At 35.1% G+C, this 107,181-nt stretch overlaps 2 protein-coding genes across 3 annotated transcripts; both read left to right on the plus strand.

Moving 5' to 3' along the window:
- The first annotated feature begins 19,655 nt into the window (after window positions 1-19,655).
- Window positions 19,656-71,702, plus strand: LOC123534444 (uncharacterized). Of its 2 annotated transcripts, XM_053519583.1 has the most exons (19): window positions 19,656-19,844; window positions 30,222-30,298; window positions 30,966-31,055; window positions 32,570-32,598; window positions 33,208-33,757; window positions 33,963-34,021; window positions 34,299-34,376; window positions 42,757-42,879; window positions 43,442-43,567; window positions 43,796-43,873; window positions 44,348-44,469; window positions 44,803-44,889; window positions 51,345-51,443; window positions 67,324-67,413; window positions 68,219-68,411; window positions 69,609-69,755; window positions 70,000-70,082; window positions 70,513-70,601; window positions 70,772-71,702. In XM_053519583.1, coding segments are annotated over exons 2-19 (2,133 nt in total). In that variant the 5' UTR covers window positions 19,656-19,844; window positions 30,222-30,296; the 3' UTR covers window positions 70,860-71,702. The 2 variants fall into 2 exon arrangements, with proteins under 2 accessions (XP_053375558.1, XP_053375557.1); XM_053519582.1 differs by lacking the exon at window positions 30,222-30,298 and having other exon boundaries at window positions 19,657-19,844; window positions 30,967-31,055.
- A 2,754-nt stretch (window positions 71,703-74,456) lies between these two features.
- Window positions 74,457-100,019, plus strand: LOC123534443 (uncharacterized). Its single transcript, XM_045316692.2, has 19 exons — window positions 74,457-74,537; window positions 78,008-78,084; window positions 79,388-79,491; window positions 79,967-79,995; window positions 80,522-81,074; window positions 81,249-81,307; window positions 82,380-82,463; window positions 82,694-82,816; window positions 83,281-83,406; window positions 83,962-84,039; window positions 84,617-84,738; window positions 86,406-86,492; window positions 87,508-87,606; window positions 88,225-88,311; window positions 91,703-91,898; window positions 93,769-93,915; window positions 96,345-96,427; window positions 97,993-98,081; window positions 98,400-100,019. The coding sequence occupies exons 2-19, from the start codon at window positions 78,019-78,021 to the stop codon at window positions 98,485-98,487; spliced, it is 2,220 nt and encodes a 739-aa protein (XP_045172627.2). The 5' UTR covers window positions 74,457-74,537; window positions 78,008-78,018; the 3' UTR covers window positions 98,488-100,019.
- The last annotated feature ends 7,162 nt before the right edge of the window (window positions 100,020-107,181 follow it).

The raw sequence follows: 107,181 nt of genomic DNA on the forward strand, positions 1-107,181 counted from the left end.
CAGTCCAAAATACCCTGGCTTATTTACTGGTATGATGCTGCTCCTGTGAGTTCGAGACTCGGGCAAGGGATAACGGGTCTGGAAAAACACAAATGTGCGCGTATATAATTTATTTTTTGTCAGAGACAAAATCTGTGGCCTTCGCCATCAATATTTCATTCCAAGTGCCAATACATAGAAATAACAAAACCGATGAATGGCAAAATGTAGATAAATGATTCAGCATCAAAAACAATCTTCTAAATTACCTGGAAAAACACAAATGTGCGCGTATATAATTTATTTATTGTCAGAGACAAAATCTGTGGCCTTCGCCATCAATATCTCATTCCAAGTGCGCATGCGTTGTGCAAATTAACCGGGAAATCGAAAATTAGAAGAGAGGCCCATCCATGCGGTTAGTTATTATTGTTAGTGAATTATGAATAAATGATATGGGTAAAGTCTGGACTATTGGATATGATTTATATGAGGTGTATTGACTGAAGAATAATGCCTAAACATAACTAAATACAACAATTAGACTACGAAAGACGATAACGGACTAAATATAATACTACGAATACGGAGGACAATATGGGACATACAGAACATATACATATAGAAAACATAAACTACGGTCAGTGTATAATTGACCCTGCGACATAAGTGAATCTCAAAAAACAACAACAGAAAAATGCTTCTATATGCAACCGATTTTTTTTATATACACGTATGAGCTTATCATTTTAGACCAAGTGTATAATTTATTTCGTGAATTTCCAAGGGTATAATATTTGTGTTACGGAGATACATAAGAATATATGATGAAATTCATTAGTTGAATGACTACGTAGCCCACTCTGTATAGTCTATATCAGTTAAAAGTGCCATTTTCCCGTCCAGTTAAGGTCATTTTCTTGGCATATATAAACTTTATTGATGCTTGATTGTAGAGGAGTGTCTGCGGATGATTTCAAGGAACGTTATTTGTATACAATATTCAGTCTTCTTTAACAAACAAACAAATTGACTTCATACATCTTTAAATGCAAAATCAGAAATATTGGAATTGAGAAATATTGACGAAGTCTTTCAATTTTCAGAAAAGAAAACGTTGTTGATTTATTAAGACTTATTCACGTTATTTACAGTAAAACATTGGGTCTTTAAGAAAAATAAGATAAAGCGATCGATGGCTAGACTACAATTCTGGCATTAATTATGCAAAGTAATATAAAGTGAGTGTTCAGAATGTTTGTTTCGGTTTTTCAGTAGCTAAAAATATAGTGGATGTATACTATTTATTTATTTTGGTTTTACGGTGCACCAACACAGTATAGGTTATATGGCGCCAAACAGGACTACAAATTTTGGTTTCACATCTCATTTACATCAAAATAAAAACATGAGGTATGGAATCAAAATTTGCATAGTCGCCTCTTACGATCATGCAAGGGTAAGGCAGTGGTTCCAATTCTTTTCATACATAGATCGTCCCAGAACCATATGGATGTATACACAACCTTTAAAATTGTAGGAATTGTAATACAGAGGACACAGTTTGTTATAAATACAACTATGCTTCTACATGTGGAACAGTTACTGAAGAGATTATTTTGAAGTTTCGAAATATACAATTATAAAAGTCGTCTGTTTCATTCACAGTCATTGGCAAAACTGGTGTAAGCGTCTAACTTTATCCGAAATCCATCATTACCGAATTATTATACTATTTTAAATACTTTGCACATCCTTTAAAGTTTACAAATGTAAAAGTTCTTTTAGCACATAATGAACTAGTTTCAGAAAAACAGGATTTCTTACTTACAATGTATAGACATAGTATATGTAAACCAAATATTCATAGGAACGAATTTTCGAGACATAACTTTACAATCATATAATTAGTGTGGCTTTTATCTTGTTTACGTATGATTATACATGAAGTTACATGTCTTTAAAAATAATAAACATGAAGCTGAAAGCTCTGGAATGTGTTAGTTGTAAAATGTTACGAATGTTTAAACGACCTGTCTCAGGAAAAGTCCAATCTACATCATGATACATAGTCTTAAGTTAACTGTATAATAACTAAAATTTCCAACATACAAATTTTCTTCAAAGTTTACCTTAGTCTATTGACTCGTGATAATGTCTGAAAAAGAATTTTTAAAGAAACTTCCGATGTCAGCAGCCTTGAATTTTTAGTTGTCTCCCTTGAGAAAAGCAGCAATGTCTAGTAACACGCACACATGCTGTGTATCATCAGTTGTCGGGTCCCATTCTTACTGTTGGAAGGATTTTGCTTTCATTTCGCCTTGCACTGCTGTCCGACCGAACACCAAGTGATCCCCTTTTAACAGCATTCCTGTCTGATTGTAGCTACCTTTTATCTGCACAAGACCCGAGTTCTCTCTAGGCGATCAAAGTCGTGGTCCCTGTAACAATCACAAAGACAAAAACTGTTAAAGATTTATAAGATTCAAATAAGACTTATTATAAATGCAGATGTTTGCCTAAATCTTTTATTTACCAGTAGAATAGAATCAACCCATGGCTGTATTTCAATGAAAGAGTACCAAGCGTTAATTGTCGCATGGAAATTAATGGGAGCAATACCTTAAATTAGAAGTTAAAATTTTAGCTTGTTGCAACATCATTTATCTTTTACAGCTAGCCGCGATAGCATACATTTTTTTCTCCGTGTTTTTTTTGGCCTTCAAACTCACATTATAAATAAAATAAAATTGACTGACAGATTGTGTTTAGATGAAAGAGTAATATGCGTTAATTTACGTATGAAAACTGAATGGAAAACTGACTTAAAACCGGATTATCATTTTTAGCTTGTTGTGATATCATTTATCTCCCAGAACTTGCCGCAATAGCATACCCTTTTATCCTTGGTTTTACCTAAAAATAACGCCTTTAAGGTGAAAAATAATCTGTCAGCGGCCATTTTGAGACAAAAAGTACAAAAGTAAAACGGCAATCTGAAGATTCAGCAAGAGAAAGTGGGTTTTAATGCGGTTCTGGAATAAGCTTGGAACAATAGCAAGAGCGATTTTGAGATTTTGGTCAGTTTGTCCCGTATTCCAGCCAAACTAAAGCAGACGCGGGCAGATGTTGTGTGATCGGAGGTACGCATTTATAAACGGACTTACAACATACAAAAGACATTTTACAAAAATTCGTAACAAAATATTTACGACGAATTTTCTTCTTGAATCGACGCTTTGTGACAAAAAATGCTTGACGTCAAGTACCACGGTGATTGGCAGATTCAACACTAACATTAGATGGTTAATGAAAGAAGGTTTGTTTTGTTAAATATGTTGAATAGCCATAGTGAATGTTATTTAATATTTTGCAGTAAAAATGCAAATTTTGTGTTTAGTCTTTGTTTAAAATATCGAAACAGGAGGATATCGTATGTTGTAAAGTTTTGTGTACCAAAGACTTCAAGCAAATGGCATTTCATAAATTAGCTTTGTGTTTAAATAATAATCACTTGAAATTGACTTTGGCAGGCAGTTTCTAGAAAAAAAAATATAAAAAAGTTAATTGCCTGTCTTACTTCAATAGGATTACATCTTGTAGTTATGTTGGAAAACCATTACGATTTTTGTGCCGCAAACCCTGTGATATCTTTAAAAACAAATCATGGATCAGTGGAATGGTCGACAGTTGCTCACCATATATCTAAGAGATGAAATGGAAATTGATAATGACTTTTTTCACGTGTTTTCTATTAGGTGGCCTAGAACCGAAATATGATAAAGGCAAAACTTCGTCCCAAAACTGACATCGACATCAAAACTGCTACATACTTGTGATGTAACTTTAACACTTCACTTCAACAAATTGGGGCAAATTATAGTAAAAAGTAACCTTTAGAAGTATTTAAAAACAGTAGCATTACTTGTTGGTATGTTGTGTGGACTTCTAATATCACAAAGTTCTGCACAAAAAATGTGAAATTACCAACTTTTAACATGATAAAAATGTATATACTTCGAAGAAAAGAAAAACACACATAGTTAATCAAAATAAACTTCATCCCAACCGTTACAAAAAGAAGAAAAACCAAGCTATTTATCGACATCAAAGCGATACTTGATTAATCAGTCAAACAAACAAAAACACACACAAACAAACACACACACACACACACACACACACACACACACAAAGTACAGCCCCTGCGAAGAATTGACAACACTCCTCTCACCTATACAGGCTCGGGTTATAACATAATGAATCCCAACAGTTAATTGATATGATCTTGCACCGGGGGCGTTTTCACACAGCGTGTATTTAAGACTTTTTAAGTTACAAGCTGCCATTAAAGTCAAGTTTCTTAAAATCTGAAAACAACTACTATTTAAAGTTATTTTTCAGTATAATTACAAATCGTCTGTATAATTATGCTTCTCTGGGAAAATAAAAAAAAGGTTCTTTTGCTACATCCTACCTTCGGTAAGAAGTCTACGAAAATATGTCTTAAATCAAGAAATAATTAAAAAAAAGACAACGTTTGTCTCCTATATCACTGGCGATATCTTACTAATGTTAACCAAAGCCTTAAAAAAGTTCAAATTATTAACACACTGTCAGTCTAGAGTTAACAAAACCGGTAAAGCTGCACTAAGTAGGATTCAGTGAAATTAGAAGTTCCATTATTACTGATTCTTCAATCACATTTTGTCACAACAACTGCAGGAAATGAATTGGTTGCCATTTCTACAGAAATGCGCGCTTATATCTTGTTATACTGTTAAAGATTACTGTTTAATTTTCACGAGTGGTTAGTATTAGAGTATTGCTAATAAACAAAATTGCGACAATTAACGAAAATAAATCCAGCGCGAATATTCTCAAATCAACAGTATTCATCTACAGTTTCATTTTCAATTTCGTTAACTTTGAATACAATAGTTATTTAAAAGATCACAGTTTTAAAAGAAGCAATTTGGGTCGGCCGATGGTCTAGTGGTAACACACTTGACTATTCAATCCAGAGAGGTCCGGGGTTCGAATCCCGGTCCGGGCACTGGAAATTTCTGAGATGCTCTTGAGTGTCTCCCACCTAACTAGAGGTCTGTACTGGTTCTTCCCAGGAAAGACGGCTTCGCGTGTATCGATATATACTGGGCACGTTAAATAACCAGACTGACTATTCGCAAAGAGCTAGGCTAAGTTAGCCGGACACGTCTGTATCTTAAAGTTCTCTCTGTCTGTTCTGGGGGCTTTATCTCACTCTGTCCGTCTTGTTAGATCGCTCTGTGTCTGTACTAGTAGAGGATGAATTTCGCGCCCTGTGTGGCTGCGTTTGCTATATGTAAAGCCCCTTTGGACGCGTTTATCATGAAAAGGGCGGTATATAAATCTGGTATAATAATAATAATAATAATAATAATAAAACTTTAAGGCTCCTAGAGAATAAAAAAGATTGTAATAAGAAGCACTTAACCAAACTTAGTGTACCGTATGGGCCATTTAGAATAACAAAATAAAGACATATAAGCTGAAGCAGTAAAACAGAAAATACGATATTGGAAATATTTGAACTTTGTTGTGTGGCCCATCAGTTAACATTTTAATATATCTCGCCTCTTTATATAAATATGTATAAATATGTAGAAATGTTGCTATATACTCGGTTATATTTTCTTTTCAAACTCGTTTTAAAAAAGGTACAATAGCACTGATAAAAAAATTATGTTTTGAATTGAAACATTCATGATACTATAATCGTTTTAGAAAACATGACAAAACAGGCAAAGATAAGTGGATCTTAGACGTACTCTGACGTTGTTTTTTTCCTCTGTACCAATTGTTGACAATAATTACACGAGTGACAGGCAGAATTATCCGCTGTAAGCATCGACGTCAGCAATAGATGACCGGAAATAATCGTAAATCAATATGTTAACATGTTCATGTCAATCTGCTTCCCGAAAAGATGTTTTATCGCAAGATAGGCACAATGTACACTTAGGCTTCTTGATAAATATCTACTGGTTATTTTATGAACATCTGTAAGGGTCTGTTGTTAGGAGTAATTCAATATAGAAAGTTGATTTACCAGTTTGTGTATCATAAACATTCGACATGTATACAATGAGGCTCAAAAGAATCTTTCTTCTTATGAAATCACTATATACTCTATTTTTCACCCACACAAACTTGCTGGTTGGAAGGCAAATTTAAAAATTGACACCAACACAATAATTGTTCCCATATGATTGTGTTCCTCAAAATGTATTTGAATATAAAACAAAAATAAATACGCAACCGCTCATCAGGGATATAGATAGATCAAGACCTTGAATTAATCCAGAAATCTCGCTCAATAAATATCAAAATAGTTCAAATTAAAGAGTACATAAGATTTACACCAGATATTGATCGCTTTGAGAAGCATCAAAGAAAAATACATCCTCGACAATCAGGAATGATGGTTTTATATACGTAGAAGAAGAAAAGGGTGGTTTTTAGAAATCTCGAGATGTCCTCTACTGAACTTCTATAGTTGTTATTATAGGTTGTTAGCTTTGTATCGGGAAATATGCACGAGTTCTTCAGTAGAAATACTGCGCGACTTATTCCTCCGCTGAAGAACGAGTGCATATTTTCCGATGCAAAGATAATAACCTTTTTATTACATACGCATCTATACGTATAAATATTATATAAATATCATAAATATATCCAATAGCCTTAATAGGATTGACAATACTGAACTAAAAAGAAAATAAATAGTGCAACAACACACACTGAATTACGTCACGCATCCAATATGAAATTCAGGCGTCAGTGTATGGAAAAATATTGACGTTTCCGGTACCAATGTAACTTAACGGGGAATAGAAACGAGTATGTAATAATGATTTATATTACTCTATCGTACGATGATGTACAATAAAGACACTGTTCATATCTATTTTTACACACTGCGGGTATACAATACTTAAGCCCTCTACAGACGGTAGGTTTTTGTTGTACAACACCAATTAAATTCAAGATGTACAGCCGAATATTATCGTGTGTATGATGCTATTCCTTAATTTCGTAAATCTTAAGTCTTGACTTACAGATTAGGACATGTTCTATTTCGTAAGTTTTGCCTTACGTACCACCCACGTTGACAAGCAACAAATTGGTAAATAATTAGTTGATAAGAGGCAAGTGAATGAAATTCCAGAAACAGTTGCCCAAAAAATAAACACAAATCTGAATATAAAATGGCTTCTAATGAATAATGGAAAACGGATGACACTGAAAAAGTTAAATGATTTGAGCCGCGCCATCAGAAAACCAACATAGTGCGTTTTCGACCAGCATCCGCGCAGTCTGGTCCATGCTGTTCGCTAACGGTTTCTCTAATTGCAATAGACTTTGAAATCAAACATCATTGATCCTGACCTGACTGCGCAGATGCACAGGCTGGTCTGCATCCATGCTGGTCGCAAAGCCACAATGTTGGTTTTCTCATGACGTGGCTTATGTAATTGTGTCATGCTAATCAAATTCATGGGACATAAAAAGGTGAAAATCATTTTTTTTATTATTAATGGTTACATTCTTTTCAGTACCTGATGCACTAGGTAAATCTCTGTGATTTGTATTGGAATGGAATACTGTCTGTATGTGAAAAAAGTACAATTTCAAAATTGTACATCTTTGAGATAATTAGTGTTGTACAACAAAAGCCTACCGTCTGTAAAGGGCTTTAGCTGCAGTGTTGATGTACTGATTGTCACATATATGCTAATACTTAAATATAAACGTATCATATTTTATATTAATCAATTACAGTTCGCTCGGACTGGACGGGACAGGAAAATTGTTCGAGTTATCGGTAGTTCGAACCATCGAACAATAAACATTATCCAGGGATTTTTATCCAGGACCAAGCTAAGGACGATGTTCGAATTATGACTTTAAATTTTCCATATAAGGCAGTACATGTTTTTTATGAAACATCTACTACGTTACATGGAAGATTTATGTTCAAATTATGACTGTAGATTTATGTTGAAATTATGACTGTAAATTTTCCATTTAAAGTAGTCACGTTATATGGAAGATTCACAGTCATAATTCGAACATCGTCCTTCGCTCGGTCCCGACAAAATCCCTGTATAATGCTTTATACCTGGACTTCAGATATAAAGCCATATATCTGAAACCATTTTGCGGTCATTGTAATGTCATAGGAGACCCTTTTTAGATTTTAACCTACGTTATCACAAAGCTTTCCTAAAACAATTAATGGTTTTATGAAGTCAATCTACACCCGCCGTCGTAGCCTCTAGTTGTTATAATGCTTTAATTATGAATCGTACAAAACCTATTGCAAAGCAATCTGAAATTATGTTAGATGCATTCAATAAAACGTCTGGGTATTTTCATGATTTGAGGTAATAATTATTTCCAACAGTTGCATAAAAACCTCCAGTCAGTTAATTAATTCTTAGCCAAATTATTTAAAAGTATCAACCTTAACTAATATAAAACATAATGGTTTGTTCCAAGAGATAACATACTAGATTGCGAAGTGAGTTCTACAACTTATACATATCACTTTTGACACCTCATTCCTCATGATGGAATCAATCACCATGAGGGTATGAGAAAAGAGAAGCCATTTTTTCCTTCAATGCTGAGTGCTAAACAAGTGATATGCTAGTACCATTTCTCACGTCTATGTTATGACGTGGGTGGGAATAGAACACATGACCTCCCGCACTCGAAGTGGATGCTGTACCACTATGAAATCGGTGAGGTTTTGTTCAATGTTGTAATAGTTTGACGGCAATTTAACACTTTTCTCAGTTAACACGTTTAGCCAGTAGGAAAATTCAATAAAGGCAATCTAACACGTACTAAACAGCGGCTTAAGCAGAATTACCGATACCACAATTTAAATTACAGTCAGACCTTGTTTCTAAGTATATTGCCTTCTTGAAAATGTTATAAATCTCAACATAATTGTATAGTGATGCTATATGTAAATCTCGATCATCTTTCTATCAGACAAATCTCTTAGTTTATTTCTAAATGCTAGAGGAGGGATATTCTGCGACGTACTGTATGTTTAATATTTAACCCGTACATAGTTGAAAATATTAAGGTAGTTCTGCACGTTCGGATCAAAATGTTTTCTACAAATTAGGATTTGATTAAACCCTGACTTTTTAAAATTTTAGAATATATTTATAAAATGAAGCAAATAAAAACGATATGGTCGTATGCTCGATTTTTTTTTTTTGCTAGACTGATTTAAAACATTTTGATCTCGCCAAAAGTTTCATAATTGGTTTCTATGGGAAAATCACAATTTTGATAACATTTACGCGAAAAGAATTTTTTCCACGATCCAGATTTTAATGAGCTAATTTTTTTAATCATTTTTTGGAATTATTTAACGTGTCAGATATTTTAATATCCGATATTTTAACTTTAGAAAGAGAGTAACGTTACCGTTGTTATAAATTTACTCACTGCTTGCCATTACTTCATAATATGATTTCCATTTCCATACGCCGAATCCAGGCTTTATTATACGTTCTCCGAATAAATGATGTAAATACTCAATAATAATCATCGATCAAGAACGGGCTAATCTCATGACAAGTTACAAGAAACAATAGATATCCGATTTCATTGATGTTCCATGCACGTCGCTTTTCCGAAATGCGTTGCCGCATACAACGTTCCTGTACTTTTCTGTTCACAACGACTTTATCCTTTGTTCCGACCCATTGAGCAGTAGTTTGTCTTGATTAATAGATAGGCACATTGAAATGTAAAATGTATGTAGAAAACATCCATAATGATTATAGTTTGATTTCGACGTTTGAGAATACAATTTATAGACTCGGTTGCCGATCAGGGAAATCGGCATGGCTTACCTTGCCTTATTGAGGAAAGAACCGCTATCAACTGAATAACGCTACTTTAATAACAGACCCTCCCATTATTAAAGGTACAAAAACGTCGCTGACCTCAAAACCTAACTATAGTAACCACCGCACGTTTATAAGATTATGTCGTTGCCAGTAACTTGATATTTGATAAATCTTGTCCCTGGAGAAAGCACCATTAGGTCTATTGCTTACTAATTCAAATTAATTCGTTCAAACGTGATTTGAAATAAGCCACGGAGACAGTTTTCTTTGTTAGCAAGACACTAATTTGTCTATTGGTCATAGATGCAAATAAATTTAGAAAGGGTGTTTGAATATTGATAGTAGTATAGGCACCGGTATAGAGCCAGAAGTGCGCATGCGTGAGAATGACGTCATGCTCAACGGCCATTTTGAATTTTTTTTTTAGAATGACATCATCTTTCTATTTTAAGAATGACTTCACAATGTTATAAATAGAAACGGTCGTTATAAATCTATTGTAAGACTGTCATACTGAAAAGGACTAAATGTTCTATAAATAGGAAATGTCTCCCGGAAGTATACGGAGCTGACTCGCATACCTATCTAGGGCATGGTCGGCACATTGAGGGTCAGGTGCTCAGCCCTAGACGGGGAGATAACGTGAAAACAAAATATTACAAGAAAATCAAATAGAATATGAATTATACTTAACCATATCAATTCATCTCAGACCTAACTGAACAATTGCATGTTTTTAAATTAAAACAGATTATATTAGAAAGCAAAGAACATAACTAATCTAAAGTGAAATATGTATTACTTTTTAAATTAAAAACATAAAGCTTTATTTAAGAAAGCTACGTTAGAAGTAACGTTAACTGAAAATAAAAGGCTACTTTTTTGCTTACGATGTTTCCTCCTAGGCGTCCACTAAGTAAATGACCATGCATCTGTTTTAACAAGAAATCATTCAAATGAACTCATAGTCTAGTTTTAGAATGAACTTCAGACCTCGATGCAACTATTATTAGGTACTGTATACCCATAGCGATGGTCATTAATCAAACGAGTCATTGATGGTTGAGCTTTGGTATCCATACTTAAATTTATACCGGATGAAAAAGTCATTAAATTCACCATTTGGCTCTCACGCGTGAAAGTGCACTTCCTGCATCTCTGAGTCCATGTGGTAAACTCATTATCTTTTCTGGAATAGCGCTGAAGCGTGATAGGGCACTTTCTGCATCTCTGAATACATGTGGAAAACTCATTACGTTTTCTGACTTGGAATTCACGCGTGACAAAGTACTCGATGCCTATCGGAGCAGGTATGGGGAAAACACATTAAATTTCCTGACTGGGAACTCGAGTGTTAGTGCCTCTTTCATACCATCAATAATATGATGTTAAAGAAGATTTAAATAGTTTTCTAAAATATTTGCCAACATTTTCAATGACCGTCTAGAGTTTTAGAACCGGTTAGGTACTTTTTGAGAAAGCTGCTTAAAAATCATCAAAAATAAGACGTTTAAGAGCCTATTTTTACATTTTGGGTATCTAACATTTTTGAAAAGCCTAAAGAGTGCACTTTACCGTAACGTAGGTGCCAACTGGAAATGAAGTCATTAAATTTCAAAGTCATCGTAAAGGCTCGGGTACCGTTAGAAAGATCTTTAAATTTCAAGTAGGTTCGGAAAATATGTAGAATTATAGGTCTATCTCTATCTGTTTTCCAGATATTGAAGATTACCTAGGCATGTTGGGTATCTAGCTGAAGGGCTGGACGAGTACTATAAGTTGGTACACTCAAACCGGAAGTGAAATCAATCATGCGTAAAATTCACATTTTCTGCGCGTTCCCAGACTCGAACCTGATCAAGGTATCGTTGGAAAGGTCTCTTCAAGAAGATTCAGAAAATGTATACTTTGATCCTCGTATTTCCAAAAGGAACCAAATAATGAGCCAAAACCACCGAAGCGTTAAAACCCGGCTAACTCCTTCATAATTGAACTAAAGCTAGGCGGTTAGGGTATCTAACCAAAGGCCTCGATAAATACTATAAGACAATAAACTTAAACCGGAAGTCAAATCACTCATGCGAAAAACATTTTCCGAATCTTCTTGAAGAGACCCTTCCAACGATACCTCACTTGATCAGGTTCGAGTCTGGGAACGCGCAGAAAATGCGAATTTTATGCATTATTGATTTCACTTTCGGTTTGAGTGTACTAACTTTTAGTACTCGTCCAGCCCTTCAGTTAGATACCCAACATGCCTAGGTTTTCTTTAATAATAAAGGCGTGAAGCCGGGTGTTTCCGGATGAATGATTCCGGTTTTAACCTCAATATCATGAAAACGGATAGAGATAGACCCATAATAGTACATATTTTCCGAACCTACTTGAAAAGATCTTTCTAACGGTACCGGTCCCGAGCCTTTACCGTAACGATGACTTTGAAATTTAATGACTTCATTTCCGGTTTGCACCTAGGTTACGGTAAAGTGCACTCTTTAGGCTTTTCAAAAATGTCAGATACCCAAAATGTAAAAATGGGCCTTTAAACGTCTTATTTTTGATGATTTTTAAGCAGCTTTCTCAAAAAGTACCTAACCGGTTCTAAAACTCTAGACGGTCATTGAAAATGTTGGCAAATATTTTAGAAAACTATCAAAATCTTCTTTAACATCATATTATTGATGGTATGAAAGAGGCACTAACACTCGAGTTCCCAGTCAGGAAATTTAATGTGTTTTCCCCATACTTGCTCCGATAGGCATCGAGTACTTTGTCACGCGTGAATTCCAAGTCAGAAAACGTAATGAGTTTTCCACATGTATTCAGAGATGCAGAAATTGCCCTATCACGCTTCAGCGCTATTCCGGAAAAGATAATGAGTTTACCACATAGACTCAGAGATGCAGGAAGTGCACTTTCACGCGTGAGAGCCAAATGGAGAATTTAATGACTTTTTCATCCGGTATAAATTTACGCATGAATACCAAAGCTCAACCATCAATGACTCGTTTGGTTAATGACCATCGCTATGGTTATACAGTACCTAATAATAGTTGCATCGAGGTCGGAAGTTCATACTAAAATTAGACTTTGAGTTCATTTGAATGACCTCTTGTTAAAACAGATACATGGTCATTTACTTAGTGGACGCCTAGGAGGAAACATCGTAAGCAAAAAAAGTAGCCTTTTATTTTCAGTTAACGTTACTTCTAACGTAGCTTTCTTAAATAAAGCTTTATGTTTTTAATTTAAAAAGTGATACATATTTTACTTTAGATTAGTAATGTCTTTTGCTTTCTAATATAATCTGTTTTAATTTAAAAACATGCAATTGTTCAGTTAGGTCTGAGATGATGATTTATATGGTTAAGTATAATTCATATTCTATTTGATTTTCTTGTAATATTTTGTTTTCACGTTATCTCCCCGTCTAGGGCTGAGCACCTGACCCTCAATGTGCGCGACCATGCCCTAGATAGGTATGCGGGTCAGCTCCGTATACTTCCGGGAGACATTTTCTATTCATAGAACATTTAGTCCTTTTCAGTATGACAGTCTTACAATAGATTTATAACGATCGTTTCTACTTATAACATTGTGAAGTCATTCTTAAAATAGAAAGATGATGTCATTCTAAAAATAGAATTCAAAATGACCGCTGCACATGACGTCATTCTCACGCATGCGCACTTCTGGCCCCAATCCGGCGCCTATACTACTATTCATGCCTAGGCACATTTCGCCCCGGTAAGATTTATTGAAATTAATTTGCTGAAACGTTTGTTTGACTGTTTCTTCCAAAGATGGCATTAATTATCTTTCGCACACTAATGGAAACTAACTGGTTGAAATTGATTTCAATAATAATATAATTATGAATATGCATTATGCCAAAATAGACCACGGGCATTTTTGGGTAATAGAACATTTCTAGAAAATGTAATATGGAGAAAATCGATTGTTGTCTTAGTAGAAAGACGTAGATGACAGAACTGTCTTCCATGTAATGGTTGAAGGAAACCACTGACAATTCGGGCCAGGAACCCGTAACCACTACCCTCCCCATTTCGACTGTTAGCAGGTACCATTGGGAATTTAAAAGACACTGAGCTTAGACGAGAATCATGAAACATGTTTGGTTACAGTTTAAGCATGCTTAAAAATGTACGTTACCATAAACGATTCAAGTTTTAACTAACTGCAGGTTGCAAGACAATTAGGATGTTGATACTTCAACATCAAAGGTTGTTGTGTAGAAAGCACACCGGAAAAGGAGTTTTTCAGTCACGTGGCTAAATGCATGTTAAGAACAGTCGTAACATATGATTATCTCATTGACTTAACAGCTAGAAAAGGATCAGTTTCCTCACTAAAGATTTCATGGTAAATTCTGGAGAACAAAGTATTAACGATTACACAACAATAAAAAGTACTAAAAATAAAACAGTATTCATCCCGCAAAAGGGGAAACTGAGAAACCAGGAAGAAAACAAAAGAACTCCTTGGTTTTATCAACCTCGGCGACAGCAATCAGCTTTTAGAAAACAAGTAATTGTGTCTAATATCTAATCCAGTTTTTCTGAATACGTTCTCTATATCAAATTACGACTTCTACTATGTTAGAAGACCTTATGGTCAAAAAGATTATCACCGTTTTATTTTATTTCATGGGGTATTGTCTTAATGAGTTGCCCACGTAAACAAGAGTGTTTATCATTATTCTAATAATAAAGCTGTCAGAGGTCAGCAGTACTCGACTATACAACAGCCTTGTCAACTGAATGAAAGTAATATCCGATAGAGGGGCATAATTTAGTAAATATACAAAAAGAGATTTATGGAACATGTTTAATGCAAGTCGTTTCATTACAGTTGACAAGTGTGTGAAGTTTCAATCCATTCCCATTTATGGGTACTGAAATACCAGCTTACATATAAAAACGTTTTAAAAATTTGCAAAGTCGAAAACGTTGTAAAATGTAAAGTTGTGAAACATGTGAACTGCATGACGTTTCAATTCAATTCCATTAGGGTACTAAGCAACCAGCTTACATACAAACATTGCTAAGTCGAAAAAGGCAAAATATTATATAAAAAGCAAAGCAGAGTTATGGAACTTGTGCAAGGCAAGTCAGTTTATCGCAGTGAACAAGTGCTTGAAGTGTCAATCCATTCCTTTTAGTGGGGACTGAGATACAGGCCTACATACAAAAATACTAAAAATGTCGAACAAGGGAAATAATTGTGTATAAAAACAAACCAGAGTTATGAAACACTGCAAGTCAATTCATCACAGTAAAAACTGTGTGTAGTTCCCTTCCAGTTCACAAGTGGTTACTGGATATCCATCTTACATAAAAACTAACCAAATCGGGATGCTGGCGCCGACAAAAGGGCGAGTCCAATAACTCTAACTATTCTTGAAAGTTGAGCTAAAATAGTTATGTTTTTAAACCGTAAAGGTTATATAATTTCAGATCTTATACATTTATGAGCACGTGTAGTAAATATAATCTGCAAAGTAGATCCCTCTGAAGCAGCGAGAACAATGCAAATAGTGAAAATTGCAGACTCGTTTGATTGAGTCTGTTCCTGAGCAAAAATGGAAAATGCGTTATGTCAATATCAAAAGAAATAAGCATTTCTTATGAACTGTCCTAAAGGTTTATCCGAATTGTTAGCTACAGATACATCTATCTAAATACGGTTTGAAAGTGTTGGACTTAACTGTGTGAAAAATGTAATGTTCTGAATGAGGCACTTCACACGCTTATCGAAATCTAACACCTCCGCTGATCCGCACAGGTGTGAAATCACAAGCTCTCTCTTATTACAACTGATTAATTAAACGAGTCTGAGCTTTTCTAAGTCATTTTAATTTAATCATTCTAATTATTTAAAACCATATTGATAACAAAAAGTATACATATTTCAGTTCATGATATTTGTTAATATATTGAGTTGCAAAACATTAGCTGAACATCTATATGATTATCATCGTAGTTAGTCTGGGGCAGAGTCATCCTAGAGAGTTGGCCCACTTCATCGGTCAATATAATACACGTCATATATCTAAAATCTTTAAACCAGATGCTGCGATATCGCGTCAAAACTGAAGTCTGAAGTTGCCATACTCAATAAGGTGTTTACTTCCCAAGGATGTTAGACCACTGAACGTTCCAAAGCCGTTCAACGCTGTGTTGTTTTATTTCTTTGTTTGTCTGTGTTGCTTAAATGCTTACTTTGTATACATATTGTTTACACACTTTAAAGGGGTGCCTCCTTAAAACGTGGCTTTGCCCATTAGAAATCTGTTATTTTAAAAAAAATCTCAATATTCATGCATACCAGTTCCTATAAAAAAGTTGTAAACGCAGCTAGGAGAGGAACGGCTGATAACAGCAATGTTGTGTACCATCGAAATTGGGGAACGGCCGAGAATAGCAATGTTGTGTGCACCATCAAAATTGGGGAAAGGCCAAGAATAGCAATGTTGTGCACCATGTTGTGCACTTATCTTGTGTGTTGAAGTCGTATTGTGAGAAAGCCTTCCAGTTGACTTACAGAAGGTCGGTGGTTCAAATCAGGTGCCAAGCTGTGATGAAATAATGCCAGAAGAGGCACATCGTCACCATCAGAAACTGTAACAGTCACCCTGCGACCTATTTAAAGTGTACCAGTGTGATTTTAAACCTAACATATAAAATTATACAATTTTATTTGACACACATTACGGCTAGTGTGCATAAAATAGTTTCAAAGTTATTTACATTTACTTATCGACATTTCCAAAAAGGAAACTGACAAAAGTATCCACCAAGCTGAACCATGTGAGTCAAATGTGGCAGATCAGTTAACATTTGAACATCATTAGATCAAATCATACGCGAGACAGCAGTATGACCTATGATTTAACAGAATAGTTTGGCCAATCTGCCATCTGTCAGATACTCAAACTTACTGATATTGCATGACATTTGTATTAAAAGTTATTTTAAGCATAAACCTTACTTTAGAAAATGGCGCACCAGTAACATAAATTATTAGTTATGATGTTAGTACTCGGACGGTTTATACACACTTCTTCCTTTTAGCTATGAGATTTATTTTTATGACCTTCAGTTTACTTCTTTCACTAGCTTTATGTACAGCAAAGCCATCAACATGTCACTTCTTATGTCCGAGAAAATAATAAAGGAATATCTGATTTAATCAACATTGATATTCATATTTCATCTAGGAATGTACATTAAGGTACTATCCAAACTGTTGCAGACATAATAACCAAACCGTTAACTGTTCTTCTATTAGGTACGTCCAAACCGTTACATCATTTATACATGTGGCTGACTTCAGATTGTACCTGCGCAAAAATACTAAACAATAAGTTTAGAAACCTATGACAACAATAGGAAAATTTTCTTCTTCCTCTTAAACCTTTCTTTCTTATGATACAATTGCAAGAAATCTGATTATACCTGAAAGTTTCTTTTTGCTCGCTCTTCTTCATCGTTCTTCTTCGTTATATAATGTATCTATTACTGTCTTATAACCTAAAGAGGTAATTAAATATCAGTGCAAAAAAGTCCCGGAAGAAAAAGGCTATAGAGGATATTTATTACAGTTAAATACATCTGGTACTTTCACAATGAAATATGATTAATACAATTCTCATTGGCAAGAAACTAGGAAACAGGTGAAATTTAGTGAAACGCGAAATGAAAGAAAATTTATAAGCTGTAAAACATTAACTTTTATCATGCTGGACACGATTGAATCTGTCTTTGCGACCAGTGTAGATCTTGATTAGCCTGCACATCCGTGCAGTCTGATTGAGATCTACACTGTTTGTCATTCAGTCAGTATCTTTTTGGTGAGCACCCCTTTTAACAGTTATTGGCACTATCCAAATTAAAAGGTGGACAAGTTCATTATAGAAACTTAGCAGGGTAAGGATTCAGTAAGATCGGAATATCTAACAATGTTTATACCGTATCCTTCATTTTCGCCATCATCTTTTTTTATTTAGTGTAATATATAATTTATACCGAGAGAAAACCAGCGCAATGTTTGATCAGTGGCATGTGTATGATCTGATAAATACTAGCGAAATATATTTTCAATGGCTTTAACTTTAAAGTTTCTATTGATCTCTGTCCTTTAATTAAATCTTACCTTTCCTTCTTCACATGTTTCAATGGTTTTAACTTTTCTCAACCATTTCAAACTGTATTTGATAATTTTCACTTTGAAATTACCAGATGTATATTACTCTAATATTTCAGTACATGTATTTAATGAAAAAGGAAATGAAATTTTCTCCTACGTAGGACTAAGTATAATCTACGTAGGACATAGTATATCCTACGTATGACTTAGTTTATCCTACGTAGGACATAGTATATCCTACGTAGGACTTAATATATCCTACGTAGGACTAAGTATCTCCCACGTAGGACATAGCATATCTTAGGTAGGACTGAGTATCCCGTATGTAGGAGATATTAAGTACTTCGTAGCAGTTAGTACCTCCTACGTAGGACTTAGTATCTCTTACGTAGGACAAAGCATACGACAGGAAATGCTAAGTCCTACGTAGGAGATACTTACTCCTACGTAGAACTTAATATATCCTACGTAAGAGATACTAAGTCCTACGTAAGTCAAATTTAAATCTCCAGGACGCTGCCATAGAAAGGACGTAAAATTGTAATTTCAAATAGTATTAATTTATTTGTTTTAATTAATTATTATCAGATGTTCAATATTTTAACTCGAAAATTCAAATGTTTTGAAATGATTTGAAAGCCAGCATGTAGAACCGAAATTCAAGTACACATGTATTAAGAAAGGAAATAAATTCTACTACTAGATAAGAATCTACAAATAGTAATCTACAGTAGACAATTAGTTTTCCTATAGACATATACACAATTAATATTGTGCTATTCCACGTAACAAATAATGACTGAAATATGTAGGAAACTTAGTCTTGTAGGTTAGTACTCCAAGAGGCTATACCTTCGTGGACAGTCGAGTGTTAACTCCTGACTGAGAGATGATAAGATAAGTCATCCAGATAAGCCAAATGAGTAAGGGTACTATTTAATAGATGGTATCTATCGAGAAAGTTTCACTGTATCTGTGTTCTATTTTAAATATGTTTGAAACACGAGACATATGAGTATATCTCCAAAAGCAACCCGTCCCTGGCTCTGTACTTTGGCCCCAGGTAAGTCCATAATCCGTATTCATCAACGTTTAAGATGTAATGTGTTCCGTTGGGGTAGGTAGGGCCAGAGCTTGCTCCCCTATGTAAACGCGAATGGTCAAAATGTTTTGTATTCCTTCATCTAAGTCTAAATCACTGACTCGAGAGTTGATGAATTCGGGCTCAGATTTGTTTTATCCAAATGGTAAATTTTAGAATGGATAGCATGTTACCTAAAACTAATTAGATCTATTTGAAATGTGTAGCATAACCACGTTCTGAAACACTGATAGTTTTCCCTGGCTTCAACACATTCTTTCCAAGTCTCCAAGTGAAATCTATTGAGAGTCTCTACCCCGCATTTGCCCGAAATTGTTACTGACATCATATTATATTTGAATACAAGTCCATCTAGAAGGTTGTACATTTTGTACATTTAACAGGGCAAAAAGGTTTCACCTCACTAGAAAATCAAGTAGAATGTTGTCTCAGGCGGAAATTTTTGACAAGACAACAATTACATTGTTATTGTAAAATTAAAAGTACTGACAGTTTACTGCCGTAATAAGGATAATATCAGATTTCAATAGAGGAAAATAACTGTTTTCATATATTTTTCAGTATTAAATATTCAACGGAGGGAAATATGTTTTTTCTTTCATATTTTACGGATCTAAACTGAACGGAATTGTTCCATTCAACAGTACGACTTGGCGCAAGAAGCAGATAAAATGGTGAGTTACAACTCAAATATGCTTTCGGATTAATAAGATATATATGCTCGTTTAAAATAAGGACGTAGTGTTGTGACGGTGTCCGTCCGTCTGTTCGTTCTATCGAAAGGTTCCTCGTACTGTCAAATATAGAGAATTGAAAATGGAGAAGGATTTTTGATAATAATTTCTTATTTCTTTTATTCCTATTGTAGAGGAATAATGCTGTTTTCAAAATAATGTTTACATTACTGTACTGTACACGTATAACATAGTCATTACACACATTTTTAAGAAGAATCGAACTCAGGTATTATCACTTTTATGTCACGACTGTATCCACGAAAGTGTTCAAATTCTTGCATGCCTGGTCACAATCAAGTTTGCTGGGTTGTGGGAAGCAAGGTACACCTCTTTTGTCTGGAGGGGTCTTCCATCACCGTTAAACATGATACATTCGAATTAGCATTCTGTAACGCGATAACTGAAACGTAATTCTACAATCTGTTATTCAGTTTAACTGTTTATTATGTTATTTGAACTTTATAAGGGAAAGATTGGGCGAAGTCATCAGCGAAAGGACAGTTCTTGCAAAAAGGTGTCGTGCTCAAGCTTGACCAATCAAAAGCAACTGCAAGTTTTTGAAAAGTACTTAAAACAAGAAGGCCATGATGGCCCTATATATCGCTCACCAGAGTTGATCTGGCCTACTGACCTAGTTTTTTACCCCACATGAGCCAGTTTAAAATTTATCTTAGAGATCATCAAGACAAATATTCTGACCAAGTGTCATAAAGATTGAGTCACAACTGCCTTTAGAGTGTTCACAAACTATTCCTTTGATTTGACCATGTGAACTTGTTTTTGACCCTAAATAAACCAAATAAAAACTTGACCTAGAGATCATCAAGACAAACATTCTGACCAAGTTTCATAAAGACTGAGTCACAAATGTGGCCTCTAGAGTGTTCACAAGCTTTTTCTTTGATCTGGCCTACTTACCTACTTTTTGATCCCCATGACCCAGTTTCAAACTTGACCTAAAGATCATTAAGACAAACATTCTGACTAAGTTTCATAAAGATTGGGTCACAAATGTGGCATCTAGAGTGTTCACAATCTTTTCCTTTGATCTGTCCTACTGACCTAGTTTTTTATTCAACATGACCCAGATTCAAACTTGTTCTAGAAATAATCAAGACAAACATTCTGCCTAAGTTTCATATTGATTGGGTCACATATGTGGCCTCTGGAGTGTTCAAAAGCTTTTCCTTTCATCTGGCCTACTGAACTAGTTTTTAAACCCAACATAACCCAGTTTCAAATTTTACCTAGAAATCATCAAGAGAAACATTCTGACCAAGTTTTATAAAGATTCGGTCACAAATGTGGCCTCTAGAATGTTCACAAGCTTTTCCTTTGATTTGGCTTACTGACCTAGTTTTTTACTCAACATGATCCAGATTCAAACCCGGCCTAGAGATTATAAATACAAATAATCTGACCAAATTTCATAAAGATTGGATCACAACTGCGGCCTTTAAATTCTTCACAAGCTTTTCTTTTGATTTGACCGTGTGACCTAGTTGTTGACACCACATGACCAAGATTCGAACTTGACCTATAGATAATCAAGACAAATATTCTGACTGATTCTAATGAGTTTCAAACTTGAATTGTGGTCTCTAGAGTGTTGACAAGATTTGCCTTTGATCTGGCCTACTGACCTTGTTTTTGATCCAATATAACCCAGTTTCAAACTTGACCTAGAGATCATCAGGGCTAATATTCTGACGACCAAGTTTCATAAAGATTGGGTCACAAATGCATCCTCTAGAGTGTTCACAAGCTTTTCCTTGATCTAGTCTACTGACCTAGTTTTTAACCCCACATGATCCAGTTTAGAACTTGGCCTAGAAAACATCAAGACTAACATTCTGACCAAGTTTCATAAAGATTGGATCACAAATGTGGCCTCTAGTGTGTTCACAAGCTTTTCCTTTGATCTAACCTACTCACCTACGTTTTGATCCTACATGACCCAATTTCAAACCTGACCTATAGATCACCAAGGCAAACATTCTAACTAAATTTCATTAAGATTGAGTCACATATGTGGCCTCTGGAGTGTTCACAAGCTTTTCCTTTTATCTGGCCTACTGAACTAGTTTTTAAATCCAACATAACCCAGTTTCAAATTCTACCTAGAAATCATCAAGACAAACATTCTGACCGAGTTTCATAAAGATTGGACCAAAAATGTGGCCTCTAGAGTATTCACAAGGCAATTGTTGACGCACGACGGACGCCGGACAATGACCGGTGACAATAGCTCACCTTGAGCACTTTGTGCTCTGGTGAGCTAAAAATATAAGTGGAAGATACATGTATTCTTCGTAAGTAATTTATAATTTTAACACGAGCCGATTCATTTTCCTATTTAACAAGAAAAGACAGAACATTTTGTATTCACTGTTTGTACGTCACAACTATTACGTTATAGCGGCAAACTTCAGAGCGATGCGCTAGAAAAGAATCCCACACAAAACAGACATATGTTTTAAGGGTATATTTAAGAATTTGAATACTAATCATTGAGAACATGTAAGACTCGAAATAATTTATCTGAAACAGTGATTTTCTCTTGAATAAAATTATTGTTGTGTAGATATACGTATAATTACTGATGCGCCTTTGCAATATAATTCCATCGCATCATAACTCTAAACAATGATTTTATTCATTAACTAATCACTGTTTGGGACATAACTTCTTAATTTTCATATTTTGCTCGTATCGAAAGACAAGTCTACCCAAAAAGAGCTATTGCGACTAGTCTACCGATTGTATTACAACTGCACATTATCATAACACCCTAGTCACAAGGATAACAAACAGAACAATTGGGTTTCTTGTCTGCTGTCCTAAGTTTGTTCGTTTAAATGAGGTTGTGTATGAACAGCGGCTTCAACTAGCTTCTTTTTTAAAGTAATTAGAGTGAACTTTTAAAGTGACAGTGGCAGTTAAATGTTCGGACGTCGATTTCGTTGGTAACAGTTTTAAGTATGATTTGTTTATTAATAATAACAAGGGTTGCTCTTTCATACGTGTACATGTACCAGTAGTAACAATGAGCGATTGTTGAAATTTTCCAGTGATACGAATCTCTTGGTTAGAATAATGTTATAGGCCGTAAAACCTACCCTTTTTGTTTGTACATTTGGCCGCATCGATATAGATGACTGATGTAGGAAAGTTGTTCTTATTACATTTTATTTCATTGGATCGCCCACGGACAATGTCCATTTATATATATTTTTGTTCACGCATTGGTCGCTTCATTTACGGACATTGCCGAACACTTGTTATTGTTGTCACGACCAGTTATATTACATTTGTGCTTCTTTCACGGTAATTAATCGGGAAAAGTACTTTCATATGTCTCAGGTGAGCTGGAGCGCTGCACCAGGAGAATTTCAGTCATTTGTGTCTTTTACAATTAATTCAGTTAATTAGTTTTTCTGTTTGTAAATACTTTGTCATAATAGTCTACATTAAATTATCAATAGCTTTTTCCTTTGTGAGCCCCATCTTTAGTTAATTGTAGGGACCTCCGGCACGAGCCGGGTATCAAACACATTACATGTAGCCCGTTACATGTAAATTTGGTTTTGACAGTTTAACTGAACATGCTGTATTTACCAGGTTACCTACAATGCTCTGACATACCTCAGAATATTATCATTGGAGTAATGAAGACCATCTAATACTTGTATGAATTCATTCAATCTCTCTCTTATAAGAACAAAGTTGCAACTATTCAATATGAGTAGTACAGGAAGGTCGTTAAAGAAGACAACGTATTTTTGCCGTCTATATAGCATGTATATTTGTATAAGTTGTATATAAATATGATATGTACATCTATTCAAAAACGTTTTTAAGGGGACGCATACTGCTACATTCACAGTTCATACAGAAATGAGGAAGGGGTGCATATTCAAGAAATCGATGGTGGGAAGATGAAAAACATATTCCTAAACTGATATAATACTGATGGACACCTGTAATATTCAGTACTTTGTGGATAAGGATGTGGTAGTATGAATGTAATAGGAAAACAGAGGTCTTTGTGAAAGTACATTCAACACAAAATATTAAGCTTTTGTATAAGGAAAAACAGGGTTTTTACAATAACAGTGTTACAAATAATGTTGAAGGGATGAAATTTTCTTTCTAACACACCAGGTTTGCTTAAACATGTAAACATTTAACGCCACGTTATTTCAGCTCTGGATGGACGCCATATTTCTCATTGATAGAAATGTAAACAAAAAAATCAGAGTGGGATTAGCATTGCAAGGGCATAACATGACATTCTACACAATGAATACCTTAGAACAGATATCTAAGATGCTACACAGGTCAGGCGGGTTAAATGCATAATGTCTATCACTTGAAATTCATCTTGAAAAGGTGGTTAATTTTAGTTTATTTACATGGTTTTTAGTTTTCCCACGACTTCTCGGCGATTCACTGCAAAAAGTATTACTGCGCCGGACGAAAGGTAACTCTAATAAACAACGGGAGACAACTTAGGTGTCAGCACGTGTATGATTTTTTTAAAAAAAAACATGTCGATGATTACAATTTCTTATCAAATAATGAATCCTATTCAGATATTCGTCTTTAATATTAGAAAATTATTAATTTCTGTGGACATTTATCAAAAAATATTACTTACAGTGGACTACTTTGCGCATCAAACTGGTTTCCGCTTCCGTTGTGAGGCACTTCCGTTATACTTTTTGACAACAATAACAAAACACAAAATGAATCAATAAAGTCACTAATAAACCGACTGCTACTTACATCAGTGTAAGTATAGTTGTTGTTACAACATTATACTTGTTCATTACGTTATGAGATAAAGTTTATCTTAAACTGCATAATCCATTAATTACGTTTAGATGATATTGCATTTACAACTTATCTGACCCCGTTTTTTTACGTGAATGACAGCATTCTCGTGCAACTCATGCAAACAGAGTTATGAATAGTATGGTGGAGAATTTAAGGACAAATTATAAATGACATTAAAGTGAGGATAACTGTATATTCCTCCAGTTTTGATCATTGACATTCCTGCTGTGTATTAGTAAGTTTTGTGAACAAGATTAGAATGTTACTTTTGCACATATACACATTGATTGGACCTCTCAACCAAATTTCATACCTTATTTTAGGGATTTTTAAGACAATACATTTTCAAAAGTTTGTTGAATGTGTTTTGATATGTAAGTGCATTGTAGTTCATGAATACCAAGTTGAAAATTAATAATGGCAACATTTCTAGGCCCTTATTGTAAGCCACTCTACTTCTGTAACGATAAATGTTTAATGATGCACTACTTTGTAAACAAACTAAATAATGTGTTTTAGCTTACATATGCAAAATGAAAAGCAAGACAGTGAAGTTATTTCACTTTTTTTCTTTAAATTAGAATCTGTAGGAGATTGATAAATGTTTGGACAAAGTGAAGCACTATTATTTTCGCACAAAAAAGTATTAATTGTTGAATTTGAATGTACACGATAAGTCTTATGTAATTCAACAATAACTTTCTTGTTTCAGTTTTTCTCATTTTTATTTTAGTGAGCAATCCTTTGTGTACTTATAACAGTTGAAACAGTATCCATTCCATGTACCAAAACCTTGTACTTTTTTGCAGGTAAATTTTATCATACCCCACCCACTTTTTCCGATTTTCAAAGTATGCGTCCCCTTAACACAATATTTTTATCTTTGACAAATGTTCCCAGATTTGAATGAAAATTATATACCTTGTTTAATGATTAGTTCAGTTGAATAAAACATAACAACAACAACAATTGTACGTAGATTCATTTAGCCGTGACAGTTTCAATAAGGCAACCCAAAATAAAAAAGTCAAAACATGAATGCAATTTGGTGCGTGTCACTATGCCGTTGATAGTGGAATTTTCCTCCTCAGACGATTATGTGGTCAGCGTAACACTCTCCAAGGGAAATTATATGCTCTTATCTTGACACTATAGGTATGCATTACAAGATTGTCAATTGCACGAGCTCTGCAGTGGAGATTTTGTGCGAAATAAGTGGCAGAATATATATCCGCAACAAAAAATCATTTTCACATAAACTACTACACATTTTGCTCGTTTGGCTAAGTGAATTGGAAAATAATCGACGTAAATGTACATTTTGACGCCACGTCATCTATTAATATAGTGTCATATTAGTTGAAATGAACCAATAGTCAATAAAATGTAGGTCTGTCGAAAGAAAGCTTATAGACCCGTCACAACCTAGTGACCTTCTATTTCCTCCAGTCCAGAATAAACCGATAGCGAGAGCCCAGATAACACTTGAGGCTTCTAAAATTGTGTATAAATATATCCCTTTTCTTCTAATCAGAGAAATGATTAAAAATAATATATATGAAAAGGTAGTCAGACTATTCAGCAGTAAACAGTGTTAGTACACAATTTACGTTTCGACCGCTGATCAATTTAACTGGTAGAGCATGGTGATAGAAAACCCATTAAATTCTATTTTTAGATAATACGTAAAATACATAATTTCGTTTTACATGTGTTTACGTTTCTGAATTAAACAGTTTGTTTTGTCGGTGAAAATTGTGATTGGTTAATTTTAACAACTACTGATAAGGCAAAATGAATTTTCCAAATCGAAAGTAGATCTACAGTAACAAAATCAATCTAAATATAATTCCAGGCGCGTAGCTAGGACCCTTATTCATAGTACGCAGGCCGGTGGTGTAGTTGGTACGGGGGTACCCTCCCCCGTGATTTATTTTTTTAATGAGAACAGCAAATGGTGCTTTTTGGGGGTATATTTGAAGTGAATACAGTGAACTTAAACATATTATTTTTTTAATAAATTTCATACAAAATGTATTATTTAAGTAGACTTACATGCTTGTGAGAAAATATGCAGCAAGTCTGCATGTAGACTAAAGGGACATTTTATTATAAATATTTTTTACTTACAATAGGATCGAGCCAATATACACTCTAAAAAAGAGCAAATCTGATATCCTTTTTCTGTGCAAACTGACCGATTATTTGAACAAAGTAAATGGTCTCATCTCGTAGACTTTTGTCATAAAACAAAGATCGAGGGGCGATATCGAAATTGTCCTAAGTGTTTCTTTAGAATATTTGCGTTGATGTTCACTTTCATAATATGCCTGCAATAACCCTCGTTGTTTTCAGTAAGTCCAGAAATTTGCATTATTTATTGGTTTGATCAGATTTCTACAGACGTTCTTATAAAAACAGTGCTAAAGTGCAGAGATGCTGTAATGTCCTGTTGCATATATTAATGCTATTTCATTGCAGTCTGTTGATTTGTTGAAATTTACTATGGTTATTAGTTTGCTCCTAATTTTTTAACAACCTGAATTAATGTACGCGTGCTCGCGTGAACACAAACCAAATGGTGGATATAACAGCCCAGAGGCATGCCTTCGTATGGCTCTGAAAAATCCTTGACACCGGCATAGATACAAAGACAATGACGCATATATTTAGATGAAAATCCTGAAACATTTAGGCATTTTAACTATGAGCTGTGTACAACATCCTCCGTTAAATGATATAGGCTTATTGGCATAAAGGTTAGATCCCCACCTTTGATGATGCATATCAACTGTTAATATTTGTCTTTTCTTGATAAAATTAGTCACCTATCACATATTATGTATGATGCTGTAACAGAACCATTTATTGTTAATTGTGTTTTTTAATTCGTCATTTAGATATTAAATGACAGATTTCAATCAAAGATACGTGTTGGGTTTTGATTTGATTTACTACATCATCAAACAGAGCTCATAAAGTGAGTGTAAGATATATACCTTGGTTATATGGAGCTAATGCTACGGAGCTTGCATAAAGGCTCCTTACTGTAACCAATTAATTTATTTGTGCAATGCATGATTGCCAGATTTTCATTAGGCAGTTGCGTATCTGCGTATAGGCATCTACGCACCTGAATTCTATTTCTTAATATGTCATAAGTTCATGTGACACATCACTACGGTCGGGACATTTGATTTGTTCAAAAATACAATTAAAAAAGAAAAAACCAACACACCCGTCCGCGTGTCCTTTAAGTTAAGATGGAAATATAGCTCGTTTTCACTGGACCCATGTCCTCTCTCGCTGCGTGATTTAGTCTAATATTTCCTTATTTTAAAGATGTATGAAATGTTTTTATATAAAGTAACTGAAATGGACTACCTTCAGTCTGAAGGTAAATTTGAAATATCGGTAGACTTAGTATGTATATGGGTTAACTAGCATGCGCGGTGAGTTAGCCGCATTTAAAAAAGATGTATGACGGCTTTTATAAATAACTGAAAAGGGCTACCTTCAGTCTGAACGTAAATTTGAAATATCGGTAGTTTACCCAGTATATATATATGGGCTGTCGTTTTTCTATTGATTCACTATTATGTGGTATTCTCAGTAACTATTTAGTGTATTAATGATTTCATAATTTACGATATCATTAGATGTATTTTGTGATATCCTAGAATGATATATCTTTTACTGCGTTATCATTTGTATATTTTCAGCTTACTTCGGTGCGGAGAGCGGTCTAAAGTAGTTTTTTTTTTTCAAAATGTATATTTTATATAATAAAGTAAACTTGAGCGCATTATCAAATGTCTTGTAACTATTGATAACATTTCTAATTGAAATATCATACTTATAAGATGTTTCAAATGATAGTTTCGCATTTGTTTTACTAATGTAACACATCACTGTCAGTTTGTTTTACTAATGTAACACATCACTGGCGGTTTGTTTTACTAATGTAACAGATCACTGGCGGTTTGTTTTACTAATGTAACACACCACTGTCTAATGTAACACACCACTGTACTAATGTAACACACCACTGTCGTACTAATGTAACACACCACTGTCGTACTAATGTAACACACCACTGTCGTACTAATACAACACACCACTGTTGTACTAATGTAACACACCACTGTCGTACTAATACAACACACCACTGTCGTACTAATGTAACACACCACTGTCGTACTAATATAACACACCACTGTCGTACTAATGTAACACACCACTGTCGTACTAAGGTAACACACCACTGTCGTACTAATGTAACACACCACTGTCGTACTAATATAACACACCACTGTCGTACTAATGTAACACACCACTGTCGTACTAATGTAACACACCACTGTCGTACTAATACAACACACCACTGTCGTACTAATGTAACACACCACTGTCGTACTAATACAATACACCACTGTTGTACTAATGTAACACACCACTGTCGTACTAACGTAACACACCACTGTCGTACTAAGGTAACACAACACTGTCGTACTAAGGTAACACACCACTGTCGTACTAACGTAACACACCACTGTCGTACTAATGTAACACACCACTGTCGTACTAATATAACACACCACTGTCGTACTAATATAACACAACACTGTCGTACTAATATAACACAACACTGTCATACTAATATAACACACCACTGTTGGTTTGAGACCTCGCTTTTGGTGTAGAATTATTTTATTTCATGTATTAGGCATTATACTAGATTTATATGACAGACACGTTCAAAGGCGCTTTACTTACAAAGGCAGCCGCGCGAGGAAACTATCCAGCTGGCTTTCAGTTAGTGGTTCTGCCTAGATGCCCGCTCGTGCTTTAGATAGTACTCTAATGGGCACTTAGGGGTCTTCCTCTGCCACACATGCCCTATAATTTGTAAATGTCATTTTACTCCCAGCAAAAGCCAAACAAACATACTAGTAAGAATCAGTTACATTGTCTTCACAGAACTGCTCACTTCCACCATTCTTAACAGTTTGTTCTTATCATTATTGTCAGTTTTACCTTTTGTAAGGTATTTTGTTAGTTTCTATTCAGATACTGTATCTTCGAACTGACTGTATTTATGAAAAAGAGACAAGTACCGGTCTCTTTGTGCTACGTTTGCACTTCGAAGGATGTATGTAGAATATACTTTATTAAAGAATACAGTTTGAAGGCATCTTATACATATGTCCAGTCGAATTGTAAAATATGTGAAGAACTGGTTTTTAGAAGAACTTGAATAAGGTTAATACATCGTTGTGTTTAACAGTACTTTAGCTTCCTTACCAAAATGTTTAAACAATACGGAAGTTAAAAAATGGTGTCTCATGCGAACAATTTAGACCAACTAATGTTACACAGACCGCAGTTTGATTGTAATATAAAATATTAAACTCGTAAAAAGCATTAAATCATATTCAAAGTGGAAAATAAGTTTTTTTTTTCAATACTTTGCAGATGTAAACTGAATATGGGAATGTTCACGAGAAAAGTAGGACTTTGAACAAAGACATAGGTTTAAAAGCGGATAAAATGATGAGTTATAGCTTTTTCATTAAAGGAATGTGCATCGAAATTAAAGGAAATTACGGATGCATGTGTTATGGTGCTGACTTTCCTTTAAATTTGTCTATTTGTCCGAAACGTTCTCTGCAATTTTTGTCGCCATATTTGCACATATTTGTAGTGTAGAATTTCAGTGTGCAGGTGTCAGATGAGATGTTATCATTTTAGCTCTACTGTATGCAGTATATGAGGAGTTACTGTACTAATCATTGCGTCCGCTTGCGCGGCCTGCTTCCGCGTTAAAGTGTTGGTGCACTTTATAACCTTATTATTTGATCGATTTGTTTCAAACTTAGACAGTTGATCCTTCTCATCCTACACATCATACATTGTATGACACAAGGTCTAACTCCCATCCTACTATAAAATAATGAATTATGCCCGCTTTTGACATGAAGTTTCAGACTAGCTTTGACGCACTTTCACCCTTTCTCACAAATTACAAAATGTATTTGATTCCGACTGAGACTAGTAATAACATAACTTCACCTATATCGTATGACACAAGGTCAATAATTCTCACACCACTTTTTCATCAGTTAACTTTTTGTTCTCCCATTTTATTTATCACTTCAGAGTTTTCAGCAAGTTTCTTTTATTTCATTTATTTGTTTTATTTTAGTAATTTATCTTCTAGGATGACGAACTTTTGAAAACAGTACAGGAAATACAAAGTTCCAGCAGGTTGAATGATCTCTTCCATACCTCCGAAGGCCAGTGTTCCTGGTAAGTAATACACATATATATAAACTGTGTTCCCCAATACGGTAAATTGTACTGTTTAAAATCCCTGAGTTCAGCGGGTTCAAGAATCCGTGCACTGCTACCCATATAGTAATATTTTCATTTTTCCCAATCGATGCTGATCTACTTATAGCTACCTTGAAAATGTAATAAAACCACTATGTCGGAGAGAGGATGAAGATTCAGAAACCACGGCTGGTCACTTTTTTCCCGTTGATGACGATTTCTCTTCATAGCCTCTGTCCCATACAAAACAAACCTACTACTTCCGGCTCGTCTCGACAGATCGGGTATTACGATAAGATTTTTGTTTAAAAACAAACAAAAAGACCGAAGCCATTGAATTCCATTGAGACAGTTTACCTTGTTTTCAGTGCGAGTACTTGCAACTGAATTGGCAAGCGGAGAACCAACTGTTGCAATATATAACCCCAACGAGATCCTTTCTAACTTTAAGTTGTTTCCCTTTTGTTCAACTGCTCAGTGGTATATGTACTTCGTAAATCTCTCAGCCTCCGCTATGTTGAACATTAACATACTTAACGGACTGCTGACTAAGCTTTTACAAAAAGCGAACCTTGTGTTGAACTAGAATGTACTTCAAAGTGGGTGGCACTGTTGGAAACGGTTTTAATTTTGTGACCATTAAAATATCTAAAAATGACTGCATTAGATAAGTCCTGATACTTTATGACGATTTTATTGACAATGTGTTATGATTATATTGAAGATGCACAATGTATTGAAGTATTTAGTAGAGTACTGCTAGTAAAAGTTATTAGTGTATTTTACAAATTGAAGGTATATATCAAAAGGTATAAAAGAACTTGCACAGTTTTGTCTTTATTGCTAAACTGGTCTGCTATTTCTCGACTATGATGGAATCTGACAACCGATTATGTAGAGATATACCTTAAAAATTTTAACGATAGAAATACATTGCATAAAGTCTAAGTCCTTGAAATAACCAAAATTGATTTTACAAATGTGAAAATGATAGTTATGTTAATATCAGTAACAGAAGTATTAATATTTTATTTAAAACTGTGATCCTCAAAGAATGATAACTCTTGCCTTAGGCCAGTACCTATAAGCAGAGATATCTATTAGTTTACTTCCCTTGCAATTACACAGTTGAGTGGAAAATGAAAACTGGTTAAGACACAATACGTTGACACCTTTTTCACAACAAAAACATTAGGATTTATTCATAATTTATGAGTTTGGTTTACCCTTTAAAATCTGCTTCATATGATTTTGTCAGCTCACTTACAGTAAAAATTAACTTTTAACAAACCGATAATAAAATGAAATAACAGCAAGTACTTTATAGTGCAGATAATAACAGTTTTGCTTGTATCAAAATGTCGCAATAGAAGCACTTTTGTAATACAGAACAGGCAGGATTAGTAAAGATGCAATTATCTTGGACTAGACTGTGTTAAAAAGATGATAAAAATACAGATCTTATTTATTTTATTATTATGTCCTTACAGTTTCCGGAAACAAGAACGTTATCAGCAAGGTAAGATATGTATTTACACCCTGAAGGTATAATCTTTTTTAAAGGTTTTGCATTATAGAACTTTTAAAATCAGGATAAGAATACAGTGTGAGTTTTGGTTAATCATTTTGGGATTGTGCTCTAATATTCTCAGACGGTACGATCAAGCTTCAAGGTACGATCATGGTCCAAGATAAGTAGGCTGAGTTCGTATTCAGAGATCGTAGTATCGCTTTGGTAGTAAAGGTTGCATGGCGAGACTGGTCACCAACCTGAATGCCATACTGAAAATAGTGTTTGCTGAGAAAAGATTTATATATTTGATTAATGTCGTAGATATATTTCACACCTTTTCCAATTTCTTGGATATTAACCAAAAACTTCAAATGTGGGTATACAGATGGGGAAGAATCAACCCACTTATATGATAACTTGTGGTCTAATTCAACACTTTCCTCCTGAGAATTTTAATTGTACAATGTAATACATATACTTAAACATTTGTACTTATTTAGAACCATGTCCCTAATACCAAGTTATTACATAGTGTTATGTAAATATTTCGCATAGACATCTGTTATGAGAAATTAATAATGTGATTAACTAAGGGTAAATATTTTTCTTTTAAAGATATACAGGAATTGCAGGCAAAGATAAGTGAAATAGAAAGTGTTGTGAAAGAGAAAGATAAAGTTCAAAAAGAACTTAATGCACACTTAAAAGAAAGAATTGATTCGCTTGAAATATCTTTGATGGCGGTGCAAACAGACGACTCTAAATTACATTCTGCAAGTTTACGTAAAACACAAGCAGCTTTAAAACAGGGACACTCTGTAACAGAACTAGTCAAACAGATTTCTGCTTCAAGTTTTGAAGAAAAACCTGAAAGCAGGGAGAACACAAATCAAGTATATCATACGAAAAACATTGAGTATTCAGTACCGGTCACACAAGTAAGAGATTCTAGTGAAGCATGTGGTTCGCAAGGTTTAGTACCAGACAGCAAAGCGCCATCTAAAGATAAAAGCAAACAAGATACAGACAGTATACAAAAAGATACTGTTGGAAAATTGACTGAGAAAGATAAAAGTAACACAACTGTGACAGACAACGAAAACAGAGCTTCACTAAAGGAAAGATATGCCGTACGTCAAAACAATGAGAAAGCAGACATTGACAAGTAAGTGAAATATTTTCTTTTCTATTACAAAGAGAAGAGTTCTCCATATATTATGCCTGCCTGAAATAATATATTAAAAACTTGCTGGGATTTTGTTTTATTTCCTTAGCAGACAGATAAATTTTTAGAATATGTACAATGCTTGGGTGGCGTTTTTACTTTGGACAATTGTACAATTTGACATTGCAGTATTATTGTATTTAAGGGTAGCCCCATCATCCCAAAAAAGTGCACGACTAGACCCAAGCCCTACAAAAAAGCCTGGTAAGTTTGTTTTTATATTTATATTAAAATTTAAACTTTGAATTAGCTTGATTTTCGTTAAATAGAAATATTTCCTGACTATTGGTTATAATGACTATTTACATTTGACCACTTGGTGTGTTTTAACTGAACATCAAAATTAGATCACTTATGGGTTTTATAATATGTCAGACACAACTTGTGTCGTGAGGTTTTTGATAAGTAAATAACTTGAAATGTGTTTTTGAGATTTGAAGTTTGTATGTACCAGTAGTTTGTGTTTGTATTTCATTTGAAGTAATCAAGCAATCAATAAGAAAAACACATGGCAATGAACAGTTCTGGAGATACCTTGCCAAACAAGAAATGGAAGAAGGTTTGATATTTATATAACTTAGATAGATTTTAGACTGTTTTAGCGTCCTTCCTTATTTAACCATTTTACCCTTCATATTTGTGGGTATTGCATTTCCAAGTTTGTTTATACTAGGTCTCTTTGTTGACTGTGTGGCTATCAATGGGTAGGACATTGTTTAACAAATAGTTCCCACCTCTAATATAGTCCTCCTTCTTCCTAAACATCTATGATATTAAGAGATTTTTCAAGTAATATTTTACATCAGTTTCCAGGATAAAACATTTATCACTTCCGATACTTAAGCATCCCATGGATAACGGATATTCAAGTTGTTCTCTTGAAAATCGTTTATATTTTTATCCAGGTGTTTCACTACTCATGTAATTTGACTTTTAATAAGTTAAACATTCGATGCTGATAAGTACATATTCATGATACGTTTCCGACCATCCATCCGTCCGTCCGCCTGTCCGTCCGTCACACCTCTTGTCCAGAGGATAACGCAAAAAGTATTGTTCAAGATATAAAGTTTTAACTTTATACAATGATAGAGCTCATTGAGAGTAAGTGCAGTAACTAGTAACCATAATTCTGGGTGGTCCCTTTTCAGCTCACCTGAGCAATGCTCATGATGAATACTTGTGATCATGCGGTGTCCGTCGTGCGTGCGTGCGTGCGTCCGTCAGTCCGTCCCTTCTCAACAGTTGTGTTTAGATGACACTATAACAACTGAATGGATTTTGATGAAACTTGGCATGGATATTCCTTATATGGTATTCTACTGAATTCTGCTTGATTGCACATAGGGGCCGCCAGAGCTAAAACTAGAACACTCTTCAAACGTTATCTCCTCCTAAACCGATGGTTCGATTTTAAAATAATTTCACACAAATGGCTCTTATGTCACCCTCTATCAAGATTGTTCAAATCATACCGATTTGTCAAAAAACATGGCCGCCAGGGGGCGTGGTCACTTTTCCCTATATGTGTATTTAAAAAATATTCTTGTGTTTAACTGCTGGCCCGATTTTAAAATAACTTTACACAAATGGTTTTTGTGTAACCCTCTACCAAGATTATTCCAATCATACTGATTCGTCAACAAAAATGGCCACCGGATGGCGTGGGCACTTTTCCATATATTTATATAATGAAAACTTTTAAAAAATCTTCTTATAATGTGAAACTGCTAGCCCGATTTCATAAAAATTTTACACAAATGGTCCTTGTGTGACCCTCTACAAGATAGTTTAGTTATTTTGATTCCAGAGGGCGTGGCCACATTTCCCATATGTATATAGTGGAAATATTGTGTGAAAGTGCTAGCCCGATTTTAAATTAATTTTACACAAATAGTTCTTGAGTGGCCCTCTACAAAGATCGCTCAAATTATTCCGAATCGTCAAAACGTGGCTGGCAGGGGTGGGGGCGTGGGTTGCGGGGTTGTGGTCACTTTTCCGTTTATGTATAGAGTAGAAATCTAGGAAATGTTCTTGTATACAATTGTTAGTCTGATTTTAAAATGATTTTACACATATTGTCCTTGTGTGACCTTCTGCAAATATTTTCTTTTCTGATTCGTCAAAAAATATGGCCACCACTGGACGTGGTCACTTTTCATCAACAATTTCTTTAAACAACATCTCCTTCAAAACGACTGAATGGATTTTGATGAAACTTTACATAAATGATTTCTGGGTAGTCCTCTTTCAAAGTTGTTCCAATGATCCCGGTTGATTGAACATGCGGGTCATTTTTGTTAAAATATGTTTTCAGCTATCAGACTTTAAAAATACTAGAGTTTTGATATTTGGCGTGTGATAAAAGGGTTTGACTGTCCTCCATACTTGTCCAAATTATTGCCCTAAGGTTAAAAAATGGCCACGTTCCTGTGTCTGACATAGCTTTTTTATAAGAAACTTTGAAAATCTTCTTTTGCTAGAGCCTTGATATTTAGCGTGTGATATCAGATTTGTAATGTCTACCGTAATTGTTCAATTATTGCCCACGATTCAAAAATGTGCGTGACATGTATATAATAAAGGCTAACATAGAAGAAACCTAACTCTTGTACATAGGCGAGAGCTTAGGATCAATGACCTTCTTGTTTGAATTATCTACTTTTTTTGAAAACATTGTCCGTGGCATAACTCGAATACTATGTAAGATATTGACTTTATACTTATTACATTAATAGAAGAGGGAGTGCAGAGACAAGGAACCATAACTCTAGGTGGTTCTATTTTTGAATTATCTCACGTTTTTGAAAACCTTGTCCGGGGCATAACTTGAATATTATAATATTATGAAAGGTATTGACTTCATACATTACATATTAATTGAGGTCAGTGAGAGGGACTGCAGTGACACGGACCCATAACTGTATGTGGACCCATGTTTTAATTATTTCCCTTTTGACTCGTCTTGTCCGGAGGATTACTCAAAAAGTATTAAAGATACCATGTTATAACTTTATAAAATGATAGAGCTCATTGAGAGAAAGTGCAGTAATAAAGAACCATAACTCTGGGTGGTCCTTTTTTTGAAACATTGGCCGTGGCATAACTTGAATACTATGTAAGGTATTGACTTGATACTTTACATATTGATAGAGGTGAGTGCAGAGACAAGGGACGATAACTATAGGTGGTCCAATTTTTTAATTATCTCACACTTTTGGAAACATTGTTCGGGGAATATCTTGAATACTATGTAAAGTAATGACTTCACACATTACATATTGATAGATGTCAGTGACACAAAGTGCAGATACAAGGAACCATAACTCTAGGTGGTCCGTTTTTAATTATCTCCTTTTTTGATACTTCTTGTCCGGAGGATAACTAAAAAGTATTGAAAATACCAAGACACGATGATAAACCTCATTAAGAAGAAGTGCAGTGACAAAGAACCATAACTCTTTGAATTATCTTCATGTTTTGAAAACATTGCCCGGGGCATAACTTGAAAAGTTTGTAAAGTATTATTCATACTTTACATATTCATACACGTCAGTGAGAAGAAGTACAGTGAGAATTGAAACAGTATATTTTCGGTATTGTTTTCTTTTTATAACTGCCTCATTTTTATAACACAAGAAGATAGCAGCTATGATGAACAGTATAAAGTCTGTATTTGTACAACATTTTGCAGTTTTCACTTTGGGCGAAAACTTGTTTGAAAGTAGATTATGAAACACTTATTTATCAGTAAGTATGCATTGGGTCAGAGGTTGTTCATTCTGAGCAAGGCAATTGTGGATGTGCATAGGGTTATACTATCAGCACAGAGTTTAATGTATTGGAACACTGCAAAACTTTAATACACATAAATATATTTCATGTTCTTAAACATAAAATGATTTATGTCGGTGGACGCAGAACCTATTTTTTAATGTTTTTGTTTAAGTCCATATCCTAATTTTTTCGTCTAATCTTGTGCAGTTTTTCTTATTTTGATGTAAACCGTTTATCACCCACGTGATTAATTCGACCAATCATATCTGATCAGTTTCTTCTACTTACACACTTTTCTTTGCAGACTTCTTTGTTCCAGTTTTTCTTAAACCTACCTCCTGCCCTGATTTTCACCCCTTCATTCGTCTCGCAAACTTTGCCAATATCTCTTCCTAGTATGCCAAGCTTTATTAAAATTGTTTGCTTTGTTTTTTTCTAGTGTATCTGCTGGTAGTAATATTCTATTAGATTTTCTGTGTCCATTTTTATTACAACTATTTCGCTTTGTTTTTTCTGGTACATGTATGTTTGTAGTAGGCGTTTCTTTGACATAATGTTACCATTCAGATATGTATCCCTGGAACATAGTAGAAAACTTACATTAAACACTAACAAGTCGCGCGTGAGGCAAAATATCTTATCGCAGAGCATTTTCAATTTATTTCTACCCAATAACAGACCTGTTTAAATGCATAGAATGTTAGGCTCAATGTGACCACATTACAAAAGAACACCGCTTCGAAAATCTCTGCACGGTAAATGGGAAAATGGCAACAGCCACATTGCAGGATTATACATCTTTGGAACTGGAAAATTGTTAGCTGGAATATGGTCTGTAAAATATACTTAAATATGATAAAAAATTGTAGAAAAACACGAAATGCCTTTTAGAGACAGCAACTGAAGTGAGCACAACGTGATGAAAACATTTGTCACGTGATCATCCACCCTGATAACAGTTCGTGACCCCTTGTCTCCCAGTTGGCTGAGAAATGACCTATATTTATCAAAGATGCACTCTACTGTTTTGGCATTGGAATAATTGTTTTCTAAAAATTTAGGAACGCCCCAGAGGCAACCATTTCATACCTGTTTTTCAAAACTTTCCAGGGAGGGAGCCCCATAACCCCTCCATCACCTCAAATCACAAAAATTTAAACCTAAATATGTAACAGAGACCACAATTTCATGCCTCTAAATTCCAGAGGAAGCCAAAATGAGAGGAGTATAGCAACCAAAACAAGAGGGCCAAGATGGCCCTAGGTCGTTCACCTGAGAAACACACCATAACAGGGTAAACATGTTTGACATAGTGATTTCATGGAAACAAATATTCTGACCAATTTTCATTAAGATTGGACCAAAAATGTGGTGTCTTGAAGTGTAAACAAGTATTTTCTTCCATTTGACCTAGTGACCTAGCTTTTAAGCCAAGGTAAAATACATTCAAACTTGACCTAGATTTGATAAAGGCAATCATTCTGACTAAATTGCATGAATCTAAATTGAAAAATAGAGCCTCTATCGCATACAAAACGTTTTTCTTTGGTTTGTCCTAGCGACCTAGTTTTTAATCCCAGATGATCCATTTTCTAACTTGGCCTTAATTTCATCAAGGGAATCATTCTGACCAAATTTCATGAAGATCAACTGAAAAATACAGTCTCTATCGCGTACACAATGATTTTCTTTGATTTGACCTAGTGACCTAGTTTTTAACCACAGATGACCCATATTCTAACTTGACCCAGATTTCATTAAGGCAATCATTCTGACTAAATTTTATATATATCCAGTGTAAAATGCATCCCCTATTGCGTACACAAGGTGTTTCTTTAATTTGACCGGGTGACCTAGTTTCTGACCCTAGATGACCCATATTCACCTAGATTTCATCCAGACAAACATTCTGATCGAATCTCATGAAGATCCGGTGTAAAATGCAGCCCCTATTGCATACACAAGGCTTTTCTTTGATTTGACCCAGTGACCTAGTTTTTGACCCCAGATGACCCATATTCGTAACTGGCCTAGATTTTATCAAGGCAATCATTCTGACCATAATTCATAAAGATCAGTTGAAAAATACAGCCTCTATCGCATAAACAATGTTTTACTTTGATTTGACCTAGTGTCCTAGTTTTTGACCCTAGATGACCCTTTTTTGAATTCAGCCTAGATTTTCAATGTTATCATTGTGACAAAATTTCATGAAGATCAATTGAAAAATACAGCCTCTATCGCATACACAAGATTTTTCTTTGAATTGACCTAGCGACCTAGTTTTTGATTCCAGACAACCCATTTTCAAAGTCGGCCTAGACTTCATCAAGGTAATTATTGTAACAAAATTGCAAGAAGATCAGTTGAAAAATACAGCCTCTGTCGCATACACAAGGTTTTAGTTTGATTTGACCTAGTGACCTAGTTTTTGACCCCAGATGACCCATTTTCAAATTTGTCCTAGATTTAATCAAGGTAATCATTCTGAACTAAATTTATGAATATCAATGGAAAAATACAGCCTCTATCGCATACACAATATTTTCTTTGATTTGACCTAGTGACCTAGTTTGTGATCCTAGATGACCCATTTTCGAACTCGGCCTAGATGTCATCAAGCTAATCATTCTGACAAACTTTCATGAAGATCAGTTGAAAAATAACTCCTCTATCGCATACAAAACGTTTTTCTTTGATTTGACCTAGTGTCCTAGTTTTTAACCACAGATGACCCATTTTCGAACTAGGCCTAGAATTTATCAAGGGAATCATTCTGACCAAATTTCATGAAGATCAACTGTAAAATATTGTCTCTATCGCGTACACAATGTTTTTCTTTGATTTGACCTAGTGACCTAGTTTTTAACCACAGATGACCTTGACCCAAATTTCATTAAGGCAATCATTCTGACTAAATTTTATATATATCCAGTGTAAAATGCAGCCCCTATTGCGTACACAAGGTGTTTCTTTAATTTGACCGGGTGACCTAGTTTCTGACCCTAGATGACCCATATTAACCTAGATTTCATCCAGACAAACATTCTGATCGAATCTCATGAAGATCCGGTGTAAAATGCAGCCACTATTGCATACACAATGTTTTTCTTTGATTTGACCCGGTGACCTAGTTTTTGACCCCAGATGACCCATATTCGTATCTGTCCTAGATTGTATCAAGGCAATCATTCTGACCACAATTCATGAAGATCAGTTGAAAAATACAGCCTCTATCGCATACACAATGTTTTACTTTGATTTGACCTAATGACCTAGTTTTTGACCACAGATCATCCATTTTCAAACTCATCCTAGATTTCATCAATGTTATCATTGTGACAAAATTTCATGAAGATCAATTGAAAAATGCAGCCTCTATCGCATACACAAGAATTTTCTTTGACTTGACCTAGCGACCTAGTTTTTGACTCCAGACAACCCATTTTCAGAATCTTCCTAGATTTCATCAAGGTAATTATTGTAACAAAATTTCAAGAAGATCACTTGAAAACTACAGCCTCTGTCGCATAAACAAGGTTTTACTTTGATTTGATCTAGTGACCTAGTTTTTGAACCCAGATGATCCATTTTCGAACTCGTCCTATATTTCATCAAGGTAATCGGTCTGACAAAATTTCATGAAGATCAATTGAAAAAACAGCCTCTATCGCATACACAAGGTTTTAATTTGATTTGACCTAGTGACCTAGTTTTTGACCCCAGATGACCCATTTTGAAACTCATCCTAGACTTCATCAAGGTAATTATTGTAACCAAATTTCATGAAGATCAACTGAAAGATACAGTCTCTATCGCGTACACAAGGTTTTTCTTTGATTTGACCTAGTGACCTAGTTTTTAACCACAGATGACCCATATTCTAACTTGACCCAGATTTCATTAAGGCAATCATTCTGACTAAATTTTATGTATATCCAGTGTAAAATGCATCCCCTATTGCGTACACAAGGTTTTTCTTTAATTTGATCGGGTGACCTAGTTTCCCTAGATGACCAATATTCATCTAGATTTCATCCAATCAAACATTCTAATCAAATCTGATGAAGATCCGATGTAAAATGCAGCCCCTATTGCATACACAATGTTTTTCTTTGATTTAACCTAGTGACCTAGTTTTTGACCCCAGATGACCCATTTTCGAACTCCGCCTAGATTTTATCTAGGCAATCATTCTGACCATAATTCATGAAAATTAATTGAGAAATTCAGACTCTATCGCATACACAAGTTTTTTCTTTGATTTGCCCTAGTTTTTGACCCCAGATGACCCATTTTCGAACTCGGCCTAGATTTCATCAAGGCAATCATTCTGACCAAATTTCATGAAGATCAGTAGAGAAATACAGCCTCTATCGCATACACAAGATAAATGTTGACAGACAACAGACGAGGGACGACAGACGACAGACTCCGGACGCCGGACATCGAGTGATCAAAAAAGCTAATAATGCATCAGAGTCCACCATTTCATAACTGAATTTAAAAAACATCTCCAGGGGAAGGCCTCACCCCCACCCAGACCCCTCTAACATGGGCAAAAGCACCCTCCAATACCTCGCTATGCCCCTCAGCGGTGACGTATTCGTTCTAGACTTGTGCCCCCAGTCAAATATTTCTGGATCCGGGCCTACAGTTATATGGTTTATTTTACTATTCAGATGTGTTTTTGTTTTCAAATGGTACTTAAGGTTGTTTTTGTTTACAAATGGTACTTAAGGTAATACCCAAGGCTATGAAAACAATGAAAATATGTTTCACTGCTGTTACAAATAGATAAATACAGTAATGAAATAAATTTGAGATTTAAATTACATGTAATCAATTTTCTGAAATTTTCATAGAAATAAATATAGTTTGTATATAGTTAAAACTTATTCGCTGTGTTTGTTGTAAAATCTAAATAATTAAAACTTATTCGCAGTGTTTGTTGTAAAATCTAAATAAAACTCTATGTCTATGTGCCGTCGTTCATATAACTGAAAAACTGTTGAAAAAAGACGTTAAACCCGAACATACACATACACTATGTCCATGATATAGGGTTAATTGATTGAAATATTCATTGAAACATTGTTTTCCGTCGATTGTCCGATGAGTAAATATTTATTTGTCTGTCTTGGGTATATCATATCTTTCAGGAAAGAGATCGTTGAAAGATCTAGAAGGCGTGCACACAGTTTTATGTCTGGATATCTCAGCGAGTATGGCAGACGAAAATGCTTGGACAGAAGCCAAAACATTTGTACTTGATTATTTGAATGGTAAAAACAACCAACTCATTTAAAATGAATCTTTCTAAAATCTGCTCGATGCTATTTTGAATATATTTGATAAACAAATCTACTCATGTTTGATGGCCGGAAGATAAGTCTATACTTTACCGCCTCGGTAGCCTAGTGGTAGAGCGTCCGCTTCGAGTGCGGGAGGTCGTTGGTTCGATCCCCGGCCGCGTTATACCAAAGACGTAAAAAATGGTACTAGAAGCTTCCTCGCTTGGCGCTCATTATTAAGAGGGTAGTTCTAGGACTGGTCAGCCCGGTGTCAGTATAATGTGACTGGGTAGGGTATCATGTCACGTTTCTACGGCGTGATATTCCAGTGAGGCAGCACTATAAAGTTTGGCATTGTGCTCACTGCTACAAGTAGACACCGTCGTTTATATGACTGAAAAAATGTTGAAAAAGACGTTAAACCCGAACACACACACACACACGCGCACAATTTAATAATGAAAGCTTGACGCAAACATGTGTGAATGATTGGTGAAAAATATTTGACGAAAAAAAGTTAATGACCAATAAGACCGTTTTGCTTTTATAACAGGACTTGAAGATATTTCTTCGAGACATGGCCTGACAAATGAACACGTGGCCCTTGTAACGTTCGGACATGAGACAAAAGTACAAAAGCGATTAACAAACAAATACAGTGAAATTCGACAACTGGTTGGTAAGCCACGTGCATGTTTATGTCCCTCTTCATCTTGCTGTTTTTTATTTGTAGATTTATCAGTATGACATTCATTTTGTGTAAATGAAGCACTTAATTTCTTTATAGGAAACTTGTATTACATGTATAACCCTTCTTTCTTGCAATATGCTTAACTAATGTGAGAGATGTACTAGTGGTTTTAAAGTGAAGAAAAATGTCAAGATAAAATTTCTTTTACAATTGAAGAAATGCAGCAACTTGGAGGGCCAAGTCCTCTGTATGGAGGTCTGGTGTTTGGATTAGCCGCCGCCGGTGCATCAAACCGTAATGTATACTTTAACTTTTCAAACATGAAATGTTATCTGTACGTAAAATTTGACGATGTAGAATGTAGGCGATAGACTAGTGTACAATTTATGCTTATAAAAGTAGGGTAATGTATTATCTAATTTCATTAAAATATTGTCTCGTAGTTGGAATTTACTCTTCGGCAATAATTGCAATCCTAATGATAGAATTAGCGGAAGTTATATCGCTATTACCTAAATCTCGTATGAATAAATGATTTCCAGACAAGAGTGGTAATTACATTGGTATGTGTCTGAATGAAAATTGATTGTAAGAAATCAGGCGTTTAAGCCCTGTTATAGGTCCTAGATATGTTGTATTGGCCTTCGGGGTGCGGTTCCGGTCATATGGCACACTTAGATCTGTGATAGTGGGATTAAAAAAAGTTAGATATTTCCTAAGGCTCAGACTGAGAGTTACAATATTAAGTCAAATACTGAATTGTTTCAGACACATTCGAAGTTGTCAATCATATTCAAGTATTTACTAAAGTTATTATTGTGACTGACGGTCGTCTTACTGAAGTTGGCCAATATGAAGGACCAGATACACCTGTTGAAAATCTAGATGAGGTAAGCACGTCAAATATCTGATCTAAGATGTGCATAAGAATATGTCATTTTTACTACAAAGTATTGTACCTGTAGATGACAATAATATTGAAATATCTAGCAGTATAAGATAATTACAGTAAATTTGCTCACTAACAGCATAATTATATAACAATACATTGGTACTTTTTATTTCCACTTTTCAGTCATACACATTTTAAACATAATCTTTATAATATACATACAAACAATGACATGCAAGAAAAGCTTAACAGAGAAAGAAACACATCACCTGTATCAATTATATTTATGTATTTGTGTAAAATACCGGTACTGAAATACATTACTTCCTAGACGAAGGCAAAGATTATACAAGGCACAGAAGAATACAAAAGCTGGCATATCGATACATACTTCGTTCCTGTTGGAAGAAAACACAAAGTAAACATTTTTCATTTAATTTTGCCGCTTATTAAAAATAAATTATGTGACTTTTATGCATCAGTTTAGCTTTTTTCATTACCACTTCAAAATTAAATACTTTTTAGCTCGACTATTCATAGAATAGTTGTGCTATTGGACTCGCCCGTGCGTCGGCCTCGGCGTCCGCGTCCCGATTTGGTTAAGGTTTTGTATGTAAGCTGGTATCTCTGTAACCACTTGTGGGAATGGATTGAAACTTCACACACTTATTCACTGTGATAAACTAACTTACACTGCACATGTTCCATAACTCTGTTTTGCTTTTTTTTACAACATTATGCCTCTTTTTCGACTTAGAAATTTTTGGTTAAGGTTTTGTATGTAAGCTGGTATCTCAGTAACCACTTGTGGGAATGGATTGAAACTTCGCACATTTATGTACTGTGATAAACTGACTTACATTGCACAGGTTCCATAACTCTATTTTGCTTTAACAAAATGATGCCCCCTTTTCGACTTAGAAATTTTTGGTTAAGGTTTTGTATGTAAGCTGGTATTTCAGTACTCACTAATGGGAATGGATTGAAACTTTACACACTTGTTCACTGTCATGATCTGACATGCACAAAGCAGGTCACATAACTCTACTTTTTTCAAAATTATGCTCCTTTTTCGACTTAGAAGTTTTTGGTTAAATTCTTATATGTAAACTGTTATTTCAGTACCCACTAATGGGAATGGATTGAAACTTCACACACTTGTCCACTGTCATGAGCTGATAAGCACTATGCAGGTTCCATAACCCTGTTTTGCATTTTTACTAAATTATGTCCCCTTTTCAGCCTTTGTTATTATTCATTTGGCAAGGCTGTTGAATGGTCGAGCGTTGCTGTCCTAAGACAGCTTTTGTTGATACTCTTATACGGTCATTTACAAACGTATTCACCATTTCCAGTCGTAGCTTAATTAAGAAATAATAAATATGTGCCTATATTTTATCAGTTAATAAAATATGGGCAGGAGCTCGGATGCGTAATAATTAGATCATGAGTGCGAAGCACGAGTGATTTAATATTCGCATCCGAACGACTGCCCATATTTTATTAACTGATAAAATTATTGGAACATATTTATTATTTCGATTCTAACCACGCAACTTCATCGCATTTTACAGCACTACATTTTAGCGCGATATGTCATTCGGCTGGCCGTGTGCTTTTATAAAAACCTCCCCACGAATAGAAAGCGTTGCATCAGTCGGAATTTTCCAATATTCAGTAAATTTTAATTAAAGTATTAAGTAGGTATTGCCGTGAAAATGTTATTTTCAATAACATCTAAGGTCGGATATAGAAATCAGAGGTAAATACTTAATTCAAAGTTTATATATGCAGTTTCTAAAAATAGTACATGTCACCTACATAGTGGCACTGAAATATACACGCCAGAACATTGCGGCGGCATATAAACACGTAAACACTTTAGTCTGGAAGATTGGAACATGACATGAATTATGATTTATTTACTGTCAAAGTAGAATCTAGTTGACATTTGTGGTGCCTACAACGCAGAAATTGTAAAATACACACACGTTCAGACATAGATGCACTGGTGTTGAAATTGAAACTTACCGGGCTGAAACATTTTCTTACTGTAAAAATATAAACAAATAAATTCATCAGTTAGAAATTGTTTGTTTCAGAAAATGTGATGTACTTTTTATTAGCCCACCATCATCAGATGGTGGGCTATTCAAATCACTCTGCGTCCGTGGTCCGTCGTCCTTCCGTCCGTCCGTCCTTCCTTTAACAATTTCTCTTCTTCTTATTCTTCTTGTCGTTCGCATCTACACTGTCAGACCAGTAGCCTCGATGAAACTTGTGGTTTGCCGAAGATCCTCAATGCCTCCATACAGTTTCTGGTGGACTGAGATATCTATCGGCCAAGTCGCAACTCGCTCCTGGTAATGCCTTTTACATCTCTGAAGTATATGCTCCGCAGTCTGATCTTCTTCACCACATGGACAAGTTGGCGATGATGTCAGTCTGTATTTCTTGTACATGTGAGCATTGAGCTTGTTGTGCCCTGAGCGGAGCCTGACCATCATCACTTGTTCCGACCGATCAAGGAGATGAAAAGCATATCTTCCTCCATCCTTGGTCTCGTTAGTGCCTTGATGATGGTGACTTTCTCCTTGTAACTCACAGGTTCTGTTGGTTGTTCTGACTGAGCTCCTAGCTTAGCCAGTTTGTCTGCCTCTTCATTGCCTGCAAGTCCACAATGGGATGGAATCCACTGAAGTGCTACTTTGCAAGTTATACTCAGGCTCTGCATTCTCCTGGCTAGCTGCGGAGCTTTATTGTTGATCAGAGCTTCCATGACAGACAGTGCATCGTGAGAAAGACGACTTAGGAGCTTTCTTCTGCCGAGTCTTCAACCATTGAGACGGCCTTCATGAGTGCTTCAGTCTCTGCCTTGTAATTGCTGCAGTGTTTTCCTGTGGCTGCATGTAGTGTTTCTCTCTTGCCAGATATTGAATGACGACGCATGTGGCTGATCCGTCTGTATAGACATGAGTCCATAATTCCGGAGGATAGTCTTCATTGATCATAGCAAGTGTGAGGCTCTTCCGAATGCCTTCATCTTCTTGTTTCCCGTGGTCAAGACGAGGAACAGCAAGTCTCACAGTCACTGAGGACAGATCATTCGCTAGTGGGTTTATGATGTCTTCACTACCTAGGGGAGTCGTTGGTATGCTCAGCTCAGTTTTGAACTCTCGGTTGAGTTTCTTTGCCTCATGTACGAAGCTGCTACGTTTGAGCCGATTCTTTGTGTAGCCGTCTAGCTTGGCTTTCATGGGATGGTCTTGAAAAGACCTGAACTTCTCTGCTTGAAGCAGAACCTTTGCATGTCTTCTGTCTTGTAATGGCTGTGTGCATGTTAGCTTCTCCATGAAGGAGATTGGTGTAGACTTTGTAGCACCTGTCATGATCCGCAATGCTTGGTTCTGAACCTTGTCTAAAGCCTGTTGGTTAGTTTTGGCAGTAGTGGACCAGGCAGTTGAGCTATATTCTCTGTATTGATCAATACACACCAATCTTCAGCCCAAGCTGAAAGCTTGTTGATGGCTTCTTGCATCCTGTATGTGGCTGTAGTGGCATGTTCTTCCTTACACCATAACACCAGATCGTCAGCGTAGAGAGCAGCCTTAACTCCTTTCGGTAGTTCAGACACCAGATCATTGATGAAAGCAAGAAGAGTGTAGGGGATAAGACTCCGCCTTGTGGGACACCATGACGCAACAGGAACTTCCTACTGATGGCATGTTCTAAACTGACTCTTGCTTTCCTGTTGTGGAGGTATGACTTAATCCACCTCAGCATGTGACCTCCTACTCCTGTCCTCATCAGCTTGACGAGGAGTCCATCAGTCCAGACTTTGTCAAACGCCCTCTGCAGATCAATTCATGCTGTTAGCATGACTTTCTGCTCTTGGAAGGCGTCCTCTATCTCTTGCGATAGATAAGTGGTCTGGTCCTCAGTGGAGCGGAATTGTCTGAAGCCAGCTTGTTGCGTTGCAAATAGGTTGTTAGTCTCCATGTACCACTTCAGGCGTGCATTCACAATCCTCTCCATGGTCTTTCCAACACAGCTGGTTAGGCTGATTGGGCGGTAGCTTGCAGCCTTCTTTGGATCCTTCCCTTTCTTGTGGATGGGGATCATGACTGCCTCTTTGCATATCTGTGGAAGCAGTCCTTGTGTCCAGCTGTAGTTGTAAATTTCCAGGAGTTTGCAAATTGCTTCAGTGCCAAGATGGGTCAGCATTTCATTTGTGACTCCATCTGGTCCAGGAGACTTCTTTGTCTTCAACTGCCTAAGAGCTGTCTGTTGCTCATGCAGTTTAAGACCCTGCTTCATGCATTCTGGTGTCACTTGGCTTGTCTGCCTTTCCCTTTTTTCTCTTCGGGCTTCCCTTTGCCGTTCCCTGTTGATGGGGATGTTGGAAACATCTTTGTAGTTAGAGGCAAAAGTGTTTGCCGCTTTTTTACCTGTCAACAGTTCACCATTCTCTTCCAAAGATTCTGAGCCTCATCCTGTTTCTTCATCGTTCAGCTGTCTCGTCAATCTCCACAGCTTTTGGCCATCTCGCTCTAGGTTGAGCGAGGCTGTTTTGTTTCTCCAGCTCTTCCTCTGTGCTTCCCGTTTGTGCCTGAGGAATTTGGCCTTGTCTTGCTGTAGAGAGAGGTTATTTTCTTGTGAGGGATTGTTTTCTGCTTCTTTCTCGTTATCGCATCTCCTCAGAAACTACCAGGGGGATTTTGACCAAACTTTGTCAGAATGATGTATTGTTGTGTCCCCCTGAAAATCAGACTGGTTCAACAATTTTTTAGTGAGTTATGGCCCTTTGTTTATTTCTATAATTTACATAGATTTATATAGGGAAAAACTTTGAAAATCTTCTTGTCCAAAACCACAGAGCCTAGGGCTTTGATATTTGGTATGAAGCATCATCTAGTGGTCCTCTACCAAGATGATTCAAATTATTTCCCTGGGGTCTAATATGGCCCGGCCCTGGGGGTCACATGGTTTATATAGACTTATATAGGGTAAAACTTTGAAAAACCTCTTGTTCAAACCACAGGGCTTAGGGCTTTGATATTTTGTATGGGACATCATCTAGTGGTCTTCTACTAAGATTGTTCAGATTATACCATAGGGTCGAATATGGCCCCGCTCCGGGGGTCACATGGTTTACATAGACTTATATAGGGAAAAACTTTGAAAATCTTTTTGTCCAAACCACAAAGCCTAGGGCTTTGGCATTTGTAATGTAGCATCATCTAGTGGTTCTCTACCAAGTTTGTTCAAATTATCCCCCTAGGGTCAAATATGGCCCCGCCCTGGGGGTCACATGGTTCATATAGACTTATATAAGGAAAAGCTTTTAAAATCTTCTTGTCAATAACCTACAACATTCAAATTTGGACCACATGTATGGTTTTGAGTGGCAAGATGAACCTTGACATGAGTTGACCTTGATTTTGACCTAGTGACCTACTTTCACATCTCTGTAGCTACAGCCTTCAAATTTGGACCACATGTACAGTTTTGTGCACTGAAAAGAACTTTGACCTTGACATTGACCTAGTGACCTACTTCCACATTTTTGAAGGTACAGGCTTCAAATTTGGATCACATGCATAGTTTCGTGTTCCGAAATGAAATTTGACCTTGATGTTGACCTAGTGACCTACTTTCACATTTCTCAAGCTACAGCCTTCAAATTTGGACCACATACATAGTTTTGTGTACCGAAACAAACTTTGACCTTTACATTGACCTAGTGACCTACTTTCACATTTTTGAAGGTACAGGCTTCAAATTTGGACCACATGCATAGTTCTGTGTTCCGAAATACAATTTGACCTTGATTTTGACCTAGTGACCTACTTTCACATTTCTCGAGCTACAGCCTTCAAATCTGGACCACTTGCATAGTTTTGTTTACCGAAATGAACTTTGACTTTAAGATTGACCTAGTGACCTACTTTCACATTTCTGTAGCTACAGGCTTCAAATTTAGACCACACGCATAGGATTGTGTACCGAAACAAACTTTGACCTTGACATTGACCTAGTGACCTACTTTCATATTTTTGAAGGTACAGGCTTAAAATTTGGACCACAGGCATAGATTTGTATTCTGAAGTGTATTTGACCTTGATTTTGACCTAGTGACCTACTTTCACATTTCTCAAGCTACAGCCTTCAAATTTGGACCACTTGCATAGTTTTGTGTACCGAAGTAAACTTTGACCTTAAGATTGACCTACTGTCAAATTTCTTAAATTACAGCCTTCAAACTTGATGCACTTGCATAGTTTTGTGTACAAAGAACTTTGTCCTTGAAATTGATCTAGTGACCTACTTTCACATTTCTCAAGCTACAGCTTTCGAATTTGGACCACATGCACAGTGTTGTGTACGGAAATGAAATTTGACCTTGAGCTAGTCAATAAGCCTTGAAATTTGGAACACTCAAAAATGGCACATTGGTGGGCGCCAAGATCACTCTGTGATCTCTTGTTACTACTAGCACTGAAAAAGTCAAATATTTAGTCGGTATTATACTGTAATATAACGGATCGAAACAGAGTAGAATCTCACAGTCATGTTACAATCGTAGGGCGGAATAGAAGAGCTATATTTTATCGTAGATTCATGTATAGGCGATTTCGCTATATGTTTATATAGCAACTGCTGCGGATCGTGTTAGAATTTTTCATCTAACATGAATATCAATTGTTAAACGTCCGTACGTGAATATTACTTAACGTTAGGTTTGTAATATGTTTTGTAGACAGTGATTTTTGATACCGTTATCAGAACTGACACATTACGAAAACGTTAAGTCCTATGTGTAGTGAAGTCTTTCTAAATAAAAGATATAAAGATATTTTCTTTTACCTGAAGGAGACAAATGAATTTCTAGACCTAATGTTAGCTGTAACAGATGGAAAGAAGTTGGATTTTAAGTCGGGAAGGCAGCTTTCAAGACGACATTTTTTAACGGTAGGTATTCCTTTTCTAGTATAGGAGAACTAAATCCTATAGCCTATATAATTGTACAATTTGTTTTACAATTTGTTGTCTCACATAGACTGATAGTCATGTCGATCCTGTCCTGAATTTGAAGAATTAATTTAGAAATATCTAAAAATGAGAACAGAAGTAGAAGTCTCAAAGAGATTTTACCTTTTAATTTGTTTTCAATAGAATTAGAGGACACTATCACTACTGTGACCTGGTATTACTATTCTCACTGACATCGACCTCTATGACCTCTACTATAATGTGCCTATATATCCGACATTTTCTTAAAAACTGAGAAAATTTCAGAGAGGGCTTTCGTCTTCAAGATCAAAGTACAATGTCAAATAAGTTATAAACGTCAGATTTTCGCCATTCTTGCTACTCTTATGATAACAAATCTGCATTTTTTATGATAATTATGAATTTCAGAAGTAAGACAAATAACGTCTTGTATATGTGTTAAATATGAGACTGGCATCATTCAAAAAGACTTGCGTGATTTCTATAGAATGTGGTAGTCTCTCTGAAATCGACAAAACAGCAGTTTTATGCTAGAATGAAATAAAATGACATCTTAGCTATATACTAGAAATGGATAAGACCATTAACAGTAGACAAGATATGTTCTTTTCAGCTAGGCATATTCACTTGTATTTGCTAAATATAGATCTGTTTGCTTTGAATTTTATACCTATTCCTGCTCATCTTTGTTTTCCCGCATGTTATATTTTAGTTATATTGCATCATTCTGATTAGTTGAAACAATATCTTTGCCAATATCTATGACAATATAGGAAGTTCTATTTCAACTACTTCATGAATTAACTGAATGTGGCTAATGACGGTTACTCTTACAAAAATTCTGAATAAACCTTTTTTTTTCTTTTTTTTTTTTAAATATTTACTAATTGTAATATATCTGAAAAGCAAGTGTTTCAGTGTTTGCATTTCAACTTGTGTTTTTAAAACGAAGAGAAAGTGTATGCACAAAGTCAAAAGAGTCGAAACCAAAAAAGCGCGTAGAGCTTTCAGAACAAAATAATACGAATATTGCATTAATAGCTTCGATGATAGTGCTGAAAATGTGCTACTTTATTGCAAGTACATACACTATGTAATTAATGCCTGACTAATAGTAAGACTTAATGGAAGGAAGTCTCATGATTAATACCACTTAAACTTCATCTAAATTAGCAAAATACGGGACATTGAAAAAAGTAAGTAGGGGATTGTTGGGGTTTATTTTGTTGTTGGATTTAACGTCGCACCGACACATGATAGGTTTTATGGAAGACCCGAGGTGCCCCTCCGTGCATTATTTTATCACGAGTGGGCACCTGGGTAGAACCACCGACCTTCCGTAAGCCAGCTGGATGGCTTCCTCACATAAAGAATTCAACGCCCCGAGTGAGGCTCGAACCCACACCGATGAGGGGCAAGTGATTGGAATGTATAGTCTATTATCTGGTCCTCTGGAGGCACAGGTACCTTCATGTTGTAAATTTACATTTGATTTCTTAACAGTTAATGCTAACTGAAACCACAAAACGGAAATAAAAAGAAATCAAAGAAAAAATGTACATATTGAAAAATTGAATTCCTCCATGTCTGTTCTGTTTTGTTTAGTGCACGTACCGTGTTCACGTATGTGACAAACCTTTCAGTTATTCTTCTAAAAAGATTCCATTTAACCATCACCGCATGGAAACAAGTACAATGCAACATAATTATAGTATAATAAAATGATTTATGCAAGCTCCGTAGCATTAGCTCCATATAACCAAAGTATATATCTTACACTCACACTTTATGAGCTCTGTTTGATGATGTAGTAAATCAAATCAAAAACCAACACGTATCTTTGATTGAAATCTGTCATTTAATATCTAAATGATGAATTTGAAAACACAAACAACAATAAATGTTTCTGTTACAGCATCATACATAATATGTGATAGGTGACTAATTTTATCAAGAAAAGACAAATATTAACAGTTGATATGCATCATCAAAGGTGGGGATCTAACCTTTATGCCAATAAGCAATGAATGATAGTCTTACATCTAGGAAAATACTGAAATACATATCCATTAATTAACAATGATCAGTATAATACTATGTTGAATGTCAGTCTTATAGTCAAAAAGTAATGGCACAATGAGGATAATAATAATAGCACGCTGAATGTCAGCCTTATAGTTAAAAGTAATGATATAAATATATATATATATATATTTACATGTGAAGTATCCATACAGCATTATAAATGTATGTTGACTGTCATTCTAACAATTAAGAAGTATGGGAAATATCTATTATGATAATGACTAACATATGTAGAACATCAGTTTTACAATGAAATTGTAATGACATATCTATCAAGACAACAAAAATGACGGGCACATGTTGAACTATCTACATCTATAGGTATACTAATCATATATGAGCATATACCAGGGATGGGAGGGAGGGTTTGAAGTTCTTGATAATTTGCGCGTAAACTTTTCGTGCTCCGCAATTGAATAATATTAAAACCCGTACCGTCCCGTACTTGCATAAATATATTTATTTTTCAATAAATCTGTATTTATGCAAGCTCCGTAGCATTAGCTCCATATAACCAAGGTATATATCTTACACTCACTTTATGAGCTCTGTTTGATGATGTTGTAAATCAAATAAAAAACCAACACGTATCTTTGATTGAAATTTGTCATTTAATATCTAAATCTTCATTCTTATCCTTTCCTGTTTTGCTTTCATCACAGTATGACATTTGTATCAATATATGCACTTCATTTTGGGAATAAATATGTTTAAACTAATATCTAAATGATGAATTTGAAAACACAACTAACAATAAATGGTTCTGTTACAGCATCATACATAATATGTGATAGGTGACTAATTTTATCAAGAAAAGACAAATATTAACAGTTGATATGCATCATCAAAGATGGGGATCTAACCTTTATGCCACACATTGCAAAAACTAACTAAATAAATGGATTTCATTTATTAAGTTATTAGCAATAACCCCATCCGAAGAAAGTGAGTGTATCATTTATTTATCAACAGCTTACTCATGTGTTGTGTTACACCCTCTGATATGCAGAAATTGTAGAAAATGGTATATTTAACATGACAAAATAGAGGTGAGCAACCCTTGGCACCATTACTCAAGCAAAATATCAGTAACTCATAAAAACATGCAAAATTAAACTTTATGTACATGTAACATGACAAAATAAGTGCGAGAGACCCATGACTCCATCACAACATTAGCAATAAGAATTATAAACATAAGAAAACTAAATATTTACTTGATAAAAATCACCCAACCCATTCAGAAGTGTATGATTTCTAAAATCCAATACTGATATTTGTCTTAAGAGGATAATAGAAGAATACTTGTTAAAGTGTTACACCCTCTAACATGCAGACGTTGTAGAAAATGGTACATGTATATTTGACATGACAAAATAGAGGTAAGCAACCCTTGGAACATCTTCCTTAACTTATAATGGAACACCTGCTCTTTTTATAATGAAACAACTTGTTCTCCCAAACTATGTCCATTGACCGTATTAAGTTATGCAAGTGACAAACGTGTGTCTGTTTTAGGAACCTTTTAAAATGCGTGTCTTAAAACAAAAAGTTATATTTCAAACATTGTAAAACTAATCTTCTGACCAGGCATATAATACTTAGGTCCAGAGATGTTTGTTTATTTACCAAGCCTACAATTGAATTGGAATGATTTTAAATGCATTTTGGACATAAATTTTGACAGAAGCGCACCAGGTCCAACAGTTTTCACAAGTTCTACTGCATCATCAATATTTTGATATTGAACAGAACACAATTCTTATGGGATTCCAGCCTTAACAGATTGACCTTCTGGAAATGATAAATGATGTATTTCACGAAATTCACTGGGTTCGTGATTTGGTACTAAACCCAGAGTTGAGGTCATAAAGTTGCTAAAAGGTGGTACATTAAAAGGACCCGGAACACGACCCGCATCAATTTCAACAGTGATTTTATGCCCTCTAAATTTTCAGTCGCAGATTTGAAATTCCCAGGAAATTTAATTTATTAGAATGAGTACCTGTAAAAGGTATTTTAAAGCCCTTTGTGAAACCATTCATCAAATATTCAGTTAATTTCAAGCCGTACCTTGGAGCCAGTATCGTAGGTTATCAGAATTAATTGGTGTAACAAAATGAAAAATAGCCTTATTTAAGACTGCAGGCACTATGCATAGGGTTTCGTTATCAGTTCTTTGACTTTAAATTTGATTGCACCTTTTTAAAACATACAATTCGTCTATGAGGACCGGAGCACTTTTGACATCTGTGCTGAAAGGTGCACGATTTTCTGGCACAAGACCCGTTGTTGATATCAAAGCATGGTTTGTTTTGGTGGGATCTTGCGCCAAGAAAGAGGAATGTTTTTGTTTTGGTTTAATTAACCCTATGGCCAGTGCCTGCGTGTATAACTGGGTATCGATTTCCCCATATGAAATCGAAGCCAATCTTGCATCTTTTAAGAGACGAAATTGTCTATCGTAAAAATGGCAGCGGAATCCCCCGATTGCGTTGCAAGTTTATGAACTGTGTCGCAACGTTTCAGATGTTGGGTGTCTGTCTGTGTAAACACTAGTAAAAATATGAAATGTATTAAACCCTTGATCCAGCGTTTTTATACTGGTCGACGATTTAAAACTTTTTTGAACGAGGGTTCCCCACTGCCACTTTCGACTAATTGATATTGATAATCACCCTTATTATCCCCCGACGAAAGTCGGAGGGATATAGTTTTGGCGTTGTCCGTCCGTCCGTCCGTCTTTCCGTCCGTCCGTCCGTCCGGAGCCATATCTAGGAAATGGTTGGGAATATTTATTTAAAACTTCATATACATGTTCACCACTATGAGTTCTTGCGGCCCGTTAAGTTTCAGTCAGATTTCCCAAGTAACACCAGAGTTATAGCCCTTAGAAGTTTCTAGTGTTAACTATATAGGGTACTATAAATATGGTAATTTCTGCATCATAACTTTTGATATATTTCACCTAGAACTATGAAACTTAAACAGAATTTAGATCACCATAATGTGGTTGCGTACACACAATTTCATTTGGATTTATTTGTAAATTTAGAGTTATTGCCCTTTAATTGTATAAAAATCCACATATTTGTACATAACAAACTTACCATTTGGTAGAATTTCATTAAATTTCTTTCATTCTTTTCCATGAACATTTATTGTAAACATGTGAAGTTGTGTACCCACACCTGGTCACCCCCATACCTTGATCACACCCGCACCCCACCCGCCCCCCTTCCCCCCCACCGAAAAACAAAAAAATCATTATTTTACATTTTTTTTCAGACAAATTTCATAAACATGTTCACCACTATGAGGTTATGGGGCCCATCAAGTTTCAGACAGATAGCCCAAGTAACACCAGAATTATGGCCCTTAGAAGTTTCTAGTGTTAACTATAATATAGGGTACTACAGATCTATAGATTTGGCAATTTCTGCATCATAACTTTTGATATATTTGACCGTGAACTATGAAACTTTAACAGAATTTAGAGCACTATCATGTGGTTGTGCACACACAATTTTGTACGGATTTCAGAGTTATTGCCCTTTAATTGTCGAAATATCCACATATTTGTACATAACAAACTTACCATTTGGCAGAATTTCATTAAATTTCTTTCATTCTTTTCTGTGAACATTTATTATAAACATGTAAGTTACGCACCCACACCTCGTCACCTACTTGCCTTGGTCACACTCCCTCCCCATCCCAACCCCCTCCCCCCACCCCGCCCCCCCCCCACCCTCTCCCAACCCCCACCAAAAAAAAAATTTTTTACATTTATTTTAGATTTTTTTCAAACCTTCCATGATTATTTATCAACATGCAAGTTGTACCATTTCCCCACCTCACTCCTCCATACAGTCATGCCCACCACTGATCATGCATCCTCTGCCCCCCCCCCCCCCCCCCCACCAAAAAAAAAAATCCACATATTTGTACATAACAAACTTACCATTCGGTAGAATTTCATTAAATTTCTTTCATTCTTTTCTGTGAACATTTATTAGAAACATGTGAAGTTGCGCACCTACACCTGGTCACCCACTTACCTTGGTCACACCCCCTCCCCCTCTCAATCCCCCTTCCCCCCCAAAAAAAAACCAAATAATAATTTTTTTTTTTTCATTTCTTATTTTAGATATTTTTTCAAACCTTCCATGATTATTTATCAACATGCAAGTTCCCCCACCTCACTCCTCCATACACTCATGCCCACCACTAATCATGCATCCTCTGCCCCCCCCCCCCCCCACCCCAACCCCCCACCCCCCAACTTCACCCTTTTACCCTTTTTTTTTTTCATTTTTAATTTTCCATCAATATTTATAATCAACATGTGAAATTTTGTTTCCTCTCCCGTTCCCCCGCACCCCCACCCCCTAAAAAAAAATAAATATATACATATATAATTATATTTCCATTCCTTTTTTTTTTTTTTTTTAAATGTTCAAACCTTCAACATGTTAAGTTGTGACTGCACAAACCTTACCCTCAGCCATGTTCAAGATATCTTACCTGTGTTCTCTTAAGGACATCTGTTCTTTTAAGTTCAAATGTACATGTTAATCAGCAACACCTGGTGACAAACCACTCAAAGACAATATTTCGTTCCAGTTAAACTTCAAGCTCAAATTTCAATTAACTGCATTTAATTTTAAAAGCTAAGCTTATTACAATAAGCATATCCCATTCAAAATAAATTCTTTAGTCAGGAACAAAGTATCATACATTTATTGTGTACTCTTTAATTAAACATTTGTTTTCTGTTAAATTGATTTTGACTAATGAAATTATTATTAAGGGGACACATATTGCTACATTCACAGTTCATACAGCAATGCGGAAGGGGTGCATATTCAAGAAATCGATGGTGGGAAAATAAAAATCATATTTCTAAACTGATATAATACTGATGGACACCTGTAATATTCAGTATTTTGTGGATAAGGATGTGGTACTATGAATGTAATAGGAAAACAGAGGTCTTTGTGAAAGTACATTCAACACAAAATGTTAAGCTTTTGTATAAGGAAAATACAGGTTTTTTACAATAACAGTGTTCCAAATAATGTTGAAGGGATGAGATTTTCTTTCTAACACACCAGGTTTGCTTAAACATGTAAAAATTTAACGCCACGTCTGTTCATCTCGGGATGGACGCCATATTTCTCATTGATAAAAAATGTAAACAAAAAAAATCAGAGTGGGATTAGCATTGCAAGGGCATAACATGACATTCTACACAATGAATACCTTAGAACAGATATCTAAAATGTTACACAGGTCAGGCGGGTTAAATGCATAATGTCGATCACTTGAAATTCATCTTGAAAAGGTGGTTAATTTTAGTTTGTTTACATGGTTTTTAATTTTCCCACGACTTCTCGGCGATTCACTGCAAATGTATTACTGCGCCGGACGAAAGGTAACTCTAATAAACAACGGGAGACAACTTAGGTGTCAGCACGTGTACGGTTTTTTAAAAAACATGTCGATGATTATAATTTCTTATCAAATAATGAATCCTATTCAGATATTCGTCTTTAATATTAGAAAATTATTAATTTCTCTGGACATATGTCAAAAAATATTACTTACAGTGGACTACTTTGCGCATCAAACTGGTTTCCGCTTCAGTTGTGAGGCACTTCCGTTATACTTTTTGACAACAATAACAAAAGACAAAATTAATCAATAAAGTCACTTATAAACCGACTGCTACTTAAATCAGTGTAAGTAAAGTTGTTGTTACAACGTTATACATGTTCGTTACGTTATGAGATAAAGTTTAGCTTGAACTGCATAATCCATTAATTACGTTTAGATGATATTGCATTTACAACTTATTTGACCCTGTTTTTTTACGTGAATGACAGCATTCTCGTGCAACTCGTGCAAACAGAGTTATGAAAAGTATGGTGGAGAATTCAAGGACAAATTATAAATGACATTAAAGTGAGGATAACTGTATATTCGTCCAGTTTTGATCATTGACATTCCTGCTGTGTATTAGTAACTTTTGTGAACAAGATTAGAATGTTGCTTTTGCACATATACACATTGATTGGACCTCTCAACCAAATTTCATACCTTATTTTAGGGAATTTTAAGACAATACATTTTCAAAAGTTTGTTGAATGTGTTTTGATATTTAAGTGCATTGTAGTTCATGAATACCAAGTTAAAAATTAATGATGGCAACATTTCTAGGCCTTTATTGTAAGCCAGTAGTAATTAGACTTCTGTAACGATAAATGTTTAATGTATTAAAGGGAATATACTCTTTTAGTTTTGGAATGTGGCATTCCTTGACCACCGTATCTTTTCTTATGCACTACTTTGTAAACAAACTAAATAATGCTTTTAGCTCACATATGCGAAATGAAAAGCAAGACAGTGAACTTATTTCACATTCTTTCTTTAAATTAGAATCTGTAGGACATTGATAAATGTTTGGACAAAGTGAAGCACTATTATTTTCGCACCAAAAAGTCTTAATTGTTGACTTTGAATGTACACAAGAAGTCTTATGTAATTCAACAATAACTTTCTTGTTTCAGTTTTTCTCATTTTTATTTTAGTGAGCAATCCTTTGTGTACTTATAACAGTTGAAACAGTATTCATTTCATTTACCAAAACCTTGTACTTTTTTGCAGGTAAATTTTATAATACCCCACCCACTTTTTTCTAATTTCAAAGTATGCGTCCCCTTAACATCCTTAACTTTTTGACGGATATATTTTTTTGCCATTCCTCACCACAAACCCTTTCGGCGGGGGATACCAATTCATCGAATTTGCTTGTTTTATATGGAATCTAACTCCACAAACTGACCTGATATAACCTTAGCTTGGATTTTTCATCAATACCAACAAAAAGTGGACGCAAAAATGTGGCAGAATTTTGATTTATAACTGAGGCTGCCAAAGTTGGTGTTGGAGCAGATGTTGAAGTGCTTTGTGTGTATTCCAAATGTATCTGTTCTTTTCCGAAGTTTTGGTTCTGAATATTGTCAGGCGATAGTACCTTCAAGTCTTTTAAAACCTACAACATACCTTGCGTGACAGCAGGAACAACATTTGATATAATTGTGTTCAAGTCTTTTTCTGATAAACTGGATGTGTTAGCTTCTGAAACCTGCTCAATTTGCTTTATTTTTCGTTTGATTTTAGCAGCTTCCTCAGCTGCAGCAGCCTTCGCTGTCTTGGTGGCATATGAAATAGAAAACCATATATGAGAGCATGTAAAGATCATCTTCCACGAGAAATACTGTATTTACAACAATCTCTTCTTGTAACATTTTACAAATGTATGGCAGTCATCCTGTGTTTAACCATACAGTAAAAATAATCCATCGACTAAATAAAATAGTCCATATGACTACATATAGTCCATTTGACTATACGAAGAGGTCCATCTGACTATACAAAGTAGTCCATCTGACTACACTGTAGTCCATTTGACTAGATGAATACGGACAAAATATCTGAGTAACATAGACTTAGTAACCCATTTGACACCATACAGCCCATTTGATTACATAAATGTAGACAGCGGTCAAAAATGATCATTTTTGTTGTCCATTTGACAACTTGCGGTGTATTTGACTACAGATTACTTGTCTGTAACCATTATTTTTATAGTGGAACAGAATATAAACAAATACAGACAGTGTGTCTAGATTTTATAATTCTAGTAGTCCATTTAACTACATTTAAACTATATAAACAAATACAGACAATGTTCTTAGACTTTATAATTCTATTAGTCCATTTAACTACATTTAGTCTTTTACCACAAACGTACAGAAAATTTGTGATATACAAGATCTGCCATGTTCATAATTTAAGCCTGCAGAAAGTCTTGTTTATCTAACTGAAATGGACCCCATATGGGTTTGGTTCTATCATATACATGTATGACGGCTAATATACTTACTATGTCTATACTTACTGCTATATGATAATATAGATACAAATGTGCCACCAATTAGAATACAGTATCTTCCAGTACATGTGTGAATTAAATGTCTGCAATGCACTTCAAAATTATTCCTCTCACATTGCGGAAAAATTTCAAATCCCATGTTGTTGAAATAAACACCATCTATTTGTAAAATGTTAGCATTAGAATGTTTCATTTCTTTCAAATTCCAGTACTTTAAATGTTCTTAGTTCTTGCTTAAACACCCAGTTGCTTCTCTCAGTAATAACAAGCAAATTCGATGAATTGGTATCCCCCGCCGAAAGGGTTTGTGGTGAGGAATGGCAAAAAGATATATCCAGCAAAAAGTGAAAGGATGTTAATAAGAAGCAAATAATTTCATTAGTCAAAATCAATTTAACAGAAAACAAATGTTTAATTAAAGAGTATATAATAAATGTATGATACTTTGATCCTGACTAAAGAATTTATTTTGAATGGGATATGCTTACTGTAATAAGCTTAGCTTTTAAAATTAAATGCAGTTAATTGAAATATGAGCTTGAAGTTTAACTGGAACGAAATATTGTCTTCGAGTGGTTTGGCACCAGGTGTTGCTGTTTAACATGTACATTTGAACTTAAAAGGACAGTTTCCTTAAGAGAACACAGGTAAGGTATCTTGAACATGGCTGAGGGCAAGGTTTGTGCAGTCACAACTTAACATGTTGAAGGTTTGAACATTTAAAAAAAAAAAAGGAATGGAAATATATATATGTATATATTTATTTTTTTAGGGGGTGGGGTGCAGGGGAATGGGAGAGGAAACAAAATTTCACATGCTGATTATAAATATTGATTGAAAATTAAACATGAAAAAAAAAAGGGCAAAAGGGTGAAGTTGGTGGGGGTGGGGGGGGAGAGAGGATGCATGATCAGTGGTGGGCATGACTGGGTGGAGAAGTGAGGTGGGGGAATGGTACAACTTGGAAGGTTTGAAAAAAATCTAAAATAAGTAAGAAATGAAATTTGTTTTTTTTTTGGGGGGGGGGGGGGGGGGGGGGGGGGGGTTGAGAGGGGGAGGGGGTGTGACCAAGGCAAGTGGGTGACCAGGTGTGGGTGCGCAACTTCACATGTTTATAATAAATGTTCATATAAAAGAATGAAAGAAATTTAATGAAATTCTGCCAAATGGTAAGTTTGTTATGTACAAATAAATTATGTGGATTTTTAGACAATTAAAGGGCAATAACTCTGAAGTTACAAAAGAAATCCGTACAAAACTGTCTGTGCACAACCACATTATAGTGCTCTAAATTCTGTTAAAGTTTCATAGTTCTAGGTAAAATATATCAAAAGTTACGATGCAGAAATTGCCATATCTATAGATCTATAGTACCCTATATAGTTAACACTAGAAATTTCTAAGGGCCATAACCCTGGTGTTACTTGGGCAATCTGTCTGAAACTTGATGGGCCCCATAACCTAATAGTGGTGAACATGTATATGAAGTTTGTTTGAAAAAAATCTAAAATAAGGAATTTTATTTTATTTTATTTTTTGTGGGGGGGTGGGGGGGGGGGGGGTGGTGTCAGGGGGAGGTGTGTGATCAAGGTAAGGGGGTGACCAGGTGGGTACACAACTTCACATGTTTACAATAAATGTTCATGGAAAAGAATGAAAGAAATTTAATGAAATTCTACCAAATGGTAAGTTTGTTATGTACAAATATGTGGATTTTTATACAATTAAAGGGCAATAACTCTTAATTTACAAAATAAATCCGAATGAAATTGTGTGTACACAACCACATTATGGTGATCTAAATTCTGTTTAAGTTTCATAGTTCTAAGTCAAATATATCAAAAGTTATGATGCAGAAATTGCCATATTTATAGTACCCTATATAGTTAATACTAAAAACTTCTAAGGGCCATAACTCTGGTGTTACTCGGGCAATCTGACTGAAACTTGACGGGCCGCAAGAACTCATAGTGGTGAATACGTATATGAAGTTTTAAATAAATATTCCCAACCATTTCCTAGATATGGCTCCGGACGGACGGACGGAAAGACGGAAGGACGGACGGACGGAAAGACGGACGGAAGGACGGACGGACGGACAACGCCAAAACTATATCCCTCCGACTTTCGTCGGGGGATAATAAAATCATTGTATATGTACGCTTGGATGTGGCGGGTGTGTTGCCTTAGAATAAATTGGCAAATAAAGATATGTTTCGGATTGTAGCAACATAAGAAAAGTTTAGCAATTGACAATTCGTAATGTTATGGTCTCTGCATTTAATGCAGTTAATTAATGTCGTTACCACCAATGAACATGACATCATAGTTAGGATGGTGCTTCACTAATCAACATGCCGTGAATTCCCAGTCAAAATTACCACTTTAGATTTTCGCAGTAGAGAACTGTGGCAAGTCTATATCTGCATGTAGTTTTCGTGTGGCTGTCGGTGTGTAACATTAACGTATTCGCATTGTTAATTATAGGCTATAGCATTTATTTTTATCCATGGTTATTTAACAAATTAGAAGAGTTAAAGACCCACCAATACCTAGTGGTGTACTTTTTCCTCCCACATGAACTTTGTGCAAATATTTCTGGTAATACTGGTATTATACAACTATTCTACAAGATGACAGGCGGACAAGCTCAGTCCAGTTTTCATAACTTCATCTGCAAACTTACTCATTAATTCTCTTCTCAGTATATTTTTATAAAAAAATAGAATAATAACTATCTTACACTGTATATAGAAACAAAGTGTGATCTAAACTCACCTTAATACATGAAGTACCGTGCATACTACTACATTAATTGAATAATATATTTAGTAATACATTGTCTTAGCCGTATATCTGTTACTGTAAAACTGTAATTAGACACTTGTTATTTCTCATTTCTCCATACAAAAATGTATAATTACAATTATGGAACAATATGACTGAAGTACTTGATCTTCTAAACGAAGATCCGAGAAGGACCCATTCTTAATCGTCTTCTGTATATTTTTGATTTCCAGAATTGTTATTTTTATTTTCGCAAATCTATTTTTTTATTTTAGCCAATCAAACGACTTGTTCGAATATCAAAGATCAAGAAAAATGTGTAGGCTGTCAGGGACTCGAATCCGGGACCAGTCGCTTACAGAGCAAGTGCTCTACCGACAGAGCTAACGCTTTACCGACAGAAACTTTATCTGAAACTTTACGTCATAAAAATGTAACTATCAAAAACCCAGTCTAAATACAGATTTTTTATTCTTACAAAATGTTATAAGTAAGCCTTCTGGCTAACGGAATGGTCGTCAGAACGAGGCTATCAACATCACGTCTTCAGATCCTAAGTATAGCGTAATAGGAGATGTACTTTAGTCAGACAGCATTATAGAAATACAAAAGGTTACAGTTAGTTAGTGGTGTGTCTTTAAGGTAACTTGACACTAGCCACTACTGACCTTGACATTTTAAAGGGATAAGTACAAACATATATAATTCTCAAAGTTAGAATTGAAGTTCAAACAAGAGATGGCACTATTAGTGACAAACGCCCGCGAGGTTTGTCCAAGAATGCTACAGTTCGATGCGCAAAATATGCCAGAATAGTTAAGGTATGACTAATATTTCGACAAGAGAAAAAATTTCTCCGGAGGTAACCTTGACCTTAGAGCTAGGATCTGGGTCTTGAGCATGACACACTAACTCATCATAGGGAAAAATTGTGACAAGTAATGTTTGATGATGGCAGAGGTATTGACTGGACAAGAAACATAAATGTTAACTTTTTAATCTAAGTTTGATTTTGACTTTGAAACTAGAGATTTTGGACTTGCGTCTAACACGTCATTTCAATATACGGAACGTTTATGCCATGTAATTTTAAAATGTCTTCATCGACGGAATAGGTATGGAACTGACAAAAAACACATCATGTAAACCGTTAACCTCTAAATGTGACATCAACCATGGAGCTAGTGGTCTGGTTGTTATGCACGACACGTTTTCTCGTTATCGGAGAATATTTCTGCTAATTAATTTCCACATTTCTTGATTAATGACAGAGTTACGAACCGGATATGAAACAGACCCTTTTAACCTTTCACTTGACTTCTAAGTGTAAACTTGATCTTGGAGCTAGGGGTCTGGGTCTTGCGCGTAATCATTGTGGGGTCGAATCTACGTGAGTTTTTTTTTCATGTTTTGTCTTTGTGTGTGTGTGTTTTTTTCTTTTCGTTTTCATTTTTATTCTCGTATTTTTGTTTCTTTCTTTGATGGTTTGTATTTGTATGTATGCCTTTATATAAAACAACATTATGTTTATTATTTGCATGGCTTAAATGCATGCATTTAGTCAATATCATCTTTGATATAATGGTAATCTTTTCTGATCTGCCATATCGGCTTATGATACTTCTGTGTTGTGTTGTCACATAGTTCATGAAGGAATCTAAATGTTTAAGAGAGGAAAAAAATGATGTCGATAGTGAGTTTCGAACCCACACGGCAAAAGATCTGTTTAACATGGACTGTATGCTTTACCACTGAGCTAATTTGCAAATGGTACAAAAACTAGAAATATTTAGATCGTAACATGATTAATGACAGAGTTACGAACCAATATGAAACAGACCCTTTTAACCTTTCACTTGACTTCTTGGATTATTGGAGCTAGGAGTCTGGATCTTGCGCGTAACACATTGCCTCCTTATGGTAACATTTATGCCAAGTTGTTTCAAAATCCCCTCATGGATAACAGAGTTATATATCGGACACGTAAAGATCTATTATAATATGACTTCTAAATATGACCTTGACCTTGGAGCAAGGGATCTGGGTCTTGCGTGTGACATATTGTCTGATTATAGTTACCATTTATGCCAAGATATTTCAAAATCCCTCCATGGATAGCAGAAATATGGATCGGACACAAAAATAACCCTGTAAACATTTGAACACGAAGTCTGACCTTGACCTTGGAGCTAGGGTTCTCATTTTGACAAACATTTACGCTAAGTACTTTTAAAACTTCTTGATGAATGGCAAAGTTACGATCCGGACACAAAACAGACTGTTTGACTTCTAAGTGTGACCTTGACCTTGTAGAAAGGGGTCGTCTCATTAAGGTTAATATATTTATACCCAACTGAGCTATTTTTCCATATACATAGTGGATATTTAAAATGAAAGAAATACTAATATTTAATTGTCAAGTAATGGGTAACCATTATGAATTAATATTTTATAAGTTATCATGAAATAGACTCGTCCTCGCGTTTCGGCGGGAATCACGTTATCATTGGGGATTAATACCAAATATATTTCTGCAGTTAAATGAAAATAACATACGTGCACAGCGGCATATATTTTTTATTTGTGAATGCACTAATTTGACCTTTGACTAAACCCTAGAAGGCGACAGCCCCTTTTAAATTTCATGTTTGGTCCTAGAGACCATCTCTTGTATATTGATATTCGAGTATTAACAAAGAATTCCATCATGGGTCACATTTTCTTAAGGTTTTGGCAGACTACTAGTTGGACCTTGCAAATACTGTGTCCGCTAGTTATATCTTCCTCTTAGTAAGCCAATTTCAGATACTATTAGGTGTATATTTCGGTTGATGATATGCAAGTTACATGCATTATAAACTTCCAGTACTTACATCTTTTATTCTTATTCTTGGTAATACATCGATATACATGTATATACAAATTAATATTGCCAGGACTTTTAAGATAAAAGACGGTTTTTTGAAATAAAAAATGAAGTTATTGTGATTTTATTAAAAATTTCAGACGAAGATAGCTAATCCTCTAGGATTATTTGGAGACACCTCCCTTCCCTTCATTACAACTAATCAGCCTGACTTCTCTGCAGAGGATAAGGTATTTGTACATGTATAAAGAGCCTGTATTACGTAGTAACGGAAATGGTATCTATATGATAATGCATTTTAAACTCACCGTAAGCACATATTTGGTAATGTGCAAGATAATTCTTGTAACACTTAACTAACAGATATGAAATAGTGAGAAGTTTAGACGTCACATCTTCTACATGATAAACAAGAAAACTTGTCAGAATGTTGACTATCACTTCTAAGTCAAGTACAAAACTGGTTTACTTGGGTCAGATCATAAAAAGCATTGTTAACACGCCAGAGGCCATGTATCCCACCTGACAAACATGCAGTTTGGTCAGAATAAATGTAAGACAATCTGATTTAGAAGTCATGACCTAAACTGACTTATCTTGGATTAAAAAATTGTTCTGATGTTATCATAGAAAACATTGAGGGGCCATATTTTTATCTATAAAAAATCTTATTCAGAATGTTTGTCTTTATAAAGACTTCCTGAAGTTTGAAACTAGATATTTTGGATTAAAAACAAGACTATTAGCTTAAATCATAGGCAGAACTTACTCCAGAGGCCACTTTCCATATGATCTTCCAGAAACTTAATTAAGCAAATATGTTTGTACTAATAAATGCTTGGTGAACGTTGAAACTGGATCCTCAGGACCCTTAGATATAATTTATATTCCCAAAACATCTCTAGACAGCCTATTTTAAAGTTCAAAATTAGTTTCACTTTTCTGCGTTCTCACGTACGATCGTAAATTATACCTACGACCTCTTAAATCATTCGGAAACTAAAGCATGATTTTTATTGATTTATTGACATGCAGCGAATGATTGATGAAATAAAAGCTGATGCGAGAAAACATATAATTGCACACATGAATAGAGTCAATGGAAACACCTATCGAGAGATAGAGGGATCCAACTTACCACCTATCGGCAGCCGTGTCCGCAGGGGACCGGACTGGCGTTGGAATATGCAAGATAGTAACGGACCGGGAACAGTCATAGGACATGCTCGTATGTCAACTGTTTTTAGATAATTTGGTACTAATTTAACAGTTTAAAAACTATGACTTTAGCTAAAATAAGTTTGTTTGTTTGTTTTGTTGCGATGTACGTGAAAGTCACTTTTTTTTTTTTTACAAATAGACAGCCTTAAAAATCACCCTCAAAGGTCTTGTCATGTGGTGATTTCAGCTGTTACGATAACATTAGCATAAAATGTAATATGCTGACAAATTTACGTTTACTAAAGTGACTTTTACTGGATAGAGTCACTACTGAATGATACACACATATTGAACCATACACACTGTCATTGTAAGCGGATGCAAGACTCCATATTGTTCGTTTTGTTTGGCTTTATTTGAAGTTCCATGTGGGTATTACATTGAGACAGTCTATTCTCCATAGCTCCATACTTGAGGTTCGTTGAAAATTATCTAAAAAGGGTAACCATTGATGTATATAAATCCATCAAAGAAAACTCACTCATCCGAACAATAAATATTTTGTATCATGGTTTACCTGCAGTGTCGTTATAACTGTTAACTTCTATCTGTAATATTCTTCAACTGAGGAAGAGGCGTGGCTATAAGCCGTACTCTAACTAAGTTAGAGAACATGTCTTAAGTACCGCCTACATATAGAATACTGTGGGGAAATGTTGAACTTTCTGAAGCCCGCACGCTTAGCTCAGTAGGTAGAGCATTGGTCTACGGACCGCGGGGTCGTGAGTACGATCCTCGGGCGGGGCGTATGTTCTCTGTGACTATTTGATAAACGACATTGTGTCTGAAATCATTAGTCCTCCACCTCTGATTCGTGTGGGGAAGTTGGCAGTTCCTTGCGGAGAACAGGTTTGTACTTGTACAGAATCCAGGAACACTGGTTAGGTTCACTGCCCGCCGTTACATGACTGAAATACTGTTGAAAAAAAAAAACGGCGTTAAACCCAAAACAAACAAATGAACGTTCTGAAACCATTCTCTATTTCAGTTAGAGTACGCTTGTCACGTGATAGTACCAACGCTTAAAATGGAATGTTAACTTGTCAAGCAAAATTAGTAGCCGAATTTTAGCGGACCATTATACAAAACAGAAAGCGTAGGGGCCGCTCGAATAACGAGGTTATTTCTCGAAGGCTACGCCTTCTCGAAATAACCTACTTATTCTCGTGCACCCCTACACTTTCTATTACATATCTTTGTGTAGGTGACCAGATACATGTAGAATGGGACACAGACGGTCACCAGAATGTTTACCAGTACGGACGTCGGGGTTATGATGTCCTTATTGTTGAAGAACCTCGACAACTTAAACCTGGACAGAAGATCGCTGTTGGTTGCGTTGTGAAACCAGGTAGGTTTGTAAAATTAGAAGATAAGTCTGTAAAATATGACCAGATAAGTTTTTAAAATATAATCAGATAAGTTTTTAAAATAGGGTGAGGAAAGTTTTTGAAAGAATTAAAGACAATGGCGTCAGAGTTATTTAACATTTATATTTTATTATATCTCATAAAATGTAAATCCTGTCTCAGAAAGATATTGACTGCTTAAATATCTGTAACTATGTGTATATTTTGTAATTTGAACTTTATAAGGAAAAGATTGGGCGCAGTCGTCAGCGAAAGGACAGTACATGCAAAAAGGTGTCGTGATCAAGCTAGACCAACCTAAAGCAACTGTAAGTTTTTGAAAAGTACTTAAAGAAATATAAGTCAAGGGTATATGTATACACCTAGTATGCAATTTATAATTCTAACACGAGTCAATTTGCTGTTTTCCTTCTAAAGAAAGAAGACTAAAAATTGTGTAGTCACTGTGAGTACGTCACAGCTAATGATATCTTGAAGGTGTACTATGAAAATGATAAGGGGCCTCCGTGGCCGAGTGGTTAAGGTAATACAGTGGACCATGCTGAATCAAGATTGCTATTATTGTATGATTATTGTATGATTCACAGATCGAAATAATCTATGACACCGACTGGCAAAAGTATAAAAACTGTACGCAAAATCAGCAGTCAGTACGCTTATACCGAAAGAGATATTTTTAGCTTTTGTTAACGAATATGTTACCTAAAAGAGCTGATTGTGATGGTCTTGCTTTTTCAGGTTCGCTGGGAAAATGGAGAAAAAGGTGATTACTCATACGGCGTGGCGGGAAAATATGAGATAGAAGTCTGTGCGGGGCTCGTGGCATCGTAAGTACACAAAAGTACAATTTATGTAAAACTGGAAACAAGTTACGTGTGTAAATTAAGATTTAAAATCTATTCCAAGTGCTTGAATATAAAGCTATCTTCTTCATCGTACCAATTTAGATCAATAATAAGGTTTTTCAACTCAAACGTTTTATCTATTTATATTTTAGCGGTTCGGAAGGCCATGCTCTTGGATCTGGAGTAACAACAACACCGCCAAAGAAAAAAACAAAGAATAAAAACAAAAATGTTCACTGATAATAACATAGTACTTCCAAATAAACGTTGAGACATCAGCTGGATAGATGTGTGTCGTCACTTGATAAGGCTAGAAGCCCTTCTTCCGCGATTATTCATCAAAAACGATTAATTGACAAATTCTTTGGTCAGTATAGATCGTATCTGATAAAGAAAACAAATGCAAAAGTTTGGCGATAATAAACTGGATCCTACTGTTTTAAAGAGACCTCCTTCTTATATTCGGTATTAGCAGTTAAATGTTCGGCCGTGTTTTCGTTGATAACAGTTTTAAGTAAAATGTGTTTATTATTAATGACAACAAAGGCTGCTATTCAGTATGTGTATATGTAGGTGATTGTCAACTGAAGAAGCTTATTAAAGCGAAACATGTTTTGACAAAACTGTGTTGGTTTATGAATTTTCAACATTATATGTAGGTGAAGTAACTTTTAGCGTCTGTTGAAATTGTCCAATGACTATATAAATGAATCTCTTGCAATAAAACGTAATATAGAAGGCCGTCAAACCTACCCTTCTCCTTTGTACATTTGTCCGCATCCATATAGATAATTGATGCAGTAAATTAAATCTCGGACGCATACATTTGTTCTTTATATATCGTATTTCGGACAATATCCAATTATTATTGTTTTTGTTACGAAGTCACTCATTAGTCACTTCATTTACGGACATTGCCGAACACTTGTTAAGCTGTCAGGACAAATAATATTACATTGTGCTTCTTTCACGGTAATCAAGCAGGAAAAGTGCTTGAAATCATGTATCCCAGGGAGAGTAGGAGAATTTTAGTCATTAATTAGTTCAATTAATCAGTTTTTATGTTTGTAAATACTTGGCCATAGTAGTATACATTAAATAACGTCGTGAATTATCAATATTATCAATAGTTTTTTCCTTTGTGAGTCACATCTTTAGTTAATTATAGAGACGTCCGGTGTAATGAAGTATTTCGACCCCCATAGAATAACGACCTCCCCCCCCCCCCCCCCCCCCGGTCATTATTCTATAGAAAATGTGACTCCTTTCCTGTAAAATATTGACTCCCCTTATAAAAAAAATGACTCCCTTTGAAAACTCTATAGAATAACGACCCCCCCGGTCATTATTCTATAGAAAAACTGACCCCTCCAAGTAAAATACTGACTCCCTAAAGATGACTTCCTTTGAATCTCATAGAATAACGACCCCGGTTATTATTCTATAGAAAAAGTGACTCCTTCCACGTAAAATACTCACTGCCGAAATTACTACATTCGAACTCTCATACAATATCAATTCCCGGACATTATTCTATTTAAAAAAGTTACTCTTTCCGTGTAAAACACCGGCTCCTAAAAAGACTTTCGACGATAATATCTATCAAAAAGTGATCCCCACCAAACCTAACGGACAATTTTACTAGATCTACAACTCTAATACCCTCCATTGCCAATAGTTAACATTTTGATTGTACTACTACTACTGGTGACGCTACTTCTATTGCTATTACTACATGTACTTCTTCTTCTTCTACTACTACTACTACTATTACTACTACTACAACTGCTACTACTGATACCACTATACCTGCTTCCACTAATACGTCTTGTACATCTACCTCTTCTTCTCCTGCTGCTGTTGTTGCTGTCACTTATTCCTCTGCTGCTGTTGCTGCTGCTGCTACTGCAACTGCAACTACCACTGCCACTACTACTACTACTTTCTATTGTGGCTGCTACCGTACTTTACTGCCACTGCTAAGTATTGCAACTTCTATTAATACTAAGTTCTATGCTAGCAGTTTCTTGTGCAGTTTTCTTCTGAAGAATTACTTCATACCGAAGTTTGCAGGGATTATTGATACTGGTGTGTTTTGTGAACGTATTGTGAATTGTTATTTTCCTGAAAAAAAATATATACACCAAGATACAGCGTCTAGAAATAGAATCCATTTTCCCGTTGCGGAATGCTCTGATATCTGTGTCAAGTGATTATATCTGGGGCTAATGGTCAAACGGAAGGACGGACGGACGGACAAGGGCAAATCTATATGCCTCCCTCCCCCGAGTGGGGGCATAAAATGCAGCAAATTAGGCCTTAGATACATGAGTTATCACTAAATTTGACCAAATGACCGGGGGTCGTTTTTTTTTATGGGAGTCAATATTCTTCGTGAGGTTCAGTTTACTTCACGTGGAGGAGTCATAGTACTATGATCTGGAGGTCATAATACTATGACCGGGGGGTCACTTTTTCTATAGAATAATGACCGGGGGTCATTATTCTATGGGGGTCGAAATACTTCATTACACCGGCACGAGCCGGGTTTCGAACAAATCAGCTCGTAACACGTATTTAATTTAACAGTTTAACGTGAACATGCAATTTTGCCAGACTAACTTAGAATGTTCTAACAGACCTCAGAAGCTTATCAGTGGAATAACGAAGACCATCTAATACTTTTAAGTATGCCAGGTCAAGTATGAACTCATGCAATCTCTCTGTTGTAAGAACAAAGTGGTGACTCTTCAATAAGAGTAGTACAGGAAGGTCGTTAAAGTAGACAACGTATTTTTGCCGTCAATATATCATGTATAATACATTTATGTATGAGTCGTATATAAATATGACATGTACATATACTAAAAAACTTTTCTAACACAGTACTTGGCATTTCGTTTTTATCTTTGCCAAATTTAACAGATTTGAATGAAAAATAGATACATGGTTTAATAACTAGTTCAGTTGAATAAAACATAACAGAAACAACAATTGTACGTAGACTCATTTAGCCGTGACAGTTGCAATAAGGTAACACAAAAAATAAAAGTAAAAAAATGAATGCAGTTTAGTGCTGGTCGCTATGCGGTAAATAGTAGAATTTGCCTCATCACACGATTTTGTGGTCAACAATACACTCTCCAAGGCAAAGCATATGCTCTTATATTGATTCTACAAGTATTACAAGAAAATGTAATGAAAGCTTACAGACCTACCACAATTTAGTGGCCTTCTTTTTCCTCCGACATGAACTTCGTGAAAATCATTCGGATGATACTGGTATAATACAGTTATAATACAAGATGACTCCTTGAATTAAGGTATTTTCACAACTTCATCTGCAAACTTTTCAGTCAATATATTTTCAGTATTGTTTTTAGAAACAAAGATAAATAACTATCTAACACTGTAGAAACGAAGTGCGGTCTAAACTTAACTTTATACTGTACATCAAATATTCTGCATACTGCTACAACCATTCAAAAAAATGTTCAGACATTAAACGAATTTGATTGGCCTAATGTATGTCGCCAACAATTTTAACTAAGATTTTTTAATTTCTCATTTTTACATGCAAATGCAAATCATGTATCATTACCATTATAGATATACAAAAAATATTATTCTGTGGCTCGTCTTTAACTGAAATCAAGGCAAATCGAGTTCATCTCATGACAAGTCACAGGAAATAATTTTGAGGCTATTAGAGTTGTGTATAATTATGTCCCTTTTCTTCTAATCATCGGTCAGAATAGGTACACTACTTAAATTTCGACCGCTAATCGATTTAACAGGTAGAGCATGGTGAGTTAGAAAACCCATGAAATTCTATTTTTAGATAATACGTAAAGTACATAGTTTCGTTTTACATGGTTTACGTTTCTGACATGATTATAAAGAACTGGAGGTGAAAATGTGAGTACAAGTAAACAATGTAATTAAATAAACATTTTCTTTAATCGGTGAAAAATGTAATTGGTTAATTTTAAACATTGAACTGCGGATAACCGTGGATAAGGCAAGATGAATTTTCCAAATCGAAAGTAGATAGAAACGTATACGTATCAAATCCATGGTGGCATATTTCTGCCAACTACATATTCACTTATTTATTATTTATTTCGAAATTTTTCGTAAAAATGTCACTTATTCAGTTATTATCTGACAAGTGGCAAAACTGCGTTTAAACTGGTTAGTGCCCATTACTGCCATCCACATATTCACTTACGTTAACTAGGTATCTTGATTTTTGTTTCACTTAGTCAGTTATAATTGGCCACATATTCACTTACGTTAACTAGCTAGGTATCTTGATTTTTGTTTCACTTAGTCAGTTATAATTGGCCACATATTCACTTACGTTAACTAGGTATCTTGATTTTTGTTTTACTTAGTCAGTTATTATTGGCCACATATTCACTTACGTTAACTAGGTATCTTGAGTTTTTTTTCACTTAGTCAGTTATAATTGGCCACATATTCACTTACGTTAACTAGGTATCTTGAGTTTTTTTTGACTTAGTCAGTTATAATTGGCCACATATTCACTTACGTTAACTAGGTATCTTGAGTTTTTTTCACTTAGTCAGTTATAATTGGCCACATATTCACTTACGTTAACTAGGTATCTTGATTTTTGTTTCACTTAGTCAGTTATAATTGGCTACATATTCACTTACGTTAACTAGGTATCTTGAGTGTTTTTTTCACTTACTATATGGTCAGTTATAATTGGCCACATATTCACTTACGTTAACTAGGTATCTTGATTTTTGTTTCACTTAGTCAGTTATAATTGGCCACTTACTATATGGTCAGTTATAATTGGCCACATATTCACTTACGTTAATTAGGTATCTTGATTTTTGTTTCACTTAGTCAGTTATAATTGGCCACATATTCACTTACGTTACCTAGGTATCTTGATTTTTGTTTCACTTAGTCAGTTATAAGTGGCCACATATTCACTTACGTTAACTAGGTATCTTGATGTTTGTTTCACTTAGTCAGTTGTAATCGGCAATATCCCGTAATCGTCTCCTATCATTACGGAATGAATAAAATTACAAAAAGGACATATGCATTAATTCCTTATACCATACGGGGACGAAAAGTCTAACCGTTAATCGCCAATTTGGGTACGAATGTTAACTGGCTGTCAAGAAAACTTTCACAACAACCACTTATTTATGTGAATATATGGATGGCAGAAGTGGACACTAACAGGCAGTTTTGTCCTCTTAACATAATTATCTTGCCAGATAGTAACTGGATATGTGACATTTTTAGAGAAAACTGTCTACATAAATAAGTGGATATGTAGTTGGCAGAAATATGCCACCATACAAATCATCTCAATATAATTCTGTTTCTTAATCTGTTATAAATTCATGTGACACGTGTTTTAATATATGTCGCTACAGGAAAAGTAATTTGTTCACAAATAAAAAGAAAACAAAAATACAACAAAAAAAAAAAAAAAAAAAAAAAAAAAAATGCACACACACACACCCGTCCGTTCTCCACGGTACCGTCTTTGAGATTTAGATTTAAACCTAGTGCAGTACGACCACTACACTGTCTGAAATACAGCTCGTTTTCGTAGGACCCGCGTCCTCTCTCGCTGCATGATGAGTTACTCTCATTTGGAAGAGGTATGACATGTTTTATAAATAACTGAAATGGGCTAATACCTCCAGTCTGAACGTAAATTTGAAATATTGGTAGTATGTGTATGGGGTGCAGCTTTACTACTGTGATACATATGATATCTAAATATTTGGTGTATTATTGATTTCATAATTTAAGACATCGTTCAATGTATTTTGGGATATCCTAGAATGACATATATTTTATTCTTATAATCATTTATATATCACATATTAATTTCTTTTGTTACAGATTTTTAGCTTACTTCGACGTGGACAGCGGATAAAATTTTATTTCGTATTTTTCGTATAATCTCAATGTAAAGACTTATGCATAACTAAACTGGGGCGCATTGTCTAATGTCGTGTTAGATATACTATTGATAATATTACTAATTAAAATATCATATTTATAAGATGGTTCAAATTTTAGTTTCGCATTTGTTTTTACTAATATAACACATCACTGTCGGTTTGAGGCCTCGCTTTTGGTGTAGAATTCTTTTATTTCATGTATTATATATTATACCAGATTTATATGACAGACACGTTCAAATGCGCTTTACGTACAAAGACAGCCGCGTGAGTAAATAATTCAGCTCGTCGGTTCTACGTAGATGCCCGCTCGTGCTTTAGATAATGCCCTAAGGGGCACTTAGTAGTCTTCCTTGGACACATATGCCATATTAATATCTCGACTTGATTCTTATCCCAGTACAAACTATTAATTGTCTTCACAGAACTGCTCACTTCCAACATTCTTATCAGTTTGTTCTTTTATAAAGGTCAGTTTTACCAATTGAAAGGTATTTTGTTAGTTTCTATTCAAATATTATAACTTCGACTTTATTTATGAAAAAGAGACTTAAGTACCGGTCTCTTTGTGCTACACTTCGGCTTTTTGAGATGCGAGTTCATTTTTATCGAGTGAGCATGGTAATTTGCCTAATTGTTATTCTTATTATTTATTCCCAATTAAACCACTGTGTAGCGGTAACATGGTATATTAACAGTCTGTCAAAATCAATAATCTTACATATTTTTCAATGTACAACAACCACATGCGTTACATACTAATTGAGGAATTTGTCTGGTACCTATGGAAGTATGTAAGGGACATTACACAACTGTTCTATTGTTCTCTGCAGGTTAATAACCAAAATTATCGATTAATGTAGCAACGCTAGGATATGGTTCATGGCATTTTGCACCCCTAGTACGATTTTGAAAGTTAAAGTCAATAATTTACTAACATTGAACACATTTACCTTCATTCTTTGACTTTTATTTTAAATTCTTACTGCTTATTACTTTAAGTCGCAATGCATATTTCTTTCAGTGCATAATTGTAACGTGTGAATTTTAGTGCAAATTATTAAGCAATCAAACGTTGCATCCAAATGTAGCGTGTTGTATCTTTAATGTTGTATCGTACCATCGCGCGGAAGACGAGAACCCGATCGTCGTCGCAAACTCAACGCATATGTAAATAAGGAAGGGTATACAAATATATGTAGAATATACTGTCATAAAGAGAACAGTCTAAAGACATCTTATACATCTGTCCAACCAAATTGTAAAATATGTGAAGAACTGGTTACCGTATACCTCTTAAAGAGGTAGCTTTGTAGTTTACCAGGCGTGTGTTATTATTATATAAATATTTAACTCGTAAAAAGCATGATGTCATATTCAAAGCGGAAAATAAGTTGTTGTTTTCTTCTCAATATTTTGCAGATTTAAACTGCATGGGGAATGTTCCCGACAAAAGTTTGACCTTGAACAAAAACATAGGTCCAGAAGCGGATAAAATGGTGAGTTACAGCTTTTTCATAAAAGGAACATGCATCGACATTTAAGGACATTACACATGCATTTGTTATGGTAGTGACTGTCCGTTTGTCCGAAATGTTCTCTGCACTTTTAATCTCCATATTTACACATATATGTAGAGTAGAATTTCAGTGTGCAGGTGTCAGATGAGATGTTACCATTTTAGCTCTACTGTATGCAGTATATGAGGAGTTACTGTACTAATCATTGCGTCCGCTTGCGCGGCCTGCTTCCGCGTAAAAGTGTTGGTGCACTTTAAATCCTTATTATTTGATGGATTTGTTTCAAACTGATATAGTTGTTCCTCCTCATCCCGTACAGCATGTGACAAAAGGGTCATAATTCTCATCCTACTATAAATTAATGATTTATGCCCGCTTTTTACTTGGAGATTCAGGTTAGTTTTGACGCACTTCCACTCTTTCTCAGAAATTTCAACATGGATTAGCTTCGACTTAGACTAGTTATTACATAACACCACCTACATCGTATGACACAAGGTCGATAATTCTCACACTATTTTTTCATCAGTTATGCTCCCTTTAACTTATCCTTTTGATGCACTTTAGCTTTTTTGTTGTTATTAAATAGATTTGATTCAAACTTAAAACAGATGTTACACGCCAATACCTACATAATTTGATAATAAGTATGATACAAGTATTCCCCACTTTTATGTCACATTAGTTGCCTTCCACCCTCAAATGTCTATACTATATGTTGTACTCTATGCTTACGTTTACTTTAAACCTGGAAGCAAGTATCTTTATTTAATTGATTCAAGGAGTTATAAGCCTGGGTATGATGCCCAGCATGTTAGAGTTCCCTCCAGCTACCTGTATGTCTGCAAACATGCTGGAGCTCACGGTCGCTATGATGATGGTAATGCTAGGGTTCACTCGTGCTAAAACTACAAGCGTGCTTGAGCTCAGGACCGCTATGATGGCGGACGTGGTAAGTATCCCTCCTGCTGTGATTGTAATCATGCTGGAGTTCAGGACCGCTATGATGGCGGACATGGTAGGGCTCACTACCTATTTGATGGAGAACATGCCGGGATTCGCGCTGGAATAACGGATATATAGGGTTTCATCCCCGCTGCTATGGTAATATTACTGGGATTTAGATGATTGACGTATTAGATGTAAGGGTTTATGCCAGCTATATTGTCAGACATATTGGGGTCCACGCCCACTATGATGGCATCACGGACTTGCAGTTTATAAGCAGAGTAAGAAGTACGAATTTCAAAGCACTTTCTTTTTTTATTGATTTATCTTACAGGCTGACGAACTTTTGAAAACTGTACAGGAAATACAAAGTTCCAACAGATTTATGCTCAAAAGATTGAATGATCTCTTCCATACCTCCGAAGGCCAGTGTTCCTGGTAAGTAAAATATATATAAACTGTGTTCACCACACTCACCAGATACGGTAAATAGTACTGTTTTATATCTGTGATGTCAGCGGGTTTAACAAAGGACACACCTCAAAGGGATACAGTTGAAAACCGTTTTATTTTGATATTATTTGGTGACTATAAATCAGGATCATTAAAATACCTAAAAATGATTGTACTAAATAATGCATGATACTTTATAACGACATTACTGACGATGTATTATGAATACATTGAAGTTGAATTATGTAGTAGAGTACTGCTAATAAAAGTTGTTAGTATATTTTACAAATATATCAAAAGGTAGAAAATTACTAGTAAATATTTTTAGCAATTGTTTTCTTTTTTTCTGAACTGATCTGCTAATTATCGATTGTGATGAAATTTGACAACTGATTATAACGTCAAAAGAGATGGTTTGATGAAAAAATACTTTACAATTTTTTTTATTATATCCTTACAGTTCCCGGAAACAAGAAAGTCATCAGCAAGGTAAGCTCTTTGAAGGAAGAACATTCCTTACTTCCTTACTTATTATTTGACGGTCTTTCCATTGCTCATAATCTAGCATTAATTCTAATTTAGAAGTTTTGGCACATCAGTTTTAAAATACAATGTATTTGAATTTTGGCTATTCGTTAGATTTTGCTCCGATATTTCTCAAAGGTACGAGCATAGTTCAAGGTATGATCCTGGTCCAAAGCAAACCGGACTCCAGGATTGTAGTGGCACTTTGATCTTAAACTTGAAACTGGCAAGGTTGCATGGCGGGACTGGTCTCCAACCTGAATGCCATATTTCAAATAGGATTTGCTGAGAAAAAAATTCTATATTTGAACAATGTCGTAGATATATTTCACACCTTTTCAAATTTCTCGGATGTTAACCAAAAGCTTCATCTGTGGATATCATACCATTTTCCTTGTTAGTGCATGTTATCTAAATAGTTAGCATAGACATCTGTAATGTGAAATTACTAAATTATGATTGAATAAAGGTACATGTATTTCTTTTAAAGATATACAGGAATTGCAGGCAAAGATAATTGAATTAGAACGTATTGTGAAAGAGAAAGATCAAGTTCAAAAAGAACTTAATGCACAGGTTGAACACTTAAAAGAAAGAACTGATTCGCTTGAAATATCTTTGATGGCGGTGCAAACAGACGACTCTAAATTACATTCTGCAAGTTTACGTAAAACCCAAGCAGCTTTAAAACAAGAGCCGTCTGTAACAAAACTAGTCAAACAGATTTCAGCATTGAGTGATGAAGATAAACCTGAAAGCAGGGAAAATAGAAGTCAAGTATATCATACGAAAAACGTTGAGTATTCAATACCGGCCACACAGGTAACAGATTCTAGTGAAACACGTGATTCGCAAGGTGTAGCGCCGGACAGCAAAGGGTCATCTAAAGATAAAAACAAACAAGACACAGGGAGTACAAAACAAAATACTGTTGAAGGATCAACAAAGTTTAGTAAAGCAGTTGCGGAGGAGATGGAAACTAACGCGTCGCTACCAGAAGGAGCTACCGGACACAACAAGAGTGAGAAACCAAATATTGAAAAGTAAGTTTTCAAATGTTATCATATTCGTATAAAAAGTGCTTAGTCCGATACGTAGTCTGCAATTAATGCTGTTTTGCAATTTGTTTACTAATTTGTTAACAGAAAGATCATATATGAAGCTTTGTGTCGTCGAAAAGTTGAAAGACAAATAGACCATATATTGTTATATTGAAGGGCAACCTCAGGGTCAAGACAAACAGCACATCCAGAAAAGAAATCTTCAAAGAAACCGGGTATGTTTTTCCTGTATTGCTGACAATGCCTTTTGTTTTGAAATACGATACAAATAAATTCTTGAATTAAAATGTATTAACGTTATTGTAAGTATATTTGATAATACTTTGGCTAAATTTGAACTGAATCTGTTGTTTTACCGCAAATAGAAACAATCAAGTATTTTTTACTGTTGATTGGTTAGTATTCGCGTAGGTTTTTATGTCGTTATTATTCGTAACTATTTCTATTATTGTTTGTTTGTAAGCGTATTTAAAGTCGCCGCTGGTAACTCATCTAGAAGATCGTTAGTAGATAGTGCAAGACACAGAAGAACACTCCTATACCAGAAGCTTCCCTGGTTCGGTTCTTTAGCGTGCCAGGTGTAAAGCACCCATACCCAGGACTCTTATCTCTATATTAGTATTTTAGTTGGAAGAGCGGGGTTCGAACTCATGACCCCATGTTTCGTAGTGTTACCACTGGGCCACTGTATCTGGTCTAACAATTCGCGAGTTTAAATCCTCTATAAATGTAAACAAACATCATGTAAACATATATCAAACCGCGAAATTCGAATGTAAAGCTGTTAATTATTAAAAAGTGAAAATAAGACGCACAAAATACCTGTCCATATTGATATTTTAAAGGGACAGGAATCCTTTTTTTGTTACAGAAATGTGAAAAAATAACTTGAATTTCATGAATCTCCGTAGAACACACAGGTTTGCCTTATTTTAAAACTGGCAATATGACCCGTATTGTGTATTGTCCGTCCGCTTAGCTAAATAGGGAAAGTACAGATCTACGAACCGCAGGGTCATGAGTTCGATCCCCGGGAGAGGCGCGTGTTCTGAGCAGCGACTGATAAAAGACGTTGTGTCTGTAATCATTCGCATATATAACGTATAATTTACGTTGGGAAGGTAGCAGTTACTTGCGGACAACAGGTTGGTACTGGTACAGAATCCAGGAACATTGGCAATGCTAACTGCCCGCATATTGGTGAAAAATGGCGCAAAACCAAAAACAAACATTGTCAAACAACCGTATTGTGTCGTAAATTCAAAAATATATTCTATTTTTTTACAGCTGATGTAATTGAGCAGCCAGTAAGAAAGACATACGGTGACGAACAGTTCTGGAGATTTCTTGCCCAACAAGAATTAGATCAAGGTACGATATAGATTTCGGATATATATATCACCGAAATATCAACTCGAATTTTTATTATTCATGTTTTTATCATGACTTGGTTTCATTTTCTTCTACACATCTAGAAAAAAAAGATATTATTATAAAGCTACTTTTCCTATTGGTGGACCTAGTAGTAATTAGAATTTTAAAAGAAAGTAAACTTGTTAATTATGTCGTAACCTCAACTGGTTTCATGTTGTATCTTACAGGAAAGAGAACGTTGAAGGATCTAGAAGGTGTTCATACAGTTGTATGTCTGGACATTTCAGCGAGTATGGCAAAAGATAATGCATGGACAGAAGCCGTAACTTTTGTTCGTGATTATCTGAACGGTAAAATCCTCCATAAAACATTCCAACATGTTACAGTTCAATCAAATATTACATATAATGCATGTAGGTCTCACGGGGTAACAACTGAAAAATGGAAAGTTTTTGCATTAGTTAGGTATTTCTGTTGAATTAACGTCACACCGACACAAGTATAGGTCAGATGACGACTTTCCAGCATTTGACGAAAGAGGAAGACATCAGGCACCCCTGTCTGCATTATTTCATCACAGGCGGGCACCTGTCGTCCGTAATCTTGCTGGATGGCTTCCTCACATGAAGAATTCAATGCTCCTGATGAGGCTCGATCCTACATCGATGAGAGTTAAGTGGTTCAAAGCCAGCGCCCTTAACCACTTCGCTACGGAGGCCCCTGGGTCAGAAGCTATGCAATTTTAAAAGTATTTTTACATACAAGGATATTAACTTAATTTGACAAAACTGTCACACTTGTGTTGTATTTACAGGACTTGAAGATATTTCTACGAAACACGGCCTTACAAATGAATATGTGGCTATTGTAACTTTCGGCCATGAGACAAAAGTACAAAAACGGTTAACAAATAAATACAGTGAAATGCGACAGCTGGTTGGTAAGCAGCTTTCATGATTGTATATACAATAAAATATATATATATTTTTGTTAGAGAACAAGAACTTTATTAGCAGGTGACCGTGTTCTATTTTAAACATGTTATGCATAAGAATACATAACAATTACATTCGTGAGTCAAAATGTTAACTGCATCGGTAACCAGTAACTTTACCGAAAGGATATTTATTATAGTAGCTACCTTGGTAGGCGCTAACATTAAGAGCATAGCTCCAAATAGTAGTCAGCCCGCTGTTAGATCTGTATCAGATCCGTTTCAGTGTAGTTTGATCTGATGGTGCATCATGTCATATGTAAATGGCATGACATTCCAGTGATGCTGAACTTAAAAGTCATAACATGATTACACGAATATGAAAATAGAAATGAAAAAAGTTGAGTTTTTTTCTCAGATAAATTTTATTCAGGTTAGTGCTGAAGTATGTTCAGGTTGTTTCAGGTCAAACCCTAGACAAAGTGTCGCTGACAACCTAGTGCCTTTATATTAATATGCTTAGTGGCGATATTAAAATGTATACTTGTTTTATAATTAAAGAAATGCAGCGGCTTGGAGGACCGAGTCCGATATACGGAGGTTTGGTGCTCGGACTAGCAGCTGCCGGATCGTCTGAACGTAATGTATACATTCAGTTTATAAAGAACACAAAGTAAACTTGAATTAAAAAACACAACATCTGTTACAGTAGAACTCTTGACGCGAAATTTAAATATTTCATGTACGTATTTCAAATACTGTATATAATATCATACTAAGTTTAATAAACAGAAAACGTGATTTAAATACATTATGTTCTCAAACGCAATACTTAATGCTTGAACTCACATGGTTCGTGATACACAAATAAAGTTTATAAACAAAGATCGTATTAAAGAACAATGCAATGATTTCTAAATATAAAGAAGAAAAAAGGTTGTTTTTACATGTATATTTATTCTATAAATTAAGACCTATACAAGTTATATAACGGCATTCTAGCTAGGAAATAGGCATTCTTTAAAACACGGGCGGGTCGTTAGAATACATAAATGAAAACAAGTTATAAATATTTCTCGATATTGTACAATGCTACTTGCATAAAAGTATTTGGATACTCCATATTGAGCTGTATCACTTATACCTCTATTAACTATGTAAAATCTTAAACAAGAAAGAGTAAATATACAATAAGCCATTTGATACTGCATTTCAGATATATTCGAGGTTGTCAGTAATGTCCAAGTATTTACAAAAGTTATTATTGTGACTGACGGTCTTCTTACTGAAGTCGGCCAATATGCGGGACCAGATACACCTGTTGAAAATCTAAATGAGGTAAGCAATGAAAATGTCCAGTATGAAGAACCAAATGTACTTATTGAAGACCCAGATGAGGTAAGCACTAAAGTTGGCCAATATGCAGGTCAAATTACGCTTGTTGAAAATCTAAATGAGATGAACACAGGGTTGGCCAATATGCAGGACTAGATATACCTGTTGAACATCTATATGAAGCTAGCATATGTGAAGGACCTGATTAATACACCTGCTGAAAATAAAAACTAGGTAACAGGGGTTAGATTTAGCAATTTTTTCTACTAGCCAAAATTAGCTTGTGTCTATTTCATTATCTAGCTAAGTTAAATATTACACTAATTATTGATATGAAGAACCTGATACACCTGTTGAAAATCAGAATGGTGTAAACAATGAAGTTGTCCAAAATGAAGGACCTGATATACCTGTTGAAAATCTAGATAAGGCAAGCAATGCATTTGTACAATATGAAGGCCTTGCTATACCTAGATAAGGCAAATAGTGCAGTTGTCCAAAATGAAGGACCTGATGTACCTTTTGAAATTCTAGATAAGGTAGGCAGTGCAGTTGTCTAATATGAAGGACCTGATATACTTGTTGAAATTCTAGACAAGGTAAGCAATGCAGTTGTCCAAAATGAATGACCTGATAAACCTAATGAAAATCGATATAGGGTAGTCAATTCAGTTGTCTAAAATGATGGACCTGGTACACCTGTTGAAAATCTAGGTAAGGTAAGCAATGTAGTCGTTCAAAATGAAGGACCTGATGCACCTGTTGAAAAACTAGATAGGGTAAGCAATGCATTTGTACAATATGAAGGACCTGATATACCTGCTGAAAATCCAGATAAGGTAAGCAGTGCAGTTGTCAAATATGAAGGACCTGATATACCTGTTGAAAATCTAGATAAGGTAAGCAGTGCAGTTGTCCAATATGAAGGACCTGATAAACCTGTTGAAAGTCTAGATGTTGTAAGCATTGAAGTTGTCAAGCATGCTTGACTTGATGCAATTGTTGAAAGTCTAAATTAGGTAAGCAATGGAGTTGTCCAATATGAAAAACCTGACACACTTTTAGAAAATCAAAATGATGTAAATAACGAAGTTGTCCAAAATGAGGGACCTGATACACTGTTGGAAATCTAGATAAGGTAAGCAATGAAGTTGTTCAGTATGATGGACCTGATTCCGCTGTTGAACGTTCTTGCAATGTAAGCACGACACTAACGTGCTGATATTCGTAGCAATCCTTATAAAAGAAATATGAATTTACAGATGTTTGATGACACTTCTTTTCCTGACTGAAGTCATTTTAATAGGGTATGGCTGATACCTAAACGTTCGCTTTTCCTGCATACAGTGGTCAATTCATTTTCCCATCTGACAGCTCGAACCGAAAAGCCGTCAACACAGACTGGGTCGAACCTGTAAAGGTGACAATATATATCACCTATAAGTAACTTGTACATCAGAAGCGATTTTATTGGTAAATCGCTGACTCAACATACACAAATCGCTGACTCAACATACACATAACGTAAAAAGGTTGTTACAACTTCTTGAATAAGGTAGATACCTGCGATTCATGTTATAAGTCAGTACTGGAACACTGGTTACTTTTACTGACCACTGTTACATAACGTTAACATAGAGCGTAACCCTTCCTTTTTATCTTTTTTCCAGACAAAGGCAAAGGTCATACAGTGCATGGAAGAGTACAAGAAGGACCATCTTGATACTTACCTTGTTCCTGTTGGAAAACAAGACAAAGTAAATATTTGTTTCAAATTTAATTACATAATTGTTTCATGTTGCCTGCAGTTTCAGATAGTTCTATAATCAGGATTTTTGTTGTAAGTTTCTATGAATCTATATTCAGTAACCTTAATTGGAAATTAATACAAAACAATTTTTGTAACAATGCATTGCCTTAAACTATTATTTTAGTTTTTCCCTACATTTTCTTACGCGTGTAAAATAAATACTAAATCATCAGAAAAATGAGTAGGAAGTAGTTTAAATATACATTACGCCAATACACGGGTGTCTCCGTGTCCAAGTTGTTAAGGTCGCTGACTTCAAACCATTTGCCCCTCATCGATGTGGGTTCGAGCCTCACTCGGGGCGTTGAATTTTTCATGTGAGGAAGCCATCCAGCTGGCTTACGGAAGATCGGATGTTCTACCCAGGTGCCCACTCGTGATGAAATAACGCACGATGGGACACCAGGGGTCTTCCTCCACCATCAAAACTGGAAGGTTGCTATATGACCTAAAATTTTGTCGATGCAACGTTAAACCAAACAAAATAAATAAATAAATACGCCAGTACAACACGTGTGTAAACAGGACACAGTCACGTTTGTGTAAATATAAACAGGTTCAAATAATAACACATGTATAAATGTAGTATGAATTTGTACTACTGCAAAATCTCTCAGGGTTTTCAGCAAGTGACTGTTACAACATACTCTGTCTATGGATGGCCCTCTACATACACAGCATATTGTGTATTTAATCAAGTTATATACATTTAAGGAGAATTTTCTACATTGATTTAGAGAGGTATTATTTTAGAGGAAAATGAGCATTGGATATGATAAAAATATGGTTTTTATCATAAGCAAAGTCTGTGTCAAAACATTTGATCTGTCTGAGGAATGCAAATAGGAAAAGAAAGGTGTGATTAACTATTTATGACATATTCCGTTGCCTTGAAGCAACGGCTTGGACTGACGTACGGTCAGACTGTTTAAATGTTTGATTTTATTTTCTTTGGATGAAAGGAAACCAGTGATTTTATAGACCTACTGCTAGCTGTAGCAGATGGGAGAAAGCTAAAATTCAAGTCGGGAAGGCAGTTTTCAAGACGACATTATTTAACGGTAGGTAATACATAGATGTCTTTTTAATGTCAGTCGTTGCAAAATCACGACAGAATCTCGTAATTTCGACTTATTTGCAATAAAGAGCAATTTCACGAGTTGTACATATAATAAAATGTTGTATATTAAATAAATGACCTCATGCATGTTTTCATAATAGGAGACTATTGAAAAATCACAATTCTGATGGCATTTTGGCGGTAGAAATGTCCAACAAGGTAGACTTTATTAGAACTTACATATTTCCATCATATAGTAAAATAATTTTCTATCATACATTTGTATGGTCAATGAAATGTATAGGTCATTGTTGTGAGAAACGTGTCCGTGGTTAGAGAGAACCATAGATTGAAGCAAATTTAATTACATTACATAACTTGAATTTGTGCAGACATTTTTATTATGGAAATAGTCATGTTGCTAGATTTATCAGTTTAGAGTCTTCATACGTCTTCGGATACCGGGCATATGCTTTATAAAGTCTTTCAATTTATGATCAAATATAAGTAAATTAAAGGAATCAATTATCTTTTATTATTTAGTAATGGCATATTTTCACAGTTAATATTTATATATGAACAGCAATGTTGCACATCTGAATTTTAAACATTCTTACAGACAAAGATAACCGATCCATTTGGAATACTACAAACACCTTTCTCCCTCTTCGGAACAGATCTTTCTGACTTTTCTGCAGAGGATAAGGTATGTTTTTAATGACTGCAAGATAATGGTATAACAGTTTTCATTTTTGAATTTTAGTATTTTAAAAACATTTAAATACTTTTAGGCTAAGATATATATTTTTGTTGAAGATTAACAATGTAAAGGCATCGGGACAACAAGCATCGGCTTGTAAGTGGTGCTTTTTTGAAAGACTTTTCCAAACAAGAAAGAGCAGCGGTATAATTATAGCAGTTTCGTATTTGCTAGAATTTGATGATTATCAAGGGACAAAATTATGATCTGGTCCCGTGTTTACATAACATTTTTTGGTCTCAGCAGAGTTTGAGTTTGAAATTTTATCAGCAATTTTACTAAAAATTCAAGGTTAAATTCCAACTGAGGCTGACCATCATTACTGAATATTAACTTGAAAATAGTTGTTGACTTTAAATTTAGTTTTAATCATGCTATTTAGATAAAAATGACAAAAAGTTTCATTATCAAACTCGGCTGAGACTGAAAATGCTTTGTGAACACTGGGCCTGAATTCTTGTTTTATTTAAATTGATAATTAGATTAGAAAATATGTTATTTAAACTTAGATAAAAAATAACTAATTCTTTACGGATTGACGACTGATAAGAATCAATGTAATTCTTTACAGATTTACGACTAAATATTTAGATAAGAATTAATATTATAATAATTCTTTACAGATTTACGACTTAATATTATTATTATATTGATCAAAATGAAAGTTTGCAACACACTGATGATTCTGAAAATGTGAAATTACTGATGAAAAAAAATATTTAATGCAGTAAATGAATTGAAGAGAAATAAATCCTCAGCTGGTTTTTTTTGATACCTGATCATTTTACCACCACAGATAATGTTTTGTTACCTTATTTGCGCAAACATTTTTATAGATTTTTTGAGTAATGTATTTCCTGGAAATTGGTCAGTATCTGTCTAAATACCTGTATACAGAAAGGGACCACTAGATAATCCTCACCATTACAGAGGTATAGCATTATTACATATTTTGAGTAAAATATATGCGAGTATTTTAAATAAAAGATTAACATTTTTTACTAATGCTTATAGCAAAATCACAGAAGCACAAGCTGGATTTCGCTCTTGGTACTCAACAATAGATAATGATTTTATTTTATATTCACTTGCAAACACGCATCTATGTAAAAAAGGAAGAAAGTTATATGTTGCTTTTATTGACTTTAAAAAGTATTTGATAGTGTTGATATGCCAAAAATGTTCTCCGTCTTGTCAAAATATGGTGTCAAAGGACATCTTCTGGATTTTATAAAAAAAAGTATATATAATTCAGTTAAGGCCTATGTAAGAAACGGAACTGTGTGTAGAGGCATATTTGACTGGACTGTTGGGCTCCGTCAAGGCTGTAATTTAAGCCCTGTTCTTTTTTTTCATTATTCATAAATGAATGGCCTCTCTGGTATACAATTAAGTCCAGATATGATTCATATCTTAATGTTACTGTTTGTTGATGATGTTGCCTTAACTGCAGATACAGTAAATGGTCTGCAACAGCAGTTAGATATACTATCTAATTATTGCTATGACTGGAAAATGTGTGTAAATATTCAGAAAACAAAAATAATTGTCTATAAGTATAATGGGCACTTATCAAGACATGAAAAATGGTGATATAATGGGAATATAAGTAGTTTCCATGTGTAAAATGTCTGATCATATGGCTTGTAAAGCAAAAAGGATCTTAATGTCTCTTTTAACATCTTTGAATCATTTAATGCCTATGACAAAAACTATATTTTTAAGTTGCCTGGTGCTAAAATAGCCCAGTATCATTATATGGATCTGAAATATGGGGTTTAGATTACATTTAGATGTATGAAATTGAAAAGGTACAATTATATGCTTGTAAACGGTTTATGTCAGTTCTGCTTAGATCTTGTAATGCAGCTGTTGCTGGTGATTGTGAAAGATATCCTATGCATGTTATAGCATCAAAACGTTGTATTAGGTATTGGCTCAGGATAATAAATATGCCAGGTTAAAGATATGTTAAGAAATGTTATCATATGTTATTTTATTATGATAGTATTGGTTACCAAAATTGGGTAACGGAAGAGAGATTAAATTTATACAGAAATATATTCGGGTATATTTGTGAAAATCAGAAATGTCAGAACCATGAATTATTTTTATGTCAGTATATGCAGCGATTAAAAGATCGATGTTTACAAGAATAGTCAGAAGAATGTAATAATAATGCTAAGTTGATTTCTTATAGGCATTTTAAAACAAACTTTATGTAAGAACCTTATCTTGATATATTAGATGTTAAGAAATATAGATACATGTATGCTTTTAGTACTTTGAGAATATCTTCACACCCACTAATGATTCAGTAAGGTCGTTATTTTGGTATAAACAGAGACGGGAGATTTTGTTTTTATTGAATAATGTTGTAAATGAATGCCATTTTATATTGGCATGTCCTTTGTATAAAACACATAGAGAAAAATGTATACCGAAATAATTCTATGAAAATCTAAATGTTCATAAATTTTATATTTTGTTGGCTTCCAAAAATATAAATATTATTAAAAGTATTGCAGTTGATATACATGTATATAATGCTTGAAAAATTATGTTTTTCTGAGATAAAGAAAGTTTAAATTTTGTGTTGTATGTTTTAAATTACATATGCCATAACTGTTGTATTTATATTTTTTTATATAAAAAAAACAACCAAAAAGCATTACTTTCATTATAGCCAAGATATTGGTCTTGCCTTGACAAAGCTGATAGTTGGGCATAGTAACAAAAGTACAGATATTAATTTATTCTGTCAATGTCTTTTCTTTATTTTGTTTCGGCAAGATACACGGTCAGGCATATGTTGAATTTTTTAAAAACTTAGAAATTATAAACAAACCTATTTCTCAAAACAAATGCTTTTTTCTGACATTAATGATACACATACTTAATATTTACTTTATTGTCCCTTATAAGAGTTGTTGTATGTAAATGTTTATGTTTGTATTTATGTATACATATGTATGTGATTGATGGTATATGGGCCGGAGGCCTAAATCACAATAAAGATTTGATTTGATTTGATTTTTTAGATAAGACGTAAATGTAATTCTTGATGAAAATACGACTATTTAACATAATATAATTCTTGGTGTACTACAAAACGTTTAAAGAACAATCTAGGTAAGATTTCAATACTATAATGTTAAAATGGAGATGACGGCGAAAATCGATAGAGACATTCAGGTAAGAACAATATTTTTGCAGTATCTTTGGTGTATTGGACAAAAAAGACTATGCCTAAGTCGTTGTCAGATTGATGTCACATGACTATAACCGTACTCCATGAAATAAAAGATGGTTTCATCTCATTTTTATTGCTTAACAGGAAATGATTGAGGAAATAAAGGATGATGCTAGAAAAAATCTGTTATTACACATGGGTAGAGGCAAACAAAACAAGTACAAAGAGATGGACGGTGGCAACTTCCCACCTATAGGCAGCCGTGTCCGAAGGGGGCCGGACTGGAAATGGAATACACAAGATAGTTACGGACCTGGAACAGTCATAGGGCACGATGACGGTAATAATTTAAATTCACGTTTACTGATTATCGTTTATTCTAACATGAACCGATTTGTTTTCCTGTTACACAAAGCAGACAGAAAATAGTGTGTTATTTTGTAAAAATCCACTGTTGGTACGTCAGAATTATTAAGTCATATCGTCAAACGTCATAGCGGCGCGCTTGGAAAATACACAAAACAGGCAACTATTTGATGGTTTTCGTCAAGGATGTACATAATTATTCTTGATAATAGATTAGAATAGAAATGATATATCTCAATCAGTGATTTGCACTTTTTAGCTCACCTGAGCATGAAGTGCTCAAAGGTGAGCTTTTGTGATCGCCCTGTGTCCGTCGTCGTCCGTCAGTCGTCAGTCGTCCGTCGTCCGTCGTCAACAATTTGACTGTTAACACTCTAGAGGTCACAATTTTGGCCCAAACTTAATGAATCTTGCTCAGAATGTTACCCTCAATAAAATCTTGGACGAGTTCGATATTAGGTCATCTGGGGTCAAAAACTAGGTCACCAGGTCAAATCAAAGGAAAAGCTTGTTAACACTCTAGAGGTCACAATTTTGGCCCAATCTTAATGAATCTTGGTCAGAATGTTACCCTCAATAAAATCTTGGATGAGTTTGATATTGGGTCATCTGGGATTAAAAACTAGGTCACCAGGTCAAAACAAAGGAAAAGCTTGTTAACACTCTAGAGGTCACAATTTGGGCCCAATCTTAATAAAACTTGGTCAGAATGTTACCCTCAATAAAATCTTGGATAAGTTTGATATTGGGTCAACCGGGGTCAAAAACTAGGTTACCAGGTCAAATCAAAGGAAAAGCTCCTTAACACTGTAGAGGCCACATTTATGATGTATCTTCATGAAACTTGGTCAGAATGTTATCTTGATGATTTATAGGTCAAGTTTAAATCTGGGTCAGATGGGGTCAAAAACTACGTCACTAGATCAAATCAAAGGAAAAGCTTGTTAACACTCTAGAGGCCACATTTATGACTGTATCTTCATGAAACTTGTCAGAATGTTAATCTTAATGATCTCAAGGTCCAGTTTGAATCTGGGTTATGTAGGATCAAAAACTAGGTCACCAGTTCAAATCAAAGGAAAAACTATTTTACACTGTAGAGGCCACATTTATTATCATAGCTTAATGAAACTTGGTCTGTATGTTAATCTTGATTATCTATAGGTTACGTTTAAATCTGGGTCAGGTGGGGTCAAAACCTAGGTCACTAGGTCAAATCAAAGGAAAAGCTTGTTAACACTCTAGAGGCCACATTTATGACTGTATCTTCATGAAACTTAGGCAGAATGTTAATCTTGATGATCTTTAGATCCAGTTCGAATATGTAGGGTCAAAAACTAGGTCACCGGGTCAAATCAAAGGAAAAGCTATTTAATACTTTAGAGGCCACATTTATGACCATATCTTAATGAAACTTGGTCAGAATGTTAATCTTGATGATCTTTAGGTCAATAGGTCAGGTGAGCGATACAGGGCCTTTATGGCCCTCTTGTTCTCGTTTAGAGGCGTTTTATTACATCTGAATATCGTTTAATTTCTTATAGAGGATTAAATTGAATATGGTTCTTAATTGTACAATTATTGCAAATTACTGAAGAACAGATGCTCTAGAAAGACGTACGTAAAAAGAGTGAGCATGTAGAACGCTGACTTCTAAAATGTTTCGTCTTCGTGAGTCAATTTAATTGAAATAGTCAGTAAATAAGGGTGTGAAATACAGTCAGTAAATAAGGCTGTGCTAACTAGACGGACGATGAAATGCATTTTTCTATTCTGTTATGATGACATACCTTATCCGCCCGGAATTGTGATATAATATAATTGGTGTAATGATTTGTGTGTAGGTGAACAAGTTTGGGTAGAATGGGACACCGACGATCACCAGAACGTTTACAGGTATGGACAACCGGGTTATGATGTCCTAATTGTTGAGGAACCTCGACAGCTTAAACCTGGACAGAAGATCGCTGTTGGTTGCATTGTGAAACCAGGTCAGTTTGTAAAATAAGGTCATGTTGGTTTATGAAAAAAGAACATTTCACTTTCTGAAATATGATCATACTCAAAACATAGCTACTTGTTGAAAACATTTCGTTCAGTGTGTAACATAAGAACAGTATGATCAGATGTTAGGTTACATATAAAATATATCATATTTTCTAACGGCGATGTCAGCAGGAAAGTAAAACACGTGAACTTTTATTCAGTATGGCAACCATGTGTGTTAAGATATCTAAATGTTGCACGAAGGTTTATACTTTTGACCGTTCTTCTGTCTGTCGCTAGTATGCTTAAAAATTATATACAGAAATGCTAATTTGTCTACGATATTCCCAATAAACAGCAAGAGTTATAGCCCTTTAATTAAAATTGCACTCCTACATCAAAACAGAAATAACATTGTGGCATGAAGTTTTCCAAAAATACGCTCGTGATGAAATAATGCACGGAGGGGCACCTGGGGTTTTCCTCCACCATCAAAGCTAGAAAGTCGCCATATGACCTAAAATGTGTCGGTGCGACATTAAACCCAACCAAAAAAAATGTTTTTGTGCGTGTGAAGTTGTGAACCCAAGGTTTTATTTTTGCTTTTACTGAGTAACATTAGATATATGACCCTCAGTATATTTGAACTTGCTCAAAAAGTATATGACATAAAGAGTCAACATCTGTAGTTGAGCATCCAAGATTTTTGTATGGTTTCAACAACTTTACTAGTAGTTAAAGCTCTTGGCTAAACTATTTTTCCTCGCTTTTTTATGATGTGAAAATCGCCTTACATACAGCTACAGTAAGTGTGGGTATCGTTGTTTTTTAGCTCACCAGTCACGAAGTGACAAGGTGAGCTATTGTGACCGCTTGATGTCCGTCGTGCGTTGTGCGTCGTCCGTCCTCCGTCCTCCGTCAACAATTTCTAAAAAAATCTTCTTTTTGAAAACCACTGGGCAGAATTACACCGAACTTCACAGGAATGATCCTTGGTGGCCCCCTTTCAAAATTCAAAATTGAATACCATGGAGAACTCTGGTTGCCATGGCAACCGAAAGTAAAAACTTTAAAAATCTTCTTCTCAAAAACCAGAATCCCTGGAGCTTAGATATTTGGTGTGAAGCATTGCCTAGTGGACCTCTACCAAATTTGTTCAAATCATGATCCCGGGGTCAAAATTGACCCCGCCCCAGGTGTCACTTGATTTTACATAGGAAAATCTTAAAAAATCTTCTTCTCAAAAACCAGAAGCCCTAGAGCTTAGCTATTTGACATGTAGCATTGCCTAGTGGACCTCTGCTAAAGTTGTTCAAATCATGACCCCGTGGTCGAAATTGACCCCGCCCCAGGGGTCACTTGATTTAACATAGGAAAATCTTCAAAAAAATTTAAAAAATAAACCAGAAGGCCATAAGTTTAGATATTTGACATGAAGCATTGCCTAGTGGACCTGTACAAACTGTGTTCAAATCATGACCCCCAGGGTCACTTGTTTTTACGTAGGAAAATCTTCAAAAATTTTCTAAAAGTAAACCAGAAGGCCTAGAGCTTAGATATTTGACATGTAGCATTGCGTAGTGGACCTCTACAAAATTTGTTCAAATCATGACCCTGCCCCAGGGGTCACTTGATTGTACATAGGGAAATCTTCAAAAATTTTCTAAAAATAAACCAGAAGGCCTAGAGCTTAGATATTTGACATGTAACATTGCGTAATGGACCTCTACAAAATTTATTCAAATTATGACCCCCGGGGTCAAGATTGACCCCGCCCCAGGGGACACTTGATTTTACATAGGAAAATCTTCAAAATCTTTCTAAAAATAAACCAGAAGGCCTAGATCTTAGATATTTGACATGTAGCATTGCCTAGTAGACTTCTACATAATTTACTCAATCATGACCCCCAGGGTCAAATTGTGACCCCGCCCCATGGGGTTACTTGATTGTAGATAGAAAAATCTTCAAAATTTTCTAAAAATAAACCAGAAGGCCTAGATCTTAGATATTTGACATGTAGCATTGCCTAGTGGACCTCTACACAATTTGTTCAAATCTTGACCCCCCCCAGGGTCAACTTGACCCAGCCCCAGGGGTCACTTGATTGTACATAGGGAAATCTTCATAAATTTGCTAAAAATAAACCAGAAGGCCTAGATCTTAGATATTTGATATGTAACATTGCCTAGTAGACTTCTGCAAACTTTGTTCAAATCATGACCCCCGGGTTAAAATTGGCACCGCCCCAAGGGTTACTTGATTGTTCATCGGAAAATCTTCCAAAAAAAATCTAAAACTCATCAGTTTGACATTTAAAACATGTAGCTCATATTACTCAGGTGAGCGATCCAGGGTCATCATGACCCTCTTGTTGACATATCAGTACTTTTCACAACCTCTTACTAAGTTTAAATATGTTTTATTGTTTTAGGAAAAGATTTTGCTCAGCCGTCTGCAAAAGAACAGTTCTGGCAAAGAGGTGTAGTTATTAAGCTCGACCAACCTAAAGCAACTGTAAGTTTTTAAGTGTTGAGGGGGCGGGCGGAGTGTTCATGGCCTAGGTAAACTTAGTATATAATATATCATAATATTCAGTTGGATTCCGGATCCGAAACAAGCCCAGAATTATTCTTGTAACTATTTTCGATTGTATTGGTCATACAGTTTGTTCACATTTCCTTGCCGTTATATATCTGAATAGCGCAAGACCTTTCAGTATCGTAACCGAGCCTGAAAAAGAGCACCTGGATAGAGTTGTTCTGCAAAGAGAGTGGGAACAGACTTGTATATAAATAAAGATTGGGTATGTCTTCATGCTAAGAGCCAGAAGCATATGTAATTGCTGCACATGTTAAGGCGGGGAATCACGGGTTCTCCACGAATTTTGAATTGGTGTGTTTTAGGGCTATCTCTAGCGAAAAATCAGACGAAACATCTGGGCAAATCAGGTTGACAAATACACCCTTCTAGCTGAGATAATCAGATTTCTGGTAAAGATTTTTCTTGGGTCCTCCACGAGAAATTTTGAAATATTACAAGAGGACTGATGCATTTCATGGCAATTTAAGCTATAATCTGAGTTAATCCAGTTATTAAGTAAACATTATACTAGCTTGAATAAGATAGTGGCAGGAATAGGAGTTCTAGGGTCCTCTCCGAGAATTTAGAAGAGAATTCATTAGGTGCATTTTAACGCTAATTCAAACAAACAAAAATCTTAGCAAATCAGATTAGCAACTGAAATCATTTTTCAACGCAGAATAATGACAGAACATTATGTATATGATTAAAAGAATTTTAATTTGAAAACTATAGAAAAAAACACCCACAAGGGTTTACTCCCGTAATAGGTAAAACTGAAGAAAACCTCCATTGGGAGGTCCAATTGGATAGCATGCGGGAGGAAAAACACTCCCGTGGAAGGACAGATTTTAAAATCGTACCAAAAAAATTTTTTCGACTTGTTAAAGGAAACAGTCAATTATTTCTTATTGAGACCCTGGCTATTGTTAGATGTCTCAAAAGTAAAATCAAAAGGTTGCCTGAATAACTGGTGGCGATTCAGGTTGACCAAGTGAACTTTGCTGCTACCCAACAACAAACACAACTCACTTAGTTTCCATTTCAATGCAAATAAATCAAGACTGTGTATCATTTTCATGTGAATATGTATGATTTAGGCATTTCTTACTAACCTTGTCAATGAGTTTACAATACACACATTCTAAAATAGACAAATAAATATATATTACAAAAATACAACTTGTCCATAAAGAAAATTTGAATATAAGAAAATTTTTGTAGTCTCAGATACTTGTACCAATAACATTAAAACTATTTACTAAATAAAGGAAGAAAGTTGATGAATGTTTCATCAAGGTTGCTGTATATATATTTTATGATAGAATCCAACGTATCATTGTTTACGCTTATATTTGAAATAGCTGCTATAGAATGCCACTCTATTGATGTCACGATTTATCCAATTTACATTATAGGCTTATTTACTGATGATTTAACTAGTGGCTTCTTTTACATGGTACCCTAATATGTTAATTGTGTTGGGCTTGCTGTTTCAGGTCCGCTGGGATAATGGAGAAAGAGGCGACTACTCGTACGGCGAGACAGGGAAATGTGAGATAGAAGTCTGTACAGGATTCTTTGCTTTGTAAGTTTCCAAGGGGTGGGGATTATAATATATTCGGTCTATTTCTAGCTAGCAATACTTTAAATACAATACAAGAATAAAATAAGTTTTGCTGTTTGCTCGGTTAAGTTCCTTATCATAAACTAAAAACTTATTTTAGTTGACTTTATACACTGTTTAATTTATATTTATGAAAAAGTAAAAAGTATTAAGCAAGGATTAACAAGCTTTAATTAAAAATTCAGTTCATTTTTTTATTTAAGTTATTTCAAAACGCTGAAAATACTTTTTTGGAATTAATTATCTTAGCAAACTTCAAAACTCATATATTTATTTTAGCGGTTCAGAAGGCCACGTCCTTGGATCTGAAGTAACAACAGCACCAGTGGAGAAAAAGACGAGGAATAAGAACAAGAACGTTATCTAACTGATTGTACACAATAGAATAAAACTTTTAAATTATCAGTTTGATAGATGTGTGTCGTCACATCATAAAGATCGTCATGTTGAACATCTTTCTGAGAAATAACGTTCAAACGTAACATGATCAGATACCATCAACTAAAACAAGTCATCTAACATTTTAGATCATGTTTTAGGAAACTTTATTGTCCTCTTTTAACCCGACCAACCACACATATTTCTGTGTAGAATGCTTGGAACCTTGTACGCCATTTTCATGTTGTCAAACCATTGCTCTTAAATAGCCATTACGTATGCTAATGACTCGTTTAAAATATTTAAATGAAACCATTAGTCAGTTGTTGTCGCAAAATAGCTCCATTTCTCTATTGTTTGAATTGGAGAATGAACGAATGACCGGACTGAACGGCAACAGTATATCCCTCCTTCGGAACTACGAAAAAGGCATGAACGAAATATATTCATACAAGGAAATATAATCCCTAATTTAATGGAAATCCCGAAACCTTAGTCTCTATATGAACTTTGCATGAACTTGTCACAATAAGGTTCATTGATGGAGATAAATCAAATGACAGTTTGAATTAGGCTTATTGATCATGTTCTCTAACAAAACAATGACTGGCAATCGGAGCCGCTTCAGGCTTCCTGGAATTAGATTATTACTTAATATAATAATATTACTTTCCAAAACACAAACATCTTGTTTTCTCTCGCTTTTGATAGCAGCAGTTTTTCAGATTGGAAAACCTCCAGAATTAGGTCATGCTGTTCTTCAAAATATAAAAGTACTTTTAGTCATTGTAAATCTGAAGTAATTTTGATTCTTTGAATTCTAGGCAGTATTTTATTGAAAATATAGCGCTTATATGATCTAAACCGCTAGACTCGTATAGCGTCTAAACTGCTAGATAAAATTTAATAGAAATGAAAGAAATGTCTAAACTGTTTTCAAAATGAGGATAGGGATTTGAGTGTAAACGTACTGTCGTACATTCGACTACATTGTATTGTCATGGGGTAGGCTCTGTCATGCCACTTTCTGTATGACTGGGTACACTGCCAGTGATTAGGCAAATTATGGGATTTGGCATAATAACATGGGATATAAGCTGTAAAGATAATGTAAGATTGCATTCTAAAACATCTCCATTTTACTGAATATTTACATTAAATAATTATGCCAATACTTATTGAGGTGTTTGGAACCTTATTGCTTGTCTTTAGCTGACTCTTAATGATTTCCAGACTATCTAATTCTAATGTTTTGGGAAATATCCTATTTCTGAAATTATGTGATATTAATATTACAATATTAAATGTTAAAGGATTGGTTTCTTTTATGCAGTTTATGCATGTATAATCTTTGCAAAATCACTTACAGAGTCATAAAATGTACATGTTTTTAGTCTCCTATAAATCTTTATAGATTGGTCATGTAGATATGTTTTTATTGTTAATATCAATGTTGGTCTTATACATGAATGAGACTTTAATAAACTAAACTACATTTTGGATAAAGATATAAAAACAAATCGTCTCAACTTGTTTTCTAAATTGTACATATTTAAATTGTCACACTTATATTCCTTGCATATCATAATCGCTGCAACGACTCGGTCAACTTCCTGCATGTACTTTAACATGCTTTGAAAAAAAATACATGTACGCTTTCATTTTTTATTTGAAATATACACATGTCGTGTCAAACCATAGTATACACAGTCATTATGATTATGCGAACGGCATGCTATAAAATGATTCAAATATCTACTTTTAAACACCGAAGAGTTAAATCACTCACAAAGAAAGATTTAAAAAAAATAATAAAACGTGTCGGTTGTTCAACTCGGATGTCACATTTTACATGATTAGTTTTATATCATTGGCTGAACGTGAATTCCTGATTAACTATAAAGCGGAGGATGCATTGAGCAGAGATACCGCTTTAGGAGATCTTCCTTACAAATCCGAGTCAATCACATTACCGATAATTGATTAAACTACATAAAGCTTCCGAAATTTCGTTGAATTTTCTTGAGATGTTTCGCGTGACGGGAAATTTCTGATGAACTAATGAACCGCCCGTTAAAGGAGACAAATCTATCCGCTCTATTATATTTGCACAGGCCGGTTATCTCCCGTGTGTTGTTACATTTGGAACTACTTTAAAACGAAGCATTTTTACAACGAACATATAGATATATGACACTTTTGTTTTGTTCTATAACCACTCATGCCCTACAATATGCTACTGACTACAAAACTTCGAAGTTTCGTTTAAATATTGTATAGATTTAATTTTAAAATAAAGTTTCAGATTTTATAAAGGGAGCCAATGACAAAGACCGAGTGGAATCAGTATCAGTTCGCAATGTTTTGGACATGTTTACCTTTAGCCTGTTGGCGGCATGGTCTGCACTGTCGCTATTCAGTCAGTAAATTTTCAGTGAACACCCCATTGAGTGAAAAGTGGTGCTGCCTAAATTGAATTTTGATCCAGTATATTTTAGAATTTTAGCAGGGTAAAATAATGTAAAAAGTGTGTATTATGAGGACTCCGACGAATGATTGTACACAGTGATATAAAGCGAAATTTGTGTTAATTTTGATGCTATAAAGTGTCATGTGATGGAAGTGTTTATATACCTTGAACTATAATGTCAATATAATGTTACAGATATGATGTATGCCTTTTTTGCACAAGGCGCTAGCCAGGGGTCCGATGTTAAAGTCCCGGGCATAGTGAAAGAAATTTCATTGACAGAGTTGTTTTTGTTTGACTGGTTCAAATAAAATGCATGGCTATATATAATATTAATAAACATTTGTTTTCATAACTGCCCTGTAATAGGACCAATGTCTTTTTTATAAGCCCGCACTTTACCCTAGTAAACCAATGTTTATGGACAGTTTTATAACGAATCACTTTAAATTGATTTTGTTGACTAAAATCGAACATTAATTTTTGCTTGGTTATATTCTTAACTTCTATAGGATATTCTTACACATATTATTGAATCAAATATGTTTATGAAATAATCTCACTTGCCTGTAAAACATGTCGGTAAATATCATAAATCGATTCAGTGATATCATAAAATGAATTATTGAAAAATAATTTTGTTCAAAATAGAGTTTGGTTTAAAAATGTAATGCATTAATAGAAATACTGAATTTTATCAATACTAGGTAGATAGGGTAACGGAAAAAAAGGCAATTGCAATTTAAATATATTCATTTGTCAGTATTAAATCGTTGCTACAAAAAAGCATACATTTATAGCCTGCTGTTGGCAAGTGTTTCTGCCTTTGCGACCAGTGCAGACCAAAATCAGCCTGCACACCCGTGCAGTCTGATCATGGTCTGCACTGTTCGCTATTCGGTCAGTAAATTTTCAGTAAACACCCCTTCAAATGATAAATGGTATTGCCCAAATTGAATGATGGACCAATCCATTATACAAATTTAGCAGGTTAAGTGTTAAGGTAATTGACCCGTAATGGCAATCGGCAATTTCCGTACGATAACGTCTCCTCCGAATAGGATTTCGGCATCCTTCGGTCATAACAGAAAATTATTTTTGTAACAGTCGGAGAAGACGTAAAAGAACGAAAATTGTGGATTGTCATTGTGGGTGCATCACCTTAAAGGAATCACTGTCATTTGTCTGGAAGTAACAGGTCTGTCCTGGAAGTTACAGGTCTGCCCTGTCTTTGTGCTGTCTGGAAGTAACAGGTCTGTCCTCTTTGTGCTGTCTGGAAGTAACAGGTCTCTCCAGTTTTTGTGTTGTCTTGAAGTAACAGGTCTCTCCTGCCTTTGTGCTATCTGGAAGTAACAGGTCTGTCATGCCTTTGCACCGAGATGTTATCTAGTAATGGATAAGGAAATTTGCAAATAAATTGTTACATTTTAATCTTAATCTGATCTTAATGGAAATGGAAACGTATTTTATTTGTGTAGAACTTTTGAAAAGAGGTTTTGACTGTTGCCTTGTTTTCGCCTTGTCACAGTCGTGGTCGCTTCAGTTAATTTATTGCCCTTTTCCGCTGTGGGTTAAAATCACGCCCGGGATGTTGAATTTCTTCATGGAAGGAGGTTAACTTCTTCAGTGGTTTGGAAGGTCAGCGGTTCTGCCCAGGGACTCGATGTGTCTTTGTTTAGATATCGGCCTTAAATTATTACCCGAAGTAAGTCTACAAGAGTTTGTATGTTGTAGTTTCTGAACGAAGATATTATAAAAAATATGAAGCGTATTCAAATTACTAGAATGAGAACACTTAAGTTATTATGTAGCCGTTAACTGTATATCACCAAGACAAATGACGAATAAGACCTGAAAATCAGCTTTCCTGGTTTCAAGCTGACTCGAAACCAACAAAACATATTTTGATGTTGATGTTAATAATTGAAGACCTATCATTACCAAGTATTCCAAATATAAATAGTCATAATCTTTCTTCCTTTCCACGTGCTCTTTCTCAATAGCATCGTGTTTTCTTTTACTCTACCGCATTTCTGTACGTATGTGAAGCATTCTGCCGAGATCGGCATCTTCCTATCGCATGCTGGTTAAAATGGCTACGTAGGAATTTTATGTCTCGAAAAGAGACATTGAAAGAAGCGAAAAGGTGTAAATTCAGCGGGTTGTATTTAACAAAATGTAGTTTTCTTATATAAAAACTAACACTCCTTTTTCTATTGTAACGATATAGTTCTTTATGGGAATATAAGACTCTGAAAATCTGATATGGTATAAAAAATGTCGAATCAAGTATGTGGTTTTTAAATGAAATAAAGAACGGATTTAGTGGTGTTCAGCAATGATTAAATGGCCGTGATGTAAACTATGAGTTGTGTGTAATTATCCAGTTATATTTCGTCACAAGAATTTTATAAATACCAGAATAATCACACCAGTATTATAAGAATTAACTCAGACAAGAACTTTAAGTTGTCACGTTTGAAAACATTTTTACTGAGTAGTTCTCTTTGCTCTCTTCAGTAATTTAGAGTCAAGGAATTACAAATTAATGCAATCTAAAAGTAGAACCTTTTTATGGGAACCACGGTAGGCCTCTGATATGCGATATGCCTTGCAACGACTTCAAAGGAATTCTTATTACATTGGTTTATACATATAATTATTGAAAGGAGTTCCATAAAACTCTTTTTATCTTGGTTACTGTAACAGAAATGTAACATGTTTGTACAATTATGACAAAATAAAATGTGTCGAAATGTGATAGGCCAAAATTTATCACAGACAAATTAGGTTTTGCAGTATAAGGAAGAATTTGATAAAAAAAACGCCGTAATGGAAATTAAGGAAGTAAAAAAACAACAGGAAGATCCTTTATCAGTCGGTAACTTCGTTATAAGTTCGTTTTAAGTCGGTATTTCATTACCATTCGATAGTTCCTTGTCAGTAATGAGCTTTGTTATCTTTTGATAACTTCGTTATATGTCAGTCATCAGTCAGTAATTTTATTATCAGTCGATAACGAACTTCGTTATCAGTCGGTAATTCATTATTAGTCGGTAATGAACTCGTTATATTTCGGTAACTTCGTTATATGTCAGTAACGAACTCCGTTATCAGTCTGTATTTCATTATTAGTCGGCAACGAAACTTAGTTATCTGTCGGTATATATTATTAGTCGGTAACGAACTTCGTTACCAGTCGGTAACATCGTATTAACTAATAATTTCGTCAGCAGTCTGTAAATTCGAAGCAAGCAATAGTATAGTTAAAAACTGTACCCCAAACAGAAGGCGAATGTCAATGATCTATTTAAGATTACCGATTTTACAGTTTATGTATAAATAACTGCCCCAAAAATGGACTAAAGTTGAAAAAAATATTGAAATACTTTTGTGTTTTTGTTTTTCAGTTAAACAAACAAATTCGTTTGCGTACAATAATATCATTTGCTACAACTTTGTGTTATGAATGTAAGTGTTAATATTTTCGTTTTACTGTTTTCATACAGGTTTGCAGATTTTTCACACAGTATTGTTTCAAAACAATGTTTTGTAGGCCAACTTTGTAAATTATATGATTGGATTTAGCTACTCAAAATATCAAGCTATGCAGTATTTTATCAACAAAGTTTGCAGTGTATATATAACTTATTAAGCGTTATGTATTTCAGTTTTATTGTCCGAATATCTTTATATTTCTCATCTAAATTGTACAAATATTTATAAAACTGATTAGTGTAAAATCGAGTTACTGATTTATGACATTTGTCAATGTTAAGTAACGCAAAAGAAGAAATTGGAATGATTGAATCACACCATGTTAATTTAATGTAATAACATAACAACGCCAAGAAAACAAAACAAAATACGTGAAAAGTCTTTTAAAGTTATTTCGCTTCAAAGGTATTGCCACCTGTACTTGAAACGACAAGTAAACGTAAAACATACACAATTTAGAATTATATTAACATTATCATGACTATTTATCCTTTACATTTGTTAACATTTTTTTAAAATAATTTGCCCACATTAGAATCTGCTTCCAGGTCATTCTTCTCTCCTAGACAGAAAAGGTGTGACGTTCTCCTTGCATGCGTCGTCAAAACAGTGGTACGTTAGTTGTCTGTAGGACCACATTCGTAACAGATCGCATTTGTAACAGGTGTTACAAATGCGATCGCTTATGTAACAGGTGTTACAAATGCGATCGCGTATGTAACAGGTGTTACAAATGAGATCGCAAATGTAACAGAAATCAAGCACATTTGTAACATTTTTGAGACAAATGTGATCGATGCCGATTTTTGATGTGACATCTGATCACATTTGTCACATGTCATTTTCAATCGGAAAAATGAACAAAAAAGTGCATTTTTACATCTGAAACACATTTGTAACATGTTTTAGCTCACTTGTACGAAGTGACAAAGTGAGCTATTGTGATCATCCTTTTTACGTCGTCCGTCGTCCGACCGTCCGTCCGTTCACATTATTCTGTGAATACGTAGAGACAACATTTATTATTTGATTTTGACAAAACTTGCACAGAACGTGTATATATCTATGATATCTCGGTTCCTTTCAAAAACAAGCCATATAACCTTATTCGTCTTGGGGTTATTGCCCCAGAGATGGCAATAATTACTGATTTTAGCCTTGTGAACGTGATAGAGACCACATTTTTTGTTTCATTTTTACTAAACTTGCACACAACTTATATAGCTATAAGATCTCGGCTCCTTTCAAAAACAACCGTATTGCACCATTTTACTTGGAGTTACGGTCCCTGAATTGGCAAAAAATGCTGATTTTATCCTTGTCAACACAAACATAAACTTGGAAAGAATACCGTTATCATGCCTGGTCTGTTCTAGCATGGTGCTACTTGTACATGTCACTTATAAATTCTCCCATATCGGTTTTATTTTGTAAGATTTCATTTTTACTGAATGCATGAATATATGAATATGTATGATTAAAGGGGAAGATGCACACCACATGCAATCCCTGGTCAACTTTTATAGGTTGTATCGCTTCAACAACAAATAAAATGCACTAAAAACAAGATCAATGCAGTCTCAACATAGAAAGTCCTGTAAAAGCTTGTTTTCGTAGAACACCGGGTATATATACATTTATGTATACTTTTAAATAGTGACTAGCTTGACTATTACTCAATGTTATTGTTCTGATCCTGATGTCGTCGACGTGCGCGGGCTCGCTGCAATAGGTTTTTCGTTTTCGTTTTGTTTATCTTTGTCAATTCGCATTATTTTGAACATAAAAAAAAAAAACTTATACTGACGACAATGGATACATCAGATGAAATATATCCTATTCAAAACCCCGACGTGAACTTTATTGGATTATATTTACTAAGAGAGTTTTCTTGCCTGGCCTGGTGTCTGCATTCGTATGGAAATACTCTTATTTTGTATTTATAGGAGCGGCACAAGTAACTCCCTCGGTGAGGATGGTGCAGTGGATAGTTTTGCAGATTACGAAACCGTCAGAGCCTGTTGAATTCCCAGTCAGGGCCGGAACATCCAGAGATATTGTGTCTCTCATCCACCCAGTTAAGACTTTACGTGTATCGGCGCGTTTTACCAGACCCGTAAACGATTGTATGTGTGTCACTCGTGCCAGGGTATAATTTCAATTAATATTAATGGGAGGAACCTACCATCGACTAGAGTGTCGAGGGATACACGTTCGAGACCGGGTGATAACTACACGTATCTGTTGCGATTTTCGCCTATCGGTGCTGTTTCAAGCTGGGAAGTTGTCTGTTACTAACATAAAGATACTGTTGTACTGATTTTGATATTTTTGACATTTTTATCATCATCATCATCATCATCATCATAATCATCATCATTATCTTGGACTGGTCCGTTGTAGGATCAATGGTAAGAATAACTGCCCTAAACTGTATTACCTAAATACTGTTGAAAACAGGCGCTCTGAATCAAACAAACAAACATAATGTTCATCAAAACTATTCTACAGGGTGCCAAAGTTTTAGTCGTTTGCTGTAATAGGTGTAATATGATCAATACAGATTTCAATAAATGGTGGTTATTTGTACCAAGGTATTTGGAAATCTGGCTAAAGCGAGTTATGATCCGGACACAAACCGTCGCCTGATTCTTATAGTGCTCTATCTCCATTTTTTGAAAAAATGAGATTTTTACATCATTTTGTTTGTCTCGC

This window comes from Mercenaria mercenaria, chromosome 12 (genome assembly GCF_021730395.1).
Source record: "Mercenaria mercenaria strain notata chromosome 12, MADL_Memer_1, whole genome shotgun sequence".
Taxonomy (NCBI): domain Eukaryota; kingdom Metazoa; phylum Mollusca; class Bivalvia; order Venerida; family Veneridae; genus Mercenaria; species Mercenaria mercenaria.

Excerpts from the sequence above, each read along its gene's own strand:
- LOC123534444 (XM_053519583.1), top strand. Across the intron at positions 31,056-32,569 it reads TCCGAAGGCCAGTGTTCCTG|TTTCCGGAAACAAGAACGTT; the intron begins GTAAGTAATACA and ends ATGTCCTTACAG. Across the intron at positions 42,880-43,441 it reads TGTACTTGATTATTTGAATG|GACTTGAAGATATTTCTTCG; the intron begins GTAAAAACAACC and ends CTTTTATAACAG.
- LOC123534443 (XM_045316692.2), top strand. The coding sequence starts at position 78,019 with ATGGGGAATGTTCCCGACAAAAGTTTGACCTTGAACAAAAACATAGGT. Across the intron at positions 81,308-82,379 it reads GAAATCTTCAAAGAAACCGG|CTGATGTAATTGAGCAGCCA; the intron begins GTATGTTTTTCC and ends ATTTTTTTACAG. Across the intron at positions 93,916-96,344 it reads TGGTTGCATTGTGAAACCAG|GAAAAGATTTTGCTCAGCCG; the intron begins GTCAGTTTGTAA and ends TTATTGTTTTAG.